Genomic DNA, 118,265 nt, shown 5'->3' with positions numbered 1-118,265 from the left:
CAAATGACATTTATTACATTTTTTTTTAAAGTTTATTTTCTCCTCCCCTTTAAAAACGACGCCAAGTCCCTCTAAAAAGCTAAAAAAAAAAAAAAGTTTTCAACATTGACTACCATGCAATCTTTATCTATAGATGCAAGAATTTACCACATTAAATTCAATATTGTTACATGTTTGTAAAAAGTTAATGAAGATGAACATTTTCCCTTCTTGATACATGTAACAATAACAATATGAATTCAACAGGAGCTAAAAAGGCAATAAAATATAAAGAAAACGAATTGTATTAGCTCATTACATGTACGTAGTCCATTTGGAATAATACAAGTGTGGGCATAGCAAACATGGACCTTTAAAATTAAAACAAGGTGGGATCAGGTGCCATGAAGGTGTAAGCAACCCAGTCGACCGGTCAAAATTTTTCCGCTGTGTGCTCCAATCGACAATTCAGTGTAAAGAAAATGACCTTAAAATTACAATAACAATGTCAGCCAATTTCATCATAGATTAGATTATATGTATCCACCAAATAATTTGCGAAATGTTGACTTTAAAGGAGACTATTGATACCCTTGTTTCATCAACTTATATTTGTTAGCCTGCCTTAAAGTCCTCATACAGAGAGCACGCTCTTTCATTTCGAATCAGATGCGAGACAGGTGCTAAATGAATGTCTAAAGCAGCAAAATCTTCACTTAACTTAATTTAAAACCACAGAATATATTGTTTCTATGTTTACATTATGTACAATGTATATATCCATAAATATCAATCCATTTTTATGCTACATCTGTGCTTAAAGAAGTTAACAATGTAAATGTATGCGCAGCAGTTGTGATTTCTATAGCCTTGCTTTTCCGTAAGAGACTGTGAAGCCGTGTGAATCAAAGGTTAGCAACGCATTTTTGCGACTACACTGTGCAACCATGGCAACCATTAAAGTTAAAAAAAAAAATATATTGCCAAACCTTATTAAAAGAGGCCAACATCTTGTTTTGGTGATTAAGTCGACCATGTACGGTATTTGAAATATCAATGTGAATAATTAACATTTTTCAGCTTTTGAAATGTACGATGGTTACCAGACTTGTATGCAATGATTTTTTTTTTCTAATTTTTATGCTTCCGTAATAGAAGATTCGGCGATATAGTTTTTTGTCCTGTCCGTCCGTCTGTCTAGCTGTTTTATCTGCAAACACTTTTACGTTGCCCATAACTAAATTTAGTGGGTGTGGCTGTGGCATTCATATTTCACAGGTGTATTCCTTGTGACAAGACCATTCTTTGGGTACCACAAAATTTGACCTCCTGACCTTGCAGTTTGACCCTCTGTTACAAAAACTCACCACACTTTAACCTTGGCAAAAACTTTTGAGCAGTTGGTGCTAGGATTTTCATACTTCACATTTGTATTCATTGCCACAAAACCTTTCAATGAGTATAAATTTTTTTTACCAATTGACCTTGACCTTAGAGTTTGATCCACTTTTTTGGCCATAACTTTTAAACAGTTAGCACTATGGCTTTCCTATTACACATGTGTATTCTTTGTGACAAGACCCTCCTCTGGATAACAACAATTTTGACCTTGACCTTTGAAGTTTGACTTGTATTGGAGAAACTTTAATTCTCACCATTAGCTACCATACTGGAGCATCAGTGTTTCACAAACACATCTTGTTTTAACAGCAAATAAGTGGCATCAAAAGTGCGAGTTATTTCTTCGACTTTTTAGTTTTCATCAAGGCTCCATAATTATTCAAAGTATCTATATCATGTCATTATAAAGACTAATGAGTACAAGCAACACTCAGGTTTTCATCAATTAATTAAATGTTTATTCAAAACAAGAGACAAAACTGAGGGCATAATTAATGTAAAAAAAAAAAACAACAAAAAAACAACAATAGTAAATTAGTTTTCAAAACATAGAAAAATAAACACAAATATTCTGGATTTAATTTACTTTATAAGTTATTCAAAAGTGTTTCTGCAATCCATTCTTATCAGCATAAAAACAACATTTTATTCATATACAGTAGTTCTCTTATGGATATAAAAATTACAATGTATTAAAGAATATATATGTTCAAAGTATCACAAGAACTTTCTGCTATCACAGTTGACGATTCCATCAGTGACGTGCCTACACATTAAGGATGGCCTCATGTTTTCCATCATACGATCCCTGACCAAATAGGTACAGTGTACGTGATTCCTCTCCCAGCTGTCCACAGAATTTATACACCCCCTCATACATCTCAGCATGCCTGTACAAACAAAGATTTATAGTAAGATATAAAAATTAAACACTTTCTGATACAGCCTATAGCATTCCTGTGATAGAGACTTACTTAGAAGTCCCTTTGGCTTAATTACATGCAAGTCCCAGGTATGCGTACAAGTCATATTACTACAAACACTCACCTAATATTTGGGACCTTTGATTAAACACAGTCAAATAATTTTTACTTGCATATAATTATTTTCAACCTAAGAAATTTATCTTCCTATGATTTTTAAGACTTAATGGATCATATTTACATCCCAATTTCTGCAAGCACTACCTGCTTCAATATTTATACAGTACATAACTGTAAACCAACTTTTATTTACGTGCAAGAAAAATCTGTGAGTTTTGTGACCCACATTCTCTAGTGAATATCAATCGCCATGGACAATTTCTTTTGCTTTGCATTCGTAAAGAATTTTTCCTCAGTCGAGAAAATTTATTGTCGTGGATTGATTTCAAACTGAAAAATTGTGAATAAAAGATGACATGATGGAGCTTGAATAATAGTTGGTTTACAGTACATGGAGATTCCTTGGGCTACACACACTAGACTTACTTGGCAGTGAAGTACAGCCTGAGGAGTGTTTTGCTGTCACACTTGACTTACTTGGCAGTGATGTTTTGCTGTCACACTTGACTTACTTTGCAGTGATGTTTTGCTGTCACACTTGACTTACTTGGCAGTGATGTTTTGCTGTAATACTTGACTTACTTGGCAGTGATGTTTTGCTGTCACACTTGACTTACTTGGCAGTGATGTTTTGCTGTCATACTTGACTTACTTGGCAGTGATGTTTTGCTGTCATACCTGACTTACTTGGCAGTGATGTTTTGCTGTCACACTTGACTTACTTGGCAGTGATGTTTTGCTGTCATACTTGACTTACTTGGCAGTGATGTTTTGCTGTCACACTTGACTTACTTGGCAGTGATATTTTGCTGTCATACTTGACTTACTTGGCAGTGATATTTTGCTGTCATACTTGACTTACTTGGCAGTGATATTTTGCTGTCACACTTGACTTACTTGGCAGTGATATTTTGCTGTCATACTTGACTTACTTGGCAGTGATGTTTTGCTGTCACACTTGACTTACTTGGCAGTGATGTTTTGCTGTCACACTTGACTTACTTGGCAGTGATGTTTTGCTGTCACACTTGACTTACTTGGCAGTGATGTTTTGCTGTCACACTTGACTTACTTGGCAGTGATGTTTTGCTGTCACACTTGACTTACTTGGCAGTGATGTTTTGCTGTCATACTTGACTTACTTGGCAGTGATGTTTTGCTGTCACACTTGACTTACTTGGCAGTGATATTTTGCTGTCATACTTGACTTACTTGGCAGTGATATTTTGCTGTCATACTTGACTTACTTGGCAGTGATATTTTGCTGTCATACTTGACTTACTTGGCAGTGATATTTTGCTGTCATACTTGACTTACTTGGCAGTGATGTTTTGCTGTCACACTTGACTTACTTGGCAGTGATGTTTTGCTGTCACACTTGACTTACTTGGCAGTGATGTTTTGCTGTCAAACTAAACTTACTTGGCAGTGATGTTTTGCTGTCACACTTGACTTACTTGGCAGTGATGTTTTGCTGTAATACTTGACTTACTTGGCAGTGATGTTTTGCTGTCACACTTGACTTACTTGGCAGTGATGTTTTGCTGTCAAACTAAACTTACTTGGCAGTGATGTTTTGCTGTCACACTTGACTTACTTGGCAGTGATGTTTTGCTGTCAAACTAAACTTACTTGGCAGTGATGTTTTGCTGTCACACTTGACTTACTTGGCAGTGATGTTTTGCTGTCAAACTTGACTTACTTGGCAGTGATGTTTTGCTGTCACACTTGACTTACTTGGCAATGATGTTTTGCTGTCATACTTGACTTACTTGGCAGTGATGTTTTGCTGTCGTACTTGACTTACTTGGCAGTGATGTTTTGCTGTCACACTTGACTTACTTGGCAGTGATGTTTTGCTGTCACACTTGACTTACTTGGCAGTGATGTTTTGCTGTCACACTTGACTTACTTGGCAGTGATGTTTTGCTGTCAAACTAAACTTACTTGGCAGTGATGTTTTGCTGTCACACTTGACTTACTTGGCAGTGATGTTTTGCTGTCAAACTAAACTTACTTGGCAGTGATGTTTTGCTGTCACACTTGACTTACTTGGCAGTGATGTTTTGCTGTCAAACTAAACTTACTTGGCAGTGATGTTTTGCTGTCACACTTGACTTACTTGGCAGTGATGTTTTGCTGTCAAACTAAACTTACTTGGCAGTGATGTTTTGCTGTCACACTTGACTTACTTGGCAGTGATGTTTTGCTGTCACACTTGACTTACTTGGCAGTGATGTTTTGCTGTCAAACTTGACTTACTTGGCAGTGATGTTTTGCTGTCACACTTGACTTACTTGGCAGTGATGTTTTGCTGTCATACTTGACTTACTTGGCAGTGATGTTTTGCTGTCACACTTGACTTACTTGGCAGTGATGTTTTGCTGTCACACTTGACTTACTTGGCAGTGATGTTTTGCTGTCATACTTGACTTACTTGGCAGTGATGTTTTGCTGTCATACTTGACTTACTTGGCAATGATGTTTTGCTGTCACACTTGACTTACTTGGCAGTGATGTTTTGCTGTCACACTTGACTTACTTGGCAGTGATGTTTTGCTTTGACTTACTTGGCAGTGATGTTTTGCTGTCAAACTAAACTTACTTGGCAGTGATGTTTTGCTGTCACACTTGACTTACTTGGCAGTGATGTTTTGCTGTCAAACTAAACTTACTTGGCAGTGATGTTTTGCTGTCACACTTGACTTACTTGGCAGTGATGTTTTGCTGTCAAACTAAACTTACTTGGCAGTGATGTTTTGCTGTCACACTTGACTTACTTGGCAGTGATGTTTTGCTGTCAAACTAAACTTACTTGGCAGTGATGTTTTGCTGTCACACTTGACTTACTTGGCAGTGATGTTTTGCTGTCAAACTAGACTTACTTGGCAGTGATGTTTTGCTGTCACACTTGACTTACTTGGCAGTGATGTTTTGCTGTCAAACTAGACTTACTTGGCAGTGAAGTACACCCTAAGCATTGTTTTGCAGTCACACTCGACTTACTTGGCAGTAATGTTTTGCTGTCAAACTAGACTTACTTGGCAGTGATGTTTTGCTGTCAAACTAGACTTACTTGGCAGTGATGTTTTGCTGTCAAACTAGACTTACTTGGCAGTGAAGTATACCCTAAGCATTGTTTTGCAGTGAAACTTGACTTACTTGGCAGTGAAGTACACCCTGAGCAGTGTTTTGCTGTCACTGATGTGGGTTATGTGGGCTTCTAATGTCCCAGAGCTTGGCTCCACACAAAATGTGTTCTGTGCACAAGTGTCTGAACAGTTGTCTACAAGGGGAAAAAAATCATTTAAGTTCAGAAACATGCTACTATAAAATTAATTAAAATAAATAATCTGTTTTTCAAGTTGAAGCAAACACTCTCAAAGAATGGTTTATAGCCATAGCAAATTCTACTCAGAATTTCATTGGTATAATTATTATTTTTGGGGGGGGGGTGGAGGGCTAGTCTTTAACATAATTATATTGCTCCATTACTGGTTCACAATTGGTTGGTCCTACAACAATTAATAAGGTGACTCTCCAGATTGATTGTGGAACTATTGATGGCACAGACAAATCTCTACATGATAAAATCAGTCCTAGTACCAGAAGTCAACAATTTGAACAAATATGATGCATAAAGTAAAAAGAAATGAAAACAGGCATAAACTTTACCTGTGAACTTAAGGTATATGGGAAGAATTTATGCCTGTATCTCTTTAATTTTCACTTAATAATAAAAAATTCCCTATTTCTGTGGTTCTAATACAGAGTAATAAAAACAAATTGAAAAACATTGTTTTTTACCATAGGACCAAAGCTATGATAATAAATGACATTAACCTTCATTTTAAAATGATATTATCTAAGGAAAAAAAACCTACCCATGAAGGATGTCCAATAGGAGTGGGAGGCTGTCTTGTTATAAATGAGGATCTGTCGCTCCCTTCTCTGTCCCACTAGACATGTACCAAAGTCCAGGGATTCTGTGGACAGTTCCATCTGAGGCAGGGATAAAGTGGCATAAAGAGGAATTCTCTACAAGTAGGAAAACAGGATTCTTTATCTGAAAAGCTGCCTAATGAATATGAATAGAAAACAACAAATAATTTAACAGTTTAAAGGTTAAATTCTTTAAGCTTTGGGTAACAGCTGCATTACAAAATATAAGAAAATGAGAAAGATCAAGCTTTGTAAAACTTTGTGCATTTCAATTTTTTGGGCAAATAAAATTAATGTCAACATCCCTTTGTTGCATGGAAGACTAAAGTTCTGAAACTGCATGGTTATCATCATGATCAGAAAAGGTGAACTATCAATCAAAATCAGTAAGGAATATACGGTAAATGAAAAATAACTTTTTAATACCTGTGTAGTGGAATTGTTAAATTCTATAATAAGGTTGTCCTGGATTTCTAGCTTCTTGCCCTCTGTGACATTGGTATCCGCCGTATCAGCCGTTGACACAGGTGACCCCTCACCTTGAGGGAGAAGGTCAAGGCTGGTCTGGAAGGCCACTTGTACCTGGAGAGAAAAGAACCAGAAACTTGCAATTTCTGTGTTTCTTTTATTTTCTTTTAAAGAATGGCCAAATGGCTATACATTAAGCTTTCAAGCTCAGGTGAGCTAAAATACTGGAAACAGAGAAATTTTCACCCTGTTTTATTTTCGCCCCTTTAACCCTGTTCATGGTTTGGCAAATTTAAAATGGGGCGATTTCAAAGAACACAGCAAAATTTCTTAAACAGAACTATGAATGGGTGAATTTAAAACAGGGCAAAATTGTTCCCAAGTGTAAAAGGCCGAAAATAACACGGTTGAAATTAATACTTTATACAGTACTAGTCTGAGACTTACAATAAGGTTATGATTAGGTCGTAGAGTCTGCATCTGAGTGGCTGTTGTTCTGTCAGACAATTCCTCATTGGTAGTGGGATCGACATCCACCATTAGGAATGGCTTCTTGGTCATCATCCTAAACACTAGAGGAGTCTCTGTGTTGTTGGACAGCATGGCAGTGCTGATTCTTAAACTCTCCCTGGATACCTGAACAAAGCAGATAAAAAACTTAATTACTTTAACAGGTAGAAAAATAATTTTAAGGACAAAAGTTTTATGAGTTGGTTCATATTAACAGAAAAAAGTAAAATTTGAAACCAACATCTGTGAGCTAAACATATAACTTACAAGACAAAAATTCATCTAACAACTGTTCAATAAAAACTGAGAAAAGTTAAACTTGAAACTAATATTTGAGGGTTAAAACTTTGTATAAGAGAAGTACATGTAATGCAAATATAATTACTGCATGTAGTTGAGGATAACAATGAAGTAAACTTACTTGGCCTTCATCCTGTAACAGATCACTCATGGCTGATCTGTATCTCATTCCCTCATCATCATGACACTCCATGGTCAATCTACAATTAATACAACAAAATTAAATCTTTCTAATTTACCTGATAAACAGTCAAAAAGAATACAAAATTAACACATGTAGCTGAGAACTGAAAAGTGGACTTACAGTGCTGGTTTGATGTGGGCTGTCATGTCTAGTTTTAATGGCTCCACATTGTAACCTTGACCTCTCTCCACTTTACCTTCAACTTTAGCTCCCTGTTAATTATAAAAAAAATGTAACTCCACATGAAAACTAAAGCCTCTTTTTCAAACTTCCTGCCAAAATAAGGGACATAAGACCATTTTTCAATTTGTTTTTTGTCTTCAAAAGTTACTATCTTTTGTAATAGTTTTGCAGGAAGTTAAAATCACAAACTTAATATAGTTATTAGTTTTCTGAAATGAAATGTATGGAGATAACAAACATTATTCAAGCTCAAAATTCCACTAAACAATGTAAATCAGGAGCAAAGCAAACAAGGACCTTTTGTTCTTCTATGCTCATGTATATTATTGTAAAATTGAAAAGCTTTATAAATATTGTATGGCTATTGAGATTTTACATAAGGGAGAGGACTATTTAAGTTTTTGCAACTTGTGTCCAATCCCTTCGACATATTGTCAATAAAACATGTTCAAAACAAAGCATCAGAGGTGGGATCAGGTACGATGAAGGAGTGAGCATCCCCTGCAGAATGATTACACCAGCCAAGGTATAATTACGTATCATATTACCTTGTCCAAACTCATGTAACCCAGGGCAAATCCATAACAATCCATGTCCTTGATTACCTCCTCTGTAGGGAAGGGTGTGAAGGCAAAGTTTACACTGGCAAAACCCCTGGCTGGGATCACCTAAAAGTAAAAGACATTTATGTAACAATCTTGACTTTATCAATTTCCATTAATTTTTTTTTAATTAGGGAATTAATTTATCAGAATAGAGAAAATGGTTGCAAAACAATTTTGATCATTTAATAATGAGAATAAATAGATTTTCTGAAGATCATATTTCCAATTAATTTTGCTGTAATAACAGGGTTTTTTTTGTAAAAATCTAGCTTTCATCTAATTTATGGGCAAGGAGAAAGTTGAATATGGTAACATACATTATTAAAGTCATATTATGTCAGAACTCAAATCATCAACACATCTCCATATATTCATATATATTACAATCAACAAGTGGCCTATGGGCCTCAAAGCTTACCTGACCCACTGTGTACAGTTTGAAAACAAAAGGTGAGTAAAACATGTAAGACCTGGGAGTACAGATGCTTACCAGTTGTTTAGCTTTAACACTGTACGGAGCCTGAGCAGGCACACCCTCGTGAGCCTGGTGAAACACAGAGATAATAGGAATCCTCTTGGCCATCAGCTCAGCCTCTGTGGGGATGGGCTGGGATGTTTTGGTACTGACTTGTGTACGGGTGGATCCGGCAGAGGTGGAAGGGGTGTTAGGTATGAAGTCAGAGGGCTGCCTCTTAACCGGTTTGGGCACTGAAAGGTTCAGTTTGATAAAGCTAGTCAGATATTATCATGCAATGATAGCAGAACTTTATGTAACAATTAAAAAGACAAAATACCAAAAAATAAAAATAGGACATAAGGACACAATTACAATGTATAATGCAGACCCCACAAAAAATTTCACACAGTGACAACATTTAGCATGCATGCAGGCACCCATCATGCAATGACAATGCAGGCTGGTGGATATGTTAGTTAATTTCTTGGAACATCTCTTCCAAGGGTGCCTCATTGATCCTTTTTATTGCAAAATCAATAAAATAAAAACAAATCACTTCCCTCATCATTTTTTGAGTTTTGTACAATGTAAAAAGCTACTTCATCATGTTTTGGGGGCAATAATCATATTTCTTGAAAAAAGGCCTAAGAACCAAGTAATTAACTTTGCATGGCCTTAGTTTGGTACATTTTGTGAAGGAATATTAAACTCACAAAAAAAGACTCATCCAGTTTATAGAATTTGTAATACTAATTTAATGATACCTTTATCTGCAAGGCTCTATCACATAAATATTCTCATGCTGTTCATTATTATCTGAGTTTTTTTATCATAATTTTTTATTTGCTCTTTATTATTGCTTTTTGATTTCTTTTGGGAAGAATTAATACTCTTAAGGAACAAAGTTTAAATTACAGAAATAATTCTTCAAAAATCAAATTGTAAAATGAGGTATATCATACATGTAGAATTAATCATTGTTTGGGTCTTTTTCAAAGAACAAGCTCTTATCAAAGAAGTTGACCCTTCAGGGTTCTTTTTTGATGACCAAAACAATGCAATAGTTCATAACAGTGTGCACAAAATTGGAAGGTTTCAATCTTATCCAATTTTTCACAATTGCTCCAGTCTTACTGCAAAATTTAACAATTTTGGCCCTATACAATTTTATGCAATAAATCTTGATAGTACATAAATTTGCATGCAATACTAATGATAAATTTCCTGTGAATGCATACATGATACATATACACAAGTACAACAAAGTGCAGAGTAAGGAAGAGTATGTCTGATTACAGGTATGATAATTAGTACAATGTACATAATTAATTAGTAGGATTGAGTCGTCAGTGTAGATTTCACACAGACTTACCAACAACTTCTTCACCTGAGTACAAAAGTTATACACAGAACATTAACATCCCGCACCATATTGCAATATACATAACAAATAGGTGGAAACTTACACATGGAGGTTATATATACCGGTATTCATGCTAACTACACAAGATAGGATTTTTCTGCATGTTGAATGTGGAACAGCTAAGGAAAAATAATCTTCATGCTGCATCCAATTGCTTTCACATAACATGCAAAAACTTCCATGTTTTGAGGAAATAACAAAAGCAAAGCAGAACTGTTCAGATCTATTGATTAATGTTAACTTCTTTTCACCTCTGTATTAAATATACCAAAGAATTTTTAATAACCAAAGAAATTGAATTAAATGCTTTCATTCTGTTTATCCCTGGCCACTAAATTGATGTTAACATTAAGAAATTAATTTGGTTAAGAATTTTGCATATTTATGACTAGGATCTAAATTTGAATAAAAAAAATTTAGTTGATATGTATAAATGAACCTATATAGCTAGTACATGTATATGATTATAGGATTTTCTGATTTTTGACATAGTGGGATTACATCTTTATAGCATTTATTTTACAATTGTAAGTAAATAAATATGTAAATTTCAAAATGAATTAAGGCAAAAAAAATATCACTTCATTTATCTCCCAAAGCATATGTTAATTATTGCCCCTGACCCTATATCAAATAAACTTCCACATAGAAAAGGTTTGCCTATTACCCTTTTTAAAAGTTGCTAAATCAATAAAATATAATAATTACATCATTTTGCATACAATGTCATATATTTTTTAAGGTTTTGTACAATGTAAAAAGCTCCTACCTTCATGTTTTTCCTTGGTTGTCCAGTTTTGGAAAAGAAAAAAAAATCCAGAGTTTTCTTGTCCTCTTTCTCTACATTGAAAACACTCCAGTCTACCCTCAGATCTGAGTACAAAAGAAAAAAAAAACATCAGTAATTAACTTTGCATTTCACTTATAGTTTAAGCAATATCACTTCATTAATTAATCTCCCAAAGCATATGTGAAAAAGTTCCCCTGAAACAGCCCAGTATATCAAATCATAGAAGTTATTTCAAAACACCCGTGAAATATGAAATTTTAAGTGCGACAGATTATGAAAATATTTGGATCTTGAGTCAGGAGATTTTGGCACATTTGCTGAATATAGCAATGATTGCTCTACTCTATTTTTGACTCATGTTAAAGCATTTGCATTGTTTTCTGTACATCTTTTTGCTCTTATACCAAGTCATCAGTAATAAAAACAAATAAATTTCACTGAATATTCTAATATACATTTATTGCATGATAGTGAGGGAAATATGAAGACCTATTCCTACCATATTTCCCAGGGCGGAATATGATATTTCCTTGCCTCTGTTGTCAATGAGTTTTTATTATACCGAAACAAGCAAAACCTTTGAAATAAACATAAACTTTCAAATTCGGCACCGCTCTCAAATTTACCTTCATTTTTAACAAAACATTACTAAAACTCTTTGGTCAACATATTATCATCAATTTTATGACTGAACCAGGTTATTGTGACCCTCAGATCTGTGTACAAACAAACGAAAAAAACATCAGTACTGACACATGCTACGGCCAAAACAAATTTTACGGCCTTCAAGCAATTAGAGATAACGCGTTGTTTAGAATATTTATAATGCATAAGATTTATAACTAAGAGCTGTGAATTTAATTCGCTATATCCGTAATTCGTTATAACAGCCCATATACTTTAATAGACAGAGCAATCACTACCAAATATGTTCAGGGAAGCAAATATTATGAAATATGAAATTTGACTAAGGTTTTAATAGTGAATTTAATTATATATAAATTCCATGGATTTTCAATTTATCAAATTGTGAGGATTTTGGCAGTTCATTATAAAAGATGTAAATTTCATTATATTTCTTCTACACTGTTTATCCGTAAATTCGTTATATCAAGCGTTTAACCGTAAAATTTTACAAGGATTTGTTTGAATTTTACCAGGTCATATCAGTAATAATACACACATAAATTTTTACTGTATAATAATGTTCAACTTACATGCAATTGATTTTTGAATTGTAGAAACTAAAAATGTTCAAAAGTATAAGAGATGGATAAGATCTGAATTTTTCCAGCAATAAAACATTAACTTTGCCTTGTGAATGTGTGCTGGTATGTCTTAGACACTTACAGGTGATAACCTAATAGAAATCCACTCTAAGTTTTGATCCAATAAACTGATCTGTGCCAGTCATTGAATGAATTAAAGTCAGTCCTTACCAAATGGACTGGTATTGTTCACCCTCATAGTTCTGTTAGTAGGGGCTACTCCAGACACATGAGTACCAAACCTAAAAGACACAATCATATATATATTGCTATATCTTTTTTACTCTGGTTGGTATATCAACTCTTCTCTATGATTAAAGTGTTCAAATTTTTAATATCTACAATTAAACAACAAATCACATAACATAAACAGTAAAACATGTTTTATCCATGCTGGGTCATTGCTTCCATACAATTTAGCAGGTTTAGACAACATTTCACATGAGACCTTTTCAGCAACCGAATTAACTGGGACACGTACAGTTATAATTATACATAAATGTTTTACAATTTCTATATTTAGACAATGATCACTTAATTTACCTGATGATGGGTTTCTGGTCAGGCTGGGCGGCAGTCATTTGGAATTTGAGTGGACAGCCCACAGCGGTCATGCTGATAGGAACGGAAACTGGGGACATATCCCCCACCTGTAACATGGAGAATCTCTACATACTACATAATAATAATCAAGACATGCCCTTCTTTATCCATATTATTCTTTTCCTCATTTTCTTTTAATTTCAATTTTTGAGTTTGTCCATCATTTTCAATTTAAAGACCGAGTACACTAGTAATTCAGTATCAATACAATATTCCACAAGCTTTGATTGATCTCAGTTAAATCTCTGCCACTTCAAAGAATTTTTATTAAGCATTAGGAATTAAATGAACAATTCCAAGTATTTAACCGAAACAGAGGTTTACAGGATTGGATCAGTTTAGTTCTATAAGACTTTTGATAAAGTCCACATAATCTGTTCGACTGTGTGCTTTATCGAAATTTACAAGATGATGTTACTGACCTTGATGGTCATGATATCTGAGTATTTGCCCCACATATCACAGCAAGATGTCACATCAATAATCTCCTCCCCAAAAGGCATCAATGTTCCAGAGGAAGGGTTAGGCACAAAGGCAGCCCCTAAATTCTGACTCAGCATAACACGGTACGAATCTGTGTAAATAAGGAGAAATTGTTATCATATAGTGGAAATTTACATCGCAAATCAAAATAAATTTGATTGGACTTCACTTTTCAAGGAACAGGCCTGGGGGGCAATAAAACTTAGAAGAGCCCACTTTTGATATCAGTCTCACTTTTTCCAAAGAAATTAAAAGTGAAAAAGTGAGGCTGAGATCAAAAGTGAGCTTGTCTACGTTTTATGACCCCCAGCCAGGCCAGATCCATTCATTTAAAAATCTATGAGTGATTTACCACTGGCAGCCCTTGCTGAGGTCTTTGCCATGGGATCAGCCAGGTTGGGGGTTTTCTGTAGGAGGGCCCTCCTCTGACCAGTGGTCATGTTTCTGTCAGCAGGTTCTTGTGGTGGGGTGGGGGGTTTAGCAGAAAAGTATTCTACAGCTACTGTGTATGGGGCCATAATGGCTGACTCGTTTCTGATGTGGAGATACAGCCTTGAAGTAGACCCCAGCTCCACTTCACCAAAGTCCAGGTGTAGATTATCAGAGAAAGTACTGAAAAATGGCAAAAGTGTAATACACAAGTTTATTATATGAAATTTTAAATATCTTAAAGAAGAACACAGAAAAATGGATTATTTGCTTCTTTTAAAACTTTTACTGATTTTGATTAAGAATAAGAATTTACTGTTATGTTGATGGGACAGATTTCAAATCCAAATTAAAATGTAAAAATTCTGATAGAAACCAAATTCTAGATTTGAAACAGGTTGATTTAACTTAAAATTAAAGTTACTTTTAAAAGTAATTTTTTGATGCATGATTTAGTGCTGTATGTAATGATGAATTTCTGTAAAACAGTGTCATACCTTGCCATGTGCCCTTTGTCGGAGACCTTGAAGTTAGCAGCCAGACCTTTGACCTCACAGAACAGTCCCAGGTATAGAGGACTCTCAATCCCTTCTACCATACAAGGGATTCGGAGGTCAGAAAATTCACCCTGTTATCAAAATCAAAAGATCTACATAAAAATTATAATATTTCCAATACCATGCAATTACATTTTTTTAAAAATAAATTTTCCGTGTTTGAATGCTGTATACTCTTACATTTTTGATAGCACCAGCTATGTGCATCAGCAAAATATCATTGTGTAAAGAGGGAAATTTTCACCTCCATTTTATTTTTGCCCCTTTCACCCTAGCCACTGCAGGTTGGCAAATTCAAGACAGGACTAATTCAAAGAAAACAATTAAACAGAACCATGCCTGGGCAAATTTAAAAATGGACAAAACTATTTGCAAAAGTGAAAAGGTGAAAAATAACAAGGGGTATAAATAACTCTGCATGTATGACAGTAACCTCTCTATAGGCCACAAAGCTGACTGTGATGGGTTTTTCTTCCCGGGGGCCAAGCACCCCACTGGTTACATCCAGCTCCACCCCACAGTCTTCGTTGTGGGTCCCCTCCACCTACAATTAATAATAACACAGACATCCTGTAAATTTTCAAATAAAAATTCATTTTAAAAACTGTATTTCAAATTTTGTGGTGGTAAAAAATTTGTGTGTGTCTCCATGCATAGAAGACAATGAAAATTAAGCCCTACAAAAATTAGTGATTTCACAGCAATTGTAGATTATATACCTGTCCAAGAGAGAACTGAGTGGGGAGTAGCGTCTGGTTGATGAGAATTGCCTGGTACTTGACCGGGACTCCTTTATATACCTCATCCATACAAATCTGACAGGAGGAGAAACATACAGCGGGGGTCTGCACCTCCCCAAAGGCTGATACGTTACTGTAAAATAACAGAAACTAACAATAGAAACATACAGAAGGTTAAACATACAGCGGGGATGTGCACGTCAAAAAGGCTGATACGTTACTGAAAAAAACAGTAACAAAATCTAACAATGGTAACCCAAAAGGCTGGTACATTACTGAAGACTGAGGAAAATATAAAATTAAACATAGGTAATCAGAGATTACAGAGCTCACCTCAACGTGTGTTGTCTTTAAGTAAGGCAAATTAAGTCACACAATTAATTAACAAAAAGTGTACATCCAAAAATGCAAAATTTATGCAATTTTGATACTTTGGAATAGACCTATATAAAAACTTAAAACTAGTTCTTCAGCATAAAAATGTAATTAAAATCCAGCATCCGAAGCAAGATTGAGAGTTTTCATCCCTTGATGCATCATTTGTGCAACTGGTTTATATAAGCCTTATAGTTTCTTGGTGATAGTCTTGCACCCATAACTTTTACGAGGTCTATTATCTGGAAAATGTATGTCGAATTCAGCATCTGAAGCAAGTCCATTAGTGTGCATCCTAAGATGTATCATCCATGCAAGTTTGGTCAGCATAGGGCTTAAAGTTACTTGCAAATGAAACCTGTATAAAAAAATTAACCTTTCCACTAATCCAGAAAATGTAGGTCAGATTCAGCATCCAAAGCCAGCCTAGTAGAATGCGCCCTAGATGTACCGTCCATGCAAGTTTGGTCATTATAGGGCTCAAAGTTACTTGGAAATGAATCCTGCACCCTAAACTTTAACCTGTTTACTCGTCCAGAAAATGCAGGTCAGATTCAGCATCCGAAGCAAGTCTGGTAGTATGCATCCTAAGATGTACCATCCAGGCAAGTTGAGTCATTATAGGGTTCATAGTACCTTGGAAATGAAACCTGCACCAAAAATTTTAACCTGTTCACTCAACCGGAAAATGTAGGTCAGATTCAGCATCCGAAGTAGGACTTGTAATATCATCCTAAGATGTACCATCCATGCAAGTTTGGTCATTATATGTCTCATAGTAACTTGGAAATGAAACCTGCACCAAAAACTTTAATCTGTTCACTCAACTGGAAAATGTAGGTCAGATTCAGCATCTGAAGCAAGTCTGGTAGTATGCATCCTAAGATGTACCATCCATGCAAGTTTGGTCATTATAGGGTTCATAGTACCTTGGAAATGAAACCTGCACCAAAAATTTAACCTGTTCACTCAACCGGAAAATGTAGGTCAGATTCAGCATCCGAAGCAGGTCTTGTAATATGCATCCTAAGATGTACCATCCATGCAAGTTTGGTCATTATATGTCTCATAGTAACTTGGAAATGAAACCTGCACCAAAAACTTTAACCTGTTCACTCAACTGGAAAATGTAGGTCAGATTCAGCATCCGAAGCAAGTCTAGTAGAATACATCCAAAGATGTACCGTCCATGCAAGTTTGGTCATCATATGTCTCATAGTAACTTGGAAATGAAACCTGCACCAAAAACTTTAACCTGTTCACTCAACCGGAAAATGTAGGTCAGATTCAGCATCCGAAGCCAGTCTAGTAGAATACATCCAAAGATGTACCGTCCATGCAAGTTTGGTCATTATAGGGCTCAAAGTATCTTCGAAATGAAACCTTCACCAAAAACTTTAACCTGTTCACTCAACTGGAAAATGTAGGTCAGATTCAGCATCTGAAGCAAGTCTGGTAGTATGCATCCTAAGATGTACCATCCATGCAAGTTTGGTCATTATAGGGTTCATAGTACCTTGGAAATGAAACCTGCACCAAAAATTTAACCTGTTCACTCAACCGGAAAATGTAGGTCAGATTCAGCATCCGAAGCAGGTCTTGTAGATCCTAAGATGTACCATCCATGCAAGTTTGGTCATTATATGTCTCATAGTAACTTGGAAATGAAACCTGCACCAAAAACTTTAACCTGTTCACTCAACCGGAAAATGTAGGTCAGATTCAGCATCCGAAGCAAGTCTAGTAGAATACATCCAAAGATGTACCGTCCATGCAAGTTTGGTCATTATATGTCTCATAGTTACTTGGAAATGAAACCTGCACCAAAAACTTTAACCTGTTCACTCAACCGGAAAATGTAGGTCAGATTCAGCATCCGAAGCCAGTCTAGTAGAATACATCCAAAGATGTACCGTCCATGCAAGTTTGGTCATTATAGGGCTCAAAGTATCTTCGAAATGAAACCTTCACCAAAAACTTTAACCTGTTCACTCAACCGGAAAATGTAGGTCAGATACAGCATCCGAATGTGCATCCTAAGATGTATCATCCATGTAAGTTTGGTCAACATAGGGCTTATAGTTACAAAAGGAGACCTACACCAAAAACTGCAAAAAATGTTAACCTGCACCAAAAACATTAACCTGGTCATTCCTTTGCTGAAATTGCAGCATCTGAAACTTTGACTGGTACAATGAAACACACTAGAAACATCTTCCATGCATGTCTAATCAATATAGGACATAGAAGTACTTAAAAAGAAAACTGCTCCAAAAAACTTAACCTTAACCCGGGACGCCGACGCCGACGCCGAGGGTATCACATAAGCTCCCCCCAACTTCGTTGAGGTGAGCTAAAAATGCATGGTTACCCCAAAGGCTGCTATGTTACTGATGAGGGAAACCAAAAACTAACAATCATTATGGTAAAGCATTGATTTGTACAGTAAACAGACTACTAAAGAGATGAGATCAACTTAACAAGTAGTTTTTGTCTGTTTGTTGTTTAATGTCCCTCTCGAGTATTTTTCACTCATATCAAGACGCCACCACTTACTGGTGGAGGGCTAAAAATTTCGAACTTTACTTGACATTCAGGGCCATTGGGCAGTGAGGGATCTTTTTCATGGCAACAAAATTGTAGATAGATCATCAAACTTACATTTTATTTCCATCTTCCACCTGCACTTCAAAGATGGCTTGGAGTGTATGAACAGAGGAAGGTTTGAATTCTATGCTGATCTTCTTTTGTTCCAGAGGCTTCAACTCACCACCAGAGGGCATGAATTTAAATTCACACTCAGCCTGTAGGAAGAAACATGAAGATGTATTATTGAAACATTAAAACATAATTAACACCTAGATCTTAAAGTATATGGTATAGAAATAGACTGAGGTACTTGCAAATAATATTCCCACTGACATATTTTCAGGTCAGAATGTTTGTTATGGTCCAAAAATATGATCCAGAAAAACAATTTACATTTATGACCTGGACAGGGTTGTCAAACAACAGTCAATGTGATTGTTGGACATTTAGAGCCAATATTTTCCATCATGTGTTAAATATTTACCATTGCGTCCTCGGAGCTGTAATTATCGGACACGTCCTGTATGCTCCAGACAGTTACGACCTGTGCTAGGTTTGTCAGAGTAATCTCCCTTGTAACAGATTCTCCAAGTCGCACCAAACCAAAGTCCACATCGGGTTCCTCTACAGAGATCTCAGGACCCTGTCAACAAAATCAATCAATCAATCAATCAATAAAAGCCCAGAAATTCAAAGGAGAAGTTTTTTAGACACAATAATGTAAATCAACTATTATTTGCGTCATCTTATATTCATGATTCATCAGTTTGAAATCAATCCACAATTATTATTTTTTGCAAGGGAATAAGTTGGTTTAAAGTATTTTATAATTGAAAGAAAATTTAAATGTTTAAACTATATTGTTCAATTTTTATTTCATATTTATTCACTTTGTAGCATATATATCTTAATAATGCTTTTAAAGAGCCTGTCATGTAGAATCTTTAAATATTCCATTGGTAATATATTGGCAGAAATCAAAAGTTAAAATTCAAACAGAAAAATAGTAATTAAGATATATATGAATAATTAAACAAGACCCAAACTAAAGGGTGCAGAAATTGGACTTAATATTCCATCTGTGTCCCCATTCAATGTACATATAGTGCAAACAGTGGAAAGAGAAACAAATGATTTTCCCACATAAGGCTGTATTCAATGAAACAAACTTGTATAGCATAATTTAAACCATAAACTTTCACCTGGGTCAAAATCTTACCAAAAATGTTACAAGCTGAAGACAATTAAATTAGACATAATCTTTAAATTTTCTGCCATTTTTTTAATTAACAAGCTAACTGATACCAAATGCATCAACAAAATTTAAGTACATAAAAACAGCGGTTACCATAAAAGTTACTCCATCCTATTCTAAATATTTATTGCTTTATATGCATAAACACAAAGAGGTTGATATAAAACCTATAATACTGACCTTGAACTCTGCCTCCACATGGAGATGAAGTGGTTCATCCAGATTCATGACGTAGCAGTACACTGTCTGGTCCACTTTGCCTGGTTCCGAGCCCGTGATGCTTAACTCCAGATCCATTGCCATACCTGGGTCTAAAATTAAACAAATTATGTTTATAATCCAGGACATGCAACAGGCCTTCCCAAGTAATTTTATTGTTTTGTAAAAGAGTCTGGCCAACTTTTTTTGAACCAGCTTTTACTGTATTCATATCTCACAACAAAATAAAATTTGGAAACTGAAGTTGAAGCAAAAGTTAATAATTTTGAATGAGACACACCTTCCTCATCACAATCATAAAATTAGTTTGTTTGCTTAATTCCTAAGTATAGAGGAGAAGATTTTTCAAAGAATAATGCATTTTTATACTATCTAGAGTTTCACCCTTACATAAGAATACCTCACCAAAGGGCCATGAATTACACAATTTTGGCAAGAGGTGCATGATAGACAATGCTATACGAATGACAAAGACCTTTCATTTTTACCCTTCCATAATCCTGGTTATTCTGATACAATTTGGTTAAATTTAATCTCATTCATTAAATAAATCTGATGCTTTATCAAACTAAGAGCTCTTACCAAGTTCTCCAAATGGTGGTTCCACTTCAATGATTGTCTTCTCATGATGTGGCTGCCACTGAAATGTTACAGTGGATCTGCTGTGGTTAGCCATCTGTAAAAAAACAAACACAAAGAACTGGATTTAACCCTGATTAAACTGATCAGAATTGCTATGAACAGGGAAAAACTAGGGAAAGAAATCATCACAGTGGTACATTCTTATTTTAAACATGAACCATACTAGGGCTAATTTCTTGAAAGAGGAATTTGCACTAGGTCTAATATTTAAAAAGAAAATCCACTTTAGCAAATTCATTTACTACGATAATTCTGTGACTAATATATTATTGATATTGATATTAATGGAGATTATAGTCTCATTACAATGATACCAACTGTGATTAGTTTCTTTACAGTACTGCAGTACTTACAGTGACCATTTTCTTTATAGTGGTGCCTACAAGGTTCTGGCCCGGGGCATACACAGCGTAGGGATGAAGTACCACATTCAGTGGAACACTTTTACCCTTGACCTCTATCTCCAGAGCTGTCACATCTTTAAACTGTTTCACTATTGAGATAAAAATACAAAGACCTTGTATTAAATAATGTTTCTCAAAATAAGTGGGACATAGTTTCCTGAGTAAAAGAGAAGATATAACTTACAGTCTGAATTCATGAACAGATACATGTTGTATACATTGTACATGTAACTTACAGACTGAGTTCATGAACAACTCTAGCTAGTGAACACCAGATATAATTTACAGTCTGAGTTCATGAACAGATATAACTTACAGTCTGAGTTCACGAACAACTTATTAAGTGAACACCAGATATAATTTACAGTCTGAGTTCATGAAAAACTCTAACTAGGGAACACTAAATATAACTTACAGTATGAGTTAATAAACATCTTTGACTTTTGAACACCAAATATAACTTAAAGTCTGAGTTCATGAACAACTCCAACTAGGGAACACAAGATATAACTTACAGTGTGTTCATGAACAACTTTAACTAGAGAACACCAGATATACTTTACAGTGTGAGTTCATGATCAACTCTAACTTGTGAACACAAGATATAACTTATAATCTGAGTTCATAAACAACTCTTACAAGTGAACACCAGATATAACTCACAAACTGAGTTCATGAACAGATATAACTCACAGTCCGAGTTCATGAATAGATATAACTTACAGTTTGAGTTCCTGACTTACAGTCTGAGTTCCTGACTTACAGTCTGAGTTCATGAACAGATATAACTTACAGTCTGAGTTCATGAACAGATTTAACTTACAGTCTGAGTTCATGAACATCTCTGACATGGTCTCCTCCTCATCCTCGGTGTCCTCACCACTTGAACTCGTCTGCTCCTCAGATGGCTTCTGACTTTTGGCAGACTGAGCTGAACCATTCCCACTGTAGGGTGGCACTTGTTGTAGTAGAAGATGTAGCACACTGTGAAATAGATCTACCTGTAAAAAACAAATATGGAATCATTTGAAGAATGTAATTATGCTTCTTATTATATTCACTGAAAATATTTGCAAATTGTTTATATTCTAAGATCATTTAATTTGTTCTTTTATTGATTCTTTCATTCTCAAAATCAAATCTTTAAATTATAAATCAATACATAATTCCTGATTAAAGGAGTGAGCAGAAGATTATATAAATACTACATGAGGAATTGTCAAAACCCTTTTTGATACTACTTATGCATAAAAACAAGGCAGACATGGTGTGAAAAATAAAGCACCATCATTTTGGTGCAAGGACATTTCTTTTTTCTGGTGGTATTTTTTAGAAGGACTGAAGACCCACCACTGGAGGAGCAAATGTGATCTTGAATTCCATGTCCTTGGCTGGGGGGAGCATTCCACTGGGAGGATGAACACTGAACACCGAGTCCACGTCAGGCACGCGGTCAGGCTTCCTGTCCAGCTCATCAGTGTCTGTCATGTCCGGTTTGTAAATCACCCACTGGAAAGGCAGCTCCACATCTCTGTCATGAAAGAGAGGAATTAAGGTTCAGTAAAAATTAATTAAGAAATTTAATATGCTGCAAATACTGTCAAATCCTATTATTTTGAACTCCATGGGGCCTCAAAAATAATATCTCATATTTAAGTATTTTTAAAAGCAAAGGAAAAAATACCTGAAAAATAAGTGGTTGGGTCTGACTTTCATTAATCACTTCAACATAACCATGGCATTTTAGACATTAATATACATGTTAGTGTTTGAGATACAGAAGTGCAACTGTTACAGTTAATATATTTATATTTGTTAAAAACACACAACTCACGTCTTATTTTTAACCACAATACTTCTGTCTGTGTAGGTAAAAGGGTTTAGTTCATCGAATCGGATCAGATTCTCAGCTGACACATCAGAGAGTTCACCCGGCAATACGGCAGACAATCCACGCTCCACAGATAGCAACTCTACCTCGGCTTTCTGGGCTTCACCTAAATACAAAAAAAATATTGTGTATTTTCCATGAATAAATCAATGCTTGCTGAAAAAAAGTCAGTTCTTATTTATTTCAATCTTTGTACTTTATTTCCTTCAAATTAATGCATTAGATTGTCACAGACAATAGTATCTACCTTTCAGTGTGAAGTGCTTGACATGGCAGTTGTCACAGACAATAGTAATCTCCTGACTGTAACTGCGGACAGAATGAGGGGCGAAGACTATCTCCAGCATTCCTGTATCCCCCTTCATCAACTCCAGCATGGAGGGGCGCACATCAAACGGGGGGATCTTCACATTACCATTGGTCACCACACTCTGAAATAAGAAATCCTCGTGGCATTGTAAAAATTTATTGCAACATACATTTCAAATATTGATTACAGTGAAACCTGTATAATCTGAATGTTGTGTATTCTGAAATCTTGGCTATTATGATGTAAACTTCAAGTGCCTTTATAAAGTAAATTTAAAATGTTAATTTTATGGTTTAAAATTTTGTCTAATCTTTCATTTATAAGCCAATTTATAAAGAGGAACCAGTGGTATTCTGCTTGAGCAAATTTCATGATTAATAATCAGTTTTTAATCACAGTCATTAGCATGAAAGAGATACAACATTGCCTGGAAAATTGGATTATAATTAATTATTTATGTAACTTATAGAGTTACCTTGAAGTTGGTGGCTGGCCAGGAGGAGCGGGGGATGACACAGAAGCGTCCACTTCCTCCCTCGTTCTTTACAATAAACTGACCGATGTGGACACCTCCCACCAGACAGTGGCCAACATCCAGAACCTTGGGTACTATCAGTAGACAAAGCAAAGTTAATGAAAAATTATAGCCAAAAAAGCACCATAAAAATGCTAATACTGAAATCTAATGGGGTTTTTTTGGCATGTAGAATTTTGGGCATAAAAATTGATTTTTCAACAAGATAACAGAGATTTGATTTGAGAACTATCTGAATATGCTTTAAATGAATTTGATTTAAATAAAACATTTAACAATGTCCTTGGTTTAGCAGAAGCTGCTCTCTGCAAAAGTTGCTTAACAGAATACACAGCCAAATGCTAATAGTAGTTACTTGCAGTGTTTATCTATTTTACAGTATAAAGAAGTTTCATCGCAAATCTATAATTACATGATATGAGGGGAGGCTGTCTCCAGCCCTACTTACATGATATAAGGGGAGGTTGTCGTCGGCCCTGTAGGGGAACAATAATGGGCTCTGAGGACTGCGTCTGGATCCTTATCTCATCATCGTAGTCAATCAAGGAGTCCGGGGCAAACCTGATACCGTAGTGACAGCTCATCCCCGGGGCCACTAACCCATGCTCCCCTGGGAACTGACCTGTAAATTCATGGCAGAAACTGTAAAACGTAGGTCTAACAAGGGAAACTGAATTTTAATCAAATCAATGTGTATGTTACTATGATGAATTCATATCTATATACAGTTATAATTATATTTCTGAATTTTCTTTTTGTGATATCACTTATTTTTTCAGGGGTTTTAAGTTGTATTGTTTTCATGATATGAAGAGACCAAAAAAATTCATGTCCTCAACAAAATATAAAATTTCAAATAAAAATTACAACTAAGCACTTCAACGTTTCTTCCTCAATCAACAAAAATGTGTGATTTTACAGTATTTTTTCCTTTTATCAGAGATAAATTGACTTCAAGATGATTCATGTCAAATTAACCTACCGAGTCCAATATTAAAGTATGATGAAGAGGGGGGCAAAGCACGACATTGACGCAGACAAGCCGACACATTTTTCAACTCTAAGGTGATCTGAAAAAAGGGGAATAACTCTTAAAAGCATTTAATAACATTATTAAACATCAAATTCTGAAATAAAAAGGCACAATTACAAATCAATAAATAAAGAAATATGTAATTTAAAATTCATCTTTAAATTAGAAATATCTTTATGAATATTTACAGAACTGAGTGTCCTACCTCATAAACCTGTCCTACTTTGTAATCTGTAAATCTGACAATGGGTGGAGAGACAAGAAACACCACTGAAGGCTCAGGTACCCTGATATACATTTTAATATAATGCACTCAAACATAGCATCTTCAGATATTTAGCAAGTTATTGGAGATCTTCACATTTAAATAAAAAAAATTAGTAGTTATTATATTGCCACTGAATTAAATAAGAGACATTAACATTATATTATTTTATACAAAAAACATGTACTTATGTTCAAGCAAAACCAGGAAATCATCAAATAACATACACACTGATGGTCTCTTTCCGCTGAATACCGATTTCTTTTGGTTTTGGTTTACTGTCCTTAATCAGAGTTCTGCCACCAGGGGGAGCTGACGGGGGCACATGGCGGGGATTACGCTGGAAGTTTATCTTGGCTTGTAAGTTGGCCAGGTCGTTTCTGTCCATTTCTCTTTTCTCCTCACTCAGGTGAAGCTTCCAGGCAGCCACAGGTTTATCCAGCTGTTGAGACAAACAATTAAGTCCATGCCATGTTAAATACTAAAAACTCTCAAACTGCATACACATGTTATAGTATGTAGCATTTATTTTAAAAGTCTGTTTAATTCAGCTCTTTTTTTATAGACAATTCCAAACTGAAAAAATGTATTTTAAATCTGATTACCGTTTTAATGAGAGTTATGAAACTAACAGTGCTACTGTTAAATAAAAGTAACTTTTTTTAAATCAAAAAGGTTAGAAATACTTCCTGCAAATAGATTTTACTCTAACTTAATTTTTTTTATCTTTGTGTGAAAATTTGGTGATCTATCAAGACGGAATTTATGAACTTACAGATTCCACAACAGGAGAGGGTGTCTCCTCATTTTGTATCCCTGTGTTTTCAGCCTCGTACAGAGCTAGGTCCGTGCTCTGCCTGAGGAAGTCCGGGAGAAATAGCGGTGTATCCCCACGCCTCTCCAGTGTACCCATATCCTTCCTCTGCTGGGAGGACACAGTGTCCCGGGCATAACTGGGCACCAAGGGCTCTGTAATATATAATATAAAGTTATAACTCTCTTAAATTTCATTTTAGTCTGAAAGGAAAGTGAAGTGTGATTGCATTTACAGTTACTGTAGTTCTTTATGTAAGAGGGTACACACTGAACCAGCTGTGACATTTAGATTGATCAGAAAAAAATCTAACAGATACATGTTTCAGGGTTGCCTCTTAGAACTGAAATAGCAGGGGAAATAGAAAAAAGTAGAACATGGTTTCAGGAACCTCCCCTAGCAGAGTGTTGAGGGGAGGATACCAGAATACCGGAGAGGGGGGGAGAGGGGGAATTGTCATTAATGGGAAAATTCTTCATCCCCTGAGTCTTAGGGACAACCCTGTGTTTATACCTGTTGGAGGGGGCACACTGGCTGGGTCCTCTGTTGAATAGTCCTCTGGGGTCAGCAATTTATGCTTCTTTAGGAGTCCAGCATCAATGCATGAACTGAAGTAGGACTTTACTGAAATACATCATATTGTTATTGTTGCTGTCTCAGTAGACTATGTTAACCATATATTTTTGACAAACATGTTTCTATCTTTTAGCCTCCTTAGTTGTTGTACATTTTAAATAATAAAGAAGAATATTTTACCTTTCAAGATTCTGTCTTGTAATCATATTTACATCAATCATTAAGAAAACACATTAATGTACCTGATACAAAATAATAATTTAAAAACTGATATATATGAGCACCACTTGATTACATTCCATACATGTACCATTGTATAAACATTATTTTGAATTAAAGTGAGTTTATAAATTAAATAATCATGATAAAAACATTCAAACAATATACCAGGTGGGAGACCCAGCTCGCTATAATTATCACAGCTTTTGGACACTCGGTTGAGCTCTCTCTCATCAGCTGACATAGCTCGAGCCTGAGCCTGCATGATGTGCCTCTCCAGCTGGGCAGCTTCTTCTAATCTCTTCTGTCGTTCATTAAAAACCTGAGATAATAAATTAAACAATATCATTAATAAGAACATCAAATAAAGAATCATTTCTTTGAGCCTGTTAAAAGGACTAACAAATGGCTTTTTAAAAAATGTGCATTCTTCTTGTTTATCTAATATTTGTTTCATTTGAATCAACAGCATTGATATGGAATAATAAATAAATTATAAAAGATAATAAACTAATTTACATTAATTACCTTCTGTAACTGTTCAACATATCTTTCGTGATATTCATCATCTCCGCCTTTTGAGACACTTAGATTTTTAACAGTATCAGGACCAATAGTGTCCCTTGTGTAGAGCTGTCGAAAAGTTTTGGCCAAAATATGTCGTACATCTTGGGATTTTCCTGTGGAGGGACGCTGTAGAAACATTGGAGGCTCCTCGCCCACCGCCATAGCTGCTGGGGGCTTCATTATCAAAGAGTGAATTTGACTCCCTTTTTATCTCTGTGTACACTGGAAGTCAATGCAAATTTAGAGAATGATCATTTCTAGGGATGTGCGATTTTATCAGTTTACCCGTATATCACGATTTTTTGTTGCGTGATACGTATCGTGATACGGAGACCTAAATACCGGTCTTTAGGTACATATTACAGAGTCCAGGAATTATTCATTTATTTGTTCAATCTTTCAAATTACAATTACAGAAAGTATAAAAAATGTTGTAAAAAGTGAAAAGAACGGCATCTTACCATCCAAATAATTGATTTTATATACATAAAAATTTCAAGAAAGTAAAATTTTGTTTTTCTAGCATATATTTTTTAGAAAAATAATGACTTTTCATATAAAATCAATGTAAAAACTGTTTTTAAAATATCATGATATAATTGCGATATATTGTGGGAAAAAATCGTGATATATTGCGATATGAAATTCTTGGTGATGCCCATCCCTAATCATTTCATATACTGTACAAATTTATACATTGTGTACAATACTCTGTAATCCGAGATTCCTCTGACTTAAACCCACACTTTTATAAATGCATGGGGGGGGGGGGGGTTAAAGTCAGAGGCATCTCGGATTAATTACTCTGTGCATGGATAACAGCAGCTTGTATGATTATTGTATATTTGAATTAACTTAACTGCTGCATAGTCAGAACAAAATGTTGCGTGATTATTTTTTTGAAGCATTCATTCGGTTAATCTGTTAACATTTGAATATTTGAACGACAGGTACTTGCCCTGTACAAATTCACTGTCATTTAAATATATTTTAGTCATGTCTGTGAAATTGTCTGTGAAATTATCTTTTGTCCTACAAGTTTATTAAATAAAGTGGATTTTGATACAACCTTTGTATGTCTATTAAATTGTTTAGAAATAGCTTTTTATTCTTATTCACTTTCGTCATATTAATCATATTTACCTTTTCCAACTCCAAGTTTTGTTGCTAACGGGAATGTTTATACCTCCTGTAACAAAAGAGTTCCTCTCCAAGATGAAGACTGACTTAACTTAACATTGAGGCGTAGTTCTATTTCAATATTTATAATGAAATATTTAAAGGTAAAAGTAAAAAGTGCGTATTCATAAAATAATTTGCTATAAAATAAACTTATTATACTTGCAAATTTTACTCTAATAATAAACACTAGTGTAAACATGCATTGTAAAGGGAGACCAATCTATTGTTTACATAGCATAACTTATCTATAATAATCAATATCCTCGTTTTATTTTGTGGAATTTTGCTGGAAAGGGTCTGAAAAAACTAAATACTAGTAAGAGATAGCTTGTAGCATCATGAATAATGAATCAGTAAGCATAAAAGATAATAATTATGATAATGTCAGATTATTGAAAATGAAAATGTCAATAATTATAACAAGAAATCATACAAATATTCTGTATGTTATATGTTTAAAGAATGGATTTCATATTTTTAAGTTTTCTTATTCAATATCATAAAGAAGGAATTCGAATGAAGCAATAGTTGCATGGCCAGTGGACAACCTTATCTTCCAGATTTTGCAAATTTAACTTTTAATCATATTGCTTTATATGAACATATCCCTTCAGGTCTTTAAAAAATTGTTTGGTCTCTCTCTCCAGACAAATGTCAGACATTTCAGCCCAATGACACCTCCCCAATTGACAATTAGCCAAATAAAGCGATCCCAATGAAACCTCTGTTCAGAAAGTTCGACCAAAGATTTAAGACATGCAGCTAGGTCGGCCCAATAAGACACCTCGACATGTCAAGCAAAATTTCCTTAAGTAGAAAATATCTTATATAATCCCAAATTGCAACTAAAATAAAGTATTGATTGAAAAAAATACAGGAATAAACAATCAAGATTTTTTTTATTATAAATTATAGTCTTTCTTTTTTAACATGTTTATGCCATTCATGTTTGTCGTAACATTATATAATCATAAAGCATTGGTTGTCTATGACTTCATAATTAATATATGATCATTGTATGATACACAAGAAAAATGACACTGTTTTTAGTATAGTTCAGTATAGTAATTTTTCTTTTAAATTTCTTTCAGATAATTCCTGAAAAGAAGAGTCTAGATGAATGGAGGAGCCAGCACTATTACATTTGTAATCTATGAATAAAAGCATTAAAGTTCAAGGTCACCATGGAGATCGCAGATCTACCAGAAGAGATGATGCTTCTGATTTTCTCATACATACCTCTCTACAATCTGTTCTTTTCCGTTCAGAAGACTTGTAGAGCTTGGAGAAACCTCTGTTTCCATCACAGTCTGTGGACAACGGTCCATTATAGCAAGGAAATCGACAACAAGCTATCCAAGGAAGAACTGCATTTTATTCTGAAGTGTGTTTCTAGAGGACTTCAGCATCTGGTTTTTGAGAAACCATTTCAAGTCAAAGAAATGGACTTTAACTTCCATAAAATACTCCAATGTATTCTACATGAAGATGTGGATATGACAAATATTTCAACACTAAAAATTCCTTCTATTCCAAAACTGTATTTAGAACCATTGGTAGAAAAGTGCTGTAATTTGTCCTCTGTTGAAGTCAGCTATTATTATGCTTACTATAACAATGGCGACTTCTTTGAAAATATGAAGAAACTCCCACATCTAAAAGTATTTAAAATAACAGAAAGTTCCAAGTCAGCAGAAGCAATCATAGAACCAGCTCAGCACCTTCAGGCCACATTCAATGCATTCTTGACCGATATGTTTTGTACTCTGACGACTTTAGAAACTGTTCATATTGCCAGTGTGAACAAACTAATGGACTCGACACTGCAAGCCCTTCTCAGAAACTGTAGAAATCTAAAAGAACTGGCTCTCTATGGGTGTGACAGTATATCTAATGCTGGTTTTAAGGCTTTATCAGAGAAATCCGGGATAACTTCTCTTCACCTGAATTCTACAAGTGTTACAGATAAAGGCATGAAACACATCTGCAGATGTTGTCCTAATCTTCGCAATGTGTCATTTGCAGGTTGTATGTATGTCACAGATGTGTCCATCAAACACTTATGTACGCATTGTCCAAACCTTGAATCTCTGTGCGTCTCAGATCCCGAGATTTTTTATCATAAGTCTAACATTACTGATGGGGGACTGGACTTTCTGTCACAATACACAGGGGCCCTGAAATCTCTAACGATGGGCAACAGTGCTCAAATTTCAGACTTGGGCTTAGACCAGCTAGCTAGAAGCTGTAGTAAACTCACGCATCTAGACGTGTCTGGTTGTCTGTCTGTCACTGATAGCACACTTCAAGTCTTAGCACAGCACTGTGCTTTTCTTCAAACTGTGAATTTCAGTGAATGCGTTCATTTGACTGGGAAAGGCATTAATCCACTTGTCGTGTCTTGCAGATGGTTAGAAACCCTAAATGTGGCTAATTGTCCTTTTGTGGAAAATCTCAATTTTGAAGCTTTTGACCAAATGGAATCTCCATATGGCAGGTAATGATTATGCATGGATTTTTTTTTTATCAATTAATGTATCAAATATCCAGTTTTTACCAGTTAAATAAAAATATATCTGACTGAAAACTCTGAGATTAAGCAAATTAAAAATAGAGAAGGCCATGCTTTAAAAAAACATTTTAAATTTAAGTTTATTTAATTTCTTTAGGATCAGGACTTTCCTAAAAATCTTATAACTTTAAATAGGTGGGATTTTTTTAATATAAAAATTTCATTTTTAAAAAAACATTTTCTTTAAATTTTTAAAATCATTTTCATTTGTCTAATTTGATGTTTTGTTTATGCATTTCAAAAGAAATATTTCCAATTGATAAACTAGGTCAAAAAAAAATTTTTAAACTATAGTTAACGATGACCATTTTTCATCTGTAAAACTATATTTATCAGTTGTGAAACATAGGTTATCGCGTTAACTATGGTTTACAGATGTAAAATTTTTTAAAAGAATTTTTACAGATAAACTATAGATTAAAATCAATTTGCCAAATGATGATTAAATATTTGTGAATTTGGCGGCTAAACATAGTTTCACAATTGATAAACTAGGTTTATCGGTAAACTATAGTTTACAAACTGTCACATTTGTAAAGTCTATTTTCTTCAAATACTTGACTTTCCTTACAAGTATGTTACAAGTTATAACTCTGAAAATACAAAGAGGAGTTGTAAACCATAGTTTACAAATTGGACATTAATTTATTTTTGCAATCGCAAATGATTATTTGCTAAGTATAGTTTTCTTGTGAAACATTTTCCATTATTTTTACAAATTATTATTAGGTTAATTAAAAACCAATTTCATTTGTCTAATTTGTTGTTTTTTTGGCATGCCATATTTGTTTGTTTGTAGGTATTTCACAGAGCGTGACATATTGTTAACATCTTCTGGTACATCCGAAGCAGTTGAAGTTCAAGATGACAAAAATGATTTACAGAATTCTGATGAAATACCACAAAGTGTTGAAATTTTACCAAATCCAAAAAACCAAGCCAGGTTAAACTTTTTAAATGCCCTGTCTTCATCAGTTCCTGAACCAAAAATACATTCAGAGTTACGATTCTTGAATATTGGATTATGCTCCAAGGTAACCAATCAATGCCTTCGTCAGATCGCCACCTACTGCCCCGACCTGCGGAGTCTAGATATAAATGGCTGCTTCAACACGTCAGACCAGGGAATATCCTACATCGTCAAAGGCTGCCAAAGCCTCGAACTCCTGAACCTCTCTAGTGGTTCCATGATTCAGAAAATGTCTCAGACCGACCAGTCCCTGGAATTAATAGCTACGCATTGCAAGAGTCTTAGAAGACTCCACGTAGAAAAAAATCCCATGATGTCCCTGGAGGGCTACAAGAATCTCTTTAATAATTGCCCCCTCCCCTTCACCGTATCCCTGACTACAAAATCTCCGGATATCCTGAGGAGTGATCTATTGTCAGTGGACAGTTCAAATAAGTCTAAAAGAGTCAATGTGTTCAGTAAGGGCTGTTTTAAAGGCAATCTTCATCAGTTAGATGTCCTTCTCTACAACTCCGATGGGAATATCCTAGAGTGATAATGCATGAACATTTGTCATTGTTTGTGTATACCTATATCGACTAAAATCTCTTGTTAATCTTGTTGTTTTATTAGTTTTTAATTAATAGTTAATTCACTTGTACAACTGTTTTTGTAATAAACTGTTCTGTTAAGTTTTTAAACAGTCAAATTTTCTTGTATTCTTGTTTTTTGTTTCTGAATAAAAATGTTCTGCTTTCAATCTCTCTTATCATGGAGCCCATTTAGTGCCTATTGAAATTCAAACATATTGTTGAAGGACCATTTCTCCAAAGAATACATGGATACTTGTATGTCCATGCATGTGAAACTCCAGTTATTTTAATTTATCAGCTTCAGCATACTTTTGTATAGAATCAGGGTGATTTTTCACAAGTTTTGTAAATGGCTGGTCACATATATCTTTAAAAAAAATTCTTCTTACTAAGATATAATAGTTCCATTTTATATCAAAGAAAAAGTTGTCCATGCTAAATATCAAGTTTTTAGTTTGCCAGGAATGGTTGTACTTATACTTATAAGTCCAGGAAAGTCAAAACTTTTTTTACAGCACTAAATACTTTTTTTTAAGTACATGTAGCAGTTAATGCCAAAGGAGTGAATTAAGACAGAAGATTGAAAGAGCAGCTAATGAACTCAGCAAGGTAACTTTATTTGTAAGGATTTTATATTATGAATCTACAAAAATGTAGCACATACGGTCCCCCTGTATTAAGGGTCTTTTAAAAATGATTTCTTTTAGATCATCATTTTTAACTCCAGCAATGAGTGTTCCAGCATGACTAGAATTGACAGAAGAGAAAAGCAGAAACGCATTATAATAAGATTTTGTCTTAGATGCTAGCAATTCTTCAGAATCATATATCAGTTTTGAATATTTTTAATATCCCACAGAACCAAAATGAATTTGATCTACAATATTTATACTGGATTCGGAAACTCATTAAGAATCCTTACAATCAAAGATACTTAGCGGGTTCTAGTAAACGATCAACCAAGCCTCTTTCTTTACTCCCCACTAAGATATCAACAGTAGTGAAGGAGAAACTTCCAGAGTACTGTGCAACAATATATTCAAGAAGTGGTGTTAATTAGATGTGGATACTTAAAAATAATAAGGAACTTTTGGACAATTTGAAATCACAAGATTTCCCCAAAATCAAATGCTTGAAAACTTATGACTTTTCAATTACTAGTAACTTTATACACTTCATTCACCATGATAAATTAAAGTCAAGGGTTTTTTTTTATATCATTGATAGCTGCTTTTTCAATAAAAACGGAACTCGTAAATTTACTTACCTTGTCTTTGGTCATTTGCAAAATTATTTTGTGAAAAACATTCTGATTCTACACACAAGTACTCTGAAGCTAACATCAAAAAATGCTTGAGTTTCTGATTGACAATATCTACAGTGTATGTGGTTTTTGGAGACCACAAACAGACAGACAGACAGAGAGACAGACATACTGACGGGTCTTCCAACAATCTATTGGAATTCCCATGGGTACCAATTGCGTGCCGTTATTAGCAGACCTATTTCTGTATTCATATGAAGCAGAATTTGTGCAAAATCTTATGCGTGAAAAGAAGAAAACACTTGCTGTGGCCATCATCTCGACATTTAGTTATATCGACGACTATTGTCGATCAACAATGGTAATTTCCATTCTTATGTCGATACGATATATCCTGGTGAGCTTGAGATAAAAAATTCCACAGAGTCTGAAACTTCTGTTTCATATTTGGATATTTTACCTGAAAAAGAAGTTAATGGTAATCTACCAACCAAGCTCTATGATAAACGTGTTGACTTTAACTTTTCTATCGTCAACTTCGCTTACTTATGCAGCAATATACCTTCATCTCCTGCATATGGAGTTTATATATCTAAGTTAACACTACTCCTGACACGAAGTAAATGCTTTTTAGCTCACCCGAGCTAAACGTAAAAAATTAATAAAGCATCCCTTTTTCGTATATTAAGTAAGTGTAAAAAGTCGGGAAAATGTTCAAGTACGAAGAAAATGTGTCAGGCGTTTGTTGACTGTCTTTGTTGAGTTCATTTATAATGAACTGAAACATGAATCAAAATAATTTTATAAACTTGCAAATTTTCACCGACATATCGAACAGTACACCGGGAGGGGGTCTTCTTTTGTTGTAGAAGTTTCTGATGACCTTCGGGCTGCATCGCTTAGCTGGAGACTTGATTTAAAAATCACCAGAAATCAGTCCAGTAATGAAAAAAATTACTGAAATATATGAAAGTGGTCCAAAACTATCCACCCCCATACTAGGGGGAGAATGACACTGTACTGAAATAGGCACTAAGGATGCTTCCATATTTCGGTGACTTATGGTTTTATTAGATTTTTTTTCTTATTAGATTATATTATATTTCTATGCAAAAGTTTAATCTCTTATTTTGGCCTATAGCCCTTTCACCGGGGTCAGTGTTAATTTTTATGTTTAGCTTAGGCAGAGACATATTATATGTCTCTGGCTTAGGTGAGCAAAATGCTTTTATTTCATGTCAGGAATAGTGTTAACAAAAAAAAAAAAAATGGAAAAGTCATAAATATTGCGTAGAAACTATCGAAACATAACGAATTAATTTTTTGATGGCTTTAAATTTTTGAATTGTATCTTTTCATCGTCTGACTTATCAAGTTTGCAATGTAGAGACAATTTTATTTAAAAAAAACTTCATTCTAACATTCGGAATAATTCTACAGATTAAATGTACATATATTTCTTTTTGAATTGTAACTTTCCATTGTCTGTCTTTTATTTATTTGGAACAGTTGGAAATCCCTTTATTTTTAAATTGGCACAAAAATTCTAACAGCTAGAATATTTCATAGGATTTATAAGATTATTTGCCAGGGGACATCATTATGCGTAGTACTGGAGTCCGTGCGGTTTCTGAGAGACGGGTGTAAAAGCGACGGTCTTCTTCTCTTCTTCCTCCTCTTCTTCCATGAAGCGGTAATCGTCTTTATTTCTGATGCAGCAGAACCAGACCATACAAATCAACGTCATCAGTACGGCGAACGTGGCGAAGCCGATACACAGACCGATGACCCCTAACCTGGCTGGAGGCACCGATTCGTCAAACGTCTGAAGAAAATCATTTGAATATCGATCAAACATGAAAGGAAAATTAAATTATAAAATAAAGACTATATACGCATCTTTTACAAAAAAATGGAATCTCATGTATATACCTTTCCATTAGCTCCGATCGCTTTTCCATCAGCGCTATACTCCACAAACCACCACGGTTTGGTGGTGGTCACTACCTGAGTTGTGGTGGTAGGAGCTGGTGTAGTGGTGGTAGTGGTTGTGGTGGTAGGAGCTGGTGTAGTGGTGGTAGTGGTTGTGGTGGTGGTGGTGGTGGTGGTGGTTGAAGGAACTGGTGTCGTGGTCGTAGTGGTTGTAGTGGTGGTGGTGGTGGTAGTGACAGGTGTAAAAGAGGCTATAAAATGTTTTTTTTAAACATTAGCACTGCTTCTTAAGATGCTCTGAGGCAAGTTTGGTTTAAATAATAGTGTAAGTTCGAGAATGTGAAAAGTTTATCCATTTTAACATCTTTCCATTTGAACGCAAAAAAAAACAAGTATTACATACTAATTCTAAAATTTCCTCGGATATAAAAATATCCAACTTTATAGACATGTGAAATATCTTACATATTCGAAAGTACATGTAATTCAAGAATCACATTTCATGGCAAACTGACCTTGACACAGAAAGTTGTAACTTGAGCCGCAGTTCCAGTCCGCCCATCTGAACACACCCCCTCCATCTGACGCCAGGCGGATACAGAAATCGCTGCCAGGGTTATTAGGTTCAGAGGACCTCCAGGGATAATTATTGTACCCGATTCCGTAGACACCGGAAGTAACCACCGTACCGTCTTCATATACGTACTGTCCTCCTGATAGCGATAAACCGAACCACACATCTCTAACTGACCTAGAAGAAAAAATGAACCAATGAATCCACAGTAACAAAAACGAATCCCATTTATCGTTAATCGACCTCGACAAAAACGAATCACGTATCGTTAAATGACCGAGACAAAACGAATTATGTATCGTTAACTGACCTAGAAAAAAAACCGAATCACGTATCGTCAACTGACCTAGACAAAAACGAATCAGGTATCGTCAAATGACCGAGACAAAACGAATCATGTATCGTTAACTGACCTAGACAAAAAAGAATCCCGGCCATTTATCGTTAATCGACCTAGACAAAAACAAATCACGTATCGTTAACTGACCTACAAAAACGAATCACGTATCGTCAACTGACCTAGACCAGCATATAGTATATATAGGTCCCTGCAGCTGCCTTGACAAGAGGGAATCCTATTTATCGTTAACCAACCTAGACCTACACAAAACGAATCATATATCGTTAATTGACCTAGACAAAAACGAATCACGTATCGTTAACTGACTTAAAAATAAAAATGAATCACATATCGTTAACTGACCTTGACAAAAAAGAATCACGTATTTGTTAAATGACCTAGACAAATCGAATCACGTATCGTTAATTGACATAGACACAAGAACGAATCACATGTCATAAACTTACCCAAGCAAGACGAAGCGAACTACACAGTACATAGTACATTTAGCTATGACTTTATATAAAGTTATGTGTTTGTGAAACGTATATTAAAATTATTTTTTAGGCTACAATGATCAGAATGAATGTATATAATCTGCTGAGAAGGACTGTACCCCGAGCTTTGTTGTACGTTGACGTATTGGATGGCCGCTTCGTTAATTTCCGCCGATTTTAGTGAGGCCAGCTTCATCCCCATCCCTTCACACGTGGATTTGGCAGATGTCCATCCACGAGTGGACCCAGGATTAAGGTAGAAACCTGTTAAATAAAACAAATTGTAAAGCAGAAAAGAGATTTTTTTTCTATTTATGCGCAATAAAATTTGGCAATTAAGAACTGAAATCTTAGTTCGATTCTTAACAAATTGAGCGATTTACAAAATTGTTTGAACAATTTGAAAAAAATCATTTTGACCATTTGCATTATCATTTTATTTACTACAATATCATTTTCTGAACTCCTAAGAAAATTGTCATTTTAGATAATGTTTGAGTCATTTGTATGATTTAATATAGGATTTAAAGCGTTTATGCATTTTAAAGGCTTTCGATCTGGTTGAATCCGCGTTACTTAGAAGAGTAGGTTAGTTTAAGATCTCCAAAATAGCTCAGAGTTTTTTTGTTTTTTTGTTTTTTTTCAAATCTCAGTATTTTATATCCCGACGATATACAATATTTTGAATTGCAAAATGGGTTTTTTAATTCAAACATTAATTTTAGCACTGTATTAATTATATTTTAAATGAGAGAAATGATTTTTCCCTACCGTGGCATTACAGAAGTACATGATACTACAATGGTTGTAAAATTAATTTTTAATTTTGTACGTGGGTTAAATCTTAAATCGTCCATATGGTATTTGTGAAAATGAATAATGTTCTGTTCAAGTCCTCACAAACACACCTTCACACAAGAAATCCTCAGTTGACGCACAGTCATGGTGTATCCAGCGTAATGACTCGTCCCATTCCATTATGACGCAAGCTTTGGTGACGTCATCTACTGGTGTGGAAGCGTCTTTCCAAGGGGGGTTGTTGTATGAGCCCCAGGAGAGAGTAGTTCCGTCTATCCATTTATACACCATTCCTGTCTGTGACGTATCCCTCTCTAAACCTATCCATACATTTTTGTCTTTTCTGCGCAAAGCATAGCATGTGAAGATTTGAGAACATACTGACTATTTTGAATGATTCACTTTAGAATTTGATAAATGAATTTATACAACAATAGTTGGCAGAGCGTAAGTAATTATAAATCTGAAAAAAGGACAAAATATTTAGCGTATTTGCTTTGTTGAGAACATATTTGCATCGATTTAACTGATATATTATAATTAATGTTTAATTATTCTTTTAAAAACTGTCCATTATTTTGAATCTATCGTACTAAATGTCATACAATGAGAATTAAGACAAATTCAATGGAAAGGCCTATTGTATTTTAACTACCTACCCCATAGAGAGATGTATGTGTTAAGCAAGGCCTATTGTACTTTAACTATACATACATACCCCGGGGAGAGTTGTACGTGTTAAGCAAACTATACATACATACCCCCAGAGAGAGTACAACGTGATAAGCAAGGCCTATTGTATTGAGACTATACATACATACCCCAGACAGAGTTGTACGTGTTACGTGAGGTCTATTGTATTTTAACTATACACACATACCCCACCAGGCTGAAGCTAGCAGCCAATAGGAGCAGCCATTAATCCCGTAGAAGCTAGCAGCCAATAAGGAAATTCATCAAAGAACTGAGAGTACTGAGAGGCAGTACTGTTTTTAATATTTTATTTTAGAAAATTAAGGGTATATGATTGGATAATTAATGCGAAAATTAATTACATAATAAATCAGACACTCGGAGGCAGTACGGCTCACCTGAAGAAAAAATGTGCTTTCTTGAAACTGAAAAAAATAGAAATAAATTACGCAATCATCTTAGTTCACTTGATCAAACAAGCACTAAGAATTGGTTAACTACTTCAAGAAGAATACCTTTTCAACTCTTTCAGGGACCTCAAGAATATGACAGGGCCAATAAGCTAACCTGAAAATTGGTTACTCTATCGATTGTAAACTAAATATTACACAAGTGTAAACTACGTTGAAGTATGTTTCGAACATTATTACCCGGGCAACTTTAAGGGTCTATAAGACTATTAATAACCGTTATCAGTAATAAGAGGTGGTGGTGGTGCCACCAAGTGGTTCCAAGGGCATTTTTAATATTACAGGCAGGTATTATACCCATGATTTATAAAGTGCCCACCATATCGTAACTAGGGCAAGGTTGAAGGACCCCAGGGCTTTTGTTTAGTGCTATCAGAACGGGACTGTAGTGGTACCACCAGGTGGTGCTAAGTGCGTAGAGTATATTTCAAGCAATTAATTGTCATCAATTATTGGCCACTTGAACAAATTAATCACTGGAGATGGAGGATCATTTGTCAACCTTACAAAGGGTCCCAGGGACATTACATTATATAACATTATATCGAGAAAAAAACCCATTACAGAACAGCTATTCTTTGAAGTATCCACCAAATGATTACTGGGGCAAGGTAGAGGGGTCCTAGGGCTATCATTTCCCACCTTCAAAATGAGGCTGTAGTGGCACCACCAAGTGAAGCCAAGTGCGTTGGGCATATTTCAAGCATTCATTTGTCCTCCATTTCTGGGAACTTGAACCATCTTTCACTGGGGATAGGTTAAGGGTCTTAGGGGGTATCCCCTGTCAAAGTTTCAAAGGGCCCCAGGGGCTGGGAAAGGTCGGTTAGCTAACCTGAACTTTGATGTTTTTCATCATTGTATATTGTGAAGCGAGAAAAGGCCAGCTATTATACGCCTTATCTTTGAAGTGTTCATCAAATGACTATTGGGGCAAGGTAGAGGGGTCCTAGGGCTATCATTTCACACCTTCAAAATGGGGCTGTAGTGGCACCACTTGGTGGTTCCAAGTGCGTGGGGCATATTTCAAGCATTCATTTGTCCTCCATTTCTGGGAACCTGAACCATCTTTCACTGGGGATGGGTTAAGGGTCTTAGGGGGTATCCCCTGTCAAAGTTTCAAAGGGCCCCAGGGGCTGGGAAAGGCCGCTTAGATAACCTGGACTTTGATGTTTTTTCATCATTGTATATTTTGAAACGAGGAAAGGCCAGCTATTATACGCCTTATCTTTGAAGTGTTCATCAAATGACTATTGGGGCAAGGTAGAGGGGTCCTAGGGCTATCATTTCCCACCTTCAAAATGGGGCTGTAGTGGCACCACTTGGTGGTGCCAAGTGCGTGGGGCATATTTCAAGCATTCATTTGTCCTCCATTTCTGGGAACCTGAACCATCTTTCACTAGGGATGGGTTAAGGGTCTTAGGGGTATCCCCTGTCAAAGTTTCAAAGGGCCCCAGGGGCTGGGAAAGGCCGGTTAGCTAACCTGAACTTTGATGTTTTTTCATCATTGTATATTGTGAAACGAGAAAAGGCCAGCTAATATACGCCTTATCTTTGAAGTGTTCATCAAATGGCTATTGGGGCAAGGTAGAGGGGTCCTAGAGCTATTATTTCCCACCTTCAAAATGGGGCTGTAGTGGCACCACTTGGTGGTGCCAAGTGCGTGGGGCATATTTCAAGCATTCATTTGTCCTCCATTTCTTGGAACCTGAACCATCTTTCATTGGGGATGGGTTAAGGGTCTTAGGGGGTATCCCCTGTCAAAGTTTCAAAGGGCCCCAGAGGCTGGGAAAGGCCGGTTAGCTAACCTGAACTTTGATGTTTTTTCATCATTGTATATTGTGAAGCGGGAAAAGGCCAGCTATTATACGCCTTATCTTTGAAGTGTTCATCAAATGACTATTGGGGCAAGGTGGAGGGTTCCTAGGGCTATCATTTCCCACCTTCAAAATGGGGCTGTAGTGGCACCACTTGGTGGTGCCAAGTGCGTGGGGCATATTTCAAGCATTCATTTGTCCTCCATTTCTGGGAACTTGAACCATCTTTCATTGGGGATGGGTTAAGGGTCTTAGGGGTATCCCCTGTCAACGTTTCAAAGGGCCCCAGAGGCTGGGAAAGGCCGGTAAGCTAACCTGAACTTTGATGCTTTTTCATCATTGTATATTGTGAAATGAGAAAAGGCCAGCTATTGTACGCCTTAACTTTGAAGTGTTCATCACATGACTATTGGGGCAAGGTAGAGGGGTCCTAGGGCTATCATTTCCCACCTTCAAAATGGGGCTGTAGTGGTACCACTTGGTGGTTCCAAGTGCGTGGGGCATATTTCAAGCATTCATTTGTCCTCCATTTCTGGGAACTTGAACCATCTTTCATTGGGGATGGGTTAAGGGTCTTAGGGGGTATCCCCTGTCAAAGTTTCAAAGGGCCCCAGAGGCTGGGAAAGGCCGGTTAGCTAACCTGAACTTTGATGTTTTTTCATCATTGTATATTGTGAAACGAGAAAAGGCCAGCTATTATACGCCTTATCTTTGAAGTGTTCATCAAATGACTATTGGGGCAAGGTAGAGGGCTCCTTGGGCTATCATTTCCCACCTTCAAAATGGGGCTGTAGTGGCACCACTTGGTGGTGCCAAGTGTGTGGGGCATATTTTCAGCATTCATTTGTCTTGCTTTATTGGGCACCTAAACCAACTATCACTGAGGACAGGTTAAGGGTCCTAGGGATATCTCCTGTCAACGTTTCAAAATGTCCCAGGGGCTGGGATAAGTTGGTTAGCTAACCTGAACTTTGAGGTTTTTCATCATTGTATATTGTGAAACGGGAAAGGTCAGCTATTATAGGCTGATGCTTATCTAATGTCACCTATATTTTCAACATTATCTGTGAAACTGAACGCGACATTTGTCGCAAATTTGTAAACATTTGTAGACATGGCAGTTCTATTGTATCCTAGCCTTTCATTTATTAACTCGATCGTTCAAAGTTGAAACCAATGGAAATAATTTTTTTAACAGAAAATTTGCAATTTTATTATAAAGCAATCGTGTTTCTAAAAACTATTTAGAACGGATTACTGTCTTGTTCAACCAGGAAGTTGGAACTCTTGACGTAGTGTCTAGAATGTATGCCTTTCAAGGAAAGAGTTGTGAGTTCGATATCGGTTGGGTGCATTTTAATTTTTTTTTTAATTATGCCCCTGGAAACGAAGTTTCGGGGGCATAAAGTTTTTGTCGTGTCCGTCTGACTGTCTTTCTGTCTCTCTGTTTGTCTGTTTGTCCGCAAAAACTTTATCCTTATTCATAACTTTTGATTTAGTAGAGCTATGACATTCATATTTTACATGTGTATTTCTAGAGAGAAGACCTTTTGTGTACCACCATATTTGACCTTTTGACCTTGATCTTGAGGTTTGACCCACTTTTACACAAAAATTTTGAATATTTACTTTGGCCATATCTTTTGAATAGTATCTACCAGGACATTTATACTTCATGTATAATTTTTTTGTGGCACGGCCTTTCATTGGATACCTCAAACCTTGACTTTTTGAGCTTGACCTTCGAGATTTACGTACTTATAAAAAAAACTTTAAGCTTGGCTATAACTTTTGAACAGAAAGTGCTAGGGCTTTCAAACTTCACAAATGTAATTCTTGTGAAAGGACACTTCATTGGATACCAAGAACCTTGACCCTTTGACCTTGACCTTGGAGTTTGACCTACTTTAAAAATACAACTTTGACCATAATTTTTGAAGGGTTAGTAATAGACTTTTATACTTCACATATTTTATTCTTGTAAAAAGACCTCTCATTTGTTACCAAAAACCTTGACATTTTGACCTTGACCTTAGAGTTAGACCCATTTTTACACAAAAATTGCATATTTTTACTTTTAGCCCTCAGTTTGGTAGATACTAGGAATTTAATTTTTCAAATATAACTTCTTTTTGGCAAGACCTTTCATTAAAACCAAGAATTTTGACCTTGACCTTTGAGATTTCTGGACTTATGAAAAAACGTCAACCTTGGAAATAAATTTCGAAGAGGAAGGGCTAGGGTTTTCAACCTTCACATATGTAATTCTTGTTACAAGATCTTTTATTCAATACCAATAACCTTCTGACCTTGATCTAGGAGTTTAACGTACATAAAAATCTTTTTAACCTTATAACTTTTGAATGGTTAGGGCTAGGGCTTCCATCCTTCGAATATGGAAAGACCTTTCATTGGATACCAATAAACTTGACCTTATGACCTTGATCTTGAAGATTTTTGTACTTATGAAAAAACTTAAGCCTGACCATAACTTTGGAACAAATGGAGATCGGGCTTTCATGTTTGCAATTGTATTTCCAGTTAGAAGGCACTACTTTAAGTACCAATATACATGTATTAACTTTTTTTTTTATCTCAGAAAAGTTTAATCTTCACTATGTTGCCATACGGGGGCATCAGTGTTTCATAATCACATTTTTTTGCACTTTAATGTTAGATATTTGCATATGTATACATTTTATTTATACAGTAAAACTCGGTTATAGCGAAGTCCTTGTGAAATAACTTTAACCTTGGCTAAAACTTTTGAAAAGTAAGTGCTAGGGTTTTCATACTTCACATATGTAATCCTTATGACAAGCCCTTTTATTGGATATCAAGTCGTTTGACCCTTTGACATTGGAGTTCGACCTACTTTTTACAAACTTTAACCTTGGTCATAACTTTTGAACGGTAAGGACCAACGCATTCATACTTCCCAAATGTAATATTTGAGACATGGTCTTGTTCAGAAACCAATAACCATGACCTTTTGACCTTGACCACGGTGTTTGTCTCACCTTTAAAAACATACCCTCCCGCTTTTAAGTGTGTGGGTTGGTAGGGTGGAGGTGGGGTATAATGGGGCACGATATACTTGAGTATGACCCAAAGGAAAGCACTAGCTCCAATTATAGGAACCTCTTTGTAGTGACATTATCAAAGCAAAGATTTGCTATTGATAACTGTAATTAACAAGAGGTTCTGTGAGCAATGAGTTCGTTAAATGATACCCCCGCCTCCCATAAAAATATAGTGGCAAAGTCAATGCTTTGCCATGGGAAACCCAAAATATATGTAGGATCACAGAGTTAAACAAGATGTTTTTGTGAGACACTGATACCCCTGTATGGCAACATAGCAAAAATTAAACTTTTCTTAAGTGCAAATTTAATATATTTGTACTAAAAGAACGGTATTCTCACTAAAAATACAATTGTAAAACATTAAAGTAGGCCAAGATTAAAGTTTTTCACAAGAAGGGAATACTTCAAGGTCAAGGTCATTGATATCCAATGAAAGGTCTTGCCACAAAAATACATATGTAAATTATGAAAGCTTTAGACCTTACCTTTTAGATGTTATGGCGAAGGTTAAAGATGTTAAAAAGTAGGTCAAACTCGAAAGTCAAAGGTCTTGCTATCAAATGAAAGGTCCTGTCATAAGGATTAAATATGTAAAGTATGAAAGCACTTGGCCTAACCCTTTAAAAGTAATGGTTAAGGTTTACTTTTTAAAAGTAGGTCAAACTGCAAGGTCAAAGGGTCAAAGTTCATAGTATCCAATGAAGGATAACATAAGTGAAGTATGATATCACTAGCCCTTAGTCTTCAAAAGTCTTGTGACCTTAACTGTGACCTATATGCTAAAAATATTTTTTTCTGCAAACTTTTACATTCGCCATACATTTTAACCATAAAAGATAGAGACTTCATATTTGGTATGCATACACCACTGGTTAAGCTCTTTTTAATGCCATCGCCATCAATGACCTTGTGACCTTGACTGTGACCTACAGTGTATACGCTAAATACAGTTTTTTGTCGGCAATTTAACCTTCGCCATAACTTTTGAACGAAGAAAGATAGAGACAATATTTGGAATATATACTTCACTAATGAAGCACATTCACATGCCACCAAGGCCAATGACCTTGTGACCTTGACTGTGTCCTATATACTAAAAATAACTCATTTGGAACCATGAGAGATAAAAACTTCATATTTAGTATGCATGCTTCACTATTCAAGTTCTTTGTGACCTTGAACGTGACCTATATACTATAGATATGGGTTTTTTTAAACATTGTTGCCGCCGGGCGCATAGTGTTTTGAAAAAACGCATCTGTTCATATTAAAGTATAAAAATTCCATGGTCAAGTTCCAAAGGTCAAGGTAACTAGTATCCAATGTAAGGTCTTGTCACATAGAATACATACTGAGAATGTAAATGATGTAAGTTTTGGCCTTTACCGTTCAAAAGGTATTGACAAGGCTAAAAAAAATTAAAAGTAGGTCAAACTCTAAGGTCAAAAGGTCAAATTTGGTGGTTCAAAAAGAAAAGTCTTACACGGAGTACACAGTCACGTTAAATATGAAAGTCATAGCCCCATTAAATCAAAAGTTAAGGACAAGATTAAAGTTTTCACAGCCAAACATACGAGATGGACGGACGGACACGACAAAAACTATATACCGCAAAACTTAGTTTAAGGGGGCATAATGAGGTGCAAACTGGCAATATATAATAAAGATTCTGTGATGCACTCATATTTTTAACATCGAAACTTTGCACTTTTTAGTGGTAAATCAGATTTTTCAAACGTTAAACTTATGATGTGAATTTGTAAATAATATTACCGGTATATAATATAAAATGTATACATATGCAAATATTTTCCATTCAAGTGAAAAAAATCTTATGCAAAAATAAAAGAGAATACTAGTAATAATTGTTTATAATATTTAATATAATATATATACAAAAGCAAATGTTTCCCATTAAAATAAAAAAAATCTTATGCATAAAACAAAAAGAAAATACTGGTAATCTTATTGTTCCTGTGGCCTTTTCAACTTTAAAAGATCATTTGGGTTGAAGAAATAAGAAAAATAAAAAAAAAATTAAAATGCACCCAGCCGGTATCGAACTCACGACTCTTTGCTTGTAAGGGATATGTTCTAAACACTACGTCAAGAGTTCCAACTTCCTGGTTGAACAAGACAGTAATCCGTACTAAATAGTTTTGAGAAATACGATTGGTGTATAATAAAATTGCAGATCTTCTCCAAAAACAAATTATTTCGATTGGTTTCAACTTTGATCAAATCGAGTTAATAATTGAAAGCCTAGGATACAATAGAACTGCCGTGTCTATACTTTGTTTACAAATTTGCGACAAATGTCGCGTTCAGTTTGACAGATTATGTTGAAGTTATAAGTGACATTAGATATGCATAAGCCTATACATAATAGCTGCCTTTTCCCGTTTCCAAATGAACAATATGCTGGAAATATGCCCCACGCACTTGGCACCACTTGGTGGTGCCACTACAGCCCCATTCTGAAAGTGGCAAATGATAGCCCTAGGGCCCCTCTACCTTGCCCCAATAATCATTTGATGAACACTTCAAGGATAAGGCGTATAATAGCTGCCCTTTTCCTGTTTCCCAATGTACAATGATGAAAAACATCAAAGTTCAGGTTAGCTAACTGGACCCTTCCAACCCCTAGGACCCTGTAGAAATCTGTCAAGGGATACCCCCTAAGGCCCTCTACCCATCCCCAGTGTTAGTTTGTTTAGGAGGTCGACAATGAATAAGATATGAATGCTGGAAAAAGGCCCCACGCCCTTGGCACCACTTGGTGGTGCCACTACAGCCCCATTCTGAAAGTGGCAAATGATAGCCCTAGGGCCCCTCTACCTTGCCCCAATAATCATTTGATGAACACTTCAAGGATAAGGCGTATAATAGCTGCCCTTTTCCTGTTTCCCAATGTACAATGATGAAAAACATCAAAGTTCAGGTTAGCTAACTGGACCCTTCCAGCCCCCAGGACCCTGCAGAAATCTGTCAAGGGATACCCCCTAAGGCCCTCTACCCATCCCCAGTGTTAGTTTGTTCAGGAGGTCGACAATGAATAAGATATGAGTGCTGGAAATAGCCCCCACGCACTTGGCACCACTTGGTGGTGCCACTACAGCCCCATTCTGAAAGTGGCAAATGATAGCCCTAGGGCCCCTCTACCTTGCCCCAATAATCATTTGATGAACACTTCAAGGATAAGGCGTATAATAGCTGCCCTTTTCCTGTTTCCCAATGTACAATGATGAAAAACATCAAAGTTCAGGTTAGCTAACTGGACCCTTCCAACCCCTAGGACCCTGTAGAAATCTGTCAAGGGATACCCCCTAAGGCCCTCTACCCATCCCCAGTGTTAGTTTGTTTAGGAGGTCGACAATGAATAAGATATGAATGCTGGAAAAAGGCCCCACGCCCTTGGCACCACTTGGTGGTGCCACTACAGCCCCATTCTGAAAGTGGCAAATGATAGCCCTAGGGCCCCTCTACCTTGCCCCAATAATCATTTGATGAACACTTCAAGGATAAGGCGTATAATAGCTGCCCTTTTCCTGTTTCCCAATGTACAATGATGAAAAACATCAAAGTTCAGGTTAGCTAACTGGACCCTTCCAACCCCTAGGACCCTGTAGAAATCTGTCAAGGGATACCCCCTAAGGCCCTCTACCCATCCCCAGTGTTAGTTTGTTTAGGAGGTCGACAATGAATAAGATATGAATGCTGGAAAAAGGCCCCACGCCCTTGGCACCACTTGGTGGTGCCACTACAGCCCCATTCTGAAAGTGGCAAATGATAGCCCTAGGGCCCCTCTACCTTGCCCCAATAATCATTTGATGAACACTTCAAGGATAAGGCGTATAATAGCTGCCCTTTTCCTGTTTCCCAATGTACAATGATGAAAAACATCAAAGTTCAGGTTAGCTAACTGGACCCTTCCAACCCCTAGGACCCTGTAGAAATCTGTCAAGGGATACCCCCTAAGGCCCTCTACCCATCCCCAGTGTTAGTTTGTTTAGGAGGTCGACAATGAATAAGATATGAATGCTGGAAAAAGGCCCCACGCCCTTGGCACCACTTGGTGGTGCCACTACAGCCCCATTCTGAAAGTGGCAAATGATAGCCCTAGGGCCCCTCTACCTTGCCCCAATAATCATTTGATGAACACTTCAAGGATAAGGCGTATAATAGCTGCCCTTTTCCTGTTTCCCAATGTACAATGATGAAAAACATCAAAGTTCAGGTTAGCTAACTGGACCCTTCCAGCCCCTTGGACCCTGTAGAAATCTGTCAAGGGATACCCCCTAAGGCCCTCTACCCATCCCCAGTGTTAGTTTGTTTAGGAGGTCGACAATGAATAAGATATGAATGCTGGAAAAAGGCCCCACGCCCTTGGCACCACTTGGTGGTGCCACTACAGCCCCATTCTGAAAGTGGCAAATGATAGCCCTAGGGCCCCTCTACCTTGCCCCAATAATCATTTGATGAACACTTCAAGGATAAGGCGTATAATAGCTGCCCTTTTCCTGTTTCCCAATGTACAATGATGAAAAACATCAAAGTTCAGGTTAGCTAACTGGACCCTTCCAACCCCTAGGACCCTGTAGAAATCTGTCAAGGGATACCCCCTAAGGCCCTCTACCCATCCCCAGTGTTAGTTTGTTTAGGAGGTCGACAATGAATAAGATATGAATGCTGGAAAAAGGCCCCACGCCCTTGGCACCACTTGGTGGTGCCACTACAGCCCCATTCTGAAAGTGGCAAATGATAGCCCTAGGGCCCCTCTACCTTGCCCCAATAATCATTTGATGAACACTTCAAGGATAAGGCGTATAATAGCTGCCCTTTTCCTGTTTCCCAATGTACAATGATGAAAAACATCAAAGTTCAGGTTAGCTAACTGGACCCTTCCAGCCCCTAGGACCCTGTAGAAATCTGTCAAGGGATACCCCCTAAGGCCCTCAACCCATCCCCAGTGTTAGTTTGTTTAGGAGGTCGACAATGAATAAGATATGAATGCTGGAAAAAGGCCCCACGCCCTTGGCACCACTTGGTGGTGCCACTACAGCCCCATTCTGAAAGTGGCAAATGATAGCCCTAGGGCCCCTCTACCTTGCCCCAATAATCATTTGATGAACACTTCAAGGATAAGGCGTATAATAGCTGCCCTTTTCCTGTTTCCCAATGTACAATGATGAAAAACATCAAAGTTCAGGTTAGCTAACTGGACCCTTCCAGCCCCTAGGACCCTGTAGAAATCTGTCAAGGGATACCCCCTAAGGCCCTCTACCCATCCCCAGTGTTAGTTTGTTTAGGAGGTCGACAATGAATAAGATATGAATGCTGGAAAAAGGCCCCACGCCCTTGGCACCACTTGGTGGTGCCACTACAGCCCCATTCTGAAAGTGGCAAATGATAGCCCTAGGGCCCCTCTACCTTGCCCCAATAATCATTTGATGAACACTTCAAGGATAAGGCGTATAATAGCTGCCCTTTTCCTGTTTCCCAATGTACAATGATGAAAAACATCAAAGTTCAGGTTAGCTAACTGGACCCTTCCAGCCCCTTGGACCCTGTAGAAATCTGTCAAGGGATACCCCCTAAGGCCCTCTACCCATCCCCAGTGTTAGTTTGTTTAGGAGGTCGACAATGAATAAGATATGAATGCTGGAAAAAGGCCCCACGCCCTTGGCACCACTTGGTGGTGCCACTACAGCCCCATTCTGAAAGTGGCAAATGATAGCCCTAGGGCCCCTCTACCTTGCCCCAATAATCATTTGATGAACACTTCAAGGATAAGGCGTATAATAGCTGCCCTTTTCCTGTTTCCCAATGTACAATGATGAAAAACATCAAAGTTCAGGTTAGCTAACTGGACCCTTCCAACCCCTAGGACCCTGTAGAAATCTGTCAAGGGATACCCCCTAAGGCCCTCTACCCATCCCCAGTGTTAGTTTGTTTAGGAGGTCGACAATGAATAAGATATGAATGCTGGAAAAAGGCCCCACGCCCTTGGCACCACTTGGTGGTGCCACTACAGCCCCATTCTGAAAGTGGCAAATGATAGCCCTAGGGCCCCTCTACCTTGCCCCAATAATCATTTGATGAACACTTCAAGGATAAGGCGTATAATAGCTGCCCTTTTCCTGTTTCCCAATGTACAATGATGAAAAACATCAAAGTTCAGGTTAGCTAACTGGACCCTTCCAGCCCCTTGGACCCTGTAGAAATCTGTCAAGGGATACCCCCTAAGGCCCTCTACCCATCCCCAGTGTTAGTTTGTTTAGGAGGTCGACAATGAATAAGATATGAATGCTGGAAAAAGGCCCCACGCCCTTGGCACCACTTGGTGGTGCCACTACAGCCCCATTCTGAAAGTGGCAAATGATAGCCCTAGGGCCCCTCTACCTTGCCCCAATAATCATTTGATGAACACTTCAAGGATAAGGCGTATAATAGCTGCCCTTTTCCTGTTTCCCAATGTACAATGATGAAAAACATCAAAGTTCAGGTTAGCTAACTGGACCCTTCCAACCCCTAGGACCCTGTAGAAATCTGTCAAGGGATACCCCCTAAGGCCCTCTACCCATCCCCAGTGTTAGTTTGTTTAGGAGGTCGACAATGAATAAGATATGAATGCTGGAAAAAGGCCCCACGCCCTTGGCACCACTTGGTGGTGCCACTACAGCCCCATTCTGAAAGTGGCAAATGATAGCCCTAGGGCCCCTCTACCTTGCCCCAATAATCATTTGATGAACACTTCAAGGATAAGGCGTATAATAGCTGCCCTTTTCCTGTTTCCCAATGTACAATGATGAAAAACATCAAAGTTCAGGTTAGCTAACTGGACCCTTCCAGCCCCTAGGACCCTGTAGAAATCTGTCAAGGGATACCCCCTAAGGCCCTCTACCCATCCCCAGTGTTAGTTTGTTTAGGAGGTCGACAATGAATAAGATATGAATGCTGGAAAAAGGCCCCACGCACTTGGCACCACTTGGTGGTGCCACTACAGCCCCATTCTGAAAGTGGCAAATGATAGCCCTAGGGCCCCTCTACCTTGCCCCAATAATCATTTGATGAACACTTCAAGGATAAGGCGTATAATATCTGATCTTTAATGGCGTTTTTGGGATAAAATGCAAAAACTCCAAAGTTCAGCGTAGATAACTGGCCCTTTCCCGCCCCTAGGATCTTTGGAACGTTGACAAGGGATTCTCCCTAAGACCCTTAACTTAATCACTAATAATTGATGATGAATGATTGCTTGAAATATGACCAATGCACTTGGCACCACCTGGTGGTACCACTAAAGCCCCTTTTGATAGCAGGAAATAATATTCCTTGGGCCGTTCTATCTGGCCCTAGTAATGTTGATCACTTTATAAATCATGGGTATAAAACCTGCTTGTAATATCAAAAATTGCTTTTGGAGCCACTTGGTGGCACCACCACCACTTATTACTGATAGTGGTAATTTACAGTCTTAAAGATTCATTAAGTTGTCCCTGTAATAATGTTCGAAACATACTTCAACCTAGTTTACACTTGTGCCATATTTCTGTTTACAATCGTTATATATTAATCAAATTTCAGGTTAGCTTATTGGCCCTGTCATAATCTTGAGGTCCCTGAAAGAGTTGAAAAGGGATTCTTACTGAAGGAGTTATCCATTTCCTGGTGCTTGTTTGTTCAATTGGATAAGAATTATAAAGTAATGTATTTCTTATTTTTCGGTTTTAAAAAAGGAAAAAAAAATGTTCAGGTGAGCCTTACTGCCTCTGAGTATCTGATTTATTATGTAATTAATTGCTGCATTAATTTTCTAATCATTAACCATTAATGATCTAAAATAACGCATTAAAAACAGTACTACGTCTGAGTACTCTCAGTTCTTTGATGAATTTCCTTATTGGCTGCTAGCTTTTACGCGCTTAGTGGCTGCTGTTATTGGCTGCTAGCTTCAGCCTGGTACATACCCCACACAGAGTTTTGTGCGTTGAGAAAGGCCTATTAAATTTTAACTACATATACGTACCCCACAGTTAGAGCGTTGTATAATTATGTGTTTTAACTATACACACCCCCAGAGAGAGTCGTACGTGTTATATACGTACCCATAGAGAGAGTCGTACGTGTTAAGGAAGGCCTATTGTATTTTGTTTATACGTACCCCCAGAGAGAGTCGTACGTGTTAAGGAAGGCTTTGCCCGCCTCCCACTCGGACTGTGTGTCAAACACGGCTAGCCTCATCCCAAGGGACTCACACTCGGCCTTGGCCTGGGCCACAGTTTTGGCTGTACTTTTACCATAATAAAATCCTGTTAAAACAACAGTTTCTTGATCACCAATACAAATAGTCAAATGGACAGCTTTTATCAAGAACCGAATTGAACATTGTAAAATCAATTAAAGTTATATCAATTTTGTTGTATAATGCTGAACAAAGTTGATGAAAAATCTACTTGACACATATTCTTGTAGAGCTTATGTCTCCCAGTTAGTTTGTTACACAGGAGCATACTCTACGTAAAAATCTCTAAAACGACACAAGTTTTTGCAAACAGGTTGATGAAACAAGGATAACAATTGTCACCAATCTCCTTTTTTAAAAGTCATAAATTTGCAAGTTATTTGCACATGGTTGATAAAATGACCATATCAGCAAATACAATTTGAAGTTGAATGCTGGTCGACGTTTTTGATGCATTATTCAAGCTTTGTATTGTTTACAGATTTTCCTATTTATCTGATCATGACAAGGAACCCACGGCAAGTGTTCTGCAGGAGACCCTAACTCCTCCATGGCATCATCTGATCCCATCTCTGATGTGTCTGGGGTCCGTATTTGATCTTCTTCAGCTTTGTATCGTTTTAAAAGACTTTTGAACTTAAATGCTATATTCGTCATGCATCACCATATCGATTCAAAATCTTTCTTTAATGAAATATTCTAGTATGGAGATAACGAACAGTATTTAAGCTATACTGCTTATATTCCAGTTTCAGCAACTAGTTTTTCAATAACTTCCCTCATTTTAGAAATTATTAATACATAGAGCATGCGTATCGAATCAACTTAGAGAAATAAACCCGGTATGCACATGATAAAGGTATATTGCTGCATAAGCAGAGGAAGTTGATTATTGAAAAAGGTAAAATCGTCACGTTTATCATAAAGCTTGCTTGTTAGATTACCATTGACGTCTATTTCAGGTTAAGATATCTAAATATGACAAAGATTTAAAATATTCAAAAAGGATAATATGATTTTAAAGACTTTTCTCCTTAGAAAGGGAGCAAAGGGTATCAGCAAAATAATATATTGCAAATCTAGGCGTTTTCCACATAGACCTGCTTGTATGAACTATTATATATACACATTTCCTGACGTTGCTTATTTTTCCTTTAATAAATAAATATGCCCCTACCTAATAGTCCACATTACTTGGGGCGTATATTTTCTATATAAGAAAAAATAATAAGTAATGTCAGGTGCCTGCGTACATGTATATAGCTTGAGTAAATTCAATGTTTTATGGTTAAATATAAAATTATTTCATAAGAAGGAAAGGACTTTAAAAAAAATATTTTCACGATTTTGAAGCACAAGTGAAAATAATTTTAAGAAAAACTGAAAAAATACCAATTTTATTCAATAAATAAATCACAATACCATTTATTTCCCTTTTGACAAAAAATGGAATTAAAATATATTATTCGTACCTGATGCTGGTAAAAACCTTATCACAAGTTCTAAAATGAGCACACCTGTCTTAATCTTCATTTCTCTCTCGAATATTATATTTTAAAACTCTCAATGGCAGTTTATTTTCTATTGATCCTTGTTTCAAATAAATGAACAGGCGTAACAATTATTCTTTTAAAGTTGCAAACACATTTTACGTAAATATAGGAAAAACATTAAAGTACAAAGAAGACAAAGTACAAAAGAAACATCGATTTACCTCCTCATAATTATATAAAGTCGTAACAAGGTCAAGGAGCAATCGATAAATTTTCTTGATTTTCTTTTAAAATTTTGATAGAAGGAATGATATACAAATAACATGTAATTCAAATATTTTTTAATGTTTATTTAATGTTACGTAAATCAATTTTTCATTACGGGTCGAGTAAATAACTAATTTGTCTCACCCAAGATTCAAATAAATGACTTAAAGTTACTAGAGTGAAAGATACAATATTAGCCATGCACATAAATTAAATATACATATATAGTGCGTGTAACACTTAATGATTAAAATTTTTAAATTTTGAATATATTAGTTCAAATATCTAAATTTCGAAAAGTCAAACTAATTTGGTATATTGATTTAATATTTCCGTTCAAAAATCTAAATTCTTAATTTTCTAAACAGGTTTACAATTTTAATATTTCAGATTTTTACCTTAAATATTCATACACTTGTATTTCCAAAAATGATTTTGAGTTTTTAATCTACCGTTTCTTCAGAAAGTTAATGCTTAACAAATCTTGACTAAAGTTCAACTAAAGTAAACATTTTGAAATTATTTATAATTTACTTCAAACTTCTGAATGCCAACTTTCAAAACGGTTTTTTGAAACGTGGTATTTTGATTCATACATAAAATGTTCAAATAACCATAACTCTTCGAGTTTTTTTTTAAGAATTTTACTTTAAATATCCAAAATATCAAATTTCCACACTCGATTTGAATTTTGAATATCAGTTCAATATTTTAACAATCTAAAAGCTCTTTTACTTCACCAAAAGAGTGTTTGAAATAGTTTCAAAGATCAAACCAGGTCTGGAATTTGATACTTTGGATATTTGAAGTAAAAGACTAAAAATCTTAATGTAAAAAGTGTTTCAGAATATTTAACATTTGAGTGTTTGAATCAAAGTTCTAAATTTCTAAAAAAAAAATTAAAATGCTCGAAAGCTGAAATTTAGAAGTTCAAAAGAGAAATTATGTTACTAAATTTTGGATAGTTAAGCGTAAATTTTCTGAACAAACGGTAGATTAAAAAAAAAATTAAAATGCAAAAATCGTTTTTAGAAATGTGAATTTTAAACATTTAAGGTAAAAATGTTGAATATTATAATCAATAAATCTGTTATCAAATTTGAAAATTTACACGGAGGTCTGTGTAACAATTAACAGTTCATTTCTAAAATGATTTTGATTTTTAAAATGTTAATATATTATAATTCTAATTTCTAAATTTCAAAAACTCAAACTGATTTGGTATATTGAAATTTAATATTTCTGTTCAAAAATGTGAATTTTCAAATTTCCAAACGGGTGTTAAAATTTTGATCTTTTAGATTTTTACAATAAATGTTCAAAATTCAAATTTCAAAAAAGTGATTTTTGGATTTTAAACTTTGTAAGTTTTTTCATAACGTTTATGCTTAATAATCTAAAGTTCAGAACCATTTTTTGATATTTTAAAATTAATTCAAACTTTTAAATTTCAACTTTCAAAAGGTTTAAGATTTATTGAAATTTAGAATTTTGATTCATTCAAATTTAAAATAATGGGCTTAATCATGATATTTCAAAACCAACACTCTACTGAAAATCTTTAATTGAATCGCATCTATTATCATCTTTCTTTCAAGTAGCTTTAACATGCATATTTACTGCAGATGGTCCCCTTAATATAAATTTATATCCATAATATTCAACATGGCGATTAACGGTATTTCTTAAATAGAAAACCATCGTCGGATTTGGTTTTCTTCTCTTAAAAATACATTAGTGTGCAGAAACAGCTGCTATCTAAAATGTCCAGTAGAACTAAGTCATCGTCAGAATGAGGACATTTTTGTTTGTTTGGATTATTTTTCACCTTATCAAAATTCAAGGTTTGCTTAAGTTATGAAAGGTTTAAAATAATCTTAAATGCTAGTATTTATAAAAATGCAAGATATGAACACTTACATGTTTACTTTGTGTGTATACTAGTAATTTTAAATATGTATTTTACATATTATTTGAAGCATTCTTAAATAAAACGCTATCATTATTTTAAACATGCTTCACAGATTTTGCAAATAACATCATATCTACGATCATTTTCAGTCACAGAGACTTATAACTGGCGATCATCTGATGGGTTCCAGCGTTTTGGTCACGTGTCAGCACGACTAACAGACAGACCATGCCCCCACGGCTGGTTACACTACCAAGGGAGCTGTTATTATTTTAGCAGAGACCGACTGGAATGGTGGAGGGCATTGGTTTGTTTATATTATAATTAAATATTTGGAGATAACGATAAGTAATCCAGCTCAAAAGTCCATTTAACATTAGAAAAGGAGTGGAGCAAACACGGACCTCGAATCAGAGGTGGGATAAGATGCCATAGAGGAGTGAGCATCCCTATAGCCAGTTGAGCTCCTTTGCTAAGAACATTGTATTTTTTAGAATTATATTTGCGATCGCCAAACGATTTTGTATTGAAGAAGGATATGGAGATAACGAACAGTATTCAATATCAAAGTTCATAAAACAATACAAAATAGGAGCAGAGCAAACACGGACCTCCGAAACATCAGCGGTGGGATCAGGTGCCGTGGAGGAGTGAGCATCCCCTGCCGACAGGTCACACCCGCCGTTTGCTCTTTGTCATGATCAGGAAATAACAGAAAAAACCCGTCGTCAATTCAATGTATAATAATTGACTAACAATTAGTATAAAAACGTCAGTCAGCATTTGACCAGTGATAAATTGTATTTTCTGACAAGGTCGTTGTATCGACCGTACACGTAGAGCATGCCCTTGCGTATCGAATCAAATGAGATATATACACTCCGTATGCAGGTGATGAAGGTATATTGCTGCATAAGTAAGGGAAGTTGACGATTGAAAAGTTAAAGTCATTACGTTTTATCATAGACCTTGTTATAAGATTACCATTAACGTCTTTTTCAAGTGAAATAGCCAAGTATGAAACAGATGTGTCAGACTCCGTGGTATCTTTTATTTCAAGCTCTCCAGGATACATCGTATCGACGTAGGAATAGAAATTACCATTGTTAATTTACAATAAGCCGTCGATATATCTAAATGTCGAGTTGAAGGCCACATCAAGTGTTTTCTTTTCAAGCATAAGATTTTGCACAAATTCAGCTTCATATGAATACAAAAATAGGTCTGCTTATAAGGGAGAGCAGTTGGTACCCCATGGGAATTCCAATAGATTGTTGGAATACCTGGTTTCGAGAAACCACAAAGATATAGTCAATCAGAAACTCGAGCATCTTTTTGATGTCAACTTCAGAGTACTTGTGTGTGCAATCAGAATGTGTTTTAACAAAATAATTTTGCAAATGACCAATGACCAGGTAAGTAATTTTACGAGTTCCATTTTTATTGAAAAAGCAGCTGTCAATTATATCAAAAAGCCTGGAGTTTAATATATCGTGGGGAATGGTTGTGTATAAAGTTGAAAAGCTTTCAAGCTGTTGATTTTGGTAAAATCTTGTGATTTCAAACTGTCCAAAAGTTCTTTGGAATTTTTGAGTATCCACATTTGATTCACAACACTTCTTGAATATATTGTTGCACATTACTCTTGAAGTTTTTCCTTCACTACTGTAAATATCTTAGTGAAGAGTAACGAAAGAGGCTTGGTTGAACATTTACTGGAACCCGCAATGTATCTTTGTAAGGATTTTTAAGAAGTTTCGGAATCCAATATATATATATGGTAGTTCAAATTCATTTTGTCTCTGTGGAATATTAAAAATATTTAAAACTGACATATGATTTTGAAGAATTTCTTCCTTAGACAGGGAAGTATGAGTATAAGTAGGATTACCACTTCTTCTAAAATAGAATTTATATAATGAGCCTTACAAACGAAGACAAGATTGTTACCTGCTTTGTCGGCAGGGACCAGTACGTACTAGCTGATCATGTATTCTATCTAATTCTTTTTACACTTCTGGATTATTGAACACAGAAGGATAGATGGTTTTCATAATGCCCCCAATCTTTTAATACGCGATTTAACATGGATCTGATACATTTAATCCATTCTGACAAGGTGTCAACGTCTTCTTTTTCATATCTGACCCATCGTCTGGGGTAATTTTCAACATAATCCATAATAATTCTGAAATTCCGACGCCAGTTGAAGGATCGGGGTTTCCTATATTTAGGACCTTTTAAAATAAGTGATCTAAGATCCTCATTATTCACTATATTTACGTCACCTGTAATAACGTGTCCAGCAGGACTATATAGTTATAGGGCGAAAGAGAAAGAACAAAATTAAAAGGAGAGAAAAATAACAAATTGAACGTACTTTTTTGATATTTGGATATCACGTGTGAATGTGAAATTATTAAAGCAATTTTTGATATAACTGGTCATTTGATTGGATAAAATACTTTATTTTGTATAACATAATTTGTAGGTACATTGTAATGTTATAAATGAGGGTTGTTTATTTTTGTAGTTTAGGTTTTGATATTTGTAGCTGAAGTGTTTAAGATACAGACCTTGCATCTGTAGATAAGGTTTTGGTATTTGTAGGTGAAGTGTATAAGTATGGATGGGTACCTTGTATCTGTACCTTAGGTTTTGATATTTGTAGGTAAAGTGTATAAGTATGGATGGGTATACGTACCTTGTATCTGTACAATAGGTTTTGATATTTGTAGGTGAACTGTATAAGTATGGATGGAGACCTTGTATCTGTAGATAAGATTTTGATATTTGTAGGTGAAGTGTATAAGTATGGATGGAGACCTTGTATCTGTACATTAGGTTTTGATATTTGTAGGTGAAGTGTATAAGTATGGATGGGTACTTTGTATCTCTACATTAGGTTTGATATTTGTAGGTGAAGTGTATAAGTATGGATGGGTACCTTGTATCTCTACATTAGGTTTGATATTTGTAGGTGAAGTGTATAAGTATGGATGGGTATCTTGTATCTCTACATTAGGTTTGATATTTGTAGGTGAAGTGTATAAGTATGGATGGGTATCTTGTATCTCTACATTAGGTTTGATATTTGTAGGTGAAGTGTATAAGTATGGATGGAGACCTTGTATCTGTACATTAGGTTCTGATATTTGTAGGTGAAGTGTATAAGTATGGATGGGTATCTTGTATCTCTACATTAGGTTTGATATTTATAGCTGAAGTGTATAAGTATGGATGGGTACCTTGTATCTCTACATTAGGTTTGATATTTGTAGGTGAAGTGTATAAGTATGGATGGGTACCTTGTATCTCTACATTAGATTTGATATTTGTAGGTGAAGTGTATAAGTATGGATGGAGACCTTGTATCTGTAGATTAGGTTTGATATTTGTAGGTGAACTGTATAAGTATGGATGGAGACCTTGTATCTGTAGATAAGATTTTGATATTTGTAGGTGAAGTGTATAAGTATGGATGGAGACCTTGTATCTGTACATTAGGTTTTGATATTTGTAGGTGAAGTGTATAAGTATGGATGGGTACTTTGTATCTCTACATTAGGTTTGATATTTGTAGGTGAAGTGTATAAGTATGGATGGGTACCTTGTATCTCTACATTAGGTTCTGATATTTGTAGGTGAAGTGTATAAGTATGGATGGGTACCTTGTATCTGTAGATTAGGTTTGATATTTTTAGGTGAAGTGTATAAGTATGGATGGAGACCTTGTATCTGTAGATTAGGTTTGATATTTGTAGGTGAACTGTATAAGTATGGATGGAGACCTTGTATCTGTAGATAAGATTTTGATATTTGTAGGTGAAGTGTATAAGTATGGATGGAGACCTTGTATCTGTACATTAGGTTTTGATATTTGTAGGTGAAGTGTATAAGTATGGATGGGTACTTTGTATCTCTACATTAGGTTTGATATTTGTAGGTGAAGTGTATAAGTATGGATGGGTACCTTGTATCTCTACATTAGGTTCTGATATTTGTAGGTGAAGTGTATAAGTATGGATGGGTACCTTGTATCTCTACATTAGATTTGATATTTTTAGGTGAAGTGTATAAGTATGGATGGGTACCTTGTATCTCTACATTAGGTTTGATATTTGTAGGTGAAGTGTATAAGTATGGATGGGTATCTTGTATCTCTACATTAGGTTTGATATTTATAGCTGAAGTGTATAAGTATGGATGGGTACCTTGTATCTCTACATTAGATTTGATATTTGTAGGTGAAGTGTATAAGTATGGATGGGTACCTTGTATCTCTACATTAGATTTGATATTTGTAGGTGAAGTGTATAAGTATGGATGGGTACCTTGTATCTCTACATTAGGTTTGATATTTGTAGGTGAAGTGTATAAGTATGGATGGGTACCTTGTATCTCTACATTAGATTTGATATTTGTAGGTGAAGTGTATAAGTATGGATGGAGACCTTGTATCTGTAGATTAGGTTTGATATTTGTAGGTGAACTGTATAAGTATGGATGGAGACCTTGTATCTGTAGATAAGATTTTGATATTTGTAGGTGAAGTGTATAAGTATGGATGGAGACCTTGTATCTGTACATTAGGTTTTGATATTTGTAGGTGAAGTGTATAAGTATGGATGGGTACTTTGTATCTCTACATTAGGTTTGATATTTGTAGGTGAAGTGTATAAGTATGGATGGGTACCTTGTATCTCTACATTAGGTTCTGATATTTGTAGGTGAAGTGTATAAGTATGGATGGGTACCTTGTATCTCTACATTAGATTTGATATTTTTAGGTGAAGTGTATAAGTATGGATGGGTACCTTGTATCTCTACATTAGGTTTGATATTTGTAGGTGAAGTGTATAAGTATGGATGGGTACTTTGTATCTCTACATTAGATTTGATATTTGTAGGTGAAGTGTATAAGTATGGATGGGTACCTTGTATCTCTACATTAGGTTTGATATTTGTAGGTGAAGTGTATAAGTATGGATGGGTACCTTGTATCTCTACATTAGGTTCTGATATTTGTAGGTGAAGTGTATAAGTATGGATGGGTACCTTGTATCTCTACATTAGATTTGATATTTTTAGGTGAAGTGTATAAGTATGGATGGGTACCTTGTATCTCTACATTAGGTTTGATATTTGTAGGTGAAGTGTATAAGTATGGATGGGTATCTTGTATCTCTACATTAGGTTTGATATTTATAGCTGAAGTGTATAAGTATGGATGGGTACCTTGTATCTCTACATTAGATTTGATATTTGTAGGTGAAGTGTATAAGTATGGATGGGTACCTTGTATCTCTACATTAGATTTGATATTTGTAGGTGAAGTGTATAAGTATGGATGGGTACCTTGTATCTCTACATTAGGTTTGATATTTGTAGGTGAAGTGTATAAGTATGGATGGGTACCTTGTATCTCTACATTAGATTTGATATTTGTAGGTGAAGTGTATAAGTATGGATGGAGACCTTGTATCTGTAGATTAGGTTTGATATTTGTAGGTGAACTGTATAAGTATGGATGGAGACCTTGTATCTGTAGATAAGATTTTGATATTTGTAGGTGAAGTGTATAAGTATGGATGGAGACCTTGTATCTGTACATTAGGTTTTGATATTTGTAGGTGAAGTGTATAAGTATGGATGGGTACTTTGTATCTCTACATTAGGTTTGATATTTGTAGGTGAAGTGTATAAGTATGGATGGGTACCTTGTATCTCTACATTAGGTTCTGATATTTGTAGGTGAAGTGTATAAGTATGGATGGGTACCTTGTATCTCTACATTAGATTTGATATTTTTAGGTGAAGTGTATAAGTATGGATGGGTACCTTGTATCTCTACATTAGGTTTGATATTTGTAGGTGAAGTGTATAAGTATGGATGGGTACTTTGTATCTCTACATTAGGTTTGATATTTGTAGGTGAAGTGTATCAGTATGGACGGGTACCTTGTATCTGTACATTAGGTTTTGATATTTGTAGATGAAGTGTATAAGTATGGATGGGTACCTTGTATCTGTACATTAGGTTTTGATATTTGTAGATGAAGTGTATAAGTATGGATGGGTACCTTGTATCTCTACATTAGATTTGATATTTGTAGGTGAAGTGTATAAGTATGGATGGGTACCTTGTATCTCTACATTAGGTTTGATATTTGTAGGTGAAGTGTATAAGTATGGATGGGTACCTTGTATCTGTACATTAGGTTTTGATATTTGTAGGTGAAGTGTATAAGTATGGATGGGTACCTTGTATCTCTACATTAGGTTTGATATTTGTAGGTGAAGTGTATAAGTATGGATGGGTACCTTGTATCTCTACATTAGGTTTGATATTTGTAGGTGAAGTGTATACGTATGGATGGGTACCTTGTATCTGTAGAGGAAGGACACGAGAATACATTCATACGACGCCATTTGATGATGTTTTACGGTTTGTACATTTAGATCTACGTTTAGATCCAATATAATCTTTAGAGACAGTGTTTTTTCTTGGTTTATGTTAAAAAAGTACATGTGTAATTGTCGTAACCAAAACATCATGAACATTGCTACCATGCATCCATGTCAACATATGAACTCTTTTTGTAAAATTATTCAAAATAAAGGTAAATAATTTTCATGAAAGTAAAATAAATTATTTTTATTCCAGTCTAATCAAAATTAGATCTTTATTACTCTCCGCAATTCTCAGAATTTCAGAGCTAAGAACGATCTGATTTTAATCAGATTGATTTTTATTCTTTAATTCATGTCATTTCTTTAAAAACAAAAATAGGGATATCTTTAATTTTGATAATAGACATATTAGGTTTATCTATAAGTATAGTAGTTTATCCATATGGCATAATTAAAAGAACTAATAAAACTGTATGCAAAACACAAGAAACCATAGACCATTTTTACTTTAAAAGTATTAATTTATCTGAATCTGCAGTACACAGGGGTGCCTGGATGGGCCTTAACAAGCTTGTTTGTCCAGAAAAGGACCAGTGGTTCTGGGGTGTGACGTCATCAGAATGCAGACGATTTGACTGGTTTTCACATGAGCTACTTCATAACAAAAAGGGCAATAAATATTGTGGGTTGTTCTGGCAAAGTTTTAACTACCACTGGCACGTAGACAACTGTGCACAGAAAAACTATTACATTTGCGAACTGAAACCGGTAAGGAGAAACATAGTATTTAATCTTGTAAGAGTGACCATTCTCTGTTATAACTGGTTAATACTCCTTAACGTATCAGATTTTCAGAATATCATATATGAAAATATAATGGAACGAAATATGTGTACAGAATATAATTAAGGACAATGGAACAATCTGAAAAGAAAATCCAAAAGCCATCCCTAAAAACTACAAAGCTAAATAAATTGTTAAAACCAGTGTTCTGTATGAAGTTGCTTTATATTAATTTATAGATTTTTTTTCAGGGTAAAAAATGTTATTGTCACATCTAAGACGTCTGAAATGTTTTAAAAACATGGTTTCATGCAACCCTGGGATTCCATGGCAAATACCCTGGCAGTGCTAATAACATTATGGTCAACAATGTGTTGATTTGCTGACAAGACAATTTTATCCCTCTAATTTAGAACAATAAATGCTATAAAATTGTTTATAACAATTTTTTAATTCAATTCCTATGGAACCTCTTTCCCAGTATTTCTACATGTATGCCTTTAGAGTGATCGTGCCTTAGATCATTTGTAATACACAATTTGAATAAATTCAAGCATTCTTAACATTTAAAAAAGGAAAAGGATTTAAACGTATACTTGTAAACTGATGTGAGCAGCAATGGTTTCTGATTATCAAAAGTTTGCTGCCTTTTTAAATTACATTACTTTTTTCTAGACAAAGCTCAGATGAGCAATGTGGCCCAGGGGCCTCTTGTCTTAGTTTTCTTACTTTATTCATTTTTCAAAAGTGACAATATATGCTGCATAATGCAAAAAAAAAAAAAAGTATTCCAGAGGTATAAATAGGTTTATATAAAATGTGCAATAATTACCAGTTAACATATCACAGATGACTACATAGAGCAACATTCAACTGAGAACATACAAAATAAGCAAACTTATATAATCAGTGGGTCAAATTGCATAAACTTAAATCTTTTAAAAGGAAGTACATTTTTCCAGAAAAATCTTTTTGAAGAAGTTATACACTTGCTTTACAATGGCATCTCGTTGGAATTAAAATTTTTCCTTATAAAATTTATAGTATTTCATTAAAATTTTGTTATTCACATTATTTAAAAAATAAGTGGAAAAACTCATCAATAAAAATAGATTGTCATCCTTGAATAGGTCTGTTTGATAGATATTTAATCCAATTATTTGGTATATACATGTATTGACAGTTCATGTCACTTCAACATTTTTGAAGGTGGGATACAGATAGGTGGTTTATTACCCTTTACATAAAAAATTTATGGTTGCAAGGTTAATTTTAAGCCAACTATAATATTGATAACAACTTTGAGATTTGTATATTTGGAATCCATCTACAACTATCAATTTTCTTGGAACACTCTACAGAAAAGCACATGTAAATAAAATTTTTGCGTCTATATAAATCTTTGCAAGTAAAATAATTCATGATACTTGCTGATTTTTCTCACACACAAATAACAATTGGTGATTAAGCCCAAACTTTGTTGACATTATTTTTTTCATTTGAAATAAATAAAAGAATATGGAGTCATTTACGCACTTTAAAGTTAACAAGCTGAACTTTTTTCCTCAGTATCATATCATTCCAAGATCTGTTTAATTCACTGGTTGATAATTATGCTGATTTCTTGGACGACCTTTGTATGTTTTAAATGTACTAAAACTGCTATGAAAAATTGCCATGGAATTTCATGCATGCCTGTACATAGGGTAAATTAATCCTGCACAGAAAAAGAGAAATCTACAGTAAACATATTCTCCATTTTGAAAAATACAATTATATAACAAAATTAATGCATATCTGTTACAAGTTTCAGTGATATAGCTATAAAGCATACATGTATAGGTTTGAAAACTTTTAACAGGACAACGGTATATAACAGGACAATAAAATCTTCATATTTATGACTCTGAAAATAAATTTTTTTTTCTATAATGAGCATCTATCAAACAAACCAATTTTCCTTCTCTCTATAAAATTATCTCTCTATATATGAAGTACACTCCAACCATAAAATTTATTATACAGCTTATTAGCTGATCAACTGGAAACATATTTTATGAGCAAGTACACAAAAATAATAAAACCTGAGCATCATACAACAGTAGTCACAGTTATTTGATATTCATTTGTAATCAGTTTTAATTATCATTTGAATTAGCCTACACAATTCATTACATTTTTAAAGTTGAACATTATACCTCTTAAAATTAATTTGTAGCTTGCCTTAAATCAAAAAAAAATTAAAACATCAAGTAAAAATTGATTCTGTAAATAGTAAAAAGGGATTAATTATTGTTCTCATTTACTAAGTTCATGTTGTGAATTGATAGATTACTGTACTCATCTACAAGGGAGATCCAAAAGGTTTTTTTTTGGTAAAAGGGGGGGGGGGATGGGGTGATAATTTTTAAGCTTAACTTTTTTTTGTCTTTTTCTGTCTTAAATCATCAGAAATTAAACTCTTTTGACCCCCCCCTTTCCCCCTCTCTTTTCAATTCTGAGCAAATGACTGCTTCAAAATGAGTAATATTTGTTGGGATGAATATTTAACTATAGAAATGCCCATCTTATTTTATCTCAATCTTTTCTTTCAAAAGATTGTCTCTGAAAATGAAATAAATGTCAAAACAAAAAATTAAAATTAAACATGTTATCAATAAAAGAAAAATGCCGCACAGCATGTTTGCTATATATGTAATTGCTATCAAACAAAGTTCTGCAATCCTATGAACTGTTAAACATTGATGAACTGTAAAAACTAACCATGATTGATAATGCTTTAGAATTTAAGCACTATGGGTGGATTTCATGTTTATGGATAACAATAAGCACTATATGTTTTCTAGCAAAAACACGCATCATGAGGGTTGCACCAAATACAGAATGACATTCACAGAGGTATATACATTGAAAAATAACAAAGATAAGATATGCACTCAGGAAGATGGTTAACACATTCCTTTAAAATCCTCATGTGATCAATTTTTGACTGTTTAAAAGATTCCAAATAATACAAAGTTTTAACAGTATTCATAAAGTATGGTCATTGACAGAACCAAGAAATAAATTTGAGACAGAATACATAAAAGGTGTTTGATTTTAAACTCACTTTAACATTGTATTAAGAAAAATTAAGTTTAAAATGCAAAAAATTCAGCTGTACAGCTCACAAAATGAAGAGAGAGAAAGGGCTCTCCTTTTGGCAAGAATCAATCCTTGAATAAATAGTTCCTTACTTGTATGAAATATACATTTTGTAGTAGTCGTCCCAATCTAAATATCACAGATTTGTACATAAATAGATCATTAAAAAGCTAAAAATAATCTACTCAATATTAATTCACAGCTCAAAATGCACTTTTAGATACAAGTACATTGCCCTGAAATATTTAATTAAATGTTTCAGGGCTATCAATAAGTTTAGAGATATCTAAAGGTTTGAAATATCTATAAGTTTAGACTTGAGTATTTGATATGATCAGGACTATACTGGCTTATTTAGACTTTTTGAAGATATTCAACTTCAATATTTACATTGTATGATATTAAATTTAACAAATTAAAGTATGACAAATAACTTTGAACTTCAGTGGTTTGCCATTGTAAGGTACATGTACATTGTTAAGATTATGCTTTGGAGTAAAACTTATTTGTTCCCTGATATTTGATCAAACATGACTTCTCATTATACTCTCTGTTTGCCAACTTAATACATGCGGTGAATATAATACATGTATGTGATTTATAAGATGAATAAGTGATATACCCGGTACAATTAATACACAAACTTTGTTTAAAGCTTTCTCAATTAACACAATTATCCTGATTAGTAGTTTGGCATTCTGAAGTTATGTAAATAACAAAGGGCCACAGCTCTCAGCTTAATCACCCTCGGCCCAGCCCTGATGTCCTTCACGTGAAAATTTTCAAAAATTTTCCCCTCCCTTTCTTCCCCCAAAAAATTTTGATCTCATACCATTGCCCTAAACTAGCCCAAATGAGATCTTAACCAAATTTGAAATCACACTAAAGGGGTGATTCAATATTTATATGACTTACAAGAATGAAATTGATGGTTCATTGGTTTTGAAGAAGACTTCAATGATGAAAAGTCCCATGGATGGATGGACAGAATTTCAACAGGTTATCAAAAAGAGGTCCCTTTAACCTTCATTTCTCAGGTGAGTTAATAATAAAAATATGTCACCAAAGAGCATGGACCCGTACAGAGATAAAACAAAAAAATACAAAACAATATCAACAAGTACATGTACTTCAACATTATTAAAGGCTACTTTTTCACTGGTTTGGTTATCCAGATGATAGGTGGGATGAGTTGAGGTTTGTCTAGTGATGTGATAGCTGCTTTAAGTCACTACAGGAATGTCTTGGATGGGTATACTAGCTGCTAAACAATGAGACTGGACCTGGGAAAAAAAGAAGAAAAATATTTAAATATTTAAAAAATATCTAAAATCACCTTGTAAGCCATCATTAAGGCTAAGGGTCTGATATTTTATTTCAAGTAAAAAATGTTGACTTCATGGTGACATGAAGATGAGATTCAGATGGAGACTGATTTTTAACCATCATTATATGGCAATTATAGACATAAGCAAATCACTATCATAAAAAGTCTCTTGTGAGACTGCGGCTCTACTGACATAAAAATTCATTTGACTTAACATCTTTCATTGAAAAGTGTGGCACAGACTTACTTGTGGAATTCTCCATGAGAAATATCACTGTGTCTAACAAACACATCACATCTCCAGGCAGTCAGGGATTCTAACCAGACGCTACCACCTCTCATGTCTTTACCACCAAACAACAGCAGATAGGGCTGGGCTAGTTCCTGTTAAAAAGCACAGATATTTTCTTATTTGTATTTGTACAGTAAAGTAAAAATCTGCAAAGGTACAATAATTTTCCGATATAGAGATTATTAAAGAAAATGGAGCGACTTTATGCTTGTGCCCCTTAATAAACATAGGTAATCAGAGATTACAGAGCTCACCTCAACGAATGTTGTCTTTAAATAAGGCAAAGTCACACAATTAACCAACAAAAAATGTACATTCCAAAAATGAAAATATCTAAGCAATTTTGATCTGATACTTTGAAGTAGACCAACATAAAAAATTTAAAGTAGTTCTTCATGAAAATGTAATTCAGCATCTAAAGCAAATTTGAGTTTTCATCTCTTGATGCAACATTTGTGCAAGTTTGGTTTATACAATGTTATAAAAGCCTTAAAGTTTTTTGGTAATAGACCTGCAACCATAACTTTAACCTGGTCTATTATCTGAAAAATATATATGTCGAATTCAGCATCCGAAGCAAGTCCATTAGTGTGCATCCTAAGATGTATCGTCCATGCAAGTTTGCACATTATAAGGCTCATAGTTAATTGGAAATGAAACATACATCAAAAACTAACATTTTCACTCATCCACAAAATGTAGGTCAGATTCAGCATCCGAAGCAAGCCTGGTAGTATGCATCCTAAGATGTATCATCCATGCAAGATTGGTCATTAAAGAACTCATAGTTACTTGGAAATGAAACCTGCACCAAAAACTTTTACTTGTTCACTCAACCGGAAAATGTAGGTCAGATTCAGCATCCGAAGCCCTGTAGTGTGCATCCTTAGATTTATCATCCATGCAAGTTTGGTCAACATAGGGCTTTAAGTTACTTGCAAATGAAACCTGCTCCAAACACTTAAACCTGTTCACTCAACTGGAAAATGTAGGTCAGATTCAGCATCCGAAGCAAGCCCGGTAGTATCCATCCTTAGATGTATCATCCATGCAAGTTTGGTCAACATAGGGCTTATATTTACTTGGAAATGAAACCTGCACCAAAAACTTTAACCTGTTCACTCAACCGGAAAATGTAGGTCAGATTCAGCATCCGAAGCAAGCCTGGTAGTATCCATCCTTAGATGTATCATCCATGCAAGTTTGGTCAACATAGGACTTACAGATACTTGGAAATGAAACCTGCACCAAAAAACTTTAACCTGTTCACTCAACCGGAAAAAGTAGGTCAGATTCAGCATCCGAAGCAAGCCCGGTAGTATGCATCCTTAGATGTATCATCCATGCAAGTTTGGTTAACATAGGACTTATAGCTACTTGGAAATGAAACCTACACCAAAAACTGCACCAAAAATGTTAACCTGCTCCAAAAACATTAACCTGGTCATTCCTTTGCTAAAATTGCAGCATCTGAAACTTTGACTAGTACAATGAAACACACTAGAACCATCTTCCATGCATGTCTAATCAATATAGGACATAGAAGTACTTAAAAAGAAAACTGCTCCAAAAAACTTAACCTTAACCCGGGACGCCGACACCGACGCCGACACCGACGCCGACGCCGAGGGTATTACATAAGCTCCCCCAACTTCGTTGAGGTGAGCTAAAAATGTAATTTTGGGGGGCTTGTCAAGGAATTTTTAAAGTATGGTTGTGCCCCCCGACCAAAATTGCTTCCTACTGGCCTGTTATCCTTGAATCTAAACCATTATTATGTTCTGATATCTTTTTTACCTTTCCGATCTTCTATGTTTAATACCTGATTTTCTATCCTGGTTTCTTGTCTTTTAGTTATTGGCACTTTTACATTAGGAACAACCTCTTGTTCTTGGACATGCTTTTTGTTCTCAGGCTCTGAGAAATCTGTAGTCATTTCTTTGTTCGTTGCACGGTCTGCTTCGTCTTCTTCGACATCTTCCTTAGCATGCTCTGAATCCTGACTCTGCCAACACAACACAGGACTATCATTCTTTAGGTTGTGAAGGCTTCTGCTACGTAGGGCTGTTTTGGTTTCTGAAACTTTCTCGTTTAAGTTGCGTAATTCCCCCACTGAGGAAGATCTATACCAATCTGATGTCGTATCATTAGCACTGTAAGTACTTGAGCGTTTCCGTAAATTTTTTATTTCCGTCTTGTTTACTTTATACTTCTTGCTATAACCACCAAAATAACTTCTTTGACACTCCCTTTTCACAAAAGCAGTTTCATTCAGTTCTGCGAAGTAATTCTCATAAATTTCTAAATCCTCTACTACTAAGTCCTGTGTTAATTGAGGATATGGCAAAACATTGATCACATTATGACTAAAAGTCTGCATTTTGACCGGCTTCACCCTCTCTGGGGGTTTCTGATGATACCCATAGGACTGAGAGAATGTCTGACACGAGGTCAAGTCCAGAGAGGATAAGCCATCAGAACTGGTAGAAATGTCCATTCCTAGGTTGTCTGCTCCCTTTAAGCTGCTCTGACTACCTTCACTACACTGTGATATGTGTCTCTCCAGCAGTAGAGGTGATTTTTCTTCCTTCTGCTTCGGCGTTGGGGTTCTCATGACAACAGGGATGGAATCAGTCTGACCTTTGACAGACTGTAGCTCCCCTGTCTTTATTTTATTTCCTGGTTCAGACTGAGTGGTGATGGTCTGTAGCTCTATAGTATGAGGTCTCTGTGTAGGCGCTTTGGCTGCTGGTGATGTTTCCTTGATGAAAGGATTAGCACTTGACTGATTTTTTGTTAGCTGCGATTCTTCTGCTTGTGGTTGTTGTAAAGACTCGGAAACATTTTTAGAATTCACAGTCACATTTTCTTTGTCCTGTTTTGGCGTGACCCTATTTCTCGCGGAGGAGTAAGCTGGACTCGAGCGAGGGCGGAGATTTTGCCGCCTTCCATGTTTGTTCTGGAGGTAAGGCATTGAGCTGGTCCGAGTTGAGCTGTCCGTCTTTTTGGACTCTACAGTAATGGCCTCCACTGAGTGCCACATTCTTGCGGAGGGAACTTGATTTGGGATTTCTATATGTGTCCACTTCAAACATTCTGTATGAAAAAAAATATATACATGTATTTCTGAAATCATATGTTTCAACTAACATAAACATAACTAACTTTTTAAAGTTTTTAATAATTTAGAAAATCTATTTAAACTGTGATTAGTGGTGACAATTAGCTTAAATGACAAGAAATTGTTTATGTAAAGCTGGAAGTAGTACATATTGACTAGTGATGCTAAATCACAGTTATGGTATATTTTTTATCACTCACCAAAAGAAAAAACCCAGAAGTCATTTCTAAGTTCTCCATTTTGTTCTCCACCTTGTAAAATCATATTGTCCTTGACCTGCATAAAAAAAAGATCCCATCAGTTGTAAAAAGACAGACACAACATTTATTTATCCAGGATATGGGCTAAATTGATTCATTTTCTTTCTGTTTAGTAAGAAAGATTTGTTATATAGGAAAGTAATAGTATCTTGTAAATTGTGCATTAACATTGAAAGAGTGAAAAACAACCACTCAGGCTTTGTAAAATGATCTCAGTTTATCACCAAATATTACAGAGCGGTACTCACCACTACTGCCGCATGTCCTACTAATGGTGGTGGACCAAACCTACACTTCATACGCGTCCATTTACTGACATCTAAAAGACATAAAAAGACATTGAGCTTACTGGTGTCCACACCTATTCTGATTCTTATTAGACCAAAGTTCTCAAGAGAAGATGTGTCTGAATTAATTGAATTGAAAATGTATGAGGGATAAATAGAATTCTGAATCTCACAGGTATAGTGAATACTATAATTGTAAAATAATATAGTTGAGAATTTCAACACTATAGAGTCAATTACTTTAAACCAACTATTATCTGAGTTATCTTTTATTCGCGATTCGTCCATTTTGAAATCAATCCGCAGTGATAAATTTTTGTGACAGAGGATACGTTCCTTGCAAATACTAAGCAAAATTAATGGTTACAGTAATTAATATTCGCAAGTTTAAGCCATTCGCAAAACTTGCGAAGATTCCTCACATGCGAATAAAAGTTGGTTTACAGTAGTTAGTACAAGTAATAAAATTTTTAAAAATTTGTAAACACTTACGGAAGTTGTAGTACCAGAGGTCTGATTTAGGAGTTAGCCCAGCCAGTCCTCCATAGATCCACATGTTCCTCCCATGAATGACTGCCGTGTGACCATGACGACCCTCAGGCATGTCTGACCGGGTCTGTCGGGGGGTAATCAATTCCCACTCCTCTTCAGCTGAGAATATAGAAACCATACAGTCAAGTTAAACATGACTGGATTAAAAAAAAAATTTTGTAAGGAAGGGTTTTGATGAAATTTCTGTTGCACCCAACTTTCATAAATCTAGTAAATTAAAGAAAATTTCACAGAAGGTATAAATATGTCATAATATGACAGTATTAATAAATTAGTGAATCACTGTCTGCGCCAAGCTGCTAAAATATGAAGCACACTTTTTTTAAGTAAACATACAGTATCAAAACTAAGCTACAATCTTTAAAATTGCAACATGCACTTCTCACAATATAGCCTAGACCATGTTCCAAAAGAAATTAAAATGTCTTACAAATATGGAATGCCCAGAATTCCGAGCTGCTTCCTCTGAGATCCACATATCCTCCGTACACGTACATAACGCCGTCATGGAGGACAGCGGAGTGGTGACGTCTAGTACAGGGCTGAGGAAATCCGGGCTCGCACGACACCTGTCGTACATGAAGGACATCTGTCATAGAGAATATCAGGAATTTAAAAGTGTACTTTGTGAAGAGTGTGAATTACATTTATTTTTCTAAATCATTAAATAAGAGAAGTTTGTGTAGGGGATCTTGAGGTTGCATGTAAAATCCTGACAAGAGCAGAGCAAATCATTTACTATAATACATACCAGGGTTAATTATCCATAGTGCTGAATCTGTGATATCATCCCCAAACGACCCTCCAAACAGCAGGAGGTTTTTCTAAAGTAATAGAATAAAGAATACTGAATTCATAAGGACCTTTCCATGTTACATTGTATGTATTACTGTAAACCAACTTTTATTCACAACGACTTTATTTCAAGATTTACCAGGGGTAAACTAGTTCTCAATGAAAAACTTTCCTGATCAAGCCTTTTTGGATCTGTTGTAAATAGACACCGAGACTTTAAGGACTGGTTCACTGTGATAAATGCAGCAATGATGAGGCTCTCGCGAACCTCGCGAAAATTTCTTGCATGCAAATAAAAGTTGGTTTGCAGTATACAGTAAGGAATCATTGTCTTGTACACTAAGTATGTCAGGCCATTAATGACAATTAAAAGCAATATAATTTTCATAATTAAGGGTGAAGCTGTTCTGGCTTATCATATGAGGGCACAGACCGTGTCCCTCCAGAAAAACAGTAATAGACACAAACTAGCTTAACTAGTAAGAGACCAGGCTCTGTCCCCCTAATAAAGACAGTTAAAGACACAAGCAAAACAAACTGGCGTACCTTGTAAGAGATGAGGCTGTGTCCCTCTAAATGAGGCAGACTTTCCCCCTTTAGTGTCAACCTCTCCCATTGTGAAGTTTCTGTAATGACATAAATTTCAAATGTGGTACATGTATAATTTATCCATAGTTAGATGTGTATGTTGATTTACACTGGGTTTTACTCCATACAAGCCAAGGTCAAAGGCATTCAGTGCAGCAGTGCCAAGTTTGACTTTCCCTAGGATGTCCAGCAAATACATGTATACCCATAACATGCAAAAAGTGATAAGCTGGTACAATGGGATAAACAAAGACTTATTTCATTCAGAGAATTCAGTATTGGTCTAGATTGTACACTGTTGCAATTTCAATTACTCAGTAAATATATATAATAATGATCTTTTAATATTCTATAAGCCCTCCACATGCTCAAGGTGATATAAAAGAAAAGCCTCAGCCCTGAATTTACATGATATACTCTCGATATCTTTTACCTGGATATTATATCTCAGTCAATTAAATCTAGTATTTAATTTGTTTTTGAGATTCTAACCATTCAAACATGTTCCCAAATATTTACAGATTAGAGGTTTATAACATGTATAAAGTATTGTGACATTTGTTTAGTAATAAAAGGACTACAAATAATACATGTAAAAAGCACAGACCATTTTACTGACCAGTAATAAAAATTGAGACCTCCGTCTTGTGTCATAGGATCATTGACTTATTATGATTCTTTGCGAACATGGTTCCCATCATTTCCAACTATATATACATACATGTATAGTTTGTATACACAAGTATTATGCGATACTGACCGATACAGAACCTCCATATATCCTTCAGAGAAACTCTCCCATCCTTCCCCCCGACTACGTATATACAATCACCATGGAGACAGGAGGAGTGACGACTACGTGACCTTGGTAACGGTTTCCCTGGTAACGGTTTTATCTGACTCCACCTGAATGCCAAAGAAATTCCAGACAACTTGTTCTGCATTATTCAGCCATTTTGTTTCTTTTCCTTACGTACCCCTGAAAGTAAAATCAATATTTCACAGTTTAGTGTTTACATTCAAAGTTGTCGATAATTGAATAACCATTGTTATAAAAGAAAACCAACAAACCAACAATTACCAGTGATTACGTAATAATATGCACATCAAAATTCATTTCTTCTCTAAATCATGCCAATACTTCACAATTTTTTTATAATGAAATTAAAATCCAATTTATAGATATTTTATTTTCATAAATAAAAATTAATTATATTTTTAAATGTGTTTTTCATTGTGACACTGTTATCTACTGTCAATTCTCAAGCGATTATGGTCAGAATGAATTTCCCACCCTTTGGTCACTGCATCACCTTGGTCTCTGAAGATTTTTGATGTTGAATTAAAAAACTCACCATGGTTTATCACAAAAGAAAGAATATATCACTGGCTATAAATACACATGACATGCATCTAGGGTAGTGTATTATCTTATTTCATGTGTACAGTGTAACCTTATAATATTACATACTTTTAATATATAAGTTTTCACTGAATAGCAACTGGATTTTTATTCTGTATCTTATTTTAATAATTAAATTATTTGTAAAAGGAAGTTGAAAATGATATATTTAAAAATATAGAGCTGTGGTAATAAATACTAAGAGATATATTTACTCGGCTCACCTCAGCTCGGCTGAAGTGTGCCGAATGAAAGACATTAGCAAAGATTTTTTTTTTGAAGACTTGTTATGCTCATTAAAACTTTTTTGGACAGTTTTATATCATTGTTTTTTACATTCAAATTTGTCAACTATTACTGATTATTATTTCCCCATAGGAAACATTAAACCCCGGGATCAAGAGGCAAGACTTTTAAGCTAGCTCTGTAAAAATCTGGTATATCCTGGGCTGATCTAGAGTGGTGGGAGTACAGTGTTTTCCCTTTATTTCAAAGTAAAGGTGAGATATCAGTTGTAACAGGCTAGGGCATGAGGTTTATGAACAGAATCTCTGTGGACCTTGCAACAAATTTTATTTCAAACTTCATTTTTGTCAATTGAAGCGGTCAATTTGGCCAGTTGACGGTTCTTAAGGAAAACACTGAGAGCATCCAACACTCTCTCCCCCCCCCCCTCCTGAAAAAGAAGTTAAAACTGAATCAACCTCTTAAAATGGAAAGGGTTTATATATAATATATATTGTATATCAGAAGAAAACTGTGACTTTAGTTACAGACCCTATTGAATACCTTTCGGTATCCACAAATGAGAATCTTCCACAATTTTAACCTCAAGGTGTTGGTCTCCAGCTTTTATTTGTTTTATATGTCTTTAAGAAGAGTCAGAAAAATGACAGATATTTCAAATTGTACGAGCCATTGTGGACAAAAAGTAAAGAGGTCTAAACAATCACTGCATTAAGATACAGCTTGAATTACATATGTAGCAATATAGCTAGCTTATTAGTACCATATCGTTTTGATGATACACTTGCACTCCCCCTTATTTATTAACTGTCACACTGAGTACACTTTCAATTCAGCACAATGTGAAGCAATCATACTTGTTCAGTGCATGCAAGGTGGTGCTAGTTTAAAAGAAAGGAAACTTGTCTTTTGATTAAAAAGCAGCAATGTTTTAACTATCTTGACCTCTGGCAGCTCAAATTTTGATAGTTCATTTCATATATAGCACATAATAGGCTGTTAGGTATACAATTTACAAATGAGCAATAGTCTTCAGCCTATTCTTGATTTCTTGTCGAAAAAAGCATTCTTTTTAAACTGCTATTTAATAACGTCATCAGTCATTTCTAAATAATTTAATTAGCTAATTTAGGTTGTACATGTATCAGATTGTGCCCTAGTGCCTGATAAGGGCATATCTGATCAAAATACACTCACCTTGAGCTGAGACAGAATGCGGAATCTTCTGATCAAGTGGAAAATTGAATTAATCAGTTACTTCTAATATAATACTCTCGTAGAACTACCGTGGATATGTGTATATCGTAATAACTGTTTTGACATTTCGAAATTGTAAACATTGAACACCAGGACTTCCGGGATGATGTACATCGAACCCGATGTAAATGACCATAACGAAATACGATTCACATTAAAAGATTGACTACTTTCGGTGTATTTTTGTGGTAAAAAGAAGTAATTTTAAGTAAAGGATTACTGACCTTATCTCCCAGTGTAATAGAAATAGAATTTTAGTGACTTACAAATATAGCTTAGATAAATATTAACGAACATTTTCTATAACGAGGCAAGCTATTGATAAACAAGTTGATAAAACAAGACTATCAATTGGCTCTTTTAAAGCCATCATTTCGTCAAATTCTATTGTCGATCCAATGACCTTGTCAGCAAAATACAATCTTATCATTAAGTCGAATGCTGCAGGACTGACATTTTTCATGGCAATATTGTTAGGTCATTTATTATTTCATCAATATTGTTTGGCCATAATGATTACATTGTACACCTGTATTAACATTCTGGATTGACGACGAATTTTTCCATTCACCTATGCATGCCACATAGCAGACGGCGGGTATATGACCGGCCGACAGGGTATGCTTACACCTGTGATGGTACAAGAAGTCAATATTTGCTCTGCGTGTTCCCGATTTGTATTGTTCCAAGGGACTCTGATCTAAAATAATGTAAGTTATCTCCATATTTCACTCACAAGTTTTGTTGAGAGGGGATAAATGATCTTTTCCATCATTTCCCACCATACATACATGTATACATATAGCTGCAGATCTGTAGCGTTATGGTTTTATATATTTGTCTTTGACCATAATGCTACAGATCCCGTATTGCAAAAAAGTTGCAATTTACGGCGCAATATTTTTTGCGCAATTTTGGGGAGAATTTCTCCACTTTCTAGCATTTGGTCAATCAACTATCTTGCACTCCCTACTTCTTGACACATTCTGTAGCCAATATATGTATATTTTATCCACATACCGACCATTTATAGTTTTCTCTACAGGTAATAAACTCGCTTGAAGTGAATTTTCAGCAATTTGACAAATAATTTCAATCAAGCGAGTTCATCACTTATAGAGACGACTATAAAAGGTTGGAAGATGGATAAAACATGTGTAAATTATACATATTAGTTATATAATGTACCTAGAATTAGGGAGTGAAAGGTAGCTAATTGACCGATGCTGTAAAGTGGAGAAATTCTCCCCCAAAGTGCGCAAAAATATTGCGCCGTAAATTGCACCTTTTTCCATTATGGAATCTGTAGCGTTATGGTCAAAGACATATATGTAAAACTATAATGCTACAAATCTGCAGCTAATGTATACAATGCTAATCATGGTGGATAGAAATGTCTCCTGAAATCGTCCAATCAAATTATTTTATATTTAACTAATCAACATTTATATTACAGCCAATCAGAGTTCCACAATTATTAACCAATCAGTAGTAATTAAGCATAAGAGAAAAGGCCTAAATATAGACACTCATATAGCTGTTGGTGTTCGTTACTTCAATGATGATGTAACACCTATTAGGCTTAGGTTTTTGGACTGTGTCGGGAAACAACAGAATTGTTCGTTAGACCACTCGATCAGCTCAGGAATCTAGTTCCGTAGTGTGTCTCAGTGACTGGTGTCTTTGTGACTTTGGATTGTGTCTTGGTGACTTATAATAATTAATGCTGTCTCGGTGACTTGCTAGGATGTTTTTATACCCCCCGCTTGAAAAGTGGGAGGGTATATAGTAATCGGGATTTCCGCCCGTCCGTCCGTCTGTTACGCTTTATCTCTTATCCGCAAACTCCTCTTATAAATACTACCGAGAGTGAAATTTAATGAAACTTTCACAGCATCTTTATTACATATTGCTATTGTGCACCTCCTATTTTTACTTTTTTATTCGACACGTATTTTAGGTTTCCCATAGCAAAACATGGACATTGCCATTATATGTTTACCTATGACGTCACATATAGAAGCTTCTGGATAACATTTGATAGCACGAGTTATTCCTCTTTACACACTACCGTAAAACAATATATATAGCAACACATGGACATTATGGGAGGCGGGGGTATCATTTAGTGAGCTCATTGCTCACAGTACCTCTAGTTTTATTGGGGGGGGGGGGTAGTTGCAAACTGCGTCGGGAAACAGCAGAATTGTAAGTTAAACCACTCAGTCTGCAGCTACAGCTAGTATTATAACTTAAAAATTTTATAGATTTCATTAATTGGTTTGATTATTAGTGATTCTGTTGTTATAGTTTGTTTTTAGTTAGTTTACTATAATCATTATCCAGTTTATATACTAGTAGTGAAACCTAGGCGAACCCAATTATTTATCATCATACCTCCCGCTTGAAAAGTGGGATGGTATACTGTAATCGATATGTCCGTCCGTCCGTCTGTCTGTTACGCTTTGGGGTACCCATCTCTTATCCGCTACTCCTCTTATACTACTGAGTGAAATTTAATGAAACTGTCACAGAATCTTTATTACTGTAAACCAATTATTATACGCGTCATTTTTTATTCGCGACTGACCGCTAGAGAACTAATCCGCGACGATTTATTTCCGCGAACAAGTGGTCATATTTTTTTCATCTACACAAGTATTTTTTTGTATCAAATTAAAATTTTATATCCGCCCATAAACTAGGTAAAATGCTGCCGTGACTACTGCTTACACATTATCATTCAAGACTTCTGCGCATTGCGTCCATTTAAAATCTTATATCCGCACCTAAAGCAGGTAAAATGTTACCACGAGTATACTTCTTACGCATCATTCACGACGCTCGAATGAAAATTCGGAAAAAAAATCGGGGAGATTAAAGTTGATTTCAAACTCTCTAGTGTAAAAGTACCTCATGCTGATTGGGTAATTGACGCTTTACAAGATCTACATAGCCAAAGGGCAATTATTGTAAATGGTTGGGACAGAGCAGGACTTGGCCATGATTAGTTGTAATTAACCAGGCTATCTCTAACTCGTCTGTGACAATAAAGAACAATAATAACACAAGCTGAAATAATTATTGACATTTTAATCATTTTTAGACAAATAGTTTTAGATTCGCCATTCGTTTATATATTTTTTCTGAATGTTTGTAATTAAATTTATATACTGCTTCCAAACACTAAAGTTCTTCCAATTACTTATTGAACCGCCGGGATCGGTATTCAAAAAGGGCAGATAACTCTAATCATAACATGGGAAAATGAACAGCTGGTTCGCGACGATAAATATCCGCGAGCAGATGTTACTCGCGGAACTCGCGGATATTTATCGCACGCGTATAATACTTGGTTTACAGTACATACGAGGGTTGTCCCGTAAAATCGTGGACAAAGCGTTTTTCTCGAAAAGTAATGGGCGCACTAAGCTGAAATTTTCAGTAAATGTTTATTTATCATATTTAAGTGCATGATATTTTTTTTGATAAAAAATAGGCAAAAATGAAGATTTTATTATGCTTGAATGTGCACGAGGTATTGTCTTACGGCGCACGGTAAAAAAAAAACAACAAGGTTTTATTAAAGAATACACACGTTTGAATTCAAAATAAGTTTTTAATACATAAGATTTGGATTAAAATTATTCTAATTCAAATCCACAATCAATTTTGTAGTCTTTGTAAAAATTTTAAGGCATTTTCTTAATTTTATACAACCCGTTTGAAAAGTGGGAGGATATACTGTAATCGGTATGTCCGTCCGTTCGTCCGTCTGTCTGTTACGCTTTGGGATACCCATCTCTTATCCGCAACTCCTCTTATACTACTGAGTGAAATTTAATGAAACACAGAATCTTTATTACATATTTTACTCTTTATCTTTTTATTATCATGCTTTAGATGCCAGAAATTTTCATAAATACGTAGAGCAGGCTACACTGTATGGTATCAAGTGAGAGAAATATTAAACTCCATATGCATATGGTAAGGGTATATTGCCAATCGTTAAAATTTGAATAGCGCTAAAAATTAATTGCGTATTATTTGTAATAGCTTCAAGCATTTTAAAAATCGCTAAAATTACTTCTCGCTAAAAATAAAACACCAGATTTTAGGTAGAAATCGCTAAATTTGCGTCTCGTTAAAATTTCCACTTATACGGTATACATGTATAGGTATAAGGAAAGTTGACGATTGAAATTATAGTCATCTCGTTTTGCATAAAGTTTTGTTCCTATATTTACTTTTTTTAAGTAGAATATCTAAATATGAGACAGATATAGATGTGCCAGGTTCAGTGGTATGTTATTTCAAGCTTCTATCATAACGACGAAAAATAATGGCGTGTTAATTAGGATTAAATCAGGAAGGAGGTCCTTCAATTTCCAACTCACTCAAAATTATGTCTAATTTAAATCCCTGATACAAATATTATTGCATAAAAAATGATTTGCAAAGGTAACTATCTTTGATTTTAATCTTTGATTTTCAATGCTATAGTGAAATATCATTTTCCATAACGAAACACCATATTTGCCTTGTCTTTTAACAAGCACTGGAAACCTCACCCACCATTATCCCCCGAGAAAAGACAAGAGGCCCATGGGCCACATCGCTCACCTGAGCACTGTGGCTAGGTAAAAGTATACATTGGTTTATTATTGAAAAAGTAAAATCCAAAAGTAGTCCCATGAACAATCATGGATTTTCTATCTTTGAGAAGAAGATTTTTAAAGAAATTTCCTATATATTTCTATGTAAAACTTTGGTCGGCCATTTTGGCCCCGCCCTACCCCCGGGGGTCATGATTTGAACAAACTTGAATCTACACTACCTGAGGATGCTTCCATATAAATATGATGAATTATGGCTAGGTCATTCTTGAGAAGAAGATTTTTAAAGAATTTTCCTATATAATTCTAAGTAAAACTTTGGTCGGCCATTTTGGCCCCGCCCTACCCCCGGGGGTCATGATTTGAAAAAACTTGCATCTACACTACCTGAGGATGCTTCCATATAAATATGATGAATTATGGCTTGGTTATTCTTGAGAAGAAGATTTTTAAAGAATTTTCCTATATATTTCTATGTAAAAATTTGGTCGGCCATTTTGGCCCCGCCCTACCCCCGGGGGTGATGATTTGAACAAACTTGAATCTACACTACCTGAGGATGATTCCCCATAAGTTTCATCTTTCCTGGCACAGTGGTTCTTGAGAAGAAGATTTTTAAAACATGCCACCAAATTTTCATTAATTGCCAATTATCTCCCCTTGAATGAGGGCGTGGCCCTTGATTTGAACAAACTTGAATACCCTTTACCCAAGGATGCTTTGTGGCAAGTTTGGTTGAAATTGGCCCAGCGGTTCTTGAGAAGAAGTCGAAAATGTGAAAACTTTACAGACAGACAGACAAAAGGACAGACAGACGGACGCCGGACAAAATGTGATCAGAAAAGCTCACTTGAGCCTTCGGCTCAGGTGAGCTAAAAATAGGTACACCTTTCATTAATAATTCTTTACGACCTAGCACCCTGAATTCAAAACGCAACCGCATTTTATACCCAAATAATTATACCATACGAAAGTGCAATACTTTATTGCATAAAGTTTTATGAGCGATTTTTAGCATATTTCAGCATTTTCAATGTATTCCAAATGTATCCTTGGTTACTACTTACTTAGAGATATAGTCCGTAACTGTTTCTTTTCGGTAATAGTTGCAGCAAGAAGTCAAGCTTTTGCGAGCATGTTTTGTTTACTTTTCCCATTTTTTTTTTATTAAGGCTCAGTAAAGATTTAAAGTAGCTGAAAATCTCAATTTTTCAAATTTTTCCGGCTGTTACCATGGCAACCAATACAAATAGCAACGGAAATGTATTTGATATATGTTTCAGGTGCCAAGTACTGTACTTAAAATGTGTGAAGTTTCATCAAAATCGGCGACCATGCGTGGCAACGAAGTTGAAGGGCTCTTAAAAGCGCGTAAACAACATACAGCAATGAACGGGTTTGCATAAATCTTATAAAAAAGACTTTAACATCTTCACAGAATTTGATTTCGTAACAAACTTACTAAAAATACACATATCAGGAAATGAAATGAGTTGGTTTATATATGTTACCGAAACTTTAAGAAGCAATATATTGGCTGCACAGGATATTATCGTGAAACCAACCCACCTGAATTATTTCCTAGTGAACTTATTTAAATTCGTTATTGAATTCTGTATTATTAAACTATATGTACATGTACTTACATACATCGGAACGTGTCAGAGAGGAGACAGTGAGCGATACTTATAAACAATTTATTTAGTTTATAATGAACGAAATAACCCGAACTGAAAATTCACCTAGTGTTATTTCTAAATACCCCTTCTATTCTTTTTGAATAACTCCTCTACACGTACCTGTTTCAAACTTAGAATTTAAAATTGATACATTTACTAGTATATTTCTTTTGTTTCCGACTTTGCTGCCAAGACAAATAACTCTGGAATAAAAAAAAGTTGGTTACCAAGTTTTTAAACCAGATTTAAAATTCTTACAAAATCCTCTTTTTTTCTCCTTTGTGTTGAATAAACTAATAAGCACAAATTCATGCGTTGAAGAAGACTGTGTACTTCAAAAGTGTGATTTGTTAACGGTTTTAATAAAAATGAATTGCAGTCATACACTATCTATTTTAATACAGTGAAACGTTGATTAATCTCATAGAATTTCTTTAGAATTTTACGTTTCTGTAGATTTCATATTAGGAAACAACTGATAGATAAGGATCAATGTATTCCTTTTTCTGGAGGGCATCGCTATCCAAATAGCCACACTGATCAGGGTATTTAGAGGCATTCTCAAGATAATCAGAATCAACTTTGCTGTCAGGCGATAGCCTTTGTCTATTGTTTGTCATTTCTTGTGGTTCATAAGAAGAATGTCTTTGTCTCTTCTCGTACCTCGTGTTTGTTTGCATTTTGTTTTCTTGCTCCTCTTTTGGAAATTGCTGGTGAAACCTTAAGGTACATATGTTTTTCTCACCGTCATACTTGAATTTTACTTCCGCCAGTCCATCGAAAGTAAAGTTCTCCCCGCCGATTAGCTGAGTGATATCTTCCATTTTATGATAATGATCAAATTCCTCCGGAGAATTTTGACATCCTCTCTTCTCTGAAGGCAATGAATACTTGCAAGACTTGTTTCTTTTTTTGAATTGATACACAAGTGTGAAAATGAAAGAGAGAAGAATCAAAATTGACAATCCAATCGTCAGTTTATCGTGGAAACTGTGCGATTTCCTATCTTTTTCATAAATCTTCAATAAAAGATTGATTTTCGCTTCCATGGATTTCAAACGATGGTTGTCAACTGTATTTTGATTGCTTTGTGGCGTGGAAACCAAAAATTCGTAGTACTTCAATAAAACATTTGTGGGTCCTGTTTTTGTACTTGAATATATTGTCTTTGTAAATTTCCTTTTCCTCGTTGAAATAAACGTTTTAGAAATAGCTAATTTTAAAAGAAAGAATTACCTACAGTGATTTTTTTTTTTAGACATATACATGTAAACAATGATATTTTGAAAAAAAATATCAAACATGTACAATTTATTTATGTATTTTCTACTTTATAATGTTGGTTTTATATATTTGTCTTTGACCATAACGCAAATATAAAAAAGATGCAATTTACGGCGCAATATTTTTTGCGCTCTTTTGGGGAGAATTTCTCCCTTTCTAGCATTGTTCAATCAACTACCTTTCAACCCCTAATTCTATACAAATCTGTATATTTTGTCCATCTCCCAACCCTTTATAGTCGTTTCTACAAGTGATAAACTCGCTTGATTAAAATTATTTGTTATATTACTGAAAATTCACTCCAAGCAAGTTTATTGAATGTAGAGACAACTATAAATGGTTGGGAGGTGGATAAACTATACAAATTGGCTACAAATGTGCTTAGAATTAGGGAATGAAAGGTAGCTAGTTGATTGACCAATGCTAGAAAGTGGAGAAATTCTCCCCAAAAGAGCGCAAAATATATTGCGCCGTAAATTGCATCTTTTTTGCACTACGGGATCTGTAGCGTTATGGTCAAAGACAAATATATAAAACCATAATGCTACAGATTTGCAGCTATTTCTACTTAGAATAAAATAAAATTTTACGGATTCAAAAACTTACTGGTCAAATTTGAAGGTGTAGTTCTGAATTCAGTAGACTGATATCCGTCATTTCTCATTAATGTTGTTGCAAGAGCTTAAAAAGGTCAAAATTCGTTAAAAAAAAAATTTTTTTTGAGTTTTTTTTTCTACGATTAAAATAGTTTATTACTAATCATATCACTATCAATTTTTCCTAACACTTTCTGTTCAAAAATTCTGTGAGAAAAATTGATTGAACACGGTAATATTGTTCAATGATACTTGTAGTATAAAAAGATGTTTTAAGTAAATATTAAAAAAAAAATACTTGTTTTAATGATGCATCCTCTTGATGGATCACATCTCTCTTGACTACAGTCACATCGGTACTTGCATTTCTCACCGTAGTTTGGATATGGACAGGTTTTGGAACAATTTATTCCAAAGTATCCCGGTCTACATTCTGAAAAAGTTTATTTCATAAATATTTATGCTCAAATATAATTAAGTGTATCTAGAGAAATGATAAACTGCCAAATAGCACACCTCTTAGAATTAGTTTTAGAATTAGTTTTTTTTAAATTGATATGTCTTTGAATCATTTTAGGCCAAATATCAAATTATGATTAAAAAAAAAATGAATTTTCTTAAAATCGGATCTATATACATTCGTAAAAAAGCACATGCAATTTAAAAAAAGATAAAAGTAAAATGATATCACTCTTACTTATGCATTTCTTATAATCCTCACTCCATGTGAACCCAAAGCAACAAATTACACCGTCTTTCCTTTCAAAAAATAAAAAAAAATAAATGCATTTTTTAACAAGTGTATTGCGAAAATATTCAAGTTTTACCCCAACATATATTTTTTGAAAGTGTGTTAAACTTTGTTCCTTGCTTCTGTTCTTTAAAACCTTTATCTTACCCATCACATTTCGTGTCCGCCAAAACTTTGAAAGAAGTAAAAAGGAAGACCAGCGAACAAACAGTTACATAGTCCATGTTGAATTCCTTCTAATGTTTAATTTACTTCCTCCTGTTAACGTTTTAATACCTTGTCATAAGCAAACTGAAAAACACAAATCCCAATGATTTTCCCCCAGAAAAGTCTTCATTTATTCCATTTAATATCCCTAAGAATGAAAGAAGACCCTCAATTCAAAGAAGGAAAGAAGGACTACGGATAAAATATAGTGACTCTGAAGAAGGTTTTGGTAATATTTTGTATTAAAGTTGAGTGTAATGTAATGGAACTAATTAGCATTATACCGGAAAAAACAAAGTTTATTTCCTTTTATTTTTTATAACGGATAATTTTTTTGAACTGCCACCATGGAAACTTAAAATCAAACTGGTACGTGTAGATATCTCATATGTAATTATAGTTATTACTTAATTTATGAAAATTTTTTTTTTATCATGTACCATTCTTCGTAAAATGACGAATCTCTCGGAAATAAAACTGATTCGCATTCACACTTCCATGACAAAACAGTATGTCATTTAATCTTTCAATACTTGCCATTGTGGACAGTTTAATATAATTTTAAGTCTGCAATATTCTTTATTAAGCAACCAAATGCAGTAACAAGTGTTAACTATACGTTTGCAAATTTCAATTTAAAAAAAAAAGCTATAAAATTGTTGTGAACTTGTCTTTGTGTTTTGTGGTAATTTGTTAACCATATTTAAAATTTATATCTAGCTTCCAAAAAGTATTAAGATATACCTGTAACACAGGGGCCGGTAACGTACTGTTTTTGATTTTACGTAATCACTATATATATCTCTTTTTGTATACATATAGTGATTACGTAAAATCAAATACAGTATGTTACAGGCCCCTGTAACATGTAACGACATTGTGTGAAACAGTGTATATATTAAAGGTCAATAATGGGATCTGCTGCTTTACATGTACGTTGTTAAAAAGCACACATACATGTATATAGTTATTTTGATTATCAAAGATAACCGTATATCTAGTATATTTTAACTAACACTGAAGTCTTGTTCTTTTAAAAAGCTTAATATATTTAATTTACAATTTGGATTTAATAAAATATGGAAGAGTTGTTCTGTAAGGAGAAAAAAAAAATCAATAATGCAAACAAAAAATGATATTTAGTGGGACGTAAGGACATTTAACTTCAGACCGAGATCTGCAGTTTGTGTATATATTAAAAAATGTTCTTTCAATTTATGTTAATGTATTTACGTTAAATTCGGTGAAATATAATTAGATTTAAATGCTCATTCTGTAGACCAGTTTACATTTACAGGTTGTATGTATGCAAGTATTCCTTTACTTTACACTGCTGAGTGCTGAATTAAAGAAATCTTCAAGACGACGTACAACATGAAGTGGAAACAATCATTAAAATTGTTTTTAAAACACATCTTACACTTGCTTCTGTAATAAATATACATTCAGTTTTCTTCTCGTTTTTTTAATTTTGAACTGAACCTAGCAATTTTTAAAATATTTTCTTTCATGAGTATCGGCATACCTTCTCCTATCTATGTAAAAGGAGATAATCCAAATTTTCAGTAATTACAACTTAGACTTAACAGAAATGGGTCTGAAAACGCTTAAAAATATAAACGATCAACCAATAGTTTGGCGGGGGCGGTTAGAATGAGGTAAATAACAAACTTGAAAACGTCCGTCCCCCAGGGCTGTAGGTGGGAGAAGAGGCAGAGTACGTGACGCATCGCGTGGCCAAAATTAGCAATATGAGCTGCATTTTTGATAATTTTATTTAGCTGTTAAAATGTGTTATTACGATAAATATTTTTGTATTTTAAACCTTTATGATCATAGACTAAAATAAAGTATTAAACTGTTTCAGAAGAAAGATTTTTGTACAATTAAATATATATATAAGATTTATTTAAGAAATCAATAATGTACAGGATGACAATAATGTAATTTTGCCTAAATCACAGCTTATAAATAGTTCTTCCATTGCAAATACAAGTAAAAAAAAGTTTATAAATATTCTTTTTCTCTGTCCTTGAAATTGTTAATTACAATTTTGCAACAAAAATTTTCAACGTCAACGTTGCAGCTCATATTGCTTTAATTGTTAGATTTTGATTGGTCAATCTCTACGTCTACTAACACAAAGACACACAAGTAAATTCAAAGAATTGTGGTCCCCCGCATTCGGTGTCTTTGTGGGTGAGATGTATTCTTTATGACATATTGTGTTAAATATGAACGCCCTATCATATGTCATTTAGAAATGATCACCGAAGTTTGATTTTTTAAAAAATTTAGGTCAATTGTGAGGGTCAAGAAGTAAAAAATCATAGAATATTTTGCCACAGGAAATGCACATGACAAAAAACGAAAGCCCTATCTCTTCTCAATCAAAGGTTATATAGAAAATTAACAATTTTGAAAAGTAGATCAAACCTCAAGGTCAAGGTCACAAGATCAAAAAAATCATAGTGTATTTAGAAAGGTTTTGTCACCGGCAATATACAGGTTAAATATGAAAGTTCTCTCTTTTCTCATTCAGAATTCATAACCAAGGTTAAAGGTTTTGAAAAGTAGGTAAAAATTCAAGGTCAAGGTCACGAGGTCAAAAATCAAAGTGTTTTACAAAGGTTTTGTCACAGGTAGTACATATTTTAATATGAAAGCCCTAAAAGTTATGGCCAATTCAAAGTAATGTTTAAATGTTTTTAGAAGTAGGTCAAACTTGAAGGTCAAGGTTGCTGCATCAAAAATCATAGCGTATTCAGAAAGGCCTTGTCACAGGCAATATTAATTTGAAAGTCATATCTCTTCTCATTCAAAAGTTATGACCAAGATTAAAGTTTTTTTTCATAAGTAAGGGAATTTCCAAGTCAAGGTCAAAAGGTCAAAGTTGTTGATATTCAATGAAAGGTCTTGCCACAAAAAACACATGTGAAATATGAAAGTCATAGCTTACTAAATCAAAAGTTATGGGCAAGTTTAAAGTTTCTATGACGGACGGACAGACGGGCAGACGAATGAGATTGAATGTCCTCTCGCTTTCGCAAAAGCGGGGGATAAAAATGACCACTGTAACACTTCACTTTATATTTCAGACTTAAACAAGGAGGATTCTTATTGATTTCAAAAATCATAAATAAAGTAATTCATTTATGTCCTTTCAGTCTTGCTTTCAATAATCTGTCCGGATTTCATTTATTTATAAGTTTATAGTACAGGTTTCTGCAGAACTTCTTTTGCGGAAGTTTAGTAACATAACATTTAAAGACAGGTCCTTTACAGATAGACAATTATTGAATATTGAAGTTTAAGCAAGGAATTTAAATATCTTGCAAACAATTAGTCGGTATATATTCAGATAGAAGTTACTACAACAAAGTTGGATATTGCCAAAAATAACAAGGATTGTTTAACTGTTTTAACACGGTGGGTATAATTGATAAAATCATTTTCCTGTTTGTTGTTGATTTTTCACCTATAACTTCTCGATATGTTTCTTTAGTGAATCTATACCTCCATGTTAGATAATTCATATCAAAATTCAGTCAACTGACTCATTATTGAAAAAAAAAACAAATCAGCTTAAATCTGTTAATAAAGAATATTATGATATTTTGTTTTAATTTGAAAAAAAAAATGCCTTAAAGAACTGTCATTTAAGATTCATTCCTTGACCTACTACACTGAAATTGCGTCCTTGTTTTAGTAAATAATGTAAACAATACATCTGAAATTATTGAAAAATGATTGAATAATCTGACAGATTATATTTGATTTGTAGTATAGAGGAAATTTTAATGCAGATAATGTAAAATAGTGAACGGGTCTCATGCCACTTCAGTCCCTCATATTTTTCTAAATTTAGATATATAAATGAAAAGCAAGTAGAAACATATTCCTTTTTAAAAATGGTTTCTTCAAACATGATCAAATAGCGTAACGCAAGTAAGGAAAAGTAACTATTACTTAGAATATCATACTGTCTGTTCTATCATAACTGCCTTTCTTTGAAAAAATCTTAGGTCGAATTATTCACAGAACATATCATATACAAATAAAATTGTCTGTTTTAACCTTGATTTTCTGAATAGTCACCATTCATTTAAAACTTAACAGTGATTGGATATAATAATTCTTAAAATAAATTGGAAACTTAATAACATACCTATTTTTACAGGTTTCCCCTTTAAAGAACATTTCTTCATCTAGAAAATGGTCTGGCTACTTACATTCCTATGCGTGATGGTATGATTGGATGCAATTACTTACAAGTAGTTAAAATAACAGAAAGTTATCTCTTTCATCAATCTATAATTGCATAATGTAAATCGTGAACAGGGCAAAAACCCAGACAATTTGAAAGAATAACAGTGGGATCAGGCATTCTCTGTATAGTATACTTATATTTACAGTATGTCGATTATATATGTTGCAATCCCCAACTGCTGTATCATCATTAATCTTTTGTTCGTTGATATTATCAATTTTGAATTTCTTCTTGTATGTTTTTCTCTTTACTTGTATGCCCTGATGGGCCCCAGATTGGTATTACTATATCTTATCTTATCTATACTGCAGGTCATTCCAGCTGTGACCCCTTAAAAGCAATTAAAGCATGAACCAAGTATAAATTAATCATTTATTTAATGAAAACGTTTATGCTCACTAAATATAAAGGAAGTAATGAGATTTAGTTTACCAGGGGCTCGTAACATAAAGCTTGCTAAGTTTCTGGCTTAAGTAGGGTCGTACTTGTATGTTTTAGGCAATTTTAGGACCTGTCTAAGTACTGCCTAAGTATGACTTTTAAAACCGTAACATAGAGCGAACTTAGCTAGGTCCTAGATAAGTCAAACTTAGAAAGCTTAGCCCTTCCCCCAATTTTTTTTTTTTTTGCAAATGCACAGAAAATATAGGCATTTAAAATTGGGGTTTTCCCTTTTTTGATGGTTTAGCCCCCCCCTTTTATTTAGCCCCCCCACACTTTCAATTTGCTTCCGACGCCTATGGTATCAAAATTGTAATTTTTAGGTGTTTCTTCAATGAGTCTTGCTGGAAAGGAGCAATTTATTAGGATTTTAAAAGCTGTTATTTTTATCGTTTTTCAAGTATACAACTATTTGACATCAATGATAATTTTTCTTTTCCAAAATTTTGAATGAAAAACTAATTCTATTTAAAAAGATCAAACTACATGTAGCTTGTTCGATTTAATACTGTACATTTAACACTGTTGCATCATAGGTTTTCCGCATGACTTGGTTTTATCCAGTGTCGAGGGAAACAATGACATACGTGCCTTCCTGCCCAAAGTCTAGAGAAGAATGGAAGCAACGTGAAGCATTGAAAAATTGTTCGCAGTATAGGAAAAATCCTCAGACCCCAGCTTACTTTGTTTATCACTGTGTAATAAACAATTTTGCAAATGCAACAATTGAGGTTTGCGCACTTGAAATGCAAATAATAGGTACAGTAACTCATTCTTTTAGACAGGGGATAACAGTGAGATGATATGAAAGTTTTCATGATTTTAAGTTCTTCACGTTTATTTGAATTATGTTTCTCAATATTTAGTATAGAATTATAATAATTATAATAATAATTTCTATATATATATATCCAATGATCATGCAAAAATGTATTTGTCTGCGTCAAACCTCATTGGCTTTACACCATGCCAAACTATTTTGGCTCAAGTAAAGTCTTCTAAAAGCAGCATTAAATTTCCCCCCGTATAATTCAAGTTTAATCCGATATGTTAGAGTGGATGCATAGCTGAGAGAGAGAGAGAGAGAGAGAGAGAGAGAGAGAGAGAGAGAGAGAGAGAGTTAAAATCCTTTGTATACTAGTCTGTAGCTACTAGTGTTTTGTACTAAATTATCACAGGCACCAGACGTTACTTATTTTTCTTTTAATAAAAAAAAATATACACATACCTAATAATTTACATATATAATGGATAATCTAAATAAAAAACAGAAGAACATGTTTTTATGATGAATGAATACTAGTATCAATAATGTAAAAGTTGCACTCAATACTTATAGCTATATATTCATACATGTAATGTTATAATACGGTCAATAAGTATTTGCTAAAAAGTGTAATTAATTTCTAGAAATGATTTAGATCACAGGTGTGCAGAATTTAACGTAAGAGCTGGAAACATCACAGAAAGTTACGCCAAAAAGTGCGGCAGTTCCTGTCCATTTAAATACAACTCAACAGACGCATACAAATGTACGTATTTTTTCTGAGCAATAAAAACATATCAACTATTTGAAATAAATTATATACATGTATTGCTTTAAAGGAAATTACTTTTAACACTTTGACATATTTACAATCGTGTTTTCAAACAAATATAACTTCTTTTGTGATTTCATTGCAAACTGTGTTAATTATTTATTATGTTACATTAACAAGTGATCTTGTTAAGAACTTCCGTCAATAAATTCAATTATTATCAATTAGACAAACATTATAATACATTCACTGCAGTAATGGATTATAATCTCGTTTCAATACACATGGTATTGACGAAATCAGAATAATGTATGAGGTCACGTTGAGATACTGCAAAATTACAATATTAAAATTAGATAATAAAAAAAAAAAAACAGTCATTCTACTTTTTACGCTACAAATTATCATGTTATATTGATAACACTAGCACTTGGATTTAATTTTCCTCAAACAGACCAAATATGTTATGCCATGGAATATCAACTTTGTACTTGCAATTCAACAAAGCAAATAGACTCAAGAAACTACAGCGAAAATGCTAAGAATAATAGTATATCGTCGAAAAGGTAATGTCTATAAACTGTTGCATGTACGAAAAGAATGTTCATTGTTGATATTGTACAATGGAAATTCGCAAATAGAAAACATCGAATCTAACGTATCATGAAATATTAATATACAGTAAAACTCGGAAGCGTGTAATTGGGTTATGTAATTTTTTTTTTGAAACGCTGCAACGTAAATTACCATACAAACATACTAATTCATACAATATGTGTCCTCTGTTTAAGGAAAAAAGATCATGTACATGTGCAGTTCTAGTAAGGGTGGATAGGTCGGAGTAAGCTAGGACGGGACACTTTAAGAGGGGCAGGAAGGCCCTCACGGAGTTATGGTATAATATTTCACTTCAAAAGCTCAAAAGCATCTTGAGATAGCGCTCGGAAATGAAGATTTTAAACACAACAAGAATTACCGAATTTATTTCCTAGACCATTTGGCTCAAAATCTCAAAGGATTTTCCTTATATCGAAGAGATTGAGTGTGTAAAACCTTGTTGCAAAAGTTAAGGTTTTTCGAGATATTGCGCGGAACGAACGTGCTAAAGACAGATGGAGAGACAGACAGACAGACGGACAGACCCAAATTTACCCCACTTCACTTTTATTGAACGCTGAGAACAACAAATTTAATTAGCATTTTAAATAGTAAAATGCTTATTTGGTTGTAAGTATGGGAATAAATGTTGCGACTGTTGAAGAAAAAAATACAAACCATGCATAAGCGTCTGATTATAATTCCATTCTTGTTTGATAAACCCTTATGTTTTGAAGTGAAGCCAGAAAATATGTCCAATTGGTGTTAAGTATTTTTTTTAAATATAAAGTTTATCTTTTATTAATATAAGTTTGGATGAAAAACGTCATTAAGACCTGCAGCATAGACCAGACCCAACGTTGTGTTTATTTTAATGAAATATCGAGATAACGAACAGGACACAATCCCATGAGTCCATTCTAGTTATACAAAAAGTGAGGAGCAGAGCAAACAGGGACTTCTAGAAACATCAGAGGTGGGATCAGGTGCCATGGAGGAGTGAGCATCCCCTGCCGACATGTCTATTCGTCGTGATGGGATGTACAGAAAATCCGTAGAGAATTCAGTATATAAATAATCACATAACAATAAATATAAAATAACGTCAGCAAGCATAGTATTTGTAGACGAGGTCATTTTGTCGACCATAGACATTGCAAAATGATGACTTTCAATGAGACCGTTGATATTCAGCACCTTCTGTCAATAACTTGCCTTGTTTAAAAAATGTTCGTACGTAGAAGATATCATAAAGTATAATACATATATATCTGAATAAAATCTTTAAAAAAATTTTATTGACTTTAAACACAAACATACATACACATACACAGACACACCAGGGCTGGGAGAGTTGAAAAAGTACAGTTTTGGAGTATCATGAATAAACAAAAGATATGAATACACACATTACACAAATATGATAAAAATGATTACATTATATCTAGATGTTTATGTTTTCAAATATGTGGTTCCAGTCATTCCATCTTCTTTTATACACATTCAGTTTATTTTTAACCTTATACAGTTTTTCTTCAAATTTATAATATACATATTATACAATTATTGCTGTGTTTTGAGGTCAATACAATGATTTAGCCATCTGAGGAGTACAATATTCACCGAGCCCGGAGGGCGAGGTGAATATTGTACTTCGAAGATGGCTAAATCATTGTATTGACCGAAAAAACAGCAATAATTGTTTTATTATATGATTCATTAATAAAATGATAAAACCCATTACTTGTTTGCATTTAATTAAGTCCTATCCAAATACAATTAAGAGAGAGGCAGAATTAAAATGTTAATCAACCTGACAGGTCGTATTTATTTTTTTAAAAGTTTTTTTTATCAATTTTTGTTGCCATGAAAAAAAAAATGTCAGTCTTTTTTCTAGGATAGATTTTTAATGGAAGGAGTATTATCAGGGAAAACTGACTGCCAAAAAAGTAAAAATTGTTGTTCAGTAAAAGTGTTGGAGGAGTGTCCCTGCATCCCCTCTTACCATCCTCACCCGAAAATATACATTCGCTTATGTTTTCTTCACATGAAAAAAAAGTTATAGTAGTTCAAATAGCTTTCCAAATCAATTTGTATCAATTTGGAATTTCCCAATCTATTTTTAGATCAATGTAGAGGAAATAAATCCTTGTATTACAACGTAGTATTTTTCTAACATAGTTGGATCTCGGCCAATCAGAGAGATGGAAATTATTCTATCATATAATAAAAGTATTTAATGAAAATTTTGATAGCTATACTAAAATTTTGTTTTTTCTTGATTAGAAATATAGGCATAAGATATATCATGAGACCTTGTCTGCCAAAATTTGTGCAAATTCTCAACAAAGATAAAAAAGGCTCTAAAACAATTTATGATACATACATGTCTCTCTGTATATATACTTCACCAAAGTGTGAATCAAAATGGGCTAAAGAACTGCAGTTACATCAGGAACTTAATTTGAAATTGATTCATAAAAATATTATTTAATAACAAAAGACACAAGGCTTTTATGGTTTAATTTTAGAATTATACATAGGATTCTTGGTACAAATAAGTACTTATTTTTGTCTAAAATTAGAGAAAATGAGCTATGTTCTCTATGTCAGCAAGATGTTGAATCAATTACACATATTTTCTTTTATTGTCCCAAAGTAAACCCAATTTGGTCTATTTTAGAAGAAAGGATACTTTAAAAAACTGGAAAAATAATAAAATTTGATGTATGTACAGTTATACTTGGTTCTACAACAGAAGACACAGGTATCAATCTATTAAACAAAACACAATCTGAATGAAATCTTAGATCAGAAGTTTAGAACATAAAGTTTCTTGACAACTCACGATAATTTATTATCTCATAGCACTTGTGATGGTATGGTTTGATCAGCAGTCTTATTACTTAGGATTTTGTCTAATTTGGCACTAATCGTGTTTTGTGTTTATCAGAATCTTGGTATCTTGTTAAGGTTTCCCTGTTGTGTTATGGATAACGTTTTTTTGAACTGTATATAACTTATGTAATTACCTTCGTTTTATATCAAACAGCATTGATTAGGTACGAGCATATATCCTGTAAAATGCATGGCATCTGTGGCAAGCCCTTTTACTATTTATTCAGAAAATAAAATTTATCTTAAAATCACAGAGATATCTCTCATTTTACAGAGATATCTCTCATTTTACAGAGATATCTCTTAAAAAAAAAGAGATATCTCTCAACTTAAAAAGATATCTCTCATTTTTAAGAGATATCTCTATGACAAAGAAGTCCATTCTAGTTATACAAAAAGTGAGGAGCAGAGCAAACAAGGACTTCTAGAAACATCAGAGGTGGGATCAGGTGACATGGAGGAGTGAGCATCCCCTGCCGACATATCTATCCGTCGTGATGGGATGTACAGAAAATCCGTAGAGAATTCAGTATATAAATAATCACATAACAATAAATATAAAAAACGTCAGCAAGGATAGTATTTGTAGACGAGGTCATTTTGTCGACCATAGACATTGCAAAATGATGACTTTCAATGAGACCGTTGATATTCAGCACCTTCTGTCAATAACTTGTCTTGTTTAAAAAATGTTCGTACGTAGAAGATATCATAAAGTATAATGCATATTTATCTGAATAAAATCTTTTTAAAAATTTTTTATTGACTTTAAACACAAACATACATACACATACACAGACACACCAAGGCTGGGAGAGTTGAAAAAGTACAGTTTTGAAGTATAATGAATTACACAAATATGATAAAAATGATGACATTATATCTAGATGTTTATGTTTTCAAATATGTGGTTCCAGTCATTTCATCTTCTTTTATACACATTCAGTTTATTTTTAACCTTATACAGTTTTTCTTCAAATTTATAATATACATATAAGTATTGAATGACACTTTGGATAGCTATACTAAAAATTTTTTTTTTCTTGATTAGAAATATAGGCATAAAATATATCATGAGACCTTGCCCGCCAAAATTTGTGGAAATTCTCAACAAAGATAAAAAAGGTGTGAATCAAAATGGGCTAAAGAACTGCAGTTACATCAGGAATTTAATTGGAAATTGATTCATAAAAACATTATTCAATAATAAAAGACACAAGGCTTTTATGGTTTAATTCTAGAATTATACATAGGATTCTTGGTACAAATAAGTACTTATTTTTGTCTAAAATTAGAGAAAATGAACTATGTTCTCTATGTCAGCAAGATGTTGAATCAATTACACATATTTTCTTTTATTGTCCCAAAGTAAACCCAATTTGGTCTCTTTTAGAAGAAAGGATATTTGAAAAAACTGGAAAAATAATAAAATTTGATGTATGTACAGTTATACTTGGTTCTACAACAGAAGACACAGGTATCAATCTTATATTGCTACTTATTAGACAATACACATTTCAACAATCTGAATGAAATCTTAGATCAGAAGTTTAGTACATAAAGTTTCTTGACAACTCACGATAATTTATTATCTCATAGCACTAGTGACTGTATGTTTTGATCAGCAGTCTTATTACTTAGGATTTTGTCTAATTTGGCACTAATCGTGTTTTGTGTTTATCAGAATCTTGGTATCTTGTTAAGGTTTCCCTGTTGTGTTATGGATAACGTTTTTTTGAACTGTATATAACTTACGTAATTACCTTCGTTTTATATCAAACAGCATTGATTAGGTACGAGCATATATCCTGTAAAATGCATGGCATCTGTGGCAAGCCCTTTTACTATTTATTCAGAAAATAAAATTTATCCTAATAATCACAGAGATATCTCTCATTTTACAGAGATATCTCTTAAACAAAAGAGATATCTCTCAACTTAAAAAGATATCTCTCATTTTTAAGAGATATCTCTATGACAAAGAGATATCTCTTAAACTTAGAGAGATATCTCTTATACTTAGAGAGATATCTCTTTTTATTAGAGAGATATCTCTTCCACTTGAAAAGATATCTCTTTCTCTTTTAGAGATATCTCTTTCGTGAAAAGAGATATCTCTAAACATTGAAGAGATATCTCTTTCACCTAGAGAGATATCTCTTTTACTTTTGGAGATATCTTTCCAAGTTAAAGAGATATCTCTTTAAGTAAAAGAGATATCTCTCTTAGTTTATCTTAAGAGATATCTCTTGAAGTGAACGAGATATCTTTCAAAAGTGTCTAAAAGAGATATCTCTCAAGCAAAAAGAGATATCTCTTTGTTGCAAAGAGATATCTCTCTCTTCATATTTTTTTTAATTTAAATTCCATTTCAAATGACTTCTCCCTTTACCGGAAGTAAGCTTTATTGACGGAAATACTCAGATTAGAAATAGTTGATTATTTCATAAGCTGAGAAAATTCGGTCCATTGCATTTGAGATTATATATATGCTAACTTTCGTTTTCCTGAATATTAGCATTTTTATCAACGAAGTTACCATTATTATTTGTTGTTTCAAGTGAAAGAATTTTTATAGCATTTTTGTCTACAGTACATGTATTATTCTGGGTAACTGCTAATTGAGCACTCAGTCTTTTTTCTTATAACAGGTCGAGGAAATTATTTTCTGTGACGTCGAAATAAATTTACATGTTAAGTGAGGAACCAACGTGACTGACAAATCGACCAATCAGTTAAATGAGTTGCATTATGGTTTACTACAAAAATACTACACGTGTGTTTTTAAAAGAACAATTTTTAAAATCGCTCTCGGAAAAACGTTATGCATTTTTACAAGCATTTTACACACTTAAAACAATATGAACATAATTATCTACTAATACCATGCTCACATTTACATACAATTGATTTGCAATGATAAAAATTAGGGTTTTCCCCACTCCGTTGTACAAGTCCGTTTGTTAACACCTTTCCCCGTGCAGTGCTGTCAGTAAAAGTCAATTTCACGTGACTGTTCCTTGGTCCATATAAAACAATCAACTCTTGAGGTGTGCTCACATATTGTCAATGTTTCCAACATATACAACTTCGAAATATATGCTACTCATGTTCTATGATCAATGTGCATGAGGGTTAATATAACAGGTCAATAATTAAAAAAAGTGCAACTTAAATATTTTTTTTGCAACTTTTAATTTCTAGTAAGAATAACTGAGCAACAACTAATTTAACCAGTAACATGGCAAATTAACAAATATCGAGTTAAAAAACTTGAGTCTTATTTACTTGTGAAGACTTTGTGAGCGGTATTTCAAAGTTAAAGAAAACTGACTTTGTTTGTTAATGTGAGCATGGGGGATCTTAATTAGTACCTAATCTTCGTATTTTTCATAACACATTTCAAAAAAATTGTTAACTGACTTTCCTGCAGTCGTTTGAAATCGCGTCCTAAATTTCCCTGACCCACGTGTTTGTAGTAAAAATGAACATGTAGTAGACCATCATGCTTTTCGGCTCATTCACTGGATTGGGCCATTGTTTGCTGTGAGCACTCCTGTGCGCAATCTCAACAATATCCATAAAAGGTAGTTTCCTCTACCTGTATAACATCGAAACTATTCCAGAGACATTACTTCCTGTTTCGCTTTCGTTTTAAAGTGGAGAATTAATTATTATATTCTAAGCATCACTGGAAAAGAGATATCTCTTTAGCTTATAAAGATATCTCTTTTTGAAAATCTAAAGAGATATCTCTCTAACTAAGAAAGATATCTCTTTTAACCTTGTCATAGAGATATCTTTCTAACTTTAAGAGATATCTCTCTCGCTTAAAGAGATATCTCTCTAGCTTATAAAGATATCTCTCTAAGTAAAAGAGATATCTCTCTTACATAAAGAGATATCTCTTTTGTTTAAAGAGATATCTCTCTAAGAGATATCTCTTAGTCAAAGAGATATCTCTATAAGCTAAAGAGATATCTCTCTATGCTAGAGAGATATCTCTCTTATTGAGAGAAAATTTTTATTTCACGAATAAATAGTAAAAGGGCTTGCCATAGGCATCTGTTATATATGAAAATGAAGACGTTTTTATGTCGCCTTTTTCATCACTCATTGCAAGCAAACTCAAAGTGGAAGGCATTTGGATTTATTTAATATGTAACTTTTGAAAGTGTACATGCATAGAAATTCATTTTTATAAACGTAACATACATGTTTAACAATACATGTACATTTTCAAAATTAAAACATATTTCACTTGCGATTTTTAAAATTATCCAGGTCAAAAATGATGTCAGACGAAAGCTCGTGTTCAGAGAGCGGATGGCACATCGCAACAGGAGTCTGTACTCCAATCTTTATAACATCCATCGTATTTAATGTTTTGTTTGTGTACAGATGTACACGTGGCAGATGTACACGTGGAGGAAAACAGTCTAAAGGTTCGTAACTCTCTATTTGTTGATAAGCGTACCCTCATCATCTAAATAAATCTTAGTGTGGTGTTCTTAATTCTTCAGTCACACCTATTACCAGCCAAATACATTCATAGACATAAAGATTCATATGTAAAGAAAATCACCAAGTACATGTATTCATTTATATGATTTTTAAGTCCTCGCCGAAAAAAGAAAGAAAGAAAAAAACACTGTTGTCGAACAGGACAATTTTTAGCAAACGCTTACCTTTACTTGAATGGTTTTCTTCAGACCTCAAAACACTCCCCTTTTGCATATAATGAAATAGATGGAGATAACGAACAGTATTCAAGCTCAAGAATCCATTAAAAATACAAAATAGGAGCTGAGCAAACACGTACGGACCTCCAAAACATCAGAGGTGACCGGGAGAAGGTGCCATGGAAGAGTGAGCACCCACTGCCGACCGGTCACATCCGCTGTGTGCTTCTTTTCAACAACCTCGGTCATCATTTGACTCAATGACGAATTGTTTAATTTGCTGACAAGATCTAGTAAATAACTTTAGACTAATTTTTTGGTGCTAGATCCATTATGACGTCATAATCATTTTCAACTTTCTTTTTCCCTACTTTACGGCTCTAGCAGAATTATGTAGAAAATAGGATATTTTCATGACGTTAAATTTGAAATCATATGAAAAGTAAACCGGATACCTAAATTAGATTTGATATTGATTTAAAGAAGAGGCCATGAACATACTAATTACTTTTTTTTGAGAGACTGTAGGCAATCTGTATACATTTCTTTTGTCGAATATGAAAAAAACTCCCATATTCATGACTGGTTTTGTTAAATTTTCATTGAAAATGACAGTTTAAAATACAGTTTTTCATCTTGTTTACCTACAAATTATGCCCGAAACACCTTATTTGGCCAAATTAAAGTTGTAAAGCATCAATAAAGGAATTTATTTCTCAGATTTGATAAATCTGTAGGCACCTTTCATTTACTAGATCTTGACTTTAAATTATTTTGCGTTTAAGCAGACAAAAAGTGTAATAAAGGCAAAAATGTTATAAAGCTGTACTTCGAAAGTTGTTTTACTATATGTTGCGTTACTGAGTATTACATTCTGCATTGAACTTGATGCAAAACGTTTGGTACAATGTAACATGATAGTTTCGGAATGATTTTTGAAGGCCTTAGTGATTTCTATAAAACTACCGGTAAGTTTTACTGTAATATCTTACAAAAAGTGCAAAAAAAATCTTCACGGTTAGTAAGAACAAGTTTTTATTTAACACATTTTAAATTGCTGGTTTGTCTACATCGTCTCAAGCCACGGTCCAGAGTCCGCATATATAGCTCTCTCCTACAGATGGGAGAGGTGCGTACATTTTGGCCGTGGTTTGCGACGATGGTTTGTCTATTGATTGAGTTTTAAGCGTCAACAATTTTATGTCGTTGGTCAATTCAGGAATATTTTAATAAATCAATGTTACATTTTATTTTTGGTTGTAAAGTTCTTTTGTTTGTATGTTGTTTAATGTCCCGCCCACAAGAATTTTTCCCTCATACTGGGACCACGCCACCAGTTGCCTGTGGAGGACTGAAAATGTTGTTCTCTGCTCGGCACACATGGACGTTGAGCGGTTTATACGGTCTCGTCCAAAGGACCGGACTCCACGTACCGCAGCTGATTCAACCCCGCGACGTAAGGATCAACTTATTATTCCGAGACTCTTAAGCAAACGCTTTGAACACTGCACTGAACACTGCGTGCGACGGTTGATAAGTTAGGTTGAAATATGAGGAAACAAAGTTATTGTGTCTTCGGATGTAAGAATGTCGGACAAGTAAATATAAAGGAAAACGCAATATGTCTAATTTAAGAAATTACTATAATTATTTACCATGGGATCTATTTTGTAGTTTGAGGAAAAATAGTTGATGTAGATAATGTCTGAATTTAAAATATATTTTATGAATATGGTGAATTTTAAATCCTCTATATTCATTGAAAATAAAAAATATCGGTGAAAGCTCATCTTCATCTGATACGCTACTCTCCTCATAAACCCTTGGCATACGGTGTTCATAAAAATCGGGATTTTTTTCCAGAGTTCTGATTGGATTTCAGTACACACCTGTCGACCAATCATCAATTGTTTTTTGTAAATGACGATGTTTGCGTTCGGGATACTTCTTGACTCTTTAATCTCAGAATTGAAAAACGCAAGTAAATAACGATTCGTAAGATACGGTAACATGCAATTCTATGAATAGCTATGGTGTCATCCAATATCTTCTGAATATGTGATTAAGAATCTATATTGAAGCTTCCGATTTGTAGTATAAGTAATAAATAAACATAACTCAATTATTGCTTCTAAATTATTCTTGAAAAAACTTTAATTTATTTTTTTTAAATATGCGTCTTTATTTCTGTCGATGACGCAATCTGTGCGTACCTGAAGATTCAAGATCACGTGACGAAAATAATCCCGTCTTTTGACTTCACCGTATGCCAAGGGTTTATGAGGAGAGTAGCGTATCAGAAACCCTTGGCTAGAGAAGATGGCGAAGATGGTGAAAGCTCTCAGTTTTTCATCGTCCTTAATTTCTTTTTGGCGTTCTTGTGTTTCTAAATACATAATTATTAATACATGTAACGGTAATAACATGTTCTTTGCTTCTAATTTAATATTTTTGAAATCATGATTAATTAATACAGAAAGGTCAAGGTCACTTTAGACATCCCGTTACATGAAGTGATGGTACACAAAAATTTCAGTCACCTGCAACCGTAGCAATTTCTTCTCCACTTCTAAATCATTAGTTTACTTCATTATTGTAATTATTATGCTATTTTTAGGGATGGCTCAGAATCAAGTGTATACCGTGTCGCTATCACCCTCAGCAGCCATGCTGAACAAGGGAGAGAACCTGAAGGCCCTGTGTAACATTCCCACGGTGTCTTCCCTGGACATCATAAGTAAACTCAAGGTCAGGTGGTACCACAATGGGCACCAGCTGACCAGTCTCTGTGAATTCGAGGAGCCCTCTATGATTAACAAGTATGCCTGCAATGTGCTCTCCCCTCAGGCAAACAACATCAGTTTTGAGTTTATCTTACTGGGTGAGTTTCCAAAATGCACATGTTCTGTGAAAATGAATGAAATACTTTATTTTGGCTATGGAAGGACAAAAATATTTATACGATCAGAGCTCACTTTTTTTCTCACTTATCAAAATATATCAATGTGGAACAAGAGACTGACATCAAAAGTGAGCTCTGGGTTACATTTACCTTTCTCGGAACGGGCCGGGTCCTATTCCCTTTCAGTTGAAAATTTAAAATGAAAAAAGTGGCAAAATTTCGAAATGTTGGTTCCTTATTTAGCATTTTACAGTTGAATCACATTTCTACATTATGAATCATAAAATTTTAGAAAATCAATGTGATTTTTAATGTTAAAACCACTCAAAAATTCAATTTGCTCATTAAAGGGGCTGAGTCACCAGTGGTTGTGGCATTTTAGACTATTTTGATCTCATGTAAAAGAAGAGCTCCATATAAATATATAATAAAATGATCAAATTTTAAAACTAAAATTTATGATTTTTTTTTTTTTGCCAAATGATAGTTGGAAGCTTAAGATATCATATCTAAAAAATTAAGTTATATCTGGTGGTTAAATTTGTTGTCTCCCTAGCCTTCTTAATTGGGAATGTCACCCGATATTGGAAATAGTCAGGGAAAGCTAAAATTGACACCCAATCAAAAAAGACTATTGGAAAGTTATTGTTGTTTAGCAAGTCACAACAACCCTAATCATATACATGTATAATGTTCTGGAATTTGATTAATTCATTGATTAATTTTAGACGTACAGAAGGCAGACTCTGGAAAGTTGACCTGTGAGGTCATGAAACAAGTGAAGGAGGGTGGAAAATGGGTCAGAGATGACCTCGTAGCTAGAAAGTCTGTAGACATAAAAGTGAGAGGTAAGGATGATGCAGAAAAGTCTGTTGGAATTAAAGTGAGAGGTTAGGACAGTCTAGGTCACCGTTAAAGCGTATTTTTATTCTTTGCAATGAATTGCAGGGTATTTTTAAAATAGGGATTGTTATGTTTTCGCAATGTATTTAACGACGAGAAAAAAATGGACTAAAATGCTCAATTCAAATAAAGGTCTTTGCTTAAAGCATTTCCCTTTTGTTTGTGTTGTAATCAGTTTTGTTGTTGTGCTGGAAAAGTTGGAAGTCGTGAATATTTTGCCAATTCCTGAATTAACTTTTATAATTTTTCCCTTGAACATGAAATTAAAGAGCATGATTTGTGTTGTTGTAATTAGAATGTGCGTTTTACTGCAGTAGAATACATCTAATGTCATTGAGTCAAATGCCATGCTTTTGATTGTTGCCCTATAATGTCAGACTGCTTTAGTCAATCCCTGTGTTATAAGAACAATAAATCGAAACACACAGTCTCAGTACTGAATAAGTTTGACTCTTCTTACAGAACAAATCACCTCAATGAACTTTAAGTTTGACCAGTCCCATTCAGAAACCCTCACACTCCAAAACAATCCAGCTACACACCGTAGTGAGGTCGATCCAGGGATTTATGCTCCCACGCGTATGGTGAAGGGCAGTACCCCCAAGGCTAATGTGTCGATCATGATGGGAGACACAATGATGGAGGGTAAAATAGTAGACCTGCAGAACGAGAGAGGAACACAGTTTGTTGCAGATAAAGTGGAATTTAAAGGTTTGTTTTGAAAGAATTTCGATACATCTTAATAATTAGGGCTGTGCAATAGTATCAAAATTTCAGTAAATTGAGGTTATAAGCCACAGGTTTTATTGGTCTGAATCAAGTGTTTTAGTTTTGGACTAATCTTGCTAATATATTTACTATAATTTTAGTGTCAACAGGCAATTTGAAAAATGTTAGAATAAACAGTTAACTTTGTATGGTGTATTCTCTTAAAAAAAACGGAGAGTTTTTCATATTTAAAAACATAAATAATGTGGGAATAATTGAACAGGTGATAAGTATAAAACCAATTCTAGATAGAAGGAAGAACATTTCGAACATTAATCAATATATCTCAAGTGTTGTTACCTTATATTGATGGTATTGCCATTATTTGATGTGAATTTTGACAGGAAAGACTGAGTATCTTATAATATGCAGTTCCAGTGTTGATGGTTTAACAGGTTCTAAGCAGGAAAGGACGACGTTAACTCTACTAAGTACATTGTTGTACTATAAATTTGTGATAAATAAGCTTTTTCCGTGTGCAGTTCCAACTAATTTTCTATTTACCTAATACCTCATCTCTCACTCCATGGAAAAGGAATATTTGGAAAAATATATATACCTTTTTGTGGTTTATAGATTGTACCATTAATAGATATGCCATGGGTATAAAAAAAAATTACACAAACCGTAAATAGATTCTTTTCCGGGTCATTATTCCGCAAACAATTTTTCTTTTTAAATATGTTTTACGGTGTAAGGCGAGCGCAGTTGTACTATTTCTAACGTTGATCCGCCTCTTCATACATCAAACCACACGCATCCAACCGCTTGAGACGTAAAACTTCCGTCAGAGTTTGCTCACAAACTTCTCTGTAGATGAGGCCTCGACGGGGAGTATGCTTTGAGATGTAGTCTAGATTGTGACGTCACATGACGTCGGGATTTACGGAGACAGCCGATCGCTTGGATGAACGAGACAAAGGTCTTGTGCAATATTTTTAAGATGTGAAGAATCGATCATGAGATGCAATTATTTTTCTTTTTGTTTTGTTTCTGTTAAGCTCTCTATAAAGAAATTAAAGTTAACGTATCTCTTGGTAAGTAACAAATATCCTTAATCTTCTGTTTATTTGGTAATAATTTCGAATATGATGACAATAAGAAAATTTGCCTAACCTATGTACAGATTTCATTCCAAATTTCCCCTGTTCTCACACAGTCTACTGAGCTCGCTTCGCTTGGATATAATAGTTCTGCATTATTTTTATCATTGTAGAATACAGTAACTCTGCCATGCCAGTAACAACGTCAACAGGAGTCTTCGTGTCACTTAAATCTATGGCTCTTTCTCTGATATTAGATAATTGTTACGCTCACAGCCATGATTTTTCAAAAATTAATTTACGCAAGCATACAGACACTTGTGACTACTTGTAAAGAAAGATTTTTTTCATTTTTGTCCTCTTCTTTTATATCAATTGTATCACTCTTATATAACATATACTGAGTCAGACTTTAATGCCCTGTTCACACGACGAGTTTAATTCGCATTAAATTAATGCGAAGTAAACTAATGCGAATCAAATTAATGCGAATTAAATTGCGTTCACACGACAGCTAATGCGAAGTAAACTAATGCGAATTAATTTTTTCCTTCTACAGTCAGGCGTCAGTAAGTCTATTATGACGTCATTTGTAAATCACATCATGTATGCAGAGTTATCCTTTGATACATCATGTAGTGGCTACAGGTATTCATTGATTTTAGTGATTAATATACTTTCCCTCAATTTTTTAACCAAATATAGCACAAATACCTATATATAACCCCCAACACGTGTCCTGTGACTTAATTCTGGCCTTACGCATGCGTCAAAATTTAATTCGAATTAGCTTCGCTTAGCGTTCACACGGGGCTATGCGAACATAAATTAATTCGAATTAAACTAATTCGCATTAAATTCTCGTGTGAACGCTAAGCGAAGCTAATTCGCAGTAAACTTACGTTTAATTCGAATTAAACTCTCCGTGTGAACAGGGCATAAATTCTGAAATCCGCAAAAAAGTAACAAATTGTAAATGAAACAAGATGTGTTTGTTAAGCACTGATGCCCCCGTATGGCAACTTAGTGGAGATTAAACTTTTCTTAAATGCAAAATAAATTATGCTGGTGCCCAAAATAAGGTTTTGTCACAAGAAATACAACTGTGAAATATGAAAGCCCTTGCTATACCTGTTCAAAAGCTGTGGCCAAGGATAAGTTTTTGAAAGGTGCATCAAACTCCTAGGTCAAAGGGTCAAAGTTGTTGGTTTTTAAAGAAAGGTCTTGCCACAAGGATAACATATTTAAAATATGGAAGCCATGGCCCTTACCGTTCAAAAGTAATAACCAAGGTGAAATTTTTTACAAGTAGGTCAAACTCCAATGTCAAGGGGAAAGGGTCAAGGTTCTTGAGATCAAATGAAAGGTCTTGTCACAAGGATTGATATGTGAGGTATGAAAGCCCTAACCCTTCAAAAGTTGTGGTCAAGTTTGTTTTTTAAAAGAAGTTCAAACTTTAAGGTCAATGTCAAAGTTCTTGGTATCCAATAAAAGATCTTCTCACAAGGATTACATATGTGAAGTATGAAAGTCTAAGCCATTACAGGACAAAAGTTATGGCCAATATTAAAGTTTTTTCGTAAGTACGGAAATCTCCAAGGTCAAAGTTGTTAGTATCCAACGAAAGGTCTTACCACAAAGAATTGATATTTTAAATATGAAATTCCTAGTATATACCATTTAAAAGTTATGGCCAAAGAGCAAATTTCGAATTTTTTTAAATGTGTCAAACTCCAAGGTCAAAGTTCAAATGAAAGGTCAAATGAAAAGTCTTATTACAAGAATTAAATATGTGAAGTATGAAAGCCCTAGTCCTAACCCTTAAATTTATGGCCAATGTTGTTTTTCTAAAAGTAGGTCAAGGTCAAAGGGTCAAAGTTCTTGGTATCCAGTGAAAGGTCTTCTCACGACGATTACATACCTGGTATATGAAGTATGAAAGCCCTAGCCATTACCGTTCAAAAGTAATGGCCAAGGTTTTTCCGTAAATATAAAAATCTCCAAGGTCAAAAGGTCAAAATTGTTGGTATCCAATGAAAGATCTTTCCACAAAAACACATACATGAAGTATAAAAATCCCGGTATCTACTGTTCGAAATATATGTCCAAAGTTTGGAATTTTTGTGTAAAAGTGGGTCAAACTCCAAGGTCAAGGTCAAAAGGTTAAATTTGGTAAAACCCAAAGAAAGGTCATGTCACAAGAAATACACATGTGAAATATGAAAGTCATAGCTCCACTAAATCAAAAGTTATGGTCAAGGTTAAAGTTTTTGTGGACAAACCGAGAAACAGACAGACAGGACAGACACGACAAAAACTATATATCCCTGAAACTTCGTTTACGGCGGGGGGGGGGGGGGGGTCAGGCACGTAGAAACAGGGGGCAGGGAGCTGCCCCCTTTTTTCCCCAACATTACTTTCGCCACGAAATAGGACTTACAAGTTAGGGCAATTTTTTTTTGCTTGTCAACTTTATTAAGGTGAGAAAAAAATTCTTTGGCTGCCCCCCTTTCAAAAACGATGCTACGTGCCTCGTTATCAAAAGGTATTGAATGTTTAGTGTTTTGAAAATGTATTTAAGTTTAATATGTTCATTTAATTAATGATACAGTCCTAGCTGTTGTTAGTTCTAATGTCTGGATTCTATAAATCAATAGATAATTGGAAATATTTCTTACGATTTACATCCTGAGTACATTTTCAACTTTAATTTATATTTCTGTTAATTGCCAAAAAAAATTCAAATTTTTTTTTTCTAATTTTATTCCATTTATTTTGCAAAAGATGAATGGGTTAACTTTGAAACGTTCAATTTTCGCATTGCCTCAAAAAAGGTCAGATTTAAAGATACTGAGATTGAGGAGTGTGCGGACAAGGCTCATTTCAGGAAGAGCATCGGTATTTCTAGGAGTTCTATCTGTTCCTCCATCATCAACATAACAATTACAGCCAAGCTGAGGAAGTAAAGTGTACAGTTGTCCCCTTTAGATAATTTACATTTATAATTCAGAATGAGGTTTTATGAAAAACAAAGTTAAAACAAATGGATATTTATTTGATACAAATGGATATTTATTTGATACAAATGGATATTTATACAGCAGAGGTAAATCTGTAAATCATAGAAGATGTCTACTTTGGTTATACATGTACTAAAAATAGTCCATAACACACACACAATCCTTTATAACCCAGGGGGGAGCTTAGCATTAGAATTCTTAATATTTATTCCAGCAAAATTGTCTCAAATTTTCTGATTTCAAGATCATGTCTAAATTTGAACTAAAATGGATTTAAAACGTATATCTATCAACTGATTAATTAATTAAATTTCTTGCACAAGCGCTTGCTGCACCCATTGCAAAGCATACTCCACCATCGTTTGGAATGAACACCGTGGTATTTGGAAACCATTTTGACCTTGCAGCACCTTGAATAAAGGTTAACTTATTGTATCCTCCTACTATAAATACAAATTTCACCTTGTACCTTTCAAAGCCATCCTTTCTATTATTTTCTATTACTTGATCTACTTTATCCACTAATTCCTTGAAGCAATCTTTTAGAAGTTTCCATTGAAAACTCAATATAAATGTATTTCCATTATCCTTGACTTGAATCCCATCTTTTTTCTTTTTTGTCATAAATTTACCAGTTTTAATAAGTTTAAATTCAAATTGAGTTTCATCACATTGACATTTCCTTATCGTCTCATGATGTAAGTCGAATTGAGATTTAATTTTCTCCTTATTTATTTGAGTGAGATAATCTTCGTGCAGGATTTCGTGGCAATGATACCAAACTTTTTCCTCTGGAGCCTCTTCTCCCCATTCTGATCTTGGTATGCCTCCACCAATAACATTGTCTAATTCATTTTCTTCCAAGCTTTTTTCAAGAAAAGTCAAATGACAGGAACCTAAAAGGAATTAATTATATTTTCTTTTATATATTTTTTTCAGGAAACGCAGTATTTTGGTATTAAATCTTAAAAAATTCTGTAATATTATCTTATTTCAATTACTTTAGTAGAATAAATATTGTAAAATTTCAACTCTGTGAAATACCCCTGTCAAGAACAAGAAAGCTTGAACTGGTGTTCAGAATTACACATATCTGGCAAAATGTGCCTTATGCATTATATATTTGCCTGCTTGATGCATCTTTGAGCCCAGGAGAAGAGAAGACGTATTTGTAAAATAATTATGCATTTTCACCTACGAAATCAATAGAATCAAATCTAAGAGCCACGGATTTGGTGCTGCGAAATTCCAAGTTTGGTAAGGCAAATTTGCTCATCATAATTAAGTATGCACTTGGTCTGTTTGATAGATATCCAGGGAAAGAGAAGAATAACATGCATTTTCACCATGTTATCAGTAGAACCCCGTCCTAACATAAGTTCCTGATCCAGACACAACACTGTTAATTAAGGTTTACTATAATAGGACGATTTTTTTTGTTTACCGTCCCTCTCGAGAATATTTTTTCATGCACATGGAGAAGCCATTTAATTGATATTGAATTATAACTTTGACACTTTTTGCATTTAGAATATTTTTTTTATATTTGATCATTATAAAATTCCGTTTCCATCCCTAAGACACTTTTGTGAAACGCCAAAATTTAGCTACGTACTTCCTGCGTCACACTTACGTACTATGTAAATGTACGATGCTTTTGTAAAACGATACCCAGGAAACTCCATGTACATGTACATGTATTCTATTGCAACCTCAATAGAAAAAAAATTAAGAAATCCCAGGAAACATGCCTGATAAATCACACATTGATAATTTTTTAGAGAATGTCACACAAGCTCATATTGCATGACTCTCATTATTAAAGCTAAGTCATAACGTTCACTTACTTTACAATTATAATACAATTATAAAAGCCCATATTCAAACAACGTCAACGTCAAACATATGATTTTATCTCAGTGATACATGTACATGACCATTTTTCATATTGTATATATACGTGTATCGCGGAATCATCCCAAATTTGCCATAATTTATGTCACCAGATACACCAAACATTAAATAAATTTGTCAACTACAAAGAAGTTTTTCCTATTAACGTCGTAGGTAAATTGATATATATATCTGCAAAAGATTGACATGCCGATTTCCAGTGCAAAACCGTTATTTATAAAAATATGATTGAATTGAATTGAAATATAGTACCGTATAACAATTACCCGTATATACATGTACATTATACTCGCCTATAAGTCAGTTGTATTTTTGAGGTTATTTTGAAGGGATTTGCCAATGCCTCGCTTATACAACCTTTTACCAGAATCAGAGGACAATTTAAAATAAATGCTCTGATTATAACCTGGTTTTAATCAATATTTTTTGAAATGAGGGTCAATTTTTAACTCTTAATCATTGAAAAAATAGATAATGCCCTCTATAAATTAAAAACAAAAATAAAATTAATACATGTACGATATAAATACTAGTAATTAATGTATAATCTTAGACTACAAATATGATATGATAAATTCAGAATTTGTTAAAATATAACTGTTGAAAATATTTATAGAATACTACGTTTCACCGTCCAGAAAATACCCGTCTTTTATGACTCGCCTATAAGTCGGACATAGACTTTTAGACTATTTAACTCCAAAAAAGACTATTAAATAGGCGAGTATATACGGTACTGTACATTAGGGATAACCTTATGATCATGATAATGGTTTTGAGAAAAATCTCAATCCGAAGACAATAATTTCCGCCATCATACCAGTTTAATAGATATGTCAACTATCATTGAAATATCAAAAATTTAAATGGTAATAAGATTTAAAATTGTTTTCTTCAAAACACATATCTGGATAAATGAAATCATTTCTCTCTGACAAATAAAAAGATATCACCTTTTAATTAACTTGAATAATATTAATAAGTACAGCTGTATACTAAAACTTTATTAACCTTCCTTAATATACGTACTTACCATAGCCAATATTCAGAACGGCATATTTTGTTCCTCCAACAAATTTCACATTTTCAATATTGAAATTCAAACAAATGGACGAAGCTTGAACTTCACGTATGAACAGTGGAACGGTTTTTATTTTCTTCATAAAATAGATTCTTTCTTTTCCTAGATTTCCTTTTGATTCTACAGTCATGAAAAATAGATATTGTAGCATCCAAATCTTTTAGAAATACATGAGATTAACTTTATTTTGAAAACAAATTATCAAAATTTCAACAATTTTATTTACCTTTTGTTTTACAATATCAGATTTTAACTGTTCAGAATGTATGCTCCAATGATCAGCAGCGGATAAAATTAACTTAATGTCTTCTTTATTTCGTCTTGTCTCACTTTTTTCCAATACTAAGTTCAATGAATCCTTTATTGCTTCTACAAGAATGTCTTTGAGTTGAAAACTGTTTTCAACACGTGCACCCTTTTTAAAAAATAAATTTAAAGAAATCAAAACGTCTTAATAAATGGTTTTTACAATTATTGATACTAAATATTTTTTTGACTAAGAAAATAATGCTCGTAAATCTGGAATTTTTTACTTCGATTTTATTTTGCGAATCTGGGTCAAAATGCTGTTGATTAATTTTTAAGTTTCAAAATTTTGCAAATGACGTGTACTTTGTTTACATTTTCTTATTGCTGAATTGATTTTAAGAAAAATATTTTTGCGATTGCAATGAACTCGCAAATTTGCTAAAAATTTATCTACAGCAAAAATTTCCAGATTTACGGTACATCATATACCTCCTTGTGGACATCTTTTTCTTTAACTTCATTTCTATACACATGGTCTTTCAAAACTTCATCCTTCATATCTACGAATAACCTCGTTGCTTCACTTCCAACTACCCTTTTTTGGTCAGACTTTCTGATCAGCACTGATATTCGCTCCATAGGATGCAGTGGTATAACAGTTCCTGGACTTTTGGGGTCTATGTAAGCCAATCCCAAATATTTTTCCCCGATGTCTATTGCAATTACAAAGGGTTCTTTAAAGAGAAAGAATGGTTTGATCTTTATTGAACGTGATTCTACTTTTGTGTGTAAAGGTGCCTTAAGGGTGTATGTAACTGATACAATGTTTTCTAAGAAAAACTGTGTGCGTTGTTCTTCTTACAACAGATTTTGTAATTTTTTTCCCTAAAATTCTGCATATCTTTACCCTTATCTATATTCTTTTTTGACTCTTCTTCAACTTCCACTTCTGATATTTCACCTGCTTTTGTCACATCTATGAAAGCAAAAGCAATAGCATTATAAAACAATCTTTAAACATAACGTATAATACTGGTTGTACATACATGTATATCGTTCGTATTAAATGTGATTTGATTCAATATGATGTTCAGTATTTTCCTGTACAGTACATACCAAAGTATGGTTATATTATATATTTACACTCATTGTATCGACCATAGAACTTAAGGAATGATTACTTTAAACGAGATTCTTGTTTCATCAACTTTGCTTGTCAATAATTTACCTCTTTTTAGAAATTGTTCGTACGTAGAGCATGCTCTTGCGTATCGAATAAAATGAGATATATATACTCCTTACGCAGGTGATGAAGGTATATTGCTGCATAAGTAAGGGAAATTGACAATAGAAAAGTTAAAGTCATCATGTTTATCATATAGCTTGGTTGTTAGATTACCATTAACTTCTTTTTCAAGTAAAATACCCAAATATGAAACAGATGTGTCAGACTCTGTGGTATCTCTTATCCCAAGCTCACCAGATTATATCGTATCGAAGTATAGGAATGGAAATTACGATTGTTAATTGACAATACGTCGTCGATATATTTAAATGTCGAGTTGAAGGACACACCAAGTGTTTTCTTCTTTTTAAGATTTTGCACAAATTCTGCTTCATATGAATATAGAAATAGGTCTGCTAATAACTGAGCGCAATCGGTACCCATTGGAATTCCAATAGATTGTTGGAAAACCAACAATATCTCTAAAAACCACATAGATATTGTCAATCAGAAACTCGAGCATCTCTTTGATGTCAACTGATGAGTACTTGTATGTGCAATCAGAATTTTTTAACAAAATAATTTCCAAATGACCAATGTCCAGATAAGTAAATTTACGAGTTCCATTTTCATTGAAAAAGCAGCTGTCAATGATATCAAAAAGCCTGGACTTTAATTTATCGTGGAGAATGGTTGTGTATAAAGTTGAAAAGTCGTAAGTTTTTAAGCTGTTGATTGATTTGGTAAAATCCTGTGACTTCAAATTGTCCAAAAGTTCTTTGGAATTTTTGAGTATCCACATCTGATTCACACCACCTTTTGAATATTTTGTTGCACAGTACTCTTTAAGTTTTTCCTTCACTACTGTCAATATCTTAGTGAGAAGTAACGAAAGAGGCTTGGTTGAACATTTACTGGAACCAGCAATGTATCTTTGTTTGTAAGGATTTTTATGAAGTTTCGGAATCCAATATATACTGACGGACTTTAAAAACGCAACACCTAAAAATATTTGGTATTTTAAATTTATTCATATATCTTATAAACAAATTATTTCTTGTATACATTCAACCATGTTCAATGTTCAGTATTCTTTAATTTTCAATATCATTTTTTTCACAAAAGGGGTACAACAGAAAAGAATGTCAAAGAGGGGTGCGTCAAAAATGTGGTTTTGGTCACTAATACCGTGTGTGGCCTCCATTGGCACGGATTACGGCGCGAAGGCGACGTGTCATTGACTGGCAGACACTTCGAATGGTCCTTTGAGGAATATTCTGCCACTCCTCCAACAAAGCTCTCTCAAGTTCCTGTGGGTTCTGAGGCTGAGGCTGGCGTCTGCGCACACGTCTACCCAGCTCGTCCCACAAATGTTCAATCGGATTTAAGTCTGGAGACAAAGCGGGCCAATCAAGGACGTTGATGCCGTTCGTTTGCAGAAAATTTTGCGTTAATCTTGCCGTATGTGCGCGCGCATTGTCCTGTTGAAAAATAAGCCTGTTCGCTTGTCTATGCTGATGCAATAATGGTGCTAAAACAGGCTGAAGAATTTCGTCTATGTACCTCCTGGCAGTGAGAGTTCCGTTCAAAATGACCAGTTGTGAACGAAAATGGTGGTTTATCGCACCCCAGACCATGACGCCACCCCCTCCAAATCTGTCGCGTTCAAGTACACAATTGTCCACAAAACGTTCATGTAAACGACGGTAAACTCGACATCTGCCGTCTGCATTGCTAACATTAAACTTAGACTCATCAGAAAATACAACTTGTGTCCAATTCCTGCGTTGATTCAGATTCTGCCTGGCCCATAGCAATCTGTTACGTCGGTGATGCTGCTTTAGTTGTGGCCCTTTGTAAGGTCTTCTGCACCGAATCCCATGGCGATTTAGTATTCTAGAAACTGTTCTAGGATGTATAGGCCTCCCATGACGTCCAATAATTTCCCTCGCCGTGGTTGCAGCTGCCGTAAAACGTTCTCGCAAATGACGTTGGCGTATGTAGGCCTGTTGACGTAGTGTTGTCACACGCGGTTGACCTGGTCTTGGACGATCATTTATTGATCCTGTCTGATGAAACCGATGCAGCAACCGGCTAATTGTACAGGGATGAACGTTAAAGCGCCTAGCAACCTCCCGCTGACTAACGCCTGCTTGCAGTAGACCGAGTGCTCGATTTCGCATTTCATTATTTAACTGCGGCATGGTCTTTATTTCGATTTATTCTGTTAGTGGTGACTATACTTTCATCGACAAAGTTGATTGATCACGACAAAACCCCCTTTTCACTTTTCCATATGTTTTTAAAAAGGCCCGAATATCTCGTGCAATACTACTCACATCATGCAAACAACTAGCACAGGTAAGTCGGGTAGTGGAATTTAAAAATCAGCACTATATATGGTGAACGAAGATTGCAATAAAAGTTTTCAATATTTTTTGAAAAATAATTATAATGAAAAAATATGTATTGCGTTTTTAAAGTCCGTCAGTATATATATAGGGTAGTTCAAATTCATTTTGGCTCTGTGGAATATTAAAGATATTTAAAACTGACATATGATTTGAAGAATTTCTTCCTTAGAAAGGGAAGTATGAGTATAAGTAGGAGGTGTGATGTATATTAAAGCAAAACTATTCCAGTGATATTATATTTTATTACCCGGTATTAAGTCACCTGAGTAAACTCAGGTGACCTATTGCTATGTGTTTTCATCCGTCGTCGTCCGTCGTAGGTCGTGTGTTAACATTTGAACATTTTCAGCTTCTTCTCTGCAACCGCTCAAGCAATTTTAACCAATTTTGGCACAAAGCATTTTTGGGTAAAGGGGAACAAAATTGTGAATTTCATGGTCCCTGTTCCCCTGGGGACTAAGGGGTGGGGCTAAAACCACTAAAATTAATGAAATTTTTAAAAGTCTTCTTCTTTAGTCCTGAACATCAAGCAGTCAAACTGTTGGCATGATTGTATCTAGCATTTTGTCCTCTATCAAAATCGTTATATTCGTGACCCAAGGATCAGGGGTTCCAGTGCTAGGGCGTGGCTAAATAGATTATATAGTGAAATTGCATAAATTCTTTGAAAATCATCTTCTCTGCTCCTGGGCATTAAATAAACTAACCAAGTTCATAGTTATGTTGAATAAGAGTGCCTCTTCCAAAATTGTGAATTCCATGGCCCCAGAGTAAGGGGTACTGGTGCTAGGGCGGGGCTAAATAGATTATATAGTGAAATTGCATAAATTCTTTAAAAATCTTCTTCTCTGCTCCTGGGCATTAAATAAAATAACCTAGTACAAAATTATGATGAGCAAGAATGTCTCTTCCAAAATTGTTAATTTCATGGCCCCTGGATCAGGGGTTCTGGTGATAGGGCGGGCTCTATTGATTATATAAGGAAATTGCATTTTTTGGGGGAGGGGGGAAATCTTCTTCTCTTCTCCTAGGTATTAAATGAATAACCTAGTACAAAATTATGATGAGCAAGAATGTCTCTTCCAAAATTGTTAATTTCATGGCCCCTGGATCAGGGGTTCTGGTGTTAGGGCGGGCTCTATTGATTATATGGTGAAATACTCCTGGGTATTAAACCAATGAACTATGTACATAGTTATGATGCGAAAGGATGTTTCTTCCTAATTTGTGAATTTCATGACCCCTGGGTCAGGGGTTCTGGTGTTAGGGCGGGCCTTAATGATTTTACACTGTATATAGTGAAAATGCATGAATTATGATGAAAATCTTTTCTTTTCCTCCTGGGTAATATGCCAATAATATAAGTATATATTTATGATGAAGAAAGGTACCTCTTCCAAAATGGTTAATTTCAGGACCCCTGGGTGAGGAGTAACGGGCGTGGGTGGGTACTTAGTCTGAAAATAAATAAATGCTTTCATATCTGCTTTTTGGTTTTAATCAACCATTTATGATGAAATGAAATTTATAATAACATTTCCAAAATTTTGAAACATGTGGCCCTAATTTAAGTGATTCCTGTGGGGTCGGGTGCACAACTGGTTATTATAAAGTTGAAATGCATTTTCATTTTGTTATTCTGATCTACCTCTGGGTATAAAGTAGCCAAAGTAAGCATGCTAAGTGTATCACTATGATAAACAATGTTGCCCCTCTTTAAAAATTGTGACTTTCATGGCTTTTGGTTTAAAACACGAACCAAATTCAATTGCTGGAAAGTTGTTATATGATAGGTGACCTATAAGGCCCAAGGGCCTCTTGTTCAAAGAGGTGTGCTTGTTGTTTTTGTTCATAACGAAACTATTTGTCAAAGTGTAAAAATTGAAGTGATTTCTGGAAAGAAAAAACGATGTCGCTGAAATGAAAAGTAGGTCATTGACCTAGCTATTTGATTTATGATTGATTGTTGTTTAAAGTCCCTCTCGAGAGAATTTTTCACTCATATGGAGACGCCATCTCTTGCCGGTGAAGAGCTGCAAATTTTGTCCTCTGCTCGGCACTCGGGGCCATTGAGCAGGAAGGGATCTTTTTTGTTCCAGCACCCACTGCGACACCTGACCTCGGTTAATACGGTCTTATCCGAAGGACCGGTCTGCACGTCCCACAGTGGGATTCGAACCCGCGACATCATGATCAACTCCATACCCCGCGACTCTAGAGCAGTCGCTCTAACCACTGCGCCACGCAGGCGACCCAAGCTACTAGTATTTGAAAGTGAATATTAACATAGATCTACTATGTAATGGTCTACTATGTACAATAAGTGACTTTTTCATTCTTATCAGTGGAATTTTTCGTCTTCTGAGTAAACGTCCCGAGATGACAAGAGATATACAAACTCTGAAAAGAAACACATTTTTTAACAAGTAACATAATTGCATTGAAAATGGGGGATGTTAATTTCTGTCTGTCGGTCGGTCTATATTTCTCTCTGTCTGCAACACTGTCGTTTCCAAGCGATATATCGAGAAGCCTTTGAGCTTTTGCAATGTAATTTTACAACTTCCTATGCCCTACAGAATACCCCTTTTGATTTTAAGGTCCAAAGGTCAGAAGTCAAGGTCATAAATTCATAAATTCTGTCTTATAACACTTTCGTTTCCAAGCAATATCTCCAGAGTGCTTTGAGATTTTGCAGTGAATTTTTATACCTCAGCTACCAAAGGCCCACAAAAGACTACTACTGATTTATAGGTCAAAAGGTCGAGAGTCAAAGTCATAAATTTTTGCATTCTGTTTGTGTGTAAAAGTTTCACTTTCGGGCGACGATGTAAGAAGCTTTTGAGCTTTTGCAATGAAAGATCATGCAATAAATCCCTCTGGCCCCGTCTATCCATATTAAAGTCGGAACCCATCTACATCCGCAATTGCTCTTCTTTCTTTTTTTATAAGCGGGGAACACAGGTTTTCCAAATTAGC

At 34.6% G+C, this 118,265-nt stretch overlaps 5 protein-coding genes across 8 annotated transcripts; 2 read left to right on the top strand and 3 right to left on the bottom strand.

Annotated features, from left to right (window-relative positions):
- Positions 1 to 2,015: 2,015 nt before the first annotated feature.
- Positions 2,016 to 28,291, bottom strand: LOC134270231 (deleted in lung and esophageal cancer protein 1-like). The gene is given in 37 exon segments (XM_062752425.1): positions 2,016 to 2,270; positions 5,586 to 5,709; positions 6,308 to 6,461; positions 6,792 to 6,947; positions 7,281 to 7,469; positions 7,765 to 7,843; positions 7,948 to 8,039; positions 8,559 to 8,678; positions 9,106 to 9,330; positions 11,228 to 11,303; positions 11,305 to 11,368; positions 12,725 to 12,795; positions 13,097 to 13,203; positions 13,579 to 13,730; positions 13,992 to 14,251; positions 14,566 to 14,696; positions 15,059 to 15,169; positions 15,345 to 15,498; positions 18,402 to 18,544; positions 18,814 to 18,972; positions 19,765 to 19,895; positions 20,386 to 20,479; positions 20,799 to 20,938; positions 21,673 to 21,850; positions 22,200 to 22,380; positions 22,684 to 22,846; positions 22,988 to 23,171; positions 23,526 to 23,659; positions 24,034 to 24,207; positions 24,568 to 24,655; positions 24,824 to 24,905; positions 25,111 to 25,325; positions 25,659 to 25,852; positions 26,211 to 26,321; positions 26,661 to 26,814; positions 27,021 to 27,272; positions 28,203 to 28,291. Coding segments are annotated over 36 exon segments (5,133 nt in total). The 5' UTR covers positions 27,240 to 27,272; positions 28,203 to 28,291; the 3' UTR covers positions 2,016 to 2,146.
- Positions 28,257 to 32,470, top strand: LOC134270230 (F-box/LRR-repeat protein 2-like). Of its 3 annotated transcripts, none has more exons than XM_062752422.1 (3): positions 28,257 to 28,342; positions 29,333 to 30,738; positions 31,613 to 32,470. In XM_062752422.1, exons 2-3 carry the CDS (start codon positions 29,426 to 29,428, stop codon positions 32,316 to 32,318), a joined length of 2,019 nt encoding a protein of 672 aa, XP_062608406.1. In that variant the 5' UTR covers positions 28,257 to 28,342; positions 29,333 to 29,425; the 3' UTR covers positions 32,319 to 32,470. The 3 variants fall into 3 exon arrangements, with proteins under 3 accessions (XP_062608406.1, XP_062608407.1, XP_062608408.1); XM_062752423.1 differs by having other exon boundaries at positions 28,287 to 28,355; XM_062752424.1 differs by lacking the exon at positions 28,257 to 28,342 and adding an exon at positions 28,539 to 28,557.
- Positions 32,471 to 35,038: 2,568 nt separating this feature from the next.
- Positions 35,039 to 51,915, bottom strand: LOC134270202 (macrophage mannose receptor 1-like). 2 transcript variants are annotated; one of them, XM_062752389.1, is made up of 6 exons: positions 51,899 to 51,915; positions 37,871 to 38,103; positions 37,082 to 37,226; positions 36,067 to 36,302; positions 35,552 to 35,802; positions 35,039 to 35,444 (listed from the first exon to the last, which is right to left on the bottom strand). In XM_062752389.1, the coding sequence occupies exons 2-6, from the start codon at positions 38,049 to 38,051 to the stop codon at positions 35,220 to 35,222; spliced, it is 1,038 nt and encodes a 345-aa protein (XP_062608373.1). In that variant the 5' UTR covers positions 38,052 to 38,103; positions 51,899 to 51,915; the 3' UTR covers positions 35,039 to 35,219. The 2 variants fall into 2 exon arrangements, with proteins under 2 accessions (XP_062608373.1, XP_062608374.1); XM_062752390.1 differs by lacking the exon at positions 51,899 to 51,915 and adding an exon at positions 38,522 to 38,528.
- A 3,705-nt stretch (positions 51,916 to 55,620) lies between these two features.
- LOC134270229 (perlucin-like protein) lies at positions 55,621 to 63,382 on the top strand. Its single transcript, XM_062752421.1, has 5 exons — positions 55,621 to 55,672; positions 55,890 to 56,047; positions 62,098 to 62,188; positions 62,693 to 62,922; positions 63,189 to 63,382. Exons 1-5 carry the CDS (start codon positions 55,621 to 55,623, stop codon positions 63,213 to 63,215), a joined length of 558 nt encoding a protein of 185 aa, XP_062608405.1. The 3' UTR covers positions 63,216 to 63,382.
- A 3,831-nt stretch (positions 63,383 to 67,213) lies between these two features.
- Positions 67,214 to 76,346, bottom strand: LOC134270228 (uncharacterized). The gene is made up of 11 exons (XM_062752420.1): positions 76,149 to 76,346; positions 74,064 to 74,282; positions 73,262 to 73,341; positions 72,672 to 72,744; positions 72,351 to 72,509; positions 71,861 to 72,019; positions 71,330 to 71,400; positions 71,022 to 71,097; positions 69,523 to 70,796; positions 67,656 to 67,792; positions 67,214 to 67,364 (listed from the first exon to the last, which is right to left on the bottom strand). The coding sequence occupies exons 2-11, from the start codon at positions 74,245 to 74,247 to the stop codon at positions 67,346 to 67,348; spliced, it is 2,232 nt and encodes a 743-aa protein (XP_062608404.1). The 5' UTR covers positions 74,248 to 74,282; positions 76,149 to 76,346; the 3' UTR covers positions 67,214 to 67,345.
- Between the last annotated feature and the right edge of the window lie 41,919 nt (positions 76,347 to 118,265).

The sequence above is a fragment of the Saccostrea cucullata genome, unplaced genomic scaffold (assembly GCF_032062105.1).
Source record: "Saccostrea cucullata isolate Sc308-1 unplaced genomic scaffold, CSIRO_AGI_Scuc_v1 ctg49, whole genome shotgun sequence".
Lineage (NCBI taxonomy): Eukaryota > Metazoa > Mollusca > Bivalvia > Ostreida > Ostreidae > Saccostrea > Saccostrea cuccullata.
This window is presented reverse-complemented; position numbering and strand designations above follow the sequence as displayed.

Coding starts and splice junctions, on each gene's coding strand:
- LOC134270230 (XM_062752422.1), top strand. CDS start 29,426: ATGGAGATCGCAGATCTACCAGAAGAGATGATGCTTCTGATTTTCTCA. Junction 30,739..31,612: donor ATGGAATCTCCATATGGCAG/GTAATGATTATG, acceptor GTTTGTTTGTAG/GTATTTCACAGAGCGTGACA.
- LOC134270202 (XM_062752389.1), bottom strand. CDS start 38,051: ATGGTGTATAAATGGATAGACGGAACTACTCTCTCCTGGGGCTCATAC. Junction 36,303..37,081: donor AACGTACAACAAAGCTCGGG/GTACAGTCCTTC, acceptor TTTTTCTTCTAG/GTCAGTTAGAGATGTGTGGT. Junction 35,803..36,066: donor TTACAACTTTCTGTGTCAAG/GTCAGTTTGCCA, acceptor AACATTTTATAG/CCTCTTTTACACCTGTCACT.
- LOC134270229 (XM_062752421.1), top strand. CDS start 55,621: ATGAGGACATTTTTGTTTGTTTGGATTATTTTTCACCTTATCAAAATT. Junction 56,048..62,097: donor TGGAATGGTGGAGGGCATTG/GTTTGTTTATAT, acceptor TGATATTTGTAG/GTGAAGTGTATACGTATGGA. Junction 62,189..62,692: donor CCATTTGATGATGTTTTACG/GTTTGTACATTT, acceptor CTGAATCTGCAG/TACACAGGGGTGCCTGGATG.
- LOC134270228 (XM_062752420.1), bottom strand. CDS start 74,247: ATGCAGAACAAGTTGTCTGGAATTTCTTTGGCATTCAGGTGGAGTCAG. Junction 71,098..71,329: donor TAGGACATGCGGCAGTAGTG/GTGAGTACCGCT, acceptor TTTTTTATGCAG/GTCAAGGACAATATGATTTT. Junction 67,793..69,522: donor AAACCAGGATAGAAAATCAG/GTATTAAACATA, acceptor GCTTTTTAACAG/GAACTAGCCCAGCCCTATCT.